Raw genomic sequence first — 144,179 nt, 5'->3', positions numbered from 1 at the left:
GCCGCAATGACAACTGTAGTAACATAAGCCACAGTGTGCGTGATATTTTACTACTATAGGAGTTCTGCTTACTACTGTAATGTGGTAAAACTTTGTAGTTTCCACAACTACTCAATGTAGTATAAAATACTTATTTTGTGGTTTTGGGAACCACACAATTTTATATGAATTGGTATCTGTTACTATTTTTGGAGTATACAATACCAGATTACTTGTACAATCTACTCCAATATGTGGTAAAATGATTGAAAGAAGAAAATAACAGCGCCACCTATAACTTTTTTACTCCATTCTGTGGGTATTCTCAACTTGTGTCATTGTATTTATCATTATAAATAATATTATAAAACATTATAAATAATAATATATATAATTAAAAATATTTATATACATAATTAAAAATCGAGGCGTGCAATTATAATTTATATAATTTAAAAAAAATATATATATAACAAATATAATACAAAAAAATTTGTTTTGTATTACCTGTCATTCTTCCTTTTGCTTACCTCACCTACAACTTCTATTAAATTTTATTTCTATGCTCTTATCAGTGAATCGTGATTTTAATGCAATTTTTCTAATCATTGCCTATTGAGTATTTGTTATTTATTAGAATTATAACTTTTAAATCGATGTTTTTTATATTTTCTATTAATAAAAATTAATACTTAATTATTCTAAGTTTATGCTTATACGAGAATTTATTAATTACAAATATATTTTTAAAATTATCATTATCGGGTATTGATAAAAAGTAGGCTTTTGAAATTTAAGTCCTTATTATTTTAAGTTATTCATTAATAAATTCATTTTTATATCATTTTAATTTGATATACTGTAAGTCTGAAGAATCTAAGATTAATTTTTATATTTTTATAACGTTTTCAATATCATAAAAACTAATGATCGTTATCTAACAGATATTTAATTAATACATTACGAATAAAATATATTCTACTATGTTGTGGACCAAAATGAACCACAGTGGTTATTTAATGCTAGTTCTTATTACTACTTACTGTAGTAAATGGTACTACAGGTTGTGTACCACAGTGTACTAGTAACTGTTACTAAACGTGTAGTTATCCTATATATTTCTAGTCAGTGTAGTAAATGGAACTCCATTTGTAGTGAATTTAACTACACATTTTTTTCCGTGTGGCATTCAACGCGGCTTATAAAGTTTTAGAGCTAATAAGATTTTGGAAGCAATCCATCAAGCAAATTAAAAGTTATCCAAATAAAACATTTTTGAAAAAATTTTATTTGTAAAATATCTCCGAACGCATCCTACCGATTAAGCTCAAATTTTTACAGCTTCAAGATATTAACAAGTCACGTTGAATGACACCTCAAAGATCGAAATCGGTTCATCCGTTCAAGAATTATGAATATTTCGGTTTTTGCAAATCGGACCGAAACCAATAACTTCTTGAATTTTTGAAAATTTTCAATTTTCTTAGCGAGAAGTTAAAAATGTAAATAAAAAAATATTAAGCTGAAAATACGAAATAAAAAATCCGAATCGATAATTCATAAGTTAAAAAAAAATCATAATAACATGAATAAATTAATATTATAAAATAAAAGTGATGATTAAAAATAAAATGAGCGATTGAGGTGTGCACTTTTGGATTTTCCAACATTTTAAAAATTTTTAAAACTCGTGTGAAATTACCTTCAAAAATAAAAAAAAAATTTTTTAGGTTGTATTGTGATAGCTATGCCGACATTATATTATCAGAATTAATTCTGTCGATATAGAGCTTGCGTTTGCGTTAGCTAATTACCCTGTGATTTCATTTATGTTACTATAAAAAAATTATAATAGCTCGCATTTAATTCAGTAGCAAAGTATAATTTCCAACTTAATTTTTGACGTACAAAACACATCAATGATAGTAAAACAAAGAACTTTTAATTAAATTAAGTTACTTGTAAAAAAAAATTTTTTAAAAACCATCTAGATTAAAAACAAGAACTTATACATACGAGTACATATGATAACTATTTGTTTAAAACTATTCGAGGTCTTATTATAATTAAGTTTAAAAAATTTTCCTAGTATTCCATAGGTAATTTTTTATCCGCGTTTTATTATGGTAATTGTTATTAAGGATCAGTACTTAAATATAAAACCAAGAACCGCATTGCAAGGGGTTCGAATTATTACGTGAGTTAATAGCATGGCAAAATGTCAGACTAAAGAGTAAATAGTTTGGTGACATAGACACAAGGCAAACCAAATACAACAACGAACAGCCCCGTTATCCTAACAAGCTGTCAAGACGTCGGCGCGTGTCACTCGACTTCTCATCCGCTCGTCCAATACATAAACCCTATTGTTCTTTATGTCTTGTTTCTCTTTTTTTCTCATCTCAATTGCATTTTATTACACGTCCGTGCATGTATATGTATATATATATATTGTACTGTAAGAGTTTGAAAAATAAGTGAAGGGAGTAAAATGCGAGGCTACTGGGCTTTATCTAAGCCACGTGCCGCTTAACTTGATCACCAAGCAATTTAGCCTCGTTTCAACCTTCGGTTACTTCAATACTTCCACTAACAAATAACATTGTCGACGACATATAAGGTTAGTACTGATTCAATTTTACTGTTGTGAGCATGAAAGAGACGCAGACATCGAGAGTAACCAGTATAGACTTGATAATCTCGGAAGATGAGAAAAAAATAAAAGACATCATGATAATTTATTTTTTTTATTTTTCGTCGTCCTAATTATACACCAATATTAATGTAATTTTGTTTCAATGTAATTTTATTTGTATAACTTTGAGAATTTCTACACATATTATTTTTTGAGTAAAAACCAAATACAATAACGATTTTTTAACCACAACACGGCAACCATTCGCAGTAAAAAATTTGGTGTATCTGTTTTAAAAACGGTCGGTGTTAAATTTTTTGTGTTGATTATTTTGTCTCAAATCAACACAATTCTCTGTATTACTTTAAAATTTTTAATCGATCTACTGTTCAACACTTTAAAAGTGTTACCTAGTACAAAAATTGAAATTATCAACATTTATTAAATGTTACTTTTGAATCAACGCAAAAAAAGTGTTGAAGCGACAGTTAAATTATGTTAAAAAAAATGACTTTCTTCTATTCACGCGGAAAGCGCCATTAATCATCACTTTTGCTTGGTTAGTTATTACTTTTGTGACATCACTAGCAGATCCGAATTAGGGTATCCGGCAGAATTACCGTATACCCTGATTAAAAAAGTGAATTGAAAAGTATTGAAAAAGATGAGAAATTAATCCTTTCGAATACTTTCTATACCCCAAGGTTTTCATTTTGACATAAAATGAATACTTTTCAATCCTAAAATAATAAAAGAATTTCTGAACTTCTGAGGAATTGAAAAAGATTCAAATGAATTGATATTTTTAATCTTTCTGAATCCTTCTCAATACCTAAATAATCCGACATTTCGGATCAAGTGTGGGGTTGAAAATGATTGAAATGAATTGAAATTTTTGAATCTTTCTGAATCCTTCTCAATACCTAAATAATCCGATATTTCGGGTCATGTGTGGGATTGAAAAAGATTGAAATGAATTGAAATTTTTGAATCTTTCCGAATCCTTCGCAATACCTAAATAATCCGACATTTCGGATCAAGTGTGGGATTGAAAAAGATTGAAATGAACTGAAATTTTTGAATCTTTCCGAATCCTTCTTAATACCTAAATAATCCGATATTTCGGATCAAGTGTGGGATTGAAAAAGATTGAAATGAATTGAAATTTTTGAATCTTTCCGAATCCTTCTCAATACCTAAATAATCCGATATTTCGGATCAAGTGTGAAATTGAAAAAGATTGAAATGAATTGAAATTTTTGAATCTTTCTGAATCCTTCTCAATACCTAAATAATTTCACATTTTGGGTCATGTGTAGAATTGAAAAGAATTAGAATTAATTGAAAATATTCAATTTTTCGAAATTTCTTTCAACAAAATAATATTACATTCAGGATCTGGCGAAGAAATAAAAAATATTTAAATGAATTGCTTTTAATGTTTTCAGTTTTTCTTGTTATAAAAAAAAATTATAATTATTTTGCCGGAATAAAAATCTGAGTAATTAGAGAAATATAATTGTCATGACGCCCGCCATAAATTTTATATTAATTCTGATTATAGGAATTTTTTGTTGTGTAAAAACTGTAAAATTTCAATTTCTTAATATCGAATAGAAATTTCCATAAATTCACTTAATAATGAATTATCTTATCAACAAATTTATCTTATGTAAAAGAAATGTGGATTATTATAGAAATGGAAATGGAAATGATGAAAGATTGAATTCTTTTCAATACTTTCGAATTCCACTTTGGAATTGGAAAGTATTCAAGCGATCGAAATTTCAATTCCATTCAATACTTTCCAAAACCGCCGAGGGATTGAAAAGAATTGAAATAATTTTCAACACTTTTCAATTCACTTTTTTAACCCTTCGTTGGTCGCGTCTTTTTTAGTTTCTCGCTCGCACTGTAGCGAGTCTCTATAGGTTGAGTAGTTGTTAGGCGGCGATTCGCTCATACCCAGGTAGGAATCGCCAAGGCTGACGATAGGCCGAGCCTTGGCCCTGTTGTCACTTGCCAAGCTTCGGCAGCTGACCATTGGCCCAAGCCTCGGCCAGGGCTTGGCCCAATGGTTTGATTACGTTAAGCCAAGTCTTGGCAGCTAACCATTGGCCCAAGTCTAGGCCGAGGCTTGGTCCAATGGTTTCATTAAATTAAGCCGAGCCTTGGGTAGTGATCATTGGCCCGAGCCTCGGCTAGGGCCAGGCCCGATAGTTAAATTTTTGTTAAATCGAGCCTTGGCCGCTGACCATTGGCCCGAGCCTTGGCCAGGGCCAGGCCCGATAGTTTAATTTTTGTTAAATCGAGGCTTGGCCGCTGACCATTGGCCCGAGGATCGGCCGAGGCTAGGTCCGATAGTTTAATTTTTGTCAAGCCGAGCCTTGGCAGCTGACCATTGTCCAATGCCTCAGCCTGGATTAAATTTTTATTTAATATTAAAATTATCAACTTTGCATGTATCTATATATATGTATACAGAGAAGACCAGGGCATAACGGTCTACCGAGTATACGATTAATATCAAGAGTTGATATTTTTTAAAAAGTAAAATTATTTGATATACAATAATTTTCATTTAATTAGTTATTGCTATGCACAAAACTTTAGTTAACATTAAATTTTTATTTTTGGCGGTCAAAATGGGGTATCCTTTAAAAAAGTTGAAAAAAAAAATTCTGAAAGTTGATGAAATTTCATTAAATTCAAATTTTTAATATGTAATATACATAAAGAAAAATTACATTTCACATCATTGGTGGATACGAAGGCAAAAAAAAATTTTTTTTTGTGGGGCAGAGAGGCCCCTCTCCAAAAAATGATAATTTTTTTTTTTATTAAATTGTTTTCAACATTAAGAATATATTTCTTTCTCTTGACAATTATTTTTGGTTTTATAATACTCAAAAAAAATTTTTTTAGGTGTAATAAATCGTTTCCCTTCGATTAGCTTAATTACTAATTGTTATTTAATAAAAAATAACAATTCGATATTTTTTATCTGTCATTATTGTGAACCCAAAAAACGTGTTTTTTGATTTTTTAGATTACAGATTATTTTGCATTAAATTATTCATTTATATCAAATCATAAAATTACAAATTGATATAAATATGTCATTACTCATCAGACAATTTTAAGTTCATCAAATAAAACTACATTTCACCCCATGTTTACGATTTAATATTTTTAAATTAAATTGTATTTAAATAATTAACAAGCAAAAAAATCATGATTATCTGAACATCAGATTTAGCACAGTGGATAGCGTCCCGGCCTAGTAATCAGAAGGATCTCAGTTCGAACCCCGGTAGCCCCCAAATAATTTTATTCGTTATTTCCCATTAATTCAGTAATTAGTTAATTACAATTCAATGTAATGTTGATAAAAGTGTGATCAAACTTTTTTTTAATTATATTTATTAGTTTAAATAATAACATTTTAGATCGAGCATTGGGTGAGCCTTAGATTTTTTGCTTCCCGAGGTTTGGCCGAGGCTTGACTTTTTGTTTCCCAAGCCTTGGCCAAGGCTCAATTTTTCGTTTCCCAAGACTCGGCCGAGGCTTGATATTTTGTTTCCCAAGGCTGGGGACATGGCTATCATCCAAGGCTTGGACCAATCCTTGGCCCAATGCTCAGCCAAGGCACGTGCCAAGCCTTGCATAATCCTAGTGACGCTTGGCCAAGGCTTGGTCCAAACCTTGCCCAGTTGTTCTTTCCTACCTGGGTAGTGCGACCAACGAAGGGTTAATCAGGGTAGTCCAGTCGAGATAAGGATTCTTGTATGCAAAAATTCCTGGCAAGCTAAATTTTTCACAGAATGATTCAGAATATGCTACAACTACGACAACCGAAAAAATCCAACAAAAAAGTGCTTAGCAAATATGTTTTTATATAAAAAAATGGTCAAAATTCCAGTTTTACGCAAATAGTTAACAAATTATAGCATATAGATAAAAAAAACCCTTACAAAATTGAAAGAAAAAAAAATAATGAATAAAATGAGCCCTTATTGAAGTTCCTACGAGCTGTAGTTTGTAAATTATTTAAATGTTAATTAATTTTCTCGCCAACTCGATGTTATTTTTTATACATCAGCAGTTCCAACGCCGAAACTTGCCGAAGCGTGACGATACATGACGAAGCTGCGCGCGCGCTCGTTCGGGAATTTGAAATTTGAAAAATTACTTTTAATTATTTAGCTAAAAGATATTTATATTGTGTTTAACGAAAAAATTAAATAGTAATTAAATTTTTACTTCTATGAAAATTAATAAAATGGATCAATTCATAGCTTTAATTTTTTCTAAGAATATTAAAATCTAAGAATATTTTTTTTATCGTAATTTATTTTAATTTTTATTAAAATCGATTGTCTTATTATAATATCCTAAAAAAAAATTATTTCCATCAATTCTACAAATTCTTAAGACAAAGTTATACATTCTCGAAAATGATCAAGTATATATGTTCTTGTGTCTAGTAAATATTCTTAATAAAAGTATTTTTTTTCTCAGTGTAATAAAAAATAAAATAAATTACGAAAAAAAAAATATTTTTAGTTTTTAATATTCTTAGAAAGCTATGAATTGATCCATTTTATTATTTTTTATAGAAGTAAAAATTTAATTACTATTTAGTTTTTTCGTTAAACAAAATATAAATATCTTTTAGCTAAAAAATTAAAAGTAATTTTTCAAATTTCAAATTCCCGAACGAGCGCGCGCGCAGCTTCGTCATGTATAGTCACGCTTCGGCAAGTGTCGGCGTCGGAACAGCTGATGTATTAAAAATAACATCGAATTGGCGAGAAAATTAATTATCATTTAAATAATTTACAAACTACAGCTCGTAGGAACTTAAATAAGTGCTCATTTTATTCATTATTTCTTTTTCTTTCAATTTTATAAGGGTTTTTTCTGTCCATATGCTATAATTTGTTAAATATTTGTGTAAAACTGGAATTTTTACCATTTTTTTATAATAAAACATATTTGCTAAGTACTTTTTTGTTCGATTTTTTCGGTTGTCGTAGTTTTAGCATATTCTGAATCATTCTGTGAAAAAATTAGCTTGCCAGGAATTTTTGCATACAAGAATCCTTATCTCGACTGGACTACCAAGATTTCATGATTTACTGGTTTGGTGATTCCACCCGGGAAAAAATGTTCAGGCCTGATCAGACATGAGCAGGCATGAGTCTTCAGGCCTGATCAGACATGAAAAATGACCATGCCTGACCAGGCCTGATCAGGCATGTTCAGGTCTGTTCATGCCTGTTCATGCCCATTCTGGTAAAACAATTATATATAAAAAAATGGTTCTATATAATTATATATAATTATGCATAACTATATACAATTATATGTAATTATTTCTATAAAAATGAAAAAAAAAAAAAAAAAAATATGGGAGTGTCTAGGATTCGAACCGTGGACCTTGCGCTTGAAAGTTCGCCTCGCTACCTGTTGACCTAAGAGATTGAGTTGAAAAATAGGTCTTGTACGAACTTCAAGTACTGAAAGTCTTAAGACTCATGCCTGTTCATGTCTGATCAGGTCTGATCCTTTTTTCCCGGGTTATACGTGATAGATTCTTGGTCAAAAAAATTTTATATCTATGAACAGACATAAACAGACATAACCAGGCATGAACAGGCCTGATCAGGCCTGAGCTTATTCAATGCTTCAGACATGAACAGACATGACCAGGCATGGGCAGGTATGATCAGTCCTGAGCGTAGTTAACGCTTCAGACATGAACAACCATGAACAGCCATGAACAGACATGATCAGGCATGGTCAGACCTGACTGTATTTAACGCTTCCGACATGTACAGCCATGAACAGACATGATCAGGCCTGAACAGGCATGATCAGACCTGACTGTATTTAACGCTTCAGACATGAACAGACATGGACAGGCATGGACAGGTATGATCAGGCCTGAACGCATATAACGCTTCAGACATGGACAGACATGGTCAGGCATGAACAGACATGAACAGGCCCGAGTGTATTTAACGCCTCAGACATGAAAAGGCATGGACAGGTATGATCAGGCCTGATCATGTCTAATTTCAGGCCTGATCATTCGTGAACAGGCATGGTCAGGCCTGATCATTTTTTCCCGGGCAGTGATAAAAATTACCTGGCGCCCTATTCGTATTGAGACTGGAGGCTAAAGGCAGAGAACGAATTTATAACGCAGAAAATTAGCGTCTAGTTTTTGTGTTATAATATATATATATATATATATATATATATATATATATATATATATATATATATATATATATATATATATATATATATATATATTCGAGTATTTATTTTAATATTATATATGTATATCATTTCCAACACGGCGTCTTAGGTGGGGTATACGATCGACACACCTAACTGAGGAGTCTCAGCTATCGTATACTTAGACGAAACGCTTCTCTCCCCACAAATACCTTTTTCTATCTCTCCTCTTCTTTTCATCTCTCACAACGTTTCACTCTTTGGTAGTTGGCGACTTAGGCAGTGATTAATGCAATATAATCCTAAAGTATCGTCGCCAAATATATATATATCAATTCCTTCACAATTTTTGAAAAACGAAACTACACATTAAATGTTTTTTTTTTTTTTGTATACGAAATACATCTTTTATTTTAAATTTTTTATTCGTTAAGGCATATAAACTTTTTTCTTTTTAACAAACATAAATTCCCCATCATTTACTTCTTAATTTTTAAAAATAACACTCATAGATTATTAATAAATTACGAATCAGTCAAAGAAATTCATCTTACGATCTGATTCATAATTACGATATCTATTTTTTATATTATTGCATTGCATAATGTTCATCAGACATTCATATTTTTATCATAGTATAAATATGAGATTACAGAATAATCAATGATTGATATATATTTGTAAAAATTAATTTTTATATTTATAAAATTTTCACTTCGCGATGAAAAAAGATTTTGTCTAATCATATATGATCATGCATAATTGTCTATATATGATCAGATCCAAAAATTGGCCAGGTCTGATCATACATAACTTGATCTGTTTATATATGAACAGATATGATTATATATAACCATGCATGAACGAATGTAGTCATTTTTAGAATCTCATTTAGAATATCTGTAAATTATTAATTAAGTAATTCAATTAGGATTTATTGTCTTTATCAATATAAATGTCGGCTAAAATTAAATAATAAAAAAAAAAAATTGTTATCCGTTCACTACTATTTTACTACGAGGTCACCCGTCCAATTAATGTCCCATGCCGATGCTGCTTAACTTTGGTTATCGATTGATTGTGGTCTGATCCTCTAGTCTGTTCTACACTTATAATTAAGAAAAGTTTATGGCATTACTTAACTCAAATAATCAAAATGATACTTTACACTTTTAAATTGCTGCCGAAACCTTTGAACATTTTTTAAGTATTGGGGATTTAAGTTTGATCGATAGTTGACAGAATAAAAATTTAATAACTTTGATATTAAAAAATTGTCATATTATTCCATATATATATATATTTTATTGGAACTATATACATAATTAAATATTTATAGGTTTCATATCAATAAAGTATAACGGTGGGCCCTGGCTACTGCGTGTCCAGATAGCCAAGAACCACAGTTAATTAAATTTCCCGAAATTACTGATTTTACTTAAATTTACTACTATTAATTAGACTTATTTTATTCTAAAATTCTGGTTCCAAAAGACGGGAAATGCTCTCAGGAAGCAGGTACTCGTCCTGACCGGACACGCGGCTGGAAGAAAATTCTTATTCTACGTGACACTGGTGATAATTAAATTTAATCAAGAAATAACGATCAAACTTATACTTTATTTAACCAATAATCCCAATTTACATACAAACTTCCCCTCGTTAGTTATTCTAAATTTATATATATGATCGACTAAAGAGAATTTGTTTAATAAGAACGCGCAATTTTATAGGGCGTGAAATGCGACAATTTTGTCGAATAATTTAAGATTTGGGTTTGCGTTGAAGAGAGAGAAAAATATAATCTATACTTGTAATTTGCTGAGAACTTATCAGAATCTTGATCTGCTTACTGACGTTGCTGGTCGACGATTCTTCTCGGCTTGGTCCTGGTAATGTCTGTGTCCAATAGGTTTCCTCTGGCTTCTGGGATCCGCGTCGGCAGGTTGTCGCACACGAAGAAAAACCACACCACTCACTTTATACACTTGGTTTTATTTAATTGATCAGATAGACGAACTTTAGATATAATATTAATTTGCTGTATCAAAGCAACACCACGTATCTCAATTAACAAGTTAAATTTTAATTCAAATAAATTATGAAAGACTCAAGCGGAAGGTTTCGTATCACTTCTGATAAGTTGAATAAATTTATTTTAATATATCAAAGACAAGTTCTAATAATTAATTACTTGAGCAGAAAGAATTGTGCGTCGGTGCGTCTTCGCTAACCGAACTCGAGTTAACTTAAACTCACTATATCTTATATACAATAATGGTCGGAAAAGAAAGATATATAGTAGACGATTTTAGAGAGAGTAAAGTGGATAAGACCGATCAGTTACAGCTCTCGAACTTAAGTGTCGTCTTTTGATCAATCGTCTTGGGTCAGTTCTTTGGGCCACCAACCTGCGTTGACCCCACCTAATTATGCGCAGGGACTAATTTGCGATTACTTGCTGCGCTAAGGCTACCGCCAAGACTCAGCTGAACTCGCAAACGAGAAAATTATACGAGAGAGAGAGAGAGAACAAATAGAAGCGAGAGAGCCTCACTCTCACGTCTTAAAATCGCTGCTGCACGGTTACAAAAGTCTGATCAGATTTAATCATACATAGACATATATAACTACATATAAGTTTATATCAGTCATGTCTGATCAGATCCAATCATATATCAACTTATACACGACTATACATGAATTTATATTAGCCATGTCTGATCAGATCTAATCATGTATAGACTTATATATGATTATACATGGGGTTATAACAGCTAGTTATGATTATATCTAATTATATATAGACTCATATATGATCAGATCTGATCATATATAGACTTATATATGGTTATAAATGGAGTTATAACAGCCAAGTATGATCATATCTAATTATATATAGACTCATATATGATCAGACCTGATCATACATAGACTTGTATATGATTATATATGGGGTCATAACAGCCAGGTATGATCAGATCTACCTATATATGGACTTATATATAAATAGATCTGATCATATATAGACTTATGTATGATTATATATGGGGTTATACCCAGTGAACACATGACCTTATTTTGACGTCATACGTAGGTCATAGCAATGTCACGACATCTGATGTAAATTTGATGTCAATCTGACGTTCTACTTGACTTTACTATGATGTAAAGCTTGTGACATCATATTGATGTAAGCATGACTCTTGTACGACGTCACAGTTATGACTTATGTATTACGTACGTTTGACATAGAATCTACATCACATTGTTATGTAGTAATAAAGTCTTTATCCGTATATCATAATGAGGTAATTTTAAAATCATACATTTATGTCAGTAGCAAAGTCACGGTTATACGTAATATGGATGTCACTCTTAAATCATATCTTTATCCCGACTAGAATTTTTCATAAGGGCCTGACAAGGTCCTTATTGGGTTAACCTTATTTCAAATAAGGTCCCGATCAGGGTGTCCTGACGAGGATCCTGATATGGATGTAACGCTTAAGACCCATTATCGGGATTGCCTTATCAGGTCCTTACCAGGATATCCTCATCATGTCCTTATCAGGATTGCCTTATCAGGTCCTTACCAGGATATCCTCATCAAATCCTTATCAGGATTACCTTATTAGTAATTATTTTTAAATTAATATTAAATTGCAAAAAAAAATGGGAGGATTTTAATTCGATCGAGAATGTTATCTATTGTATTGAGAGCATTAATTAGAGGAAGTAAACATATTTTTTATTGATGAAAAATCCCGATAACTGCTGGGCTCGAACCTGCGTCCTTCCGATTCAAAGTCCTCGATGCTATCCACTGAGCTGACATACACAAGTGATCTTGAAAGTGTAAATATAATATTCATTTTGATGTCAAAGAATCACTGATGAAGAAGTAAAAAATCTGTGCTACAATGATTGACGTGATTTTTATATAATATTCTTTTGTACTTTTTTTAATTTCTAGCCTGTAAATGAAATATTTGAAGGGATGGGATAACTTTTTTTAAAATAAGGATATCCAGATAAGGTCCTGATCAGGAACTCGTCAGGTTGTCCCGATGGCAAATAACTTTTTTTTGAATAAGGATATCCTGACGAGGTCCTGATCAGGAACTTGTCAGGTTGACCCGATGGCAAATAACTTTTTTTTTAAGAAGGATATCCTGACGAGGTCCTGATCAGGAACTTGTCAGGTTGACCCGATGGCAAATAACTTTTTTTTCAATAAGGATATCCTGACGAGTTCCTGATCAGGAACTTGTCAGGTTGACCCGATGGCAAATAACTTTTTTTTCAATAAGGATATCCTGACGAGGTCCTGATCAGGAACTTGTCAGGTTGACCCGATGGCAAATAACTTTTTTTTTTTGAATAAGGATATCCTGATGAGGTCCTGATCAGGAACTCATCGGGTTGACCCGGTGGCAAATAACTTTTTTTTGAATAAGGATATCCTGATGAGGTCCTGACAAGGAACTCGTCAGGTTTGCCCTAATAAGGCAAACCTTATATTCACCTGATAAGGTCCTTATGGTACTTCAGGCAAATCAGGAAGAAATTCTAGTCGGGTATATTGCACGGATCATGCATGATTGAACATGCCTTTGCATGATCGTGCAAAGTCATGCCTGCATCATGCACGATCATACCTGAATCATGTATGAATCATGTACGACCATGCCTGATGATTTTTTCCCGGGATCGTAACTTTAACAAAGACTTTTAGGATTAAAAATTACTCAAAAAATTACAATATTAACATCGTGAAAAAAATAAAATAATAATTACAATTCAATAACTATATTTATTCCTACATTTATCTTTCTATGTACTTTTGAATAAAATAAATATTACAGTGCTGCCTCTGTTTTAAGACGATGGAAGCTATAAAAATTACGATGTTACATCGTAATTTTTAAATAGTAACTGCGTCCTTCGTAAGAGGCGCCCTCATGACTTATGATTGTTTATTCAAATCGTTAATATGGATTCATATTAACGATTTAAGATCGATCTTAAAAACAACCTAAACTTGTAGGCCTTCCGGTGACCGAGTGGTCCAAGGCGTCGGACACTTCGCACTCGTAAGGACTCGGGTTTCAATCCAACTGCCGAACGATTATTGTTTTATTCTTTTATTTAAAATTTCTCTTTAAATTTTACGACGTTCACATCGTAATTTATACTAAAGAGCTTAAGACTTCGTATTATTTGTCTGAAGTATTATTTCTTAAACGAAATTTCCAACCCTACATCGTTAAAATTATGATTTTAAAAGTCTAGTCCACCAATAGGACAAATTACAATGTTAGTATCGTAAATTTAACTGGAATTCTTTTTCCGTGTACACTCGCCGATAATGGAAAAAATACATAGTGTTTTTTTAGTCTCATCAAAAGGCGAGATAAAAAAATTTTCAACGAAGAAGGGTGATATTATCACGATAATTGAAGTTCTACGTGTAATAACGTGAGTACACTGTCTCAACAACACCAACAACAACAACAACAACAACAACGGAGCGTTGACGAGGCGAGAACTTCTAATTAGTCACTTGTTATTTAGTTACAACCGACCGGAGATATGTTAAAAGCCAAGAGTTTATATATATGGAGCTATCTTCCGGGCATCCGGAAGCAAGAGAAATGCAAGGGTTGATGTTACAAGAATAGAAAGAACCGACAATACACCAAAGATCTATATCTACATGACGTGTTTAAAAATAATTACCATGAAAGATTCAACGATAGTCACGGAGTCACCCTCACCTATGAACCTAACCCCTCTACCATGATTTCCTGAAGTACCACTCATTCTGTGGTATAAAAGCGAGCAGAAACCACCCCCGCTTCCGTAAAAACTGAGGAGGATCTACCAAGGAACAAACCTTCCCTTTCTCATTTTTTTCTTCTACCCTCTTCTCGTACTTTTCAAGTGGTCCTCATCTTTCAACCACTCTATCACCAACGGTTAGAGAAGTAAAGACTCAAGACATACTCGATTTTTCATCTTTTTTACTTTTTTCATTGCTGCTGATAAAAGGGGGTAAAAAACTTTAACTTTTGGATACAATATATTCTAGCTTTTTCAAATCCCTCTTCTACAGTACTTACTCTGCAGTACTGGCTGTTGCCTTGTTATAACATAATAATATAATATTATGTAGGGGAAAGGGAGGCAAAATGGGGACCTTAAGAAAAAAAGGCTTATATCATCAGAGGTTTTCTCTTGTTTTACTCCATTCTAGCCCCTTATCATGTTTTTGGTCTCCATATCCCGCGCTTATTGAAAATTACAAATCTTTAAACTTGGGACTAAATGGGACCCTCCAAAGAAACAATTATAATATTTGATTTTTTTTACCGCTTTTACCTTTTCTAGTCTTCTGCCATGTATTCATAGTCAATATGCTCCAAAAATAAAAAATTAAAATTTGCGACAAACGGACTGTCTAAGAAATCTACTAAAATTCGTTTTTTATTTTATTTCATCTTAATAGTATATCACACATCAAGGGCGGCAATTAGTTTCTTCCTAACCGAGTCTATAATTGCCTTACCGCACTGAAGACAAGGGTGGCAAACACTCGGATTGGGATTTCCTACTTTCCCCCGTGGTGTGGATACGATTGTTCATTGGATCTGCACCTGAAAGTTTAAATTTTTGCCTCCATTTGTGGGAATAATGGTGCATGTACTGTTTATTATTATTTATTTTCTCATAAAGAAACAGAACGACTTTCTTCCTTTTAAACAGGGTAGAAATCAAAACTTTCGGTGCAGGTACACACCCATACAGGAGCTGCCAGAGTTGAACGAAGGGGCCTTCCTTGGCTCAGCATTGGGGAACCTAGCTTTGGCACATCTATATTGGCCCATGCTTGGGTCAAGAATGGGTACCTAATCATGGCCATTCCAGCCATTACCTGAGCCTGGGCTAGGACTGGATAACCTAGCCTTGGCCATTACAATGATTACCCGGGCTTGGGCCAAGACTGGGCTTTCCTGTCTTGGCCAACCAATGGAAACCCACACTTGGCCAGGACTGGGTAATCTAGCCTTGGCCGTTATAATGATTACCCGGGCTTGGGCCAAGACTGGGTTCTCCTGTCGTGACCATTCAATGGAAACCTAGACGTGGGCATATATGAACATATATGAAGATACATAAAAAGTTTTTAACCGATATACAATCCATATAAGATTATATATGGTGTTACGGCGTAACATGCCTAATAACATAAATGACGTATAATTAAATAAATAAATGAAAAATTATAAACTAAAATCTAATCGTAGCCAAGGTCAGATGAGTTGTCAGAATTTCTTGATGTAGAGAGAAAACCAGCATAAATTTCCTTCTTTATTACCTATAAAGAAATAATAAACCAGTTAAGAAATAGAGCCATCAATTAAGTTATCCCTTGCGAACTTCAACCCACTCTGGAAACACTCTGGAATCATAGTCAGAATGTAAAAATTCTAAATCCAGTATGTTTCCAGAGTGGTTTTGTGCCCTTTTTCCAGAGTGAAACCAAAGTGGTTTCAGAATTGATCCAGAGTAGATCAAAGTGTTTTCAGAATGGACCAGAAGTGAATCCAGAATGAAATCAAAGTGTTTTCAGAATGGACCCACAGTGAGTCCAGAATGGAATCAAAGTGTTTTCAAAATGGGCCCAAAATGAGTACAGGATGAAATCAGAGTGTTTTCAAATAGGGCCCACCCTGGTTAAAAAAGTGAATTAAAAAGGATTAAAAAGAATTAATTTTTCAACATTTTTAATCCTTTTTAATACTGCCAATCCTCTCTTAAATGGCCACGTTACATGGCTTAATTCTTTTTAATTCTCTTTTTTAACCAGGGCAGAGTCGATAAAATTTAAATACTAAGGAATAAAAAAAATTGGGTACTTTCTAAACACATAAATCAATAATAATCTATAGAAAAACAATTTTAACCCCAAATTTTTAATTAACTATGCTTTTGTTAATTAGTTAATTTTTACTTGTTGAAAGTTTACATAAAAACCCTGATTATTTCCAAACTAAAAACCCCGAATTTTTTTTTCTTCTTAAAGCTATTCTTGAAAGGGTATAGAAAAAATCGCTGGTGAAAAAATAAAAAAATTTCGATTTTATTAACAATCTAAGCCATTGAAAAATAAAAAACGTAAATAAAGCAATCAAGAAAATTTATTTTTTTGATTATTTTGTTTTTTTATTGCTGAAAGCTACATAACAATAATTTGAAAAAAATTTATACTTGCATTGTTAAAATAATTGTCATAAACAAATACATTGCTAATTAGATTTAATAAAATTTTTTTTTGGGAGAAAAACGCTTAATAAAAATAAGGAATTTTAAGAAAAAAATCGTTTCTTAAAAAATTTTTTTTTTGCTAAACAGCGCATTAGCTAATTAATAATTTTTTTTTTACTCAATATTGATATTAAGGAACCATAATTTTTTTAAATCATCATTTATCAAACCAAAAAAAAATTTTTGCTTTGACCCGGGTTTTAATGTGAAAGACTTAAGAGAAAAATTTGCTGGGAGAAGATATATGTGAAGGAGGAGAAAGTTACTGGTGCTAAGCAGCAGTGGAAGTAGTTCAGTGTTCGCCGCTAGATCGCGCCCAACTTATGATTGTCCTGTTCCTGGTTAGATAGGTGTTTCAGAGTTTTTATATTCTATATTTAAAAATAATTCTGGCACGGGTACTTCTCTGTTATTTGACAGAGTGACAAGTGCCTGTTTGGATGGTCATATAGTAGATGCTATATTACATTGTGACAATAATGTCAAATATTTTTGTTTTCTTGAAAAAATTGTTTTTACAATCCAGAAACATAAAATACTTTCAGGTAATGACAAAAAAAATTGATTTTTGTATTCAATAAATGCTCTTGAATATTCTTAAAATCATATATTTCGGTAAATTTTTTTTTTTCTTTCAGTATTCATTTACTCTGAATACCCTCTGGTTTCAGTATGTATTCACTCTGATCCCACTCTGGAAACATTCTGGAAACACTTTGGTATCAGTTTGTGTTCAATGTGGATGCATAACGGTGTCAGTATGTATCCGCTCTGGATACTTTCTGAAAACACTTTGGATTTACTTCGTGTCCGCTCTGGAAATAGTCTGGGTTCACTCTCAGAAAAGGGCACAAAACCATTCTGGAAATACTCTGGAGTCCGTAGAGCCCACAGAAATTAGTCAGTTTTACTCAGTTTGGCGGTACCAACTGGAAATTGATCGAAAAATTATAATTTTTTGAAATTTCGATACCAAGTAGGATAATAAGAAATTCTAACAAGTATCTAATGGCGGTCTCAATTTGTTTATAAATAATAGGCAAACAAAAAAAACGTAAATTAAAAATTAAATATCTCTGAAACTATCAATCTGGCGGGTTAAGTTTTCACATAAAATTTGTAGAGCTTAATAAAATCTACAATTTTGCTTCTGGGTAAATTCCCGTCAGACTGATAGTTTATTAGTTATTAACAATCGAAGTTTTATAAACAAATTGAGCTAGCAAGTTGAAAAATCAACCGATTTGATTTTTTCTTTTTTTCACATATTTCTGGTAATAAAAGGAACATTTTTCAAAATTTTTATCTCAAAAATTTGATTTTTAAAAATCAAAAAACCGCTTTTTCTTTGGAAGCCAATATCTCCGAAACTAAATTTACTACAGCACTCGCACTTATTCTAAAAAATCTAGAATTTAATTGCGAAAAACTCGGCTATTTTGAAAAAAAATTAATTTTTGATTGGGGTCAAATAATAGCGAGTTGAACGCGAGCGGATTTTCGATAAAGCGAGCGCGTTCGCTACCCGGACTGATGGTAGAGGAGGAACTCAACAGTAGTGCTCAACTGATATCGGCTCCCCAAGCACGGTACAACTGTTCTAACCTTATTATTGGTTTATTTGTAAATAAATATCAGGAGGTGTGGCTCAATAAGTTATAGATCAAATTGAACGGAATATAGTATAGGGCCGGATAGCTCAACTGGTAGAGCACTCGGCGCGTTACCGAATTGGTCTGGGTTCGATTCCCAGTTCGGGCTATCTATATTTTTCTCAATTTATCTATAAATTGTCTTATTGAGAGGTTTCCATGTTTAGGTTTCCACTATATTTAAATGGCTCCTCTTGGCTGGTAGTCCTGAACGTTGCTCACTGGTCCACATCACGAGAGTTCAAATCTCGTGCTTAATTGATGTATTTAGAATGAAATGCCGGAAAAGACAGAGTTAATAAGTTTTCGTGATGGATTTTTACAAAATTTCAACAACTCCATGAACTTTTATGAAATTTTATAGAAGCAATATTTGTTGGCCTCGATGATAATTGTATGAAATTTCATTAAGTTTCATCAAATTTTTTAATTTTTTGTTGTGATGTGAAATTTAAAAAATCTTATATAAAATTTTGCGAAACGTCAAATAATTTCACAAAATCGTATGAAATTTAATCGATTGAAAAATTGTGATACTAAACTTTAAAATCATAATAGCAAAAGAGTTCAAACTGTCGTTACTTTTTCTTTGTCATCCTAAATGACATTTTCGATACCCGGGAAAAAATGATTATATAAAATTTTATAAAATAATGTAAAATTTTATACAATTTTATAAAATTTTGTAAGATTTTATAAGATTTTACAGCAAAACTTTATAAAAATTCATACAATTTTATAAAATTTTATAATATTTTATACAATTTTATAAAATTTTATAAAATTCAATAAAATTTTATAAAGTAAGCTCTGAGTAAGGAACGTAATAGATGAATGTAATTTTATAAAATTGTATGATATTTTATAAAATTGTATAAAATAGAATAAAATTTTATAAAGTTTTACACAATTGTATAAAATTATATAAAATTTTATACAATTTTATAAGACTGTACAGCGAAATTTTATAGAATTTCATATGATTTTATATAATTTTATCAAATTTCATAGAATTTTATAAAATTTTATAAAATTTTATATGGTAAGATCTTAAAAAGGAAGTAATAATTAGATAAAATTTTATATAATTGTACGAAATTTTATAAGATTTTATAAAATTGTATAAACTTTTATATAATTTCATAAAATTATATAAATTTTTATACAATCTTATACAATTTTATAAAGTAATTTCTTAGTGAGGGAAGTAATAATTAAATGAAATTTGATATAATTGTATGAAATTTTATAAAGTTTTATACAATTTCATAAAATTATATAAAATTTTATACAATTTTATAAAGTAATTCCTTAGAAGGGAAGTAATATTTAGACGAAATTTTATAAAATTTTATAATGTTTTATACAATTTTATAAAATTATATAAAATTTTATACAATCTTATACAATTTTATATAATTTTATGAAGTAAGTCCTTAGAAGAGAAGTAATATTTAGATGAAATTTTATAAAATTTTATAAAGTTGTATACGATTTCATAAAATTATATGCAATCTTATAAAATCTTATAAAAATTTATACAATTTTATAAAGTAAGATCTCAAAAGGGGAGTAATAATTAGATAAAATTTTATATACTTGTATGAAATTTTATAAAATAATATAAAATTTTATAATATTTCATAAAACTTTAGAGAATTTGATGTCACTATTGCATCTAGTGTGGGGTAGCATTTTGTAAAATTTGATAAAATTTTATAAAGTTTATTACAAATGATTATAAAAATTGTTAGAAATTCAAAGTAAATAGACAAAATTTTCAATGGCCATAAAAAAAAAATTTCATTTTTGCGGGCAAAATATGGTGATAAACAAATATGAAAATTATATTATCAAAAATATAATTGATTACCTAAATATATACAGGCTACCCCCAGAAAATTGTAGAAAAAAACCAAATTCTGAATATTGAATGAGTTTGATTTTATTAAAATTTTTTGTAAGTTATTTACATTAAGAAAAAATATATTTTACCCAATTATTGGATGCAAAGGAAGATAAAAAAGTTTTTAATAGTTTTTATCATAATACAAAATTCTTTAACGTTTTTCGACCGGCACTCGATTCTTGAAAAAGTTTAACGAAAAAAAATTCAAAATAATGCTCAATTATATCTACAAAAGTAATTTTGGGATGGTTATAATAGATTTAAAAAAAAAAAATTTTTTTTCATAAAATTTTAGAAGTACCTCGTTTTGCCTACCCCCGCCGCCCCTTTCTCTTACATATTTATATATATATTACAAAATGTGATAATTTTGAATTTAATATTTTTAAACTTTTATTTTGTCAACTATCAATTAAAATTAATTCTTCATTACTCAAGGAAAAATTCAAAGGTTTCGCCATTAATTCAAAAATATACATCATTAAAAATCAATAAATTTAATTAATTTTAAAATTTTATGTCCATTAAACAATCGATAGTTGAATTATTCAAATCTTTTTTTTTATATATAATTATAAATTAATACTATAAAATATGGCTGGTAAGAATTCACGAGTAATCATAAATACAGCCACGAATATTTCTAAACTACAAGTGACCAATAGACGAGCGGAGCAGACAACGATTCTTCAATAACAAAAGTTAAGCAGCATCGAGGGTGGTCATAAATTGGATGGGTGACCCGTCCCGGAAAAACAAAATCATTTTATAAAACTTTATAAAATTTTACAAAATTTTATAAAATTTTATACTGAAAATGGCCTGGTAAAATTTTATGAAATTTTACAAAGTTTCATAAAATTTTATAAATTTTTATAAAACTTCATAAAATTTTATGAAATTTGATAAAATTTTACCAGGCCATTTTCAGTATAAAATTTTATAAAATTTTATAAAATGTTAGTACTAAAATTTTGTGAAATTTTATAAAATTTTGTAAAATTTTATAAAAACATTTTTTCCCGGGTATATCATTTAAAAAAATAAAGTTAATTTTTTTATGCTCACGCTAATGTTCTAATCTAAAACGTCTGAATGATCTATTATCAAGTTTATCGATTACTTTGACCCCAAAAATGTTCGACGTTTAGTTGTTATTTTTACACATTTACACATATTTGAAAATTCATTCTATGATTGTTTTATTTCAATAAATATATGATAAAAAACTATGACTCGGAAATCACATCAGCATTGCGTAAAATACTGACTAGTCACTGATGTACCCGACTAGAATTTCTTCCTGATTTGCCTGAAGTACCATAAGGACCTTATCAGGTGAATATAAGGTTTGCCTTATTAGGGCAAACCTGACAAGTTCCTTGTCAGGACCTCATCAGGATATCCTTATTCAAAAAAAAGTTATTTGCCACCGGGTCAACCCGATGAGTTCCTGATCAGGACCTCGTCAGGATATCCTTATTCAAAAAAAAAGTTATTTGCCATCGGGTCAACCTGACAAGTTCCTGATCAGGACCTCGTCAGGATATCCTTATTGAAAAAAAAGTTATTTGCCATCGGGTCAACCTGACAAATTCCTGATCAGGACCGCGTCAGGATATCCTTATTAAAAAAAAAGTTATTTGCCATCGGGTCAACCTGACAAGTTCCTGATCAGGACCTCGTCAGGATATCCTTATTCAAAAAAAAGTTATTTGCCATCGGGTCAACCTGACAAGTTCCTGATCAGGACCTCGACAGGATATCTCTTTTAAAAAAAAGTTATTTGCCATCGGGACAACCTGACGAATTCCTGATCAGGACCTCGACAGGATATCTCTTTTAAAAAAAAGTTATTTGCCATCGGGACAACCTGACGAGTTCCTGATCAGGACCTCGACAGGATATCTCTTTTAAAAAAAAAGTTATTTGCCATCGGGACAACCTGACGAGTTCCTGATCAGGACCTTATCTGGATATCCTTATTTTAAAAAAAGTTATCCCATCCCTTCAAATATTTCATTTACAGGCTAGAAATTAAAAAAAGTACAAAAGAATATTATATAAAAATCACGTCAATCATTGTAGCACAGATTTTTTACTTCTTCATCAGTGATTCTTTGACATCAAAATGAATATTATATTTACACTTTCAAGATCACTTGTGTATGTCAGCTCAGTGGATAGCATCGAGGACTTTGAATCGGAAGGACGCAGGTTCGAGCCCAGCAGTTATCGGGATTTTTCATCAATAAAAAATATGTTTACTTCCTCTAATTAATGCTCTCAATACAATAGATAACATTCTCGATCGAATTAAAATCCTCCCATTTTTTTTTGCAATTTAATATTAATTTAAAAATAATTACTAATAAGGTAATCCTGATAAGGATTTGATGAGGATATCCTGGTAAGGACCTGATAAGGCAATCCTGATAAGGACATGATGAGGATATCCTGGTAAGGACCTGATAAGGCAATCCTGATAAGGACATGATGAGGATATCCTGGTAAGGACCTGATAAGGCAATCCCGATAAGGACCTAATGGGTCTTAAGCGTTACATCCATATCAGGATCCTCGTCAGGACACCCTGATCGGGACCTTATTTGAAAAAAGGTTAACCCGATAAGGACCTCGTCAGGCCCTTATGAAAAATTCTAGTCGGGATCATGCATGACCAAGCTTAATCATGAATGATCACCCTCGTGGTTTTGGAAATACCGAAATAATACCGGAATTATACGGTATAAATACTGCATAAATATGGTATTACTCAAGTTATTTTGGCCAGTTTTTTTTTGCCGTATTACTACCAAAAATTTACGAAATAAATTCAGAATATTTACGGTAATAAATCAGAAAAAATACGGTATTTTAACAGCATTAAAACCGTAATTATACAGCATATTTATCGTATATTTTTGGCATTTTTGCAGCATCAAACCGTTCTACCCGGAACAAAAATTATATATAATTATAGAAAATTTTATTTAATTATATATAACATTATAAAGTTATAGATACAATAACTGTCATGAAAAAAAAAAAAAAAAAAAAAACCCGCTAACTCGTGGGCTCGATCCCGAATGCTAATGATTTAAAGTCTGATCTATTAACCATTATGCCAAATCGCTTACTCGAAAGTTGACACTAATTGTATTCATATCCATACAAACAAACTTAAGAAAATTGAAAACCTCAATTTTCTCGGATTGTTATTTTCACTTACATTCTTTTGTTTCAATAAGAAATGTATGAACTAATAGAATAAAATATAAAATTTCACATTTTGCACATTTTCGAAGATTTTAACTGCAGAAGCAAATATAAAATAAAACCAACCCTCGCAGATTTGAATCACGGTGGAAACACCGTGGAAGTGTAAACACCGTGGATCCACCGTGGTTACACGGTGGGTTTGTTCCATTTCACCACCGACTATACACAGTGTATCCACTGTGATTACGCGGTGTATCCACCGTGATTCCACGGTAACTTGACCACTGTGTATACACGGAGTTTTCACTGTGATTACGCGGTGTATCTACCGTGATTCCACGGTGGCTTTGTACTATTTCACCACCGTGGTTCCACGGTGTATCCACCGCGTAATCACAGTGGTAAAATGGAACAAACCCACCGTGATTCAAATCTGCGAGGGAAATTTTCTACATTTTTTCATTATATCAGGATAAATCTGGCAAAATCGCAGGATATCTACGGTATTATTACCAAAAAAATATAATTTTATTATTATAAATTATCGTATTATTACGGTATTTATATAACATTTTTCGGTAAAAGTTCGGCATTTTTATAGTTTTTTTACAGCATTTTTTTGGTAAAAGTTCGGCATTTTTATAGTAATTTTACTGTAGTAATCTGGTAACTCTACAGTGTAAGTACAGGAAAAAAACTGGCCAATATAACCATATAACTACCAAATTATTACGGTAAATTTACGGCATGTGTATAAATGCCGAAAATTTACGACATTTTTACGGCATTCCCAAAACCGCGAGGGCATGCCTGAATTTGCGTGATTCATGCAATAGCAGGTTCAATGGTGCATGGTCATGCATGATGAGGAAAGAATAATTACACGTGATTCATGCATCGACATGCATGACCAAGTTCAGTCATGAATGATCATTCACAATACTACACAAATTATGCAACGTCATGCATGACCATGTAAAATCATGTTCAATCGTACATGATCATGCAAGACAAGGAAAGAATAGTCACACATGATTCGTGCAACGTCATGCATGACCAAGCTCAGTCATGAATGGTCATTTATGACACTGCACGAATTATACATCGTCATGCATGACCATGTAAAATCATGTTCAATCGTGCATGATCGTGCATGACAAGGGAGGAATAGTCACACATGATTTGTGCAACGTCATACATGACCAAGCTCAGACACGAATGGTCATTTATGATACTGCAAGAATCATGCATCGTCATGCATAACCATGGAAAATCATGTTCAATCGTGCATGATCATGCATGACGAGGAAAGAATAGTCACACATAATTCGTGGAACGTCATGCATGACCATGTAAAATCATGCCCAATCATACATGACTATATATAACAGGAAATTGATTTTCATGCATGAGATGGCATGACTGAGTATGACTTTGCATGAGCATGCATGACTATGCCTGATTCATACAAAGTAATATTCTATCATGTATGATCATGGATGAGAATGTATAATTCGGAGTGTATAATGATAATTATAATTAAAAAATTTCGTTGCTTAAAATTTATTTTTTAATAATTTAAAACTATTACATTAATAATTTCCTATACGCAATAAATGGTACATGGTTTAAATTTGATTTATTATTAGAAATAATAGTTTTCCACTTTGACGAAAAGCATTATATAAGTTATTCACTGATAGAAAAACTATCTTGATTCAAGAAAAATTTTTTCTTCAAAATGTGGTTCTTGTTTCAAAATTTTTAATTGTTTTAATTCAAGAAATAAGTCTTTGAACCAAAAAATTTAAATTCTCGGATAGAGAAAAAAAATTCTTCGTTCGAGAATTTTATTTTTCGATGAAGCCTTGTTTGTTTTGAAACAAAATTCTGACATATTTCGCTTAAGAATTTCTTGCTCTTGGATTAAGATAGGCAAAATGTAGATTTAAGACATTACCGACTCGTTTCGAGAATGGCGTGATTTTCAAATCAAGATATCAATTTACTCAGCTTAAAAAAAAAATTTTTTTTTGTTTTAAAAATAAAAAATTTTAAAGTGATTTATTAGGACTACATTCATTTACTTCAGATATGTTAAAGAAGAAATTTATTTAAAAAAAATTTTTTTTTTTCATTACTTCAAAAACATCATCCATCAAGGAATTATTACTTGAACCAAAAATTTAAAGTTTTTAAAATAATAATACGACATTTTTAGTTGAAGACAAGTGGTCTTGCTTGAAGAATTCGATAGTATCGATTGAAGATAATAGATTTCGGGTTAAGACACGAGAGTTATTCATCAAAGATACAAAATCTTTAGAGCCAAGAAAATCTAAATCAAGACAAGAATTTCTTGAAGCCAGACAATTGGTTTTCTTCAGAAATAAATTCTTGGCTCAAGAAAATATTTCTTGAGTCAATATAAATTTTCTATCAGTGTATTCACCTGATGTTCAACATTACAGAAAAATTTTGTATGTTCAATAACAAATTCTTCTAAAACAAAACATATTATTTTCTCTAACTCGACGAAAAATTGTATTGATCCATAAATAAGTAAATCATTATCAGCCAAAGTTATCTGTACTGTGAAACTGTTAGTTTTTATTGTTTTATAAGCCTTAAGGCTTAGACAAGACTAAGCATGGTCATGTATGAATCATGCACGATTAAGCATGATTCATGCAAAGTCATGTTTGATCGTGCAAAAAAATACAATCGAAATCCGATCGAACTTGAATCAGATTTATTCGAAGTTTTTAATCAGGAATAATCAAATATTTTTGATGAAAAAATTTTAATAATTGAACATTTATTCTTATATTGAAGTTAGTAGTTAAAGTTATTTTGTTTTTTTTATCGATGGTTAATAGTTATTGGCGTAACTAGTAGGGTAAGTGATTCATAATGTGTCAGTGCGATGCGTTTAGCACGAGTCGCAGGTGCGCAGGTGCGCAGGCACGAGCGAAGCGAGAGCATACTGCGCACCGGAGACGAGTTCTAAACACATCGCGGGTGACGGATTATGACTTACCCTACATGTTGCGCCCATAATTTTATTCAACTCATATGCGCTACCCGATGAAAAAAGATTTTATACAATTATATATAGACTATATATAATTCGATAGAAAAAATGGCCCGATCCAATTGTATACAATTCTATATAATTATATAGAATTGTATATAATTTGTATAAAATTGTATATAATTAAATAGACTTGTATACAATTTGTATAGAATTGTAAACAATTTCTATACAGTTTTATACAATTGGATCGGGCCATTTTTCTTATATAATTTTATACAATTGTATAAAATCTTTTTTCATCGGGTATTCACGTTTTATTAATCGCCTAAAAAGCGAAGTCTCAATAGCTGTTTAGTGACATGGTGAAAAAAAACATTCGGCATCACAATCTTGGCTGCTCAATAGGTAACAACAGGGAATTGTAATTACCCCATATTTAGTAAGAGCTCGAAAGATAGTTACGTTTATTTTTATTACGTCACAATGGCCGGGATAGTAGACATCTTTATTGCGTTTTGACAAATAATTTTTCATCAGCCGGTAAACGGCCATTTAGGGTTCGCATTTTAGGCATGATAAAACGTGAATAGCGCGCATGAGTTGAATAAAATAAATTTAATTTATAATTTTTGATTCAGCTAATAATTAAAATTAATCTTTTTTTCCAAAAAATAGTTAAAATAAATTTAATCACAAATTTTTTTTTTATTAATTGAAGAATAGAATTAATAAATTTTTGCGAAATTCATAATGATAGTGAATACAATTGCATATTTTTTTTTTAATGAGTAATTACCCCCATGGAAAAAATTTATATGTTGAATATATTAAAAATATATTTCTACATATAAATCATATATAAACGTAATATAACAAAAATATATGTCAAATATACTGAAAATATAAGCGAATATATGCTACATATAAAAAAAATATAAATAGAATATATATGGAATATATAACTTTTGGCCGATTTTCGTATATATAAAATATATGTTCAATGTAATGAAGTTATATGTATAATATGTTTTGTATGGATAATCATAAAGGCAGTAAAAGTTCAAAGAAATATATACAAAATATATTGGCTTTATATTTAAAACATAATTGATAGAATATGTTGTGAATATATGTAAAATATATTTAGTTTATAAGGAAAATATAATAATTAAATATAACCAAAATATATGTGACGTACATTTGAATTATATTAAAAACATAAGTAGGTAGGGGAAGGGGGGGAAAAGGGGGTAGGGTAGGCAAAACGGGGTACCCCCAAAATTTTATGAAAAAAACAATTTTTTTTTTTTGTCTAATTAGTATAAATCCGATATATTTGCGCAATTTTAGCCCTACGCATGACACCTGGGGCAAAATGGCCCAGCCAAAAATCCTGAAAAAAACGATTCTTTCAAATTTTTATCGTTAAATTAAAAGAAATTTGATATATATCCGCATTTTTAGCCCTACCCATAACACCTAGGGCAAAATGGACCAGCCGAAAATTTTAAAAAAATGATTCTTTTATATTTTTATCGTCAAATTGAAAAAAATATGTAGTTTAAAAAAAAAGGGTATGCTCGTTTTTCTGAAGGTTCCTGTTTAAGTCTAAGTTTCCTTTTAAGATAATATGTTATGAGTTTTGATATTTAGGATGTAAGAACTTTACGTTACGTTTAGAGAAATAAAATGTGCGTGTGAGAGAGAAAGTGTGTTAGACCTAAGATATGCGTCTTGGGATTGTCAAGACAGAGAGTGGGGGCGTAGGTACAGAGTTCAAGAGTGCAGGATGAAAGGATGAATGAGAGTTGACCTGGGTCAGGCAGAAGGTTTTTAACCAGCAATTGGCTAAGACGTGCCTAGAACCTTTTCATTTTTGTAAACTATTATAACGTTTTGTGTTTTTCTAATTTAAATAAACTTTAATCTTGTAAACATCACACTTGTCCCTTACTCCTATTTTCCAATACTACATTTGGGGGCTCAGCCGGGATCTAGAGCACTAAGTGACAAGTCAATAGTTTCAGTAAAAAGTGAAGTTTTAATTGTGAAAGTGATACAACGGTATAATGGCTGATAATGGAGAAGCTGCAGGTTTGACAGACGAGCAAGTGGCTCTGATGAATATACCTGAGTTGAAGGAGGAGCTGAGAAGACGATAGCTAAGATTGGCGGGCAGAAAACGCGAGCTGATAGCGAGACTAATGGCTGCGATGCGGCTAGAACGAGAGCACGGTGCGCGAGAAGACGACCCGAAAGACGACGAGGATGAAAATCTAGAAGACGACGACGAAGATGAGGATGAGATTGCAGCGATCGGGAACCTCGCAGACGGCGGTGTCCCAGCAGATCGAAATCTTATGCAGGACGAAATTGAAAATGTTAGAAATCAAGGAACACCGATATTACGACGTAGAACACAAGACGAACGCAAGCGTACAATGCTAACTCTCAAGGACGTAGAGGACTCGCTGGAAAAGTTTAGTGGAGACGATCTGCTGAGTATCAGTCGATGGATAGAAGATCTGGAAGAAATGGCTGACGTGTGTAGTTGGTCAGACGTACACATGGTAGCATTTGCGAAGAAACTGCTTACAGGTTCTGCTCAAGCTTTCGTACGGCAGGAAAGGTGTACCAAGTCATGGGCCAAACTCAAAAGAGCGTTGAAGGACGAATTTGAGAACGTGGTGAGCGACCAACAAATACACCGGGAGCTAGCGTACAGAAAGAAAAAATCAGACGAAAGTCTACAACAGTACATGTACCATATGCGTGAGATTGCGGGACAAGGACGAGTCGACACACAATCGTTGATTGACTACATTATTCAAGGTATCCCCGATGAGGTCGCAAATAAAGCAGTATTATACGGGGCCAGGAATATGCAGCAGTTGAAAGAGCGTTTCAAACAGTACGAGGCGATGAAAAGAGACATGAAAGTTAAAGCTAAGTCATCAGAACGCAAAGACGAAAAATTGAAGCGAATTGAAGTGCGAAATCAAGTGCGAAAAACGGGCAGTCCCTGGCGGATCCGATTCCACTGAATCCCCTGAAATCCCACCGTGTAAATGTGAAAAAATTCCACACAACATACACTTAAATTACACCGTACTCCTCCGGGTTACACGATTTTTACCTGCTATTCCCACCGGAGCTTTGATGAAAGAAAGAGTACACCGATACTACACTGACTTCACACGACGACTGTTTTAGTGGAAATTTAAATTTTACGCTTAAATTACATCGTATTACACGATTCTTACTCGCTATTCCCACCGGAGTTTCAATAGAAGAAAGAGTACACTATAACTACACTTATTTTACACCATGGATAAACCAGTGGAAATGTAAATTGTACGCTTAAATTTCATCCTATACAACGTATTAAATAAATTGTAAATTTTCGTTTATACAGTAGAAACTCTATACTTTTTACAAAAATAATTTTTTTTTGTAAGTCCAAGTTTAATTTTTGAGAATTATTATTCATGGAAGCATTGGTAATAAATAATAATGCCACGATGTAAAATAGAATATACTATGATACCAACAAAAAAGGTACTCATCACTCTGTCAAATGACAGAGGAGTACTCGTGCCAAAATTGCTTCCAGCATTGGAATATAACACTTCTGAAATAAGTCTCTTATTAGAGACACAACGACCCGTAGGCGCGATCTCGTGGCGAGCATAGAACTACTTCCGCTGCTGCTTATAGCACCGGTGACCTCCCTATGCTACATATATACCTTTACTCCCAAGTTATTTTTCTCTTAGTTGAAGCATATTTTTTTTTTTTTTTGGTTGGAGCATATAAAAATTTTTGCGCTTAAAAAATTGTACTTATTCCGAGAAAATTTATTGTCTTCAAATCAAAAAATGTAATATTGTTTCAAAAAACTAACACATCTTTCTTTAGGAAAATATCTCTTATGTTTAGAAAAAAAAACTCTTAAAACAAATATAAACTTTTTTTGTTCAAGCATAAAAATATGTTGACTTGAGGAAAAAAAAATTTTGATTTAAGATAATCAGGAGACACGGTAGTGTCTCGCGCCAAGTAGACGTTTAAACACACATGTATATGTGTGAAGTGTCATGGCGCGAGCCTGCCGTGTCTCTATACCGTAGACCGAACGGTATTTAGCTCCAATTTTTAAAAACTTTTTTAAAAAACAAAATTTTTAGAAAATTCCTTTTTCAGTCGAAAGATGATTGATTGTTCGTCATAAAATTATGAAACTTTACCCATTTTAGTAATGAGAACTAATTTAAATAATGAAATTAGGCCAGCATATACTATAGCACCCCCCATTTTTATTTTAATAATTTTACAAATTTTTTCATGCGAAAAGGGCACTGCCAGAGAATAATAGTATATTGTACAACTAGTGCGGTAAGTTGTCGATTGCCCACGAGAGCGAAGTTGAGCGCACTCACTTCGTTCGTGCGCTCAACTTCGCTCTCGTGGGCAATCGACAACACCGCACGAATTAAACACAGTTTTTTTTATCATTAATGCAATATAAGTACTATCTTAGTGCTCGCTGTTTTATTCTCCAAGTATAGCTTTTTGCTGATTCAACTGTTGCCGCGACATTTTTGTGGGTTATACGATAATCTGCATACGGCAAGTAAATTTGAGTGCGACAAGTTTACTTGTCGCACTCAAATTTACTTGTCGCACGCAGATAATCGTTTAACGCACACAAATGTCGTGGAAACAGTTGAATGGGCAAACAGCTATTTGGCGAACAAAAGAGCGTGCACTAAGATAGTACTTATATTGCATGAATGATAAAAAAACTTATAAGAAATGCCATGATTCAGTAAATGATATATATTTTTCTATAGCAATAATTAATTTTTTCGCCACCAGTGGAGCTCCAGTCTATATTTTTTACTATAGTTTGATATGAAATTTACCCTGGTAGTCACCTCAACTGCAAATTAACTCCTCTAATAGCCACTTTAGCTTGAAATTGACTGTAATTTGACATCATTGAAATTTCCTGCCTGAATTTGCCAATAATTTAACAGTAAAAGTTGAAAAGAAAAATTTGCGGTTAATTTTTGCTCGATTTAGAGGTAATCTTTTATAGAAAATAATTGTTGGTAACGTTCGTTCTTTGCATTTCAGATGATAAGCAAGTTATACATAAAATGTCTATACAACTTGCTGTACAATATGACGTAAATTGACTACCCGAATTAGAATGCAAATTCACTTCCAAAGCTGACTAGAAAAAATTTTTCGTCAATTTTGAGGTAAAGTTTTACATCAATTTATTGTTAATTTGACTCAAAAATTGTTAAGATTTTTTTTTCCCTCAAATTGTAGACATATTCATGTATAAATTTGCTTTCCTTCTGAAATGATAAGAACGAACATTAGCGACTTTTTTTTTCTAGTAAAAAATTACCTCTAAATTTAGCAAAAATTAACCGCAAATTTTTCTTTCCAACTTTTACTGTTAAATTGTCGATGAATTCGGGCAGAAAATTTCAGGCAATTTCAAGCTAAAGTGGCTCGGTGAAAATGTGCCACGGCTTGTCTAGGGAAACGTACATATTTCCCCTAGACAAGCCGTGGCACATTTTTGCCGAACTGCTAAAGTGGCTATTAGGGTTAAGCTTATTGAAAGTTTCACTTGAAATTAACGGTAAGTTTACATCAAGTTTACATCAACCCTACCCTGATAGCCACACATTACTCAGTAAGGTCTACAGAGCAACACTTTCGGCTAACTCAACGAGAAAGTTTCTGGCAAACCTTAGCTGGATATAATACTTTCCTTTGAGTTGGCTTCAAAATACGGCAGTAGCTTCAATGTAATTTGACAGAAAAACTTGTCGTCAACTTGAAATGAAACTTTCAATTAACTTAGCGTCAATGTCTGACAGTAATACTTGTAGTCAAAGTGAATTCAACTTAACAGACTATTTACTGTCAATTTGAAGGGAACCTGCTTGCTCTCCAACACTTTCCTTTAAGTTACCTATAAAATACGACAATAGCTTGTAGTTAACTTACGGTTAGGATGGCTATCAGGGTAATAGCACAATTTGCCTTAGCAAAAGTTTACTTACAAAAGTTTCTTTAAATTTTTCTCCAAATCCTAATCGCTACTTTAGCTTGAAATTGACGGCAATTTGATATTTTGAAATTACTTGAAATCTGCTGACCGAATCCACAGACAATTTAACAGCAAAAGTTGAAAATAGGAAACAGCCTGTTTTAATTGATAGGAACCAGTGAAAAAAATACGCAGATCATTTTCTGTCATTTATGGAAAGTCTTCAAGAGTTTCAGATGAAATTGTTTGAAACGGCAATTTTTTTCGCTGCCAGCCATTTTTTTGAACGTCTTCAGCTAACGTATTTACTACATTATTTTGCGATTTCATTGTTTCGATGACTTCATCCAAAAACTCTGAGTCGGAAGTAAGACGCTTACTATACATATTGAAACAGGCTGTTTCCTATTTAGCAGAAATGCTTGATGAAACAGGTAATCTCACTATTCAATATGTGAAAGAACAGTCAAATATACTCAAAATTCAAGTTCAATCCAGACACATTAATAGAAAGGTTTATAGATGTTTTATTGAGTATAAAAAAAATGCTATTGGTCCAAAAAGCATATTGAGGCATAGTTGTGAGTGTGCAAATGGTCTGAGAACAATTGGATGTTGCTCTCATGTTGCTGCTGTTGTTTACTATTCATCACACGGGAGATATTTAACAAAGATTTTAAGGCCTGCTGAAATACTTAGCAAATTATTTGATAGAGACAGTATTTCACCTGTGATTGAAGAGGATAGTGATGAAGACTGATAAAATATGATTATACATTTTTTTCCTCAAGTATATCTTTCATTTTTTGTTATGTATTTATAATTTACAAACTAAAATCTATTTCCTGTTTTATATGTGTATAATGTTTATAATATTTTAGTTGATATTATATGATATGACAAAATTTAACTGCTGATGCAGAGATTATTTTTGCAAACAACATTCAAGAACATATACAAACTAGAAAAATAATGATTCACACTTTAAACATGTAAATGAAGTAAATATTTGCTTAAAAAGTGGTTTTTATTTTTTTTTCTATATGGCGTACCTTTTTTAAAAATTTTAAAAGCACTTAAGTCTATAGGAAATTGGATGAGGAATCCAAAAAAAATTGTTTCATAATTGTACCAGAACCGTAACATCGTAAAAAGTCGAAATTAAAACTAAAAAGTCATTTTTTTCGAGGTTGTTGTCGACCGATCAAGCTCCCAATTTTTTTCCGAGGAGCTACTATCGACCCCCAAAACATATCCCGAGTATAAGTCAATCGATAAAATAGTCTCTGAGAATATTCATTTTATCTGATTTTTACATATTTGGCTTTTTCTCGAAGACCGATTGGTTTCAAAAGCTGAAACTCTCAGGATCTTAATATCTTATTAGTACCTAAAAATCCCCGCAGTATCAAGCCGATACCTTTCGGGGGCAAATTCACCATGCTTATACCCCTAGGGCCTTTACACATAAAATTGTCTACAATTTGAGGGTAAAAATATACTGAGCAATTTGTCGAGTGAAATTAACGATGAATTGACATAAAATTTGCCTGAAAATTAAAGACAACTTTTTTCTAGTCAACTTTCCAAGTGAATTTGTATTCTAATTCGAGCAGTAAATCTACGTCAAGTTCAATAGCATGTTGCATACAAATTGTCGTAAAAAATGGAAAAGTCCGAAGTTGGCGGAGATTTGACAAAAAATTTAAGGAAACTTTTGTAAGTAAAGTTTTGCCAAAGCAAACTATGCTATTACCTTGATAGCCACACCTTACTCAGCAAGTTCTGCAGTGAAACATATTCGGCTAACTTAACGAGAAACTTTCTGGTAAGCTAGCCGTAGATGCTTCACCGCAGAACTTGCTGAGTAGTTTTATTTAGAGTATGGCTACCAGGGCAGATAATACTTGCGTCCAAATTGATGCAAATTTGCTGCCGTTATCTGAATGTAATTTGACAGAAAAACTTGCCGTCAATTTTAAGTGAAACTTTTAACCGACTTAGAGTCATTCTTCAGTAACACCTGTAGTCAAATTGAATTCAAGTTTACAGACAATTTACTGTCAAGTTGACGATAACTGATTCCTCTCTCACACTTTCCTTCAAGTTGGCTTCAGAATACACTAGTAGCTTGTAGTTAACTTACGGTAAGGGTGGCTATCAGGGTTGGGTCAGTAAGATTTAGTATAGTAAATATAGTAAGTACCCCAATAGCCACTTTAGTTTGAAATTGACGCTAATTTGACAAATAAAATTACTAAAGTTTACTGTCCGAATTTGCCGACAATTTGACAGCAAAACTGGAATAAAAGTTTCCTTGAATTTTTCGTCAAATGTCCGTCGATTTCGGGCTTTTTCGTTACTGACGACAGTTTGTACATAACCTATTTGTGTTTTACGAGTTCACTAATTGATTGACAGGTGGAGGCACTTGAGGCCACTGAGGACGTAACCACTTCCTTGAATTTTTTGTGAAATATCCGTCAACTTGAGGCTTTTCCATTTTTGACAACAATTACCCTGATAGCCACACCTTACTCAGTAAGTTCTACAGTGAAACATTTTCGGCTACCTTAACGAAAAAGTTTCTGGCAAGCTTGGCTGGATAATACTTTCTTTTTTAAGTTGGCTTCAGAATACGGCAGTAGCTTGAAATTAACTTGCGGTTCAGGTGGCTTTCAGGGTTAAAATGAAACTTTTAATCACCTTAACGTCATTGCCTGACAGTAACCCTAATAGCCACTTTAGCTTGAGATTGACTGTAATTTGACATTGAAATTGCCTGAAATTTGCTGTCCTAATTTGCCGACAATTTGACAGCAAAAGTTGGAAAGAAAAATTTGCGGTTAATTTTTCCTCAATTTAGAGGTAAATTTTGACTACACAAAAAAGTCGGTAATGTTCATTCATACCACTTCAGAGGGTAAGCAAATTTATACATAAAATTGTCTACAATTTTACGGTAAAAAATTACTTTACAATTTTTTAAGTCAAATTAACAATAAATTGATGCAAAAATTTGCCTGAAAATTGACGAAAAATTTTTTCTAATAACCTTTTGAAGTGAATTTGCATTTTAATTCGGGTAGTAAATTTACCTCAAATTGTATAGCAAGTTGTGTATAAATTGTCGTCAAAAACGGAAAAGTCCGAAAGTGACGGAAATTTGACGAAAAATTCAACGAAACTTTTGTACAGTAAGCTTTTGCTCAAGCAAACTGTGCTATTAGGGAAAAAGTCCGACGTTAACGTATATATTTGACGTTAACTTTAAAGGAAACTGTCGTTAAACAACTACAGCTCCTTGTTTTATAAAAATTGATTAATCAGATTATGATATTTAGCAGTACAAAATTACTATAGTTGTTAACAAACAATTTTATTGTTTCTACAAAATAATACTTTAAACAATATAGGCTCACGTGTCTTAAATTATAACTCGATTTCTAATAGTGTTGATTAAAATCATTCTCAATCAACACGACAAAAAAAAGACAAATCCTACGAAAAACAGATTCTCTGTATAAAATCGCGCCAAGTACACGTTTAAAATTTTTTACAATTAAGACAAGATTCTTTTTACAAAAAAATGAATCAAATCGAAAAAATACCAAGTACCTAATATAATTCGAAATCATGGAAAACATTTTCATAGAATTGAACAAAAAATTGAAAAAAAAAAATTTCAATGTACTTGGTATGCCTATAAACTGGAAAAAAAGAATATCATTCAATTTTATTGGAAAATAATTTATATGCGAAATCAATTCTAAAAATTTTGCTTGAATAAATTTAGTAACGCACACCAAGTACATTAAAATTTTTTTTTTTTCAATTTTTTGTTCAATTCTATGAAAATGTTTTCCATGATTTCGAATTATATTAGGTACTTGGTATTTTTTCGATTTGATTCATTTTTTTGTAAAAAGAATCTTGTCTTAATTGTAAAAAATTTTAAACGTGTACTTGGCGCGATTTTATACAGAGAATCTGTTTTTGGTAGGATTATTTACTACGTGCAAGAAAATTTCAATTTTCTGAATCGTTAAACAAAATCTCTTGTATCAAGATTAATTTTCTTGGTTCAAGTGAACTGTATTACTTTGTGAAAAATAAGTTGTAGAAAGTGAAATGATTTACATAAAAGACTCTATCACATTTTAAGATAAGTCTGATAGTTTCGCCGAAAAAGTCAAATAATACTAAAATTTACTATGAATCCAACTTTGACCTCGAATAACTTTCAAAAAATTAACTTTATCGAAAAATTATAAGAGACTTTTATTATAGAACGTTCAATTTTTAACACAAGTATTCATTGATTTTTCCGATACACTAATTCCCTGGTGAGTGATAAAATTTTAAACTGTGAAAAAATATTTTTCCTATGTTATTTAAATCAGAAATCGAAAAATGCGATGGACTACCTCTAAAACTTGAATTTAAGAGCCGATCTTCGGACAGAATTTTTATTTTAACATATTTCATTAATTTCTGGTGGTACCCAGAAAAAAAAAATGTTGTTTTCTGGCACACCCTAATTATTATATTATAAAATAATTACAACTTTTAGTATTGATTACAAATACATTTTACAATTATCTGATACTCTTGCACCAAGTAAATAATTATCTTGATAATATTATCTTATGTCAAAATGTTTTTTTTTTCAAATCAACACATTTTTATGCTTAAATTGAAATAATTTCAATTGCTTAAAGTGTTTTTATTTCTTAGTATGAGAGATACTTTTTTGAAGAAAGTTTTTCGTTAAAAGTGAAAATAAATTGTATTTTTTAATCAAACAATTGAAAGCAAAATATACACTTATCCAGAAAATTAAAGGAACAAGAAAATTTCATAAATTTTTTAGTGATTTTTGGAAGGCTGTATTTTTGTAAAAAATGATCGTATCGAAAAAATTATAAAAGCAAATTGAAGCTTGAAATCTCTAGTTTGAAGATCTCTAGTTTGAAGATCTCCCAGCAAAATAATTTTTTGAGCTACGGTTTTTGCGGAATCATAAGAAATAGCTCGAGACAAAATTTTTCTAAATTTTTTGGTTTTGGTTTTTGGGTCTACGGGGTCGGGAAAATTGTTTGGCTCGTTTAAGGATTTTATTTATCTACAATTTGCTTCTTTTTTGTTTATTTGTACGACAATTTGCTGCTGAGATATCAGCCTTATAATAAAAAAAGATCTTTTTGTCCTTGATAATCGATATCTCAGCAACTAATGGTCGCACAGTGATTTTGAGGGCAGCTTTAGAACTTGAATTAATACCCCACAAGCCTCATTTCCGATTTGAAAAAAAAAAATTTTTTTCATCCTTAATATTAATTTGAAAAACCTACAAAAAATGGACTTTTTATGGTTTTTCAATAAATCAACCGCTGTTTTAAGAATATTGATGGAAGGGGAAATGTTGTCAGGTGATTTTATAGCTTAATGTACCCCCAAAAGCCCTGGAAATTTTCAAATCGATCCATTGAACTGTTTGTCCGGGCCGATTGTTCAAAGTTTCACAAAACAATTTAAGGAACAATCTTTGTTCTTTAATTTGTGTAATCATTACCAAAATGGAAAAATTAATTTTCTTTCATTTTTGCGTTAGTTATTCAATAAATGTAAGGAAAAGAAAAAAAAATAAATCTCCAAATAGGAGATAAAACAAGAATTTTTTTACGTTTTACTCGGAGTTTTTTTTCCTTTTTTATTATAAGGCTGTTATCTCAGCAGCAAATTCTCGTACAAAGAAACAAAAAAGGCAAATTATAGCTGAATAAATTTCCTAAACGAGCCAGTAATTGATTTTTCGGAAAAACATTTTCTCGACCCCGTAGACCCAAAAACCAAAACCAAAAAATTTAGAAAAATTTTGTCTCGAGCTATTTCTTATGATTCCGCAAAAACCGTAGCTCAAAAAATTATTTTGCTGAAAGATCTTCAAACTAGAGATTTCAAGCTTTAATTTGCTTTTTTAATTTTTTCGAAACGATCATTTTTCACGAAAATATATCCTTCCAAAAATCACTAAAAAATTTATAAAATTTTCTTGTTCCTTTAATTTTTTGGATAAGTGTAGAATTATATATAATTATTTAAAATTATATATAATTTTTTTCACTCGTGCGCTTAAATTACATCGTATTACACGATTTTTACATGCTATTCCCACCGGAGCTTCGATGAAAGAAAGAATACACCAAAACTACACTTATTTTACACGGTGGCGGTTTTAGTGGGAATTTCAATGTTACGCTTAAATTACACTATGTTAAACGGTTTTTTTCAGTGCACGAACTCCTTTAACGTGGAAATAACTATTTTACATACTAATTACACCAAAATTTTAAAATTTAAAAAATACGCTAGAAAATGCAGACAAAACGTCGTAAAAACTCCAAGGAAACACAGTAGAAACCTCTTGTCATCATGGCAGACAAAACACCGCTTTTTAACAAAAAACACCGTCGAAACTCCGTTGATACGTCGATTTTTTAGCGAGTTTGTACGGTGGCGCTTGAACCACTAGAATATACAGTGGAAACTCAATGATAATAGAATGTAAAATGAGTGTCAGTAGATTAGTGTGAAACAAGGGTAAACTAAGAGTGAAATTTTCACAAACCCACCGTGTGATACACGTGAAATTCCGGTGTATTTTCAGTGTAATTCGGATTACACTAAGTTAACACTGAATCCCACGGTGGAAACGGATCCGCCAGGGTACTCAGTTTTAGTTTTGTACACATACTTTTTATAAGTAAAGTCTTTATTGTAGATCAATTTCCAATTTAGACCTGAATTAAAATGTATCGAAATTCTCGCGACAACATGTCAAGGAATATAACACATCAATCTTATAGAAATATCAGTTATTGTGCCCCATAGAATCTTACAGCTAAAAAATCTCCATTGATGCTCATAAAATTCTATTTGCAATATCTCTTAAAATGGTACACAAAGAAAATTCTTATAGAATCTCATATGAATTCTACAAGTTAGTTATACGCAAAATATCTCCGAAGAAAGCATTTGAACTAATAGATTTTTATAAAGAAATAGATTTTATTATACATATTCCGGAGTTCTTTTCATCTCATTTGCCTAAATCAATATGTATTTCGGATTGGACACTATGATCTATTATTATAAATTAATCGTCGCAAAACAAAATCAAAATATGTCATTCCATTCATTTACTTTAATACATATACGTATGGTTTTTGTCAGCCATGGCGCTACTAATAATTATGTTGAAGATGATTTATGGTAATCATATTTTGAATTAGTATTCAATATTTATTATTATCTAATAACGCTTCTGAATCAAACATTTTTTTTAGTACTTGTTTTTGATAAAACTTTTGAACTAGAATATCAACTTTAGAAGTCTATGTTTTTTTATGTCATTAAGCTTTATATTTTTCAATAGTTGACCACAACAAATCCGCTAACAGAAAAAGATTTTCAGAGAGTTACTGATTTTTAAAAAAGTCTCATCGAATCTCATAAATCTAGCGTTTTCGAAAAATAGATTTTATGAGGAATTTATGTCATCATATATACCAAGTTCTCATCGGATCTCATAAGATGACAAATTCAACATGAAGAAATAAAATTTATTATAATTCTTTCCAATTTGTTAAGTAGAAATAATATAGTTAATAATCATGTAGGAACTTTTTATTTATTTGAACGTTTGAATAGTAATTTAAGAGAAATTTCCCCTTTACGGTAAATTACGGTAAACCCACCGTAAATTACGGTAATCCACCGTAAAATACCGATTTACCGTAAATTACGGTGGATTTACCGTAATTTACGGTGGTTTTTCCGTAATTAACGGTGGTTTTACGGTAATTTACGGTGGTTTGACCGTAATTAACGGTGGATTTACCGTAAAATACGGAAATACGGTAATCCACCGTAAATAACGGTAATTCGGTAATCCACCCGAATTTTTTACGGTAGATTTATCGTATTCGACGGTAAATTTACGGTATACCCGCCGTAATTTACAGTAATCCACCGTAAAGTACCGATTTACCGTAAATTACGGTGGGTTTACCGTAATTTACGGTAGTTTTACCGTAATTTACGGCGGGTTTAACGTAATTTACGGTAAATCTACTCGAATTTTACGGTATTCTACGGTAGAATTACGGCAAAATTACCGTAAATTTACAGTAAATCAGGTCTGCTAGGGTCTTGTTAGATAAGTCTCTTAGAAACTCATAAATCAAGTAACCAAATAAAAATATTTTTATGAGAAATTGATGTGTATTTGGCACTGAAATTCCTCATTAAATCTTTTAAAATTCTGCAGAAATGTCTTCTAAAATCTCTTAAATACTCTAAAATTTTTTAAGAGAATTCAACTTTAGATAAAGTCCCATTCAAACTCATAAAACTCGCAGGTTTTTTTACATGAATAAAATTGATGAGAATTTGAGGGACTTTTATATATCATGATATTCTGTATAAACTCTCATTAAGAGTAAAGTAGTAAATACTTATAAAAACTCATAAAGAAATTATCTACATTCAATCTTATAGAAGTTTCTGACGAATTGACTTATAGTTTCTCATAACATAAAAATTCTCATTCATTCCCATGAAAATTGTATAAGAAGTATCGCTTAAGATAATGAACAAAATAAAAACCCATAAATTCTCATAAAGAGTTTTATGAGCAAATTTTTTGTTTCTCATAGAAAATTTTGTAGCTTATAAAGTCTCATAGAAAAATATGCTTTTTTTATGAGAATCTATGAGTTTGTTTCAACAGGATATGTAACTACATATAAGTTTATATCAGTCATGTCTGATCAGATCCAATCATATATAAACTTATATTAGCCATGTCTGATCAGATCTTATTATATATAGGCCTATATCTAATTATATATGGGTTTGTATCAGTCATGTCTGATCAGATCTAATCATGTATAGACTTATATATGATTATGTATGGGGTTATAACAGCCAGATATGATTATATCTAATTATATTTAGACTCATATATGATCAGATCTGATCATATATAGACTTATATATGGTTATAAATGGAGTTATAACAGCCAAGTATGATCATATTTAATTATATATAGACTCAAATATGATCAGACCTGATCATACATAGACATATTATATATGGTTATATATGGGGTTATAACAGCTAGGGTTCATCCAGGTCATAAGGTTACCAGGTAGGGTACTCTTATGCACCGTAAAGGTATCGGTCTTTGAGAGCGTGGGTTCGAACCCAACTCGAAATCATCGATTGCTCCTACCTTTCTCAATTCTAAATTGAAGATGCAATAAGTTAAACAGTTTTTTTTTTTTTTATCTAGGTATGATCAGATCTAATTATGTATAAGCTTATATATACTCCGATCTGATCATGTATAGACTTATATATGATTATATACAGGGTTATAACAGCCACGTATGATCAGATCTAATCATGTATAGGCTTAAATATAATTATATATAATCCCATGTATAATTATGTATAATTTCATGTATAATTATTAGGGTGCTTTTTTTTGCGACTATTTTTTTTTTCGCTCCCCATCCCGAAATTTTGTTGGAAATACTCCCAAATAAATTCCCTGAGAGTTTGAGCCGTTGATATCAATATTAAGTACTCGACCACAGCGTGTCAAGATTTCCCATTTAAAATACACGTAAACTTGGGTTTTTATTTTGCACGACTCATGATGCGAAGCATCAGAGAGTGCTTTACGATCGAAAAATTTTTTTTCGCCTCACTTCGGCAACTATTTCAATTATTATACCCTTGTTAGTTCTCGGAATCAATATATTTTGCATACTATTTTGAAGATAATTTAATGGAGATTAGTTCCATACTTTCAAAAAATTTATTTAGTTCAATAAAAACGGAAAAAACATCAAAACAGTTTTAAAAAATTTCCTGTCCGTCAAGTCTAAAACCCGTATACATGATAACTTGCGAAAAAATCCAGTAATTGATTCAAATTTTTTTTTTTTAATTCTTTGATAGATTTGTAGGTCCCCTATTGCAAATGGCTACGTAACTCAGTGTCGTTTAATTACAATTAATAAAATAAAAAAAAGACTGTATAACTATATCTATATATACAATCAGCGGCGGGTATTCATACCGTACCCGGTTACAAGCGTGCTTTGCACATCTCTACTATTATCACTCTACCAACATACAACTCTCTTAAATAGATTTCTATGCGAAAATATCAATACTAAATATATTTATGTTGCAAAATAATTCTATGTAAAATTATCTCTATGTAAACTTATTCTATTAAGTATAAATATATGCGAAAATAATTCATGTCCAAAATCTCTATGAAAATTAAGTCTCTACAAAATTTATTATAATATGACAGAATTAGGTGTTAACATATTTATATGATGGAATTTCTCCATAACTATACAACTCTCCTTAATATTTCTCTATTCTGCATATCTCTATGACACAACAATTCTATGAAAAAATTTTTCTATTTAAAAATTTTTCTATATTGACAAAAGTCAGTTTCATCACATCTCTCATCAAAAAAAAAACCAAGTTTTACGAATGATTTTGTGTCTTACCACCAGCAATCACGTGGCGCTACCATAAAATTCCAACAACTATACAATAATATTGATAATGATTTAAGTAATTGTAATTTTTTCTTTTTAAATGTCATTAAATTTGAAATTATAATAAAATACTGACAAAGTCAGGATTCAAATTTAATGACATTTAAAAAGAAAAAATTACAATTACTTAAATCATTATCAATATTATTGTATAGTTGTTGGAATTTTATGGTAGCGCCACGTGATTGCTGGTGGTAAGACACAAAATCATTCGTAAAACTTAGTTTTTTTTTTGATGAGAGATGTGATGAAACTGACTTTTGTCAATATAGAAAAATTTTTAAATAGAAAAATTTTTTCATAGAATTGTTGTGTCATAGAGATATGCAGAATAGAGAAATATTAAGGAGAGTTGTATAGTTATGGAGAAATTCCATCATATAAATATGTTAACACCTAATTCTGTCATATTATAATAAATTTTGTAGAGACTTAATTTTCATAGAGATTTTGGACATGAATTATTTTCGCATATATTTATACTTAATAGAATAAGTTTACATAGAGATAATTTTACATAGAATTATTTTGCAACATAAATATATTTAGTATTGATATTTTCGCATAGAAATCTATTTAAGAGAGTTGTATGTTGGTAGAGTGATAATAGTAGAGATGTGCAAAGCACGCTTGTAACCGGGTACGGTATGAATACCCGCCGCTGATTGTATCTATGTAAAATTAACATAAATGGTGATATATCTATACATTATACGCACATTTATCCCACCAGGGGCGCTTGCGAATTACCGTCCTAGTACAGCTGTTTTTTTTTTTGCTAATTGGTAAGCCTGAATTTGTTCAATTCAATTTTTTTTTATTTACAATTCGAAATATTTTGAGTAGGTTCTTTTATAATTATAAAAAAAATACTAGTATAAATTAAAAAAAAAAAAAAAAAAAAAAACCAACAACAAATTGTAATGAAAGAAAATTGTATATATTTTAAATTTATTCGTGCTTCCCGTCATTTTTTTATTATTATTTTATTATTCCATAATACATGAGCATTATGAGTCGTGCACTTTTGGATTTTCCAAATTTTTTTAAACTTCTATAACTCCGCGGCATTTTATGATATCATCTTGCCCAAAGTTGCGATTTTCTCAGAATTAAATGCTTTACAAAAGTGCCCGAGGTCGCGAAGTCGTAACTCATACAGGTGGGGTAGTACGGACCGCTAAACTGAATTTTTTCATAGGATTCTTGTTTTTTCTCTCAACAACAAGACTTACAGAAAAAACGTGAATGATAATTTTATAGGAAATTCAATTCTCTACAAAAAAAAGCCCTTAGCACCGAATCACTCAGATTTATATTTTCTGAGATATTAGTCAAATAAAAAATCAATATTTTCTAAGATTTGATTCAACATTTTATGGAAATTCAATGCTACGTAAACTTCAATAATTAATATCTCAAAAAATATCAATCTGAGTGATTCGGTGCTGAGGACCTTTTTTGTATGAAATTAAATTTCCTATAAAGTTGTCATTTGCATTTTTTCTGTAGGTCTTGTTGTTTATGCGATAATGAGAGAAAAAACAAGAATTCTATGAAAAAATTCGGTTTAGCGGTCCGGAATTCCCCACCCGTATGAGTTACGACTTCGCGACAATGGCTCTTTTGTAGAGCATTTAATTCTGAAAAAATCCCGGCTTTGGGCGAGATGATATCATAAACTGCCGTGGAGTTATAGAAGTTTGAAAAATGAAAACCCGAGTTTACGTGTATTTTAAATGGGAAATCTTCACACGCTGCGGTCGAGTACTTAATATTAATATCAAGGACTCAATTTTTTGGGAGGTATTTCCAACAAAATTTCGGGGTGAGAGCGAAAAAAAAAATCTGGGCGTCGGTTGGCCCTGCGGGCTAGCCCCAAAACTTCCCGCTATTTTCGAGCTCAAGGAGCTTGAAAACATCACTGTGAATATATTTTCGAGCTCGTCGAGCTCGAAAATGCTATTACATGCAATCATTTTTTTATGAGCTTTTCAAGATCTAACAAGTAACGTTTTATGCTAGAGTTTAAAAGAATCAAAAATCATTAATGAAGAAGCGGCTTTTAAATTTTTATTTTCGATTATGTTCTCTGGAGTACATGTATTGAGGCAGAAATCGATGTCAGTGATCAAAATCAAGATTTGAATGAGTTTTGACTTAGGTCAGAGCAATAATATATGGAATATCCGAGAAACATATTAAAAACTGGGTTTTTTCAATTTTTTGCTGACAATACGTTTAAAACTAAGGAACAAGTTATATGACATTATCTGATGATCGGAAGAGACTATAAAGAGAAAGAGTTGGTATGATTTCAGACACATTTTAGCACATTATATTTTGATTTATCTTGAAAAAAATAACATAAAATGTTATTTTTTTAATTTTTCAGCGCCGATATGTTTTGAACTAATCAACCGATTTTGACGTTTGAGGTGGCAATCGGCGCGTTTTCTTGAATTCTAGAGCTGATTAAATTTTGAAATTGATCGGATGAGTCACTTCAAAGATAATCGAAAAAAACCGTTTTTTATCATTTCTTTCGCCAACGATATCTCTCGAACAAATTAACCGATTGAGATAGTTGAGGTGGCATTCGACGCGGCTTATAAAGTTCTAGAGCTGATTAGATTTTGAAGTCGATCGTTCGACTCGTTTTTGAGAAATCACTAAAAAACTAAAAAAAAAAAAATTTTTTTTTTTCGTAATTCGCCAATATTTTCGAGTCTCCTCGATCAAATGATCTGAAATTTTCAGGAAAGTTGAGGGCCAACAAGCTCTTTCGATTGCCACCTCAACCATCTAAATCGATTCACTATTCAAGGTTGAAGTTGAGTTAAAACGACTTAAATAACCTGAATAACTTTCGAAGGAGTGAATTTAGCTAAAATTGTTAATTGACCTTTTTTGTAGAGCATTAAATTTCCTTCAAGAATATGTATCTTGACTAAAAAAAATTTTAATATTTCTAGTAGTTACAAAAATCCAAAATAGAAAAAAAAAATTTAAGAAACAAATCAATCTTTAAGGCACGGTTACAAGGAAACGGCTCGTTTTACATCAATTTACTAAGAGAAATTTTTTGTAGGGAATTCAATTTCCTTTAAGAATATACATTGCTCAAATTTTTCACATAGATGATTCACGAGTTCTGGGTAAAAAATTAAATTTCTGTCAAAAAACTAATAGTCGTAACGATACACCTCTTAATATCAATATTAAGGGCTCAAACTTGCACAATAATTTTTTTTGGTCATCAGGAATAATATTTTCACAGTATCGAAAAAAAGAAAAAATAGTCGATTTTTTTGGCCCAGTCTAATGATCATATATAATTAGACAAAAACTTTTTTCATCGGGTATCCAAAATATTTTTAATACCGCAAGGGGATTATTGCGCTGTTTTCCAGCAACAAATTTCTACCAATCAGTCGTCTTATGCAATACCGATTTTGCGAATTCATTGCTATCTTACGCATAAGCTAGCAGTAACTTGATTTTCTTGAAATCGGTTTGAGCAACAAAATCGGTTTTGCAGCAACTAATTAGCAACTATTTAGCGACAAATTGTGGCGCAAATCGCATTGGTTTCTGCTCACTTTTCTCTGCCAGTTTTATAGACCTAACAAAAATAATGTTTTTTTTTATGGGCTTTTTATGGACAAGGGATGAAATAAGACGATTTCAAACTAGAGTGAAGTTAGCGGTGACATCACCTGCAGTCTGAAATCGTGTTTCATCCTGGGTCCCACACTATATTTTTCATGATTAACTGCATCGGATCTTAAAGAATCAATGTCAGCAGCCTGTAAGAAAAGTTTTCAAGTCGATGTTGCGGAGAACTGTTAGAGAATGAAAAATCCGTGATTTATAATCTCATTGAATAGTAAATAAGAAAAAAATATCATTTTCACTCATTTTTAGTAATTTCGAATGGTTAACTAAAACTGTCACTTAAAAAATGAAATAAGTAAGCTGAAGGGACAAGCAAACAAATGAGAGTAATAAGGCTGCAAATGAACATTAAATATAACTAACACTGGGCAGAAACATGCGTGTTTAATTAAAAAGAAAAAAAAATTTAATTTTTAATGATTAATATCCTATTTCATAAATAACTTGAAATCTTATTCTGCCTTTGATCTTAAAATTTCTAAATTTTGTTTCAATTAATTCATTATTCGAAAATAGTCAAAATGCTTCCTGCTCAAAATCTGCTCCCAGATCTCAAAACATTCACATTTGTTGAGAAATCGACGTTTTATAATTGAATTAAACTCAATGATTTATTTTTTTTTAATTTTCGTAGCATCAAGTTGAAAATATAAATAGTTAAAATTCTACTGCATAATTTATTTAATTTTTATGAAAGTTTTAAATATATTCATAAAATTAAAAAATTTCAATTGAATGTTAAACTAATGTAGTAATTATTAAAAATACATTTTGTCCATAGCTTAATGCATATACAATTATGCAAAAAATTTATTCGTTGATTTTTATCTCTACATTCATCCTGTTTCAATTATTTCTGATTAAAGCCACATTCAATCATTTCTTCCTCATACAATTAATATATTTATTGTTCTTACTTAAGGGCTTTGTTAAGAAAATCTCATAGAATCCAATAGATTCTCATAGAGATTTTATAAGAATGAATGAGTTCTATGAGAAGTGCTATAGTTAAGTATAGGGCCTTCTACCTACAGCTATAAGAATCTATCGGATTTTTTAAGCAAGGAGGGGGGAGAGGGGCACTAGTGTGAAATTTTGAAAAAAATGGATTTTTTTGCATATTTCGATAGTTTATAGCTTCAAAAATAACATACTAAAATTTCAAGCGCTTATCTCAAATAATTTTTTGAGTTACAACCAGCTGAAGAGCAGCCGCTCATCGGTTCTCGAAACTTTATTTTTAAAAATTGCTGCAGTTATAACTCAAAAACATATCATCCGATCGATTTGATTCGGATTGCAGCTTCTTTTAAATATGTTTCCACGTACCATAAACCTCCAGTTTTTCAATCGTATCAAAAAAGTAATTTTGGCAGGCCCAAAATCATCAAATTTTTTTTTAAACTCCGCCATTTTGTTAAATTTCAATTTTTTCATAGCCCAAGAATCATGGTACAGGAAATTACTTCCAGTTTAATAAGCTTCTTGGTTTTTTTTTTATTCAGGCACTGTGAAGGTAGCTATCACTGCAGCAGTGGGGGGACTTTTTTTTAGCGTTGGGAGATTGTGAATAATTCGCTGATTTTGAATTTTTAGGTCCAAAAATTTTATCTTGTATTCATTATATATATCCACAAATATATCCTTACAACATTAAAATATTCCATACCGTAGTTTTCTTTTAAAAAAATTTCCAAAAATCATCTTTTTTTCGAGCAGTCACACTAGTGGTCCCCCTTAAAACTACCTATATATTTTACTTCCGTATTTCCTGTTAATAAACAGAATTTTTATATTTTTTTTTAAACAAATTTTAAGTGAAATTGAATATTCTACAATTTTAATTTCTTATTATTTTTTTATACAAATATTTTGATTATTTGATTTATTCGTTTATTGTTTTCTTATTTTCATTAATATATTTTGTGATGATCAGAAAACTATAGTGGTATTGTAAATATAGTAGGTAATGACATTAATTAGTTACCTAAGAAAAACAATAATCATGTATCTAATGTTTTTTTAGTCATATATATAGTGCAATTTTTTTTTTTTTAATACTGCTCAAAATCTATTGATTATGATCAATAAATTTAGTATATTTATTATTTATTTATAATTATAGAATACTATTAGGAAGTAAAAATTTATTTAATCAAGTATATTAGAGAAAATTATTGTTAAAATCATAATAATAAACTTGCAATTGATAAATTAAAAAACTTTTAAATGTTCAAGAGATTGCATTTTTATTTTTTTTTTCTACTGAAAATGATGATAAATTTAAACTAACATTTAAAAAACTAACAGATTTTGTAATATACAGTACACACTTGTTTTATCTATAATCGTTTTTATTATTTTTATAGAATTGTTATTTTTTTTTTTTCAATTAGAATTAATTAGTAACGTATACAAACGTTACATTCTTTACTCTTTTTTTTTTATTTTAACAAATAGATAATCACTCACATTTTATTTTCATAAAAATTTTTGGGATTTTCATTGGCGGTTATTAAATTTACTATATTAGATAAATAATTATAATATAATAGGCATTATTAATCATATAAAAAATATCATGCAGAAAACATTTAAAGTTTATTAAAGACCTGTCTTACTGTCTGCAAATACACAGCAATCGGTTAAATTATAAGCTCTTTCAAATGTAATAATTTTAATAATTAATTTCAATTATTCAATTACAATCAGTAATTAGTATAAATAATGAATACAAAAAAAAAGGTAATTTCTTAAATTTAAAACCTGGCTTTTAAAACATCAAATTTATCTGATGACAAATTAGATTGTCTTTATTTTTATTTATTATTTTTAATATTATCTAAAAAATGTTGTTTTCCAATCTATAATTTAAATTATTTAAATTTACTATTCATAGAAATTTTATTTTTTCGCAATAAATTTTTTTTTTTTTTATTAACGTTCAATAAAATCTCACGCTTTTAAATTATTTTATTATTTATTATGATAATAATTAAAAAAAAAAAAACTTAATAATTTACACAAGTAAAAAGAAAAAAACATAAACTCAACGCTTCGAAAAATAACTATGACATAATTATTTTGATAAGGATCAGATTAATAATTTATATCCATCTAATAGAAAAATAATAACAATAGGAATGTGATTTTTTTCCTCTAACATCCAAGATAAACAATTTATAATAACGTCAAACTAACAATATTAGAAGATACAAGTTATTAAACAATATTTAAAGTCTTATATTAGACAGTATAACTTAGTCATACTAATAAATATAAATATCAATGAAGGGGTCTCGTAGCACGTTGTTTTAGTCGAGCCAACAATTCTCCATCATCCTCGTTTCTTGATGTGGAACCTCGAAAACTTTCACTTCTATATTTATCTCTGAGAAATACTCGTCTTTCTTCTTTGTATTTTTCAATTCTTTCACGACAGCGAGGATCACCAAGATCGAGTCCTAAATTTCTTGACTGTAATTTTTCCGTGCTTTGAGAACAAGACAATAAATGTTCACCAACATTTGGGGTTGAATTGTGTTGAGAATCATCAGACAATTGTTTTTGAGGCATTCGTGTTGATTCACTAGTCATACGATTAAATTTATCTTCATCTAATGAACGACTTAAAGCAGCTCTTGTTGCTCTTGCCTGACGAGCACGCAAGCATGGGGGTAAATATTGAGTTACATTATTTGATTGTTCTTCAGATTTACCACGCAAACAATTATCTTCTAGTTTGGCATTTATTTCAGTATCAGTTTCACTATTTAATTCTAAATCAAAACTCCCTCGATTCCGACTACGATCATCAGATTCATGTTTTCTTCTTGAATGTAATGGAGTTTCACTTCCAACTCCACCAGATAATCTTTGCAATGCAAGTTCTTGTAATATTGCGGCTGTATCTCGTAAAACAGCAGACTCATCAATAGGCGATGATGCATTTGAAAATGTGTATGAAGAATCTAATGACGTAGTTTCAGATGCACCTTCTGGATCATGAGCAATCTCATGAGCTTCAGCTGCATTTTCCGACTGAATAACGACTTCTTCATTATCACGTATTTGAGTATTTGAATGTCTTTTTATCGTTTTTTGTGCATGCTGTGATAAATAAATATGCTGACTGATTGGCTGTGATCTTCTTGCGCTATGACTGAAGCTATGCCGAATATCTTTACATCTTTTAAAACATTCTTCATCATCAGTTAGATTTTTTCTTTCAATATTTGACGAATATTGACTGGTACGATTATACTGAACATCTTTATTTGAATTTATTGATTCATAATTCAAATGATTATTTTCAATACTTGGTTTTGAAAGCATCACTCCACTCGATTCATTTAAATTACAACGATAGAGATTTTCATTATCTAAACGTAAACTATAACTACAACATTCATGCTCATGGTCCATTTTTTCTGAGTCAAGATGTGACATTAAATTAATTGCACTCTCTGAACAACATCGATCATTTCCATTACGAAGATCACTACCGCATTGTTTTTCTAAATTATTTTCATTTTCCGAAGATATTTTATCATTTTTATTTTCACTTATGTCGAAAGATATTTCACTTGTTGATTCTTCCACCAAAATAGAGCTATCTATTAAATCACTCGGTCCAATGCAAGATGTATCAATATCTAGAGTTGAACCCATTGTAAGATCAGAAGCACAACTCTGTTGTAGTGGATGGTTTGTTGCAATAGCAGAATTGAAAGTACTTTCAAGTTGATCTTTTGAATTAGTTACTTCATTTGTTGGTGTAGTGACAGAATCAACTGTTCTTTCTACCATAACCCATTCCCCGGAACCATTAGTATTAGTTGCTAATGCTTGTGTACTATCTGTATTTGTAAAAATTTTATCAGAGCCATCACATATAACAAATCCTGAATCTGGTAACTCTTCAATAGTTTGCTCACAAGACATTGGAGAATCGAGATCAGTAGTGCTCGAAGACGGCATACCTATAGTTTCATTCTGGCAAATTATCAAGCAATCGACAATACCATCATTTTCCGAGTTTTGAGTATTATTCGGAAGACTTTGATTCCGTTCATCACAGCTATTCTGACTATTACAAACAGACTTTTTTTCTTGGAAGCTCATAGCAGAAACATTAGAAAATACATCGTTTTGAGTGGCGCACGAAAGATTTAGTATGTCACTGGATGTCATCTCTTGATCTGAAAGTGTCACAATTAAATTATCCGACGTTTTTTTCATATCATATATTTCTGGCGAAGATCCATGAATTTCATAAGTCTTAACTCTCTCGTAAGACTTAGCATTACTACGATCGTCTAAATTTACTGATAATCTTTGACTAGGAGGATCTACAGACAATTTATCGGAAGACATGTCTCCTTTTAATATTTGAGAATTACAGGATTGATCATCTAAATCAAGTGGCAACGTAAAACTACGGAAGCTTATGCGAGGGCTATTACCTGTCTTAGGTGTTATAGAGATTGGTGTTGCTTGTAGTGTAGATGGACTAATTGGTGTAGAAGCTTCTGATAACAATGGCAGGTAACCTGGAGTTGTAAGTGGTGATGGTGTTTCCATTCCATGAATATCTGCAGATACCATTATCTGATCTGGGCTTTGACTGTCAATAAATCTTAATTCAACATCACAATGAAGACGTTCTTCAAGACGTGATCTTTTTCTTTTACTCCCACCACTTACAGCAATACATGGTGGGCCTTCATTTCTTTGACGGCGAGGTGATGCTTCCACTGATGCAACACCACCACTTTCTTCTTCCGAAAACATTCGCATTTCTCGCTCTTCAAGATCGAAGTTAAGTTGTATCTCAGATAGATCAAGTGGAGATACAGAACTTGGTGCGTCTGCAAGATGATCAAAATATGAATCATGTGAAACTGATCGACTGTGACCACATGGTCTGTTAGGTAGTGGACCCATTAAAGGACCAAGACTATCTTCTCCATCAAGACTGTCGGCACTTTTAACAGGTCTTAATCGTCTCATAGCATTCAGAGAACTCGGTATAGTTTCATTTTGTGGTGGAGTTCTTACTTGTCTTGTTTTACCACGAGCCCCAAACCCACCACGTCCAAATATTGCCCGCCAATTTAATGATGGTGAACGTTTTGATCCATTTCTTTTTCGTGGTAGCTCAATTACTGTATGATAGTGTACAGGTAATCCGGCTGGGCCAGCACCTACTTCAATATACTCGGAGTCATTACGTAGAGTTCGATTTCTCGCCTCTTCGAGACTAAGTAATCGAGCAGGAGTTGTAATTGCCAATGATTTAGGTCGACCAACTGGACCATCGCCGAATATTAGCTCCGCAAAACAAACAAGAAATTCAGTTACTACAGCCTGAACACCCACACCCTGAAGTGCTGCTACACCACCAACTTCAAGTTCTTTACAACGTAAAAGATTCGGAGCCCAAACAATAGCAACATTACGAGGTGTCATACCTGTATCGGCGCCACGTGCTGCTACTCTTACCAAATGTCGCATTAAATACTCCAATGTTCTATAAAATTTGAACATAAGTAAAAAATATAATCATTAAATGTATAATAAATACTAACCTATAATGTGGAGGAGGTAATTTTCTAACTGCATCTCTCATTCTTCTTAATCTTTCCGCATCAGTATTAGCTTGAACAGCAGTGACAAAAGTAGAGTAAAGTTGATATGTACATAATGGATTAGGTAACTCTCTAAAGTACATTTTCAACAAGGACGCTACCGAATGAATATCTTGGAGTATACTCTCATCTGAATGCAAAGCAGGCACACGATCTTCATCAAACGCATGACGCAGTCGTTGAATATTCGAGGTCACACCGCTTAAACGATAGATACCATCTACCAAACCATGAGTTTCAATGAACTCTGCACAACACTTGAGTACAGCTGGCACTGCAATCATATTATGTGTAAAGTGATGAATAATCATTTTTTTTATTTCTACATTAATTATAATAATAATAAGTCATACCATCTTGACCAGAATTCAAAAGATGTTCTCCCAAATCACATCCGAATACGCGTTCTTTAAGGATTCCAGATTGTTTTAATCGTCTCCTAGACGGTCTATTAAGAATAAAAGACCTAAAGAAGGCGATAAGCTTGCCGTGTTTTCTGAGAACGGGTTTAACGGGTAACTTAGAACGTACAATATTTGATACAGTCAAGTGACGAGGTACTTTGTCACCAATAACAGCGACACATTCAGCAGGAAAAAATCCAACAGCAAAACCTTTTTTACCGCGCCACCAATTACTCTCCCCTGGTGGTGGCATATCTATTACTGATATCATGTCACCAACCTAAAAACACAACCAATAAATTAATCAAATTTTTGTACTAGCTAGTAGCTTGGAAACAAGACACTTTAAAATTATCTTATTTGTTTTTTTTTTTACAGACTAACTGCGATTCTTGTTGATTGATTTTAATGAGATGTGAACAATAAATTAGTAAGTGTTGTCACAATCAACAACCGAGATTATTGTCATTGGCTAACGTAAAGCCTCAATTCCCCACGCGTATATTGAGTAATAAACGCCTAACGTGCCTTCGCTTATAGAATGTTAGAGGATAAGTTAAACAAGCATTGATCATTAAATCATAAATCGCATTATTAATAATAATTATGACTCGATTCTATACAATTAATTAGAAATCGTTGTTAAATAATTATTTTCTACCAGAAATGATATCTCATCTTGTGCTTGTGCCGTATACGGTCTCACCGCATAAGCAGCTGCTACCGCAGGTGTGTTAATGGGACATGAATCTGATTCAGGAACTAGAATTCTTCTGCCACGATTATCAAGCTGCAGCCAATTGAGTACAGGTCCACAATTCAATCCTTCGTGATTTAAATTTGAAAAATGTTTTAGGTAAGCTGCCAATAAATCTTGAGTATTGTCTGGTTGAACTTCTGGTAGTTTAGCAAGTGACGAGAACTTGCGGTCAAAAATACAACGATGTAGTTGTCTATCAAACATTATAAAATTTTCGTACGAACGTTGAAGTGTCCAACAAGTGTCACCCGAAGTAACACGTACAGCAAAACTCGTGTCGTTTGGCACCTCAGTAACTGAAACCTATAAAATAAGATATTTTTATGGTAAATAAAATATTAATTTTTTTTGTTTTTTTGTTTTTAATAAATTAACAAACCTCAAGGTCAGTAAGTTCCACATGCTCATAATGGAAATGAGCACACTCGTCGAGTTTTGGAAATCTTGCGACACTTCCCATGTTGCCACCCGAGCTAACCGGTGTATCAAAATCTTCTGATCGATTACATCCCAAACCCTAAATAACACAACAAATTAAAATCAATATTTAATTAAACTTTTATTTCAAATTGATCACTACAAATTATGTTTATTTTTTAAAGACTCCAGTTTATATTTATAATAAAAAAAAATATATATACATTTTCGCAGTAGCAATTAAAAGCACAAAGAACAATTAGTAATATAGTATTTGATGAATTATCGATTGAAAATAACGTTTTTTTTTTTTTTTTTGTCAATCTCTCGAAAAAGTTTATTTATCCATAACTATGAAAGATTAACAACTTACTCAATTACAACCTATAAATGCTTATATTTAATCTTTTGCTATGAATAAGTATTAACATTGCCGATTATTAAATATTGTAGCAAAAACATTTAAAAGCGTCGTATTAGTATTTTATTATAAATTATTTTTCTACTGACAACGAGAAGATTCTTTAACGACTGAGTTTTTTTTAAGTTTCTTGCAGTGTAAAGAAGAAGTAGGATAGAAAGTCAAAAAAGAAAAAGCATTTAATGAAAAGAAAGAAAGATAATGAAGAAGAAACTGACGAGAAGAAGAAAGATCTTTTGTTAGTTATGCGGGTAGACCACGACCTCGCGTCTGCGCAGCTTTGATACGTAACAAGAAAGAGTTTACAGAGCTTATAATTCATTTTAGCAATATCGCGATACATATTCATCGTTTAATTATTGCACGACTCATAATGCGAAGCATTAGGAAGTGCTTTACGATCGAAAATTTTTATTCGCCTCCTTTCTACAACTATTTCTGTTATTATCCGTCTTATTAGTGAACAGAAACATCTCACATGATGCACCAATTTACAGACAATGTAATAAAGATTATTTCTGCGATTTTCAAAAACAAATTCAGTGCAATAGAAACGAGAAAATCATTAAAATAAACTAAAATATTTTCCCGTCAAGCAGTAAAAAAATTTTGTAGCTTGAAAACACAATATCTCGAAAAAGAATCCATAATTTAACTCCATTTGTTTTTTAAATGACTCGTTTTGCCCTAGAAGGATTTGCTTTCGAAAATGGCTATCTAACTTTGTGTTATGCAATTGTAATTAATAAAAAATTAAATCGCATTTTCTTTAATTTTAGCCTAAAAAATATGTGTGGATATGCGTCTTAACAAGTGCGCATGCGTGGTATTTTTTTCTAATACTATCACCCAGTGTGCCTGCGCCATACTTTTAACCGATTCATTTGGCGCGGGTATTTAGAAAATAAAAATATAAAAAATTGAGATTAGACGAATAAATAAATAAATAAAAATAATAAATAAACAAGTGAAAAATAAAAATAGAAAAAAAAAGTAAAATTTTTCACAGATCGTACGGTGAAAAATTTCGGAATTTTTCACGTTTGAAATTTATTATTTTTTTTTTTTTTTGTTTTAAATAAAATTATTTTTTTTTATCATTTTTATATAAATAAATAACATTTATACTTCAAATTTTATTTATTTTTATTTTTTTTATTTTGCCTGCGACATTACCCTTTCGGAATATTTTAATGTTTACGATCAAATAAGCATTATGAGTCGTGCACTTTTGGATTTTCCAAACTTTTTTTACTATTTATGTCGACTTTTAAATATGCAATTAAATTTTACCAATATTTATTTATGACATTAACAATTCAAATTATTTAAGTGAATCAATTGTCCAGTAAAACGATCATTGGTTTTGTTTGCTCGGGGTAGAATTAAATCGAAACAAAATTTATCGGTTAAAAAGTCTTTCAAGCGATACTACATACATAGTCATGTATTTCTTCTAACTAACGAACAAACAATGTACTATAGAGACGCGTAATCTGAAGATGAGTCGCGAAGAAAGCAGTAACAGCGGCTTTCACACTGAGAGAAAAAAAAATTAAATTCAAGTAATCATGTTTACTTGATTCATGATACTAAAAACAAGAAAAAAGTTACTGCATCGAAGTATAATATTTCTTAATTTTATAGCAATTGCTTCGATCTACTCATAAATTTCTACAGACAATACAATTTTATTAAAATTAAGAAAACATTTTTTTGGCACTATTTAAGTAAACTAACACTTAAATTAAGAAATTTTACTTGGAAATATACACTTTTTTCTCTCAGCACATTTGCGAAAAACCCCTTTTTATAATCTCTATAAGCACTTGTTTTCTTATTGCTCACCCAACTGTATATCTTTTAGCTATGAAATTTACGCGCCTATTTTTATCCCGCCTTTTTATTTCTTACTTTTACTTTCCATTATAATTATCAACAATTTTAACGTAAACTTTCATCATAATTGAAATTTAATATTGAGGAATTAATTTTTTCATGTGATTATTAATTATTTCAAAACTTATAAACTACTTTTTAATCATTATTAAATATATTAATTTTCAAAATTCATAATCCTAAATGCAGTTATTTCTAATTAGTTATGAAATATAAATATACCCCGTTATAAATAATAATAAATGTTATTCTTTTTGCAAACACCGCTTGATCTTTTTCATTCATAATCACAATTATTTTTACAAATGAACTAAAAAAGCACACTTTTCAATATTTCGAAATAACTTCACTTGAGTATTACCGTTTTCAAAAAAATAAATAAACATTGAAATAAAGAACAAAAAAAAAATAAATTAATAAAAACATTTTTTATTTTAGAGGATTGAACATACTATACACGGAAACATGACCACCTCATCTACTATAAAAGATTACGTTGCCACCTGACACATCGCACCGTCTACATATATATTTATTACAAAATTGAAGCAACAATACTCCAGGAAAGAACACTCGGGTGTCACTGGATCGTCCGACATATTACCAGACCTTTTCCTCCTATTCACACTTCGCAATTTTTCAACTTTTATAGGGATTTGTTATCCTTATCTCTTCACTGTACTACCTTTTGACCACACTCTCTCTCAACTTGGCATCGCGACGACGCAGTGCACGTCGTGCCGCATGCGTAAACGATTGACTTATTGTGCTTTCTAAGTACCGATGATGACAGTTTATTCCAAATCAAGATTATAATAAATATACACCAACCTTATCTATATGTTAAATTAATAATTATTATAATGGACAGCACATAGACTAACATCAACTTTGATCAGCGTATAATCATCAAGAAAAAAACCACCGCATGTTGATTTTATTATATAAAAATTTATTTTAATAATTTAGACCACATTTTCGATCATTTTTGTCATGTACTTTTAACTCGTTGTTTTTCACCTCATTTTATACATGTATATTTATAATGATAAATGTATAAACATCTGTATACCTCAAATTGACTTGAACAGCTGCTGCAACCGCTAAGAACACGACGCATTATCAAGAAAAGTTGTTACAATTAATTCTGCATTTATATAATAAATTATCATCAACTACACGGAAAAAAAATTCTAGTTAAATTTACAATGCTAACATCGTAATTTGTCTTATTGATTATTGTATTGGTGGACTAGACTTTTCACATCGTAATTTTTACGATGTAGGGTTGGAAATTTCATTTAAGAAATAATACTTCAGACAAACAATACGAAGTCTTAAGCTCTTTAATATAAATTACGATGTAACATCGTAAAATTTGAAGAGAAATTTTAAATAAAAGATTAAAATAATAATCGTTCGGCAGTTGGATTCGAACCCGAGTCCTTTCGAGTGCGAAGTGTCCGACGCCTTGGACCACTCGGCCACTGAAGGGCCTACACTATATGTGGTTTTTAAGATCCATATAAACGACTTGCGGAGGACCCAGTTACTATTTAAAAAGTACGATGTAACATCGTACTTTTTATAGCTTCCATCGTATTATAACAGAGGCAGCACTGTAATATTTATTTTGTTAAAAAGTAAATAGAAATATTAAATGTACGAATAAATATAGTTTTTAAAGTGTAATTTTTATTTATTTTTTTTTTACGATGTTAAATTGTAATTTTTGCAGTAATTTTTAATCCTAAAAGTCTTTGTTAAAATTACGATGTTAAATAGTAAAAAATATAACCCACATAATAAATTTTGAAATAGAACATTTAAAAATTGACATTAATAAAAGTCTAGTCCGAGATTACGATGTTAACATCGTAAATTTTAGTAGAATTTTTTTTCCGTGTATTGAACGTTATATAGATTAATTCCATTTTGGGATATATTTCATTTACTCTTTCAACATCATTTTCTTCACTTTCTCCAACAATTTAACCTAATTATTCGATAGAAAATCTTATAAATATTAAAAAAATATATATATATTTATTATACTTTGACTTTCTTGTGATTTAATGAAACAACACAAAAATAAAATAAATTTATTTTATGATTTGAACAAGGATTGTAAGCATGAGTTAAATTTTTACAATAAAAATTATAAAATGATGTGGACGCTCTTGTGTCACTGATATTTCATTCTCAGTTTGTTTATGTCCTCGGTGGTAATGTCGTTATGATGATTTTCGTATCCCAGGTAGGAAAGAACAACTGGGCAAGGTTTGGACCAAGCCTTGGCCAAGCGTCACTAGGATTATGCAAGGCTTGGCACGTGCCTTGGCTGAGCATTGGGCCAAGGATTGGTCCAAGCCTTGGATGATAACAATGTCCCCAGCCTTGGGGAACGAAATATCAAGCCTCGGCCGAGTCTTGGGAAACAAAAAATTGAGTCTTGGCCAAGGCTTGGGAAACAAAAAATCAAGCCTCGGCCAAACCTCGGGTAGCAAAAAATCTAAGGCTCACCCAATGCTCGATCTAAAATATTATTATTTAAATTAATAAATATAATTAAAAAAACGTTTGATCACACTTTTATCGACATCACATTGGAGTGTAATTAACTAATTACTGAATTAATGGGAAATAACGAATAAAATTATTTGGGGGCTACCGGGGTTCGAACTGAGATCCTTCTGATTACTAGGCCGGGACGCTATCCACTGTGCTAAATCTGATGTCCAAATAATCATGATTTTTTTGCTTGTTAATTATTTAAATACAATTTAATTCAAAAATATTAAATCGTAAAGATGAGGTGAACTGTAGTTTTATTTAATGAACAAAATTGTCTGATGAGTAATGACATATTTTTATTAGCACTACTAGGGAAGGGGGGGGGGGGGGGGCAAAAGGGGTAGGGTAGGCAAAACGGAGTACCCCCAAAATATTAAAAAAAAAAAAATGTTTTTTTTCGTCTAATTGCTATAAATCCGATATATTTGCGCATTTTTAGCACTACGCATGACACCTGGGGCAAAATGGACCATCCAAAAATTCTGAATAAATGATTCTTTCATATTTTTATCGTCAAATTAAAAAAAATTTAATATATTAATTCATTTTTCGGCTGATTCTCTATAGCTGTGGCAAATTCGGCCACTAAAAATATTCGAAAATAATATTTTATTTTTTGATTGATAAAATTTTTGAAATAATGCAAAATAATCTGTAGTCTAAAAAATCAAAAAACACGTTTTTTGGGTTCACAATAATGACAAATAAAAAATATAGAATTGTTTTTTTTTATTACATAACAATTAGTAATTAAGCTAATCGAAGGGAAACGATTTATTACACCTAAAAAAATTTTTTTAGAGTATTGTAAAACCAAAAATAATTGTCAAGAGAAAGAAATACATTCATAATGATGAAAACGATTTAATAAAAAAAAAAATTATCATTTATTGGAGGGGGGCCTCTCTGCCCCACAAAAAAATTTTTTTTTTGCCTTTGTATCCACCAATGATGTGAAATGTAATTTTTCTTTATGTATATTACATATAAAAAATTTGAATTTAATGAAATTTGATTAACTTTCAGAAATTTTTTTTTTCAACTTTTTTAAAGGATACCCCATTTCGCCCGCCGAAAATAAAAATTTCATGTTAACTAAAGTTTTGTACATAGCAATAACTAATTAAATGAAAATTATTGTATATCAAACAATTTTACTTTTTTGAAAATTTCAACTCTTGATATTAATCGTATACTCGGTAGACCGTTATGCCCTGGTCTTTTCTATATACATATATACAGATACATGTAAAGTTGATAATTTTAATATTAAATAAAAATTTAACCCATGCTGAGGCATTGGCCAATGGTCAGCTGCCAAGGCTCGGCTTGACAAAAATTAAACTATCGGATCCAGCCTCGACCGATCCTTGGGCCAATGGTCAGCGGCCAAGGCTCGATTTAACCAAAATTAAACTATCAGGCCTGGCCCTGGCCGGGGCTCGGGCCAATGGTCACTACCCAAGACTCGATTTAACAAAAATCAAAACATAGGGCCTGGCCCTGGCCGAGGCTCGGGCCAATGGTCACCACCCAAGGCTCGGCTTAATTAAACGAAACCATTGGACCAAGCCTCGGCCTAGACTTGGGCCAATGGTTAGCTGCCAAGACTTGGCTTAACGTAATCAAACCATTGGGCCAAGCCCTGGCCGAGGCTTGGGCCAATGGTCAGCTGCCGAAGCTTGGCAAGTGACAACAGGGCCAAGGCTCGGCCTATGGTCAGCCTTGGCGATTCCTACCTGGGTAGTACCCACAGTAACGGAGTTCCGAAAGTAAGCCCGACTAAGAAAATTAGGTCACATTTGGAACTCACGGAATCAAGTCTTGAATATTCACGGCCGTTTCGAGAAGAATTTCGATGCCGTGGCCTGCGCTTTTTAACTTGTCTATATTATTACTTATTCACGATTAGTTTATTTCATTGATGAGTTTATTTTAATTTGTTACTCATATCTTATTGTTTTGTTTTTATTGAGTCTATTATATTTTATTATATCTTGAGATAAAATTTAAATATTTTTAGTTAAATGACTGAAGACTTAAATTACCCTGGAAGAACTGGATCAATTTACCATTCTATTTGTCTTGATTTTATCAACCATGATACGAAAATCTTAATACTTCACTTTACTTGTATTATTGCATCTCTTCATTATTGTTCAACTCATACTTTGTGTATATCTCTAACAGTTTAAAATAATATAAATAATTATTAAACCAGTAACCTGCAGTCACTTCGTGACTCCCAAATATCACTACTAAATTTATAAAAGACGCAGAAAAAAAGGATTTCTTGCCGCAAAAAATTTTAATTTGCACCAAGAAATTTTATGCATTATGAATTAAATACAAAAATTGTCTTGGGACGAAAAAAGATTTTTTTTGTCACGAAATAATTCCTTGCACTAAGTAATTTTTTCTAGTTTGAAATAAATGTTTGTTTTCAATTCACAATGCAAAAAATTTCTTACGGTAAATAAAAATTATCTTTAGGCGAGTAAAGATTTTTTGCGTCAATGAATCTTTTTTTTCTATGCACACTTTCTTGACTTTGAGAAGCTTCCTAAAACCAAAAGAGAGTATGAAAATCTGTCAATTTGGAATAAGTAATGCGATATAAATAATATAGCTATATATTCAGTTATATTCAGTCATATTTAGGGACAAATTTATTAAAGTATTAATTTATTCGAAGAAAATAAATACGATCCTCTTTTTTCTCGCGTAATTTAGATGTAATTTGAATGATATAAATAAATCTATTTATCTCAATACTTGACAATTAAAAAGGGTTTAAACTATGAAAAGGCACAAATTTAAGCGCTTGCAGATTTGAATTACGGTGGAAACACGGTGGGTTTGTTCCATTTTACCACTGTGATTACGTGGTGTATCCACCGTGATTTCACGGTGGCTTTATCACCGTGTATACACGGTGTTTCCACTGTGATTGCACGGTGTATCCACCGTGATTACACGGTGGCTGTGTGCCATTTCACCACCGTGGTTCCACGCTGTATCCACCGCGTAATCACAGTGGAAACACCGTGTATACACGGTGGTAAATCCACCGTGGAATCACGGTGGATACACCGCGTAATCACAGTGAATACACTGGGTGTACCCGGTGGTCAAATGGAACAAACCCACCGTGGTTATACGGTGGATCCACGGTGTTTACACTTCCACGGTGTTTCCACCGTGATTCAAATCTGCGAGGGAGTCAAGACCTATCTAATGATACTAATTTCAATAACATTAACTAATTCTATCATATAGATATGGCGAGAACAAAATTTTCCTTATTCTCTTAATAATATAGATTATTAATAAAAATTAAACTTTAGTTAATTTTAAATAAAATATATGATTAAATGAATTTATTTTTTTGCAAGTGTAAAATTTTTTTAAATTGAATCGAAGATTTAAACGACTAAGGTAAATCTCCCAATACCGGAGCGATTTGATAATCATTCTATTATATTTCAACTCGTACGCGATGAAATTAAATAAAACTTTCTTTATTTGAAACCTTAATCTTTTAGTTACAAAATAGGATATAACATAGATTTAAGAATATATCCGAAATATGAAAAAAAAAATGTTAATTATAGCAATAGTCTTGGATCCATGACTTTTCCATCTTGAATGACATAAAATTAAAGAAAACTTATTAACAATATGAAAAAAATAGTATTATTATATAAGTTTTACTGTTCGTCTATTGGTGTACCAAAATAAACCCGTGCCCACCACCGGAACAGTCAGTCATATTAATATTATCGATAGATATTAACGGTGAGTTTTATTGACTGGCTAAATCAAGTGTAATATTAGTTATTACTGGAAACCTAATATTTAAAGCAGTAAGTATGATTGTTATAAACAATACATTAAATATAGATAAACTCTGATTTAAATGATAAAAAATAAATTTTTGTGTTTAATTTTTTTTTTTAATCATTTTTATAGTATAATCTCAAATGATTTATTTTGTTTCTATTCTTCAGTTCAAAATATTTATTTTTTATTAAATATTCAATCATTTAAAAATTTTAAATGCATTTTACATTAATATTATTTAATAATTGTTAATATTTTTACTATGAATAAATGCACATCAGTGCAAAAAATCACTTATTTTATTTACCGTTCCGGTATTAGGACAGCCTAATTCCGGTATTGGGTCTTTTGGGTGTCATAGAAAAAATTTTTTTTTTATATTAAATCTAAGAAAAATTAACTAATTTGATTATTTTGGAATAGGTAAATGTCTATTCTATATAATCTAATAAATTATTTTGGTTTATAATCTATTTGAATATTTTTAAAACGATAAAAATCAGTCGTATACCCTTCGTCGTTTCGGTATTGGGACATTTACCTTATTAGTATAAACGAACACGAACAATTACGCTAGTATGACAATTTTCGTAGGCGAATATGTAACCAGGAAAATAAGCAAACCAAGAGTGTCTAAATGAGCAAGATATCATTCCAGAGTACCGTGTGCCAGTGCGCGCGAGATTCTATCGATTTTTTCTCGTGAGCCAGCATGGAAGAACGTGTTTGGTAGTATCAGACTAGAGAATTATTACTTCAAGTAACCAATACTATAACATTAAAAAACTAGAATTAACTTCCGTACTTGATGAATTGTCATTTAAGTATAAAAAAAAAAAAAAAGTTTTACAAGAGATTGTAGTAATTTAAATAAATTCAAGAAAATATTTGATTGACTGGAAACCCTGTGCATAATCAGCTGCTAAAGAGAACAAATCGATATTCTTCAGTCTATTGTTTATTATAATAGAGAATTAACTGCAGTATTTATAACAGTTCAGTAATTAAAGTGCAGTTATTTTTATCAAAAAAAAAATGTTTTTTGAAAACTAGTTAGCACGCTAATGATCAACGATATTAATATATAGCAATCCTTTACAAACAACTGTCTGAAGACGTAAGAGAAAAAATTATTTAAAAAAATTTGAGATTCAAGATCCTCTTATAATATAGCGCTCAGCGCGCCTTTTACATATATTAATATATACTACTATATATTTCTTGGCTGTTAAGTATAAGGAATCTAATAATCATATTGTAAATACTGGAGATAAATTTACGATGTAAAATTGTCAAAATTTGTATGATTCAAATTGATTTATCTGACAGTTTAAATATCAATGTTAATAATATGAGAGCTATCAGTAAAAGACTGCAAACTATTAAATAAATCGATTATTGTGTAACCATTACCATGATTATACAACAAACATGAAAGCATAAAATTCGATAGCCTGAAGAATAATGGAGTTTTCAAAGTGCAATGAAATGCGTTAGATGGGAAAATTAATTATAATGAAAGTGAACTGTACGTATTTATACTTAATTTCAATGAGATACTATGTTTCATATTTTTTCTTATTAATATTTGAATGAGCTGATGTACAAAACGAATTTATTCATCTGTATTCTATTAAGCTTCGTTGAAAAATCTATTACCAAACGGAAGTAGAAGACGCGACATTAATAAAAAATCGAGATGAGACCAATCCAATAAGAAATTCAATTTGATTATAGTTCACAATTGAGAAATAAAAAAGATTTTGGCTGGAAATAGTGTGGAGATAGTTTTACAAAAATATTATCCTTTTGTTTATAATTTTTTATAAAAATTATAAAATAAAATTAGTGAAGATTTAGGGCAACAACCTGAGCTGACCCGGAAGCAATTCACGAACGTCAAACTCCTGAATACTTTATACACACAAGTGCCAAATGATTTAGATTTACTCTATAAATAAATTTTGTTTTACCGACAAGTGTAAACATTTACTAAACTTTTACTATAATCTATATTCAACAAATTTCTCACGCATAACAATAATTCTTAGCATAAATATTTTTTAACAATTGTAAATTAACGAATAATATACTAAAATATAAAAACCAATTGATAATATTTGAACAAAGTTTTCATTCGAATAAATAAATAATAAAATTATAAATTTATTCTTCAAAATAATATTAACATTTAAAAAAAATTACTGAAGTAAGATTTTGTTAGAACTTTAATTTTAGAAATCTGGCAATTAAATATCATAAATGAAATTTATATTTTTGAATAAGATTTCGGTAACTTGTAAAAAATAAGTAATAATATGAGATTTATAAAAAACATCAGTGTGATAACTTAAAACATATGATGATATAAATTAAAATCTAATTTTAAATATATTGATCAATAGTCACAGCTTCACTCTTTAATAAAAAAAAAATACTCACTTTTGCTGTTTGTTTCTCAATGTCATTTAACCGTTGCGCACGGGGTTTCTCGGACGTTGGTCCCGGCATCATTGGCAGCCTCCCTGGCGACGTGGATCAACGATAACGTGGTTGTAAAAAAATGATACTGGACTGTTGGCCCAGTTTCCCACGCGCCAGGTCGACGCCAAGATAACTCCCAATCTAGGGATTTTACACACACGCTTGATGCTCCATTTCTCCCTTACATTCTAGGCTGAAATACGAACATCCATACTTTATTATTATAAATTGAATTTATCGTAAACTTCGACTAAATTATTATAAGCTAGTTGATATTGCACGTGTGTGAAATATTGATTTCCAATATATTTTCACGCCGCATTCAATACTCAATTAAATCATTGCTAATATAAATCTGTTAATAAATAATTAGAATAATTAATTGGAACTATTTTATGATTGACTGCTGAAATTATACGATATATCATTATTACATGGCTATTTTAATTATATTTCAAAAGAAAATTAAAATATGTGTTATTGTAATAACTATAAATTTTATAACCAGTTAAATTACTGCTAAAAATATAATTAAGGAAAAAAAACTCGAAAGTTTATAAGAAAAAAATTTGAATTATAAAATAGTAAGTCAAAAAAATGTGCCCATTATCGGACTAAACTCAATTTTCGTTGAATCTATTATGGTAAGTTCAGCTTCTTGTTCGGAATACGTACATCTCTATGTATTTTAATAACTGATATGCTCTAGAACAGAGCTCAGATCAGAAAAACAATTACTTATGTCAATCTAGATTTTAAACATAATCTAATTGCTCTGACAATTTTCTTCAATAAATTTAAAAAATGGGGTACATTAGAAGAAATTTACATCTTAGAAATTAATTCTAATTGGTTCTCAAGTAAAAAACAAAAATACTCTGAACAAACTCAGTCGATTTAGATAAAATTTGAATGTTTTTCTGGCATGTAAATGCACTTAATAAGAAAGAAAAAAAAAAAAAAAAACAAATAATTTAAATATGTATGAACCATTATAAGTTCAAAAAAAAAGAAAATCTAAACTGTTTTCAAAGATCAATTGCTCGAAAACATTATTACATATATCTTTTTGAGCTCTTTGTTAACTCCCAGAAAGTTTTTTATTTCGTTGAGGTACTTGACCACTTTGGAAAGCTAAAAAATACAAGATTTTCAGTCATTTTTTTTCAGGCCCTGTATAAGATATGTTTTTTTTAAAACTTTTATTTGAAGCTTATAGAATACAAACCCAGTTTAGAAAATCTCATAGAATCTAATAGATTCTCATAAATTCCCATAGAGATTTTATAAGAATGACTGAGTTCTATGAGAAGTGCTATAGCTAAGTATAGGGCCTTATACATACAGCTGTAAGAATCTATCGGATTTTTTAAGCAGAGAAAACACTTGAGTTTTTTAAAACTTCCTTTTTTAACAACTATCCAAAAGTCGAGGCCTTAAAAAATTGGTGTCCCACAACGGAGTTAATCTCAGGATTGGTGAATTTGAAACAAAAAAAAAAAAGGGGGATCTTCAGAAGAAAGGTGCCTTACGTGACAATTTATGAATTTATCACAATTTGCCAATAAAAAATGGCGGATATTTGAAAAAAAGGTTGAAAAAATAACCGTTTTTCACTGTTTCTGCCAAAAAAAATGTTACACTTATTTTTTTTGACAAAATGTGGTAAATTGTCATACAACACATCTTGCCGAACAAAACAAGACTAAATCATTGAAATCGGCCAAGTAGTTCTGAAGATTAACTGTTCGCCATTTGAAAATAAATATAGTTTCGAGAAAAACACGTTGAAAATTTTGACTCGCAACTATAGAGTGCGGAAGCGCCCGCAAAACTTTTACTAATTTCTTTATGTTAGAGATCGAATTTAAAAAAAAAAATTGTTTTGGGGTGATTTTTAAAAGTATAGTCAAGCTTTAAAATACTTTTATAAAAGTTATTTTTAAACTCTGTAAAAATTGTGTCATATAATTATTATTATTATATCAAAGTTAGTTGAAATATTACATGAAGATAATCAATAAATAATACTTACTTATTGACACAATAAAACACTTAAAATACTCGTGTACAGTTGAATCCAGTGAGCGCGACGTTCACTGATTCAACCAGTGAACTTTTAGTCACTGGTTAGACCAGTGAATTTCACTGGTTCAATCAGTGGAATTTCACTGGTTCACTTTAAGAGAGTAGTAATCAGGAACTTTGGACGAGTTTTTCTTATGAACAAACGAATATTTTCAAAAAATTAAAGCGCACTTCGCTAAATGAGACAATAGTGCGTTAATGTGCAGTAGAGTGATCCTTAAAAGGATTTTTCGAATTTATTACGATCACCTCCCGAAACGGTTTCAATTACAGCAGAAAAAATTCCCTTGAAGTTTAAGCTCTTAATTCCAACGGGAAGAGTTGCCAAAAATATTTTTTGTGATTTTTCCAAGAAATATTTTTTTTTTACATTATATGACTTTGTGTCTTTTTCAAAAATATATAACGCATTCAATCGATATCTGAGATCGGTATTTCTATGCGACTAATCATATTATCCCTTAGTTTATTATTTAATAGATATTATCAATAAATTAAATTTCTTATAATATTTGCTTAAATAAGTTGGTCACCTTTAAGTTTATTATTTGCTTAAAGCAATAAGTAATGAACAAAAAGTTCATAGTTTTTTGTGTATTATAATATCGAAATAGTTATTTATATACAATTTTCGAACCATAATAAATTATTAAGAAAATAGATCTCTTTTATAAATAAATATAATAAACTTGAAAAATCACAAAAACAAAATTTGCAGCACGTGGTCTCGTTGGAATTTAAAGCTCAAACTTTAAGGGATTTTTTTTCGTCGTAATTGTAACCGTTTGTGAGGTGATCGTAATAAATTCAAAAAATCCTTCTAAGGAACACTTTACTGCACACTAATGCAAAGTTCCTGATCACTGTATTAGTGCAACAAAGATGTACCATTCACCCACTTAGGTGCGAGAATGAAAAAAAGAAAGAACTTCTAATAAAGATGCAGAGTGATTTGATATGTTATTTAAAAAAAAATTTAGATAGAAATGAAAAAAAACATTTTTTTCTTTTTTTAACTTCCCGCTAAGAAAATTGTAAATTTTCAAAAATTCGGGAAGTTATTGGTTTCGGTCCGATTTACGAAAATCGAATTTTCATCAGATGTCGACGTTTTGAGGTCCTAGGAAGCTATTCTGACTAATTTCAAGATGATGTCCGAGTGTATGTATGTATGTATGTATGTATGTATGTATGTATGTATGTATGTATGTATGTATGTATGTATGTACGTACGTACGTACGTATGTAAATACCTGTATCTTTTGAACGGATAAACCGATTTTGAACTTTAAGGTGTCATTCGACGCGGCTTGTCAATATCTTGAAGCTGTAAGAAAATTGAGCTTAATCGGTAGGGCTCGTTCAGAGATATTCCAAAAATAAAACTTTTTCAAAAGTGTTTTTTTTGGATAACTTTTAATGTGCTCGATGGATTGATTCCAAAAATGGACTGGGCTCTAGAGATTTATAAGCCGCGTCGAATGCCACCTCAACCATCAAAATCGGTTCATTCGTTCAAGAGAAACCGTTGTCGAAAGAATTAAAAAAAAATTTACTTTTTATTTTTTTTGAAATATCTCAAAAACGACTCGATAAATCGAATTAAAAATTCGATCAGCTTTAGAACTTGATAAAACGCGTCGATTGCCACCTCAACCATCTCAATCGGTTTATTCGTTTGAGAGATATCGTTGGAGAAAAAATAGTAAAAAACTATTTTATTCGAAAAGAACGGCATACAAAACGATTTTCGAGCTCGAAGAGCTCGAAAATGTATTCATAATAATGTTTTCGAGGTTCTTGAGCTCGAAAACAGCGGGAAGTTTTAGAGCTGGCCCGCAGGGTCAACTAATAGACCGATTTTTTAATCTTGCTGTACCTCCATAATTATAGTAGCTAAAAATCTGTAAAAATTTTGAGAAGTAGCTACTATTATAAGAATAAAGTCTACTAAGTTTCAAATTTATTGAACAATTACTTCGACCGGAATAAAAAATTAATTGTTAAATGCCAAAAACCCTGTGTTATTCAAAGAAAAACTTACATCGCTGTGCGGCACGGGTTGAAATTGAAATAGAGACCTTAAACTTTGAGGATATTTTTTTTTTTATTTATTTCGAACCACATAAGCCACTGGGAGCATAAAAAATTCGAAAATGTCCAGAATAAGGACCACCCTAATATATATACATACCTATATAAATTTTTTAACGAATGGTATTTTTGAACTCTACTCAACTAATTATGATAGGATATGACAAAATTCCTTGAAGAATCGACCATGAGTACAAATACAATAGTTAGATTTTTAAAAAAATTTACCTAAAAAATGGCATACAAAAGTATTTATGAGCTCGAAGAGCTTGATAATGCATGCACAACAATGTTTTCGAGCTCGGAAACAGCGGAAAGTTTTGGGGCTGGCCCGCAGGGTCAACCGATAGACCGACTTTTTTTTCGAAAAAATCGATTATGTCAATAATCGATTGTTTAGAAACGACTAATCACCACAATCGATTGTCTTCAGTCGATTCTATTCGATTGTAAAAAATCGAATAGTTGCTTCGATTTCGGCAACACTAATCTATTGAAGTATTTTTTAACTTCCCGCTGAGAAAATCGACGTGTGTGTGTGTGTGTGTGTGTGTGTGTGTGTGTGTGTGTGTGTGTGTGTGTGTGTGTGTGTGTGTGTGTGTGTGTATGTATGTGTGTATGTATGTGTGTGACCGGTCTATAACTTTTTAACTAATGAACCGATTTGGATGGTTAAGGCGGCAATTGAAAGAGCTTGTTGGCCATCAACTTTTCTGAAAATTTCAGATCATTTGATCAATTAGACTCGAAAATATTGGTGAATTACGAAAAAAAAAATTTTTTTTTTTTAGTTTTTTATTGATTTCTCAGAAACGACTTATACGATCAACTTTAAAATCTAATCAGCTCTAGAACTTAATAAAACGCGTCGATTGCCGCCTTAGCCATCTCAATCGGAGTATTCGTTCGAGAGTTATCGCGGGAGAAAGAAATGGTAAAAAACGGTTTTTTGCGAATATCTTCGAAACAACTAAACCAAACAATTTCCAAATTTTATCAGCTCTAGAACTCACTAAAATACGCTGGTTGCCGCCTCAACCATCAAAATCGGTCAATTCGTTCCTGAGATATCGTGGGAGAAAGAAATGCTAAAATCGATTTTTTTTTTTAAACAATGGAATACAAACGTATTTTCGAGCTCGAAGAGCTCGAAAATGTATCCACAACAATGTTTTCGAGCTTAAGGAGCTCGAAAACAGCGGGAAGTTTTGGGGCTGGCCCGCAGGGTCAACCGATAGACAGTTTTTTTTTTTCTTTAATTATTAATTTTCCTTTAACTTATCAATTATCAATTTGATTTTTTTATTTCTTTTTTTTCAGTTTAATATTTTTTTAAATATCCTGCCATTTTGTCTTAGATCTCGGTCTTTTTTTTCAAATATATAATGGTATGCTAGTGCTGCTGCCAGTAGATGGAGAGAAAAAAGAAAATAAATAATAACAACAGTGAAAATAGCAGCTAAATTTTCCGTGAATAATCAGTTTTACGTTTTTAATTAATTACAATTAAACAATAAAAAAATCTGGGAGTCGGTTGGCCCTGCGGGCCAGCCCCAAAACTTCCCGCCGTTTTCGTCGAGCTCAAGGAGCTCGAAAACATTAGTGCGAATATATGTTCGAGTTCTTCGAGCTCGAAATTCCTATTGCATGCAATTGTTTTTTTATGAGCTTTTCAAGCTCTAACAAGTTACGTTCTATGCTAAAGTTTGAAAATTTAAGCATCAAAAATCATTAATGAAGAAGCAGTTTTAAATTTTTATTCGTGATTATGTTCAATGAAATAAATGTATTGAGGCAGAAATCAATGTCAGTGCTCAAAATCAAGATTTATATAAGTTTTGGCTCATGTCAGAGCAATAATATATAAAATATCCGAGAAAAATATTAAGAACTGTGTTTCTTCAATTTCTTTGTTGATAATATGATTTAAACTAAAGAACCAGTTAGATGACATTATATGATAATCAAAAGAGACCATAAAGAGGGAAAGTTTGTATGATTTCAGACACATTTTAGTACATTATATTATGATTTATCCGGGAAAAACAACATAAAATGTTATTTTTTTTACTTTTCAACGCCGATAGCTTTTGAACCAAATAACCGATTTTGACGTTTGAGGTGGCAATCGGCGCGTTTTATTGAATTCTAGAGCTGATTAAAATTTGAAATCGATCGAGTCAGTCGTTTCGAAAATGTTTGGAAAAAACCGTTTTTACCATTTCTTTCTCCCGCAATAACTCTCGAACGAATTATCCGATTGAGATGGCTAAGGCGGCAATCGATGCGAATTATTAAGTTCTAGAGCTGATTAGATTTTAAAGTTGATCGTATAAGTCGTTTCTGAGAAATCAATAAAAAACTAAAAAAAAAAAATTTTTTTTTTCGTAATTCACCAATATTTTCGAGTCTACTTGATCAAATGATCTGAAATTTCCAGAAAAGTTGATGGCCAACAAGCTCTTTCGATTGCCACCTTAACCATCCAAATCGGTTCATTAGATAAAAAGTTATAGACCGGTCGCATACATACATACACACACACATACAGACACTCGGACATCATTCTAAAAATAGTCAGAATAGCTTTTTAGGATCTCAAAACGTCGACATCTGATGAAATTTCGATTATCGCATATCGGGGTGAAAACAATAACTTCCCGAATTTTTCGAAAATCGTCGATTTTCTTAGCGGGAAGTTAAAAATTTAGATAGTGATTTTCATAAGGATTCTTGTGATAAAAAATACGAAAATAGTAAAAAAAGTTAGGCCGATTGATTGTGACTATCCCTTATTGAATGAAACGATTAGAAAAATAAAATTTTAAATACTTTTTAACGCTTTTGAATACTTTGAATACTTTCAAACAACCCTTCTTATGGGAATTTAACATTGCAAATCGTTTTGAATCGTTTCTTTCGATCAGGGTATCGAGAGTTATTGTGTTTACGCAGTTTCATATGTAACAATTGGTAGCACTGGTTCCTTGAGTTAAAATAATTTATTTTAAACTAATAAAATAATTAATCAACTAGATATTAAATTCAAATTGTTCCTTAATAAATTCTCTATTTGCTGGTATATAATTTGACTTATTTTCGTGTAATTAAAATAGTGTATAAATATTTTTGTGTGAGTTAAATAGTCGAAAAAAAATAACATTCAGAAAGCACCCTCAGCGCTTTCTTGTGCAAAAGCTGTAAATTAAGAATTTTTTGTTTTTATTTTCGTAGCGTAAAACGTTCCTAGTTTTAAATACATGAAAATGGGACTAATATCAGTAACTTGCCTTTTTAAAAAATATTTTTCACATACTGAACGACTAGCATACATGCTTTTGTTTTTTTTTTCTAATCCTATATTCAATATTTTTGAATATCCCCATTTAGACTGGCTTTATTACCTCATACATTGATTTTTTTAATTTTCAGATAACCAAAGAAGTTTTATTGAGTGGTTGACCAATAGTGTTACTGCATTGAGTTTTGAAAATCGATAACCACAAACATGCGCGAAGAATTAGGAAAAAAGTAATAATAATAATAAATAAATTTGTTTATAAAAATAAACACTACGGGGAAAAAAAAATTTAATATTCAACTAGCATTTTCATTAGTGAGTAAATTTGTTTCGTATTATACAAGTATCAAAAGTAAGTCGTAACAAGCTGCTAAGAATGTGCAGCTCATAAGTCTCTACGAAAGTTTTTTTACGATAAACAATTAAAAAAAAGACAATGTGTCAGTCTAATATAGGAATGTAATAAAACCATCATAAAAAGTAGTGAGTAGATCCGTTTCCCTGCAGCACAACACGCTGTCATCTTGAACAAAGTAAATACAGTGCGTAGTTATATTACATTGAATAAGATAAAATTTAATTATTTAACGTTTAAAAATACATTGATTAAAGTTCATTTGACGTTGAATCATTTCTAGGATTCAGGGTAGCCAATTGCAATGCAGCGCTTGCCCGTTTCCGGTCAGACCGATCAACGAATAAAGCATTAAGAAACCGTTCGAGTTTACAGTTCCCTTCTCACGTTGTCGGCACTTGTGCAGTTGCAACCAAGTCTCTTTATTCACTTTTACGATGTACGATCAATCGATTGTTCATCACATGAGAAACCGTAAAAGTTATATATCCAACTAGCTTTTCTGCATTAATAATTTTAATCAACAACATATCTAATGTTCAAAACAAGCCAAAAAAATTTTTTTTTTATGTTAATTAGTATTGATGTCGAAGTTTATATTATATTTTAGTCAGGAAATATTTCATATGTTCGACACGTGAAGGGGCGTTTCAAGTCAATTAGCAATTAAAATATCCTCTGTAGCTTGTTAGTGTTCTGTAATAAAATCATTATTTACAGAATGACTCGAATATCCGTCTCTCATCTTTAACAAAAGTTCAATATCTTTTTAAATTTCAGATTAATTATTGTATAACTTGGCACAATAATGAAATAATTTTTAGAGATTTAAACCAAAAAAAAGATGTCTTTTCTTCGAAAAATTTATTTACTGAATTTTAAATAAAAAACAAATTGAGTTCACAATTAACATACAGAACACTTGGAATGTATGAACTCACATTTGATGATACGAGAAATTTTTGTATTACAATATTGTTTAAATAGTTGGGAAGTAATTGCACTCTTTAAACCTGAAATAGTGAATTATCACTAATTCACAGTGTATATTCACTATTTGCCACAGCTAAAAGTCGACCACTTGGAATTAGTGCATATACACTAGGGTGTCCGTTATTTCCCAAATCAATTTTTATTTACCGATCGCCCCCTGAATCTTTAGTTAATGACCTAAAAAAAAATATCCAACACAATGAGGCTCTTCATTTTCACATTAAACCGTGCCCAAATCATTTTATATTTCCCATTTAAATAACATGGGATTTTTAGACTTTTTACTCTTAATTTTTTTTCTCAGAAACAAATGAGAGTAAAAATTTAATCGAAGCATATTCTGATAGGAAATTGAACGTTCTACAAAAAAGTTCTCTTATGAATTTTCGATAAAATAACTCCTTCAAAAGTTATTTAACGTTAAACTTGTGTTTGTTATCAATCCTATAATATTTTTAATTCTATTTTCATTTTCACCGTTTTTGGCTATAAAATCGTTAAAATAAAAGATAGTTGTTATTATCACCAGAGTACCGATGATCATTTATGTAGATTTCATGGCCTAAACAGAAAATCAAGGGAAAAAAAACATTGTTTTATGAGAAATAATAGAAATAACATACCTTTCCTCATACAGACGAACTTTAAAATGAATTAATGGTAAGTGATGAAATAAAAATGTAATAACTTCTTTGTCTATAATATTATAAGCAGATTTATTATCATTTTTGCTTTCTTTCGAAAGTCTTCTAAATAGTCGTTATTGCCCGCCCACGTTTCACATCTAATTTCAAAAAATTTCTATCAATGTTAAATCTTTTAAAAAATTGTAAGGATTTCAAATTTACTTGCGAATTGTTAACAATTTACAAGTCATTAATGATCTCACCGAAAGAGCAATTAAATCAACTTAAGAGTATATCAACATTTTAACAACACGAGAAGACCAAAAACAATATTTGATTTGAGTTGTAAATGAGTACAAAACAAAATATCCTAATGCGACCATAGCTTTCTTAACAAAAAATTATAGAGAAAGCAAAGTTGATAATAAATCTGCTTATAATATTATAGACAAAGAAGTTATTACATTTTTATTTCATCACTTACCATTAATTCATTTTAAAGTTCGTCTGTATGAGGAAAGGTATATTATTTCTATTATTTCTCATAAAACAATGTTTTTTTTCCCTTGATTTTCTGTTTAGGCCATGAAATCTACATAAATGATCATTGGTACTCTGGTGATAATAACAACTATCTTTTATTTTAACGATTTTATAGCCAAAAACGGTAAAAATGAAAATAGAATTAAAAATATTATAGGATTGATAACAGACACAAGTTTAACGTTAAATAACTTTTGAAGGAGTTATTTTATCGAAAATTCATAAGAGAACTTTTTTGTAGAACGTTCAATTTCCTATCAGAATATGCTTCGATTAAATTTTTACTCTCATTTGTTTCTGAGAAAAAAAATTAAGAGTAAAAAGTCTAAAAATCCCATGTTATTTAAATGGGAAATATAAAATGATTTGGGCACGGTTTAATGTGAAAATTAAGAGCCTCATTGTGTTGGATATTTTTTTTTAGGTCATAAACTAAAGATTCAGGGGGCGATCGGTACACTGAGAAAAGAATTTATCAAATATTAATCAAATTTATGAATATTTGATAAACAGCTTACTTAGATTGTTCCCAAGTCGGTCATTATCAAATATTAATACAGTTTATTAAATATTAATAAACAGCTTATTAAATATTAGTAAACGTGTTTATTAAATATTAATAAACACTTTATCAATTATTGATCGGCGGTTTATCAAATATTAATAAATACAGACTGATCTATAGTTTACGTTTCTACATATCTTATATACTATCGTGATATGTAAGCAGTTTATTTAGTTAATATAGGTTAGGTGGAATTTAGCAAGTCCCACTTTTTTAATCATTTTTCTATAACACTTTATTTTATTTTTTTTTTTATTATTTCAGCAAGCATAAAAACAATTTGTTAGTTGTAACGCATGTATAAGGCAATATGTTAGGTTAGAAGGTACAACGCCACCACACTCATTAATACTATATACAAATCTCACATATCAATAGTTGATAAAAGTTTATTAAATATTAATAAACTTCTATTAAATATTGATCAGCGACCTATTAAATGTTAATATCAATTTATTAATATTTAGTCGATGGAAAGATCGATATTTGATATGTGTAGGATAGTATTTAATAAATACAGTCGAATATTTGATAAATCAATTTATCAAATATTAGTAAATTTTTCTCTCAGTGTAAATGAAAATCGATTTGGGAAATAAGGGACACCCTAATATACACTCATTTACCCAGTGATTTTCAAAAGTAATGTTTCAAATCTACTGCACAGAAAAAACAGTTAACTTGGTTCAAGAAATATATTGTCTTCCGAATTCTCTTTCTTGATTCAATAAAAGTAAAACACTTGATTCAAAAACTTTTTTTTGGTTCAAGACAGTAATTTATCTTGCTCCAAAAAAATTTATTTTTGAAGCGATATTGAAAATTTCTTGGTTTAAGAAAAAAAATTCTTGGCTAAAGAAAATAAGTCATCTCTTGCCAAAAAATCAACGTTTTGAACGAAAAACGATAATAATGATAGACCGATTGATACTTCTTTTCTCATAAAAATGATTCAAAGTGATTAAATAAATAACTGGTAAAAAGTACGTGATGTAAATAATTTAGAAAAAAATGCTACCAGAACATAAAATAGACCCTTTTAATTATAATATGTTTTTTACGAGGTCAAAAAATTATTTTTGGATATTAAATTTCATCGTCTAACTGCCCTGATTAAGAAAAATTATTTGAAATGATTCAAAACAATTTGAAATGGTTTAAAACAATTTGAATCGACTAATATATAGATATACTCATAGCACGAATTAAATCATTTTTCTTAATCAGGGTATACCTCCTAATTTTTTAAGTAGTCCCGATACTTGAACAATATCACGAAAAAATATTCAAGTATAGGTCCTATGTTTTTTGGAATGCAGCAGTAGTTGAATAGGTTACTATAATGGGATTTAATTGATTTTAAAAAATAAAAACAATCAATTAACTATTTTAATAATTTTTTTTCCATTGATAAATTTCATAAAAAGTTATTTGACGTGAACAGTTGTAAATTTTATAAAAATAAACTATTTACAACATTCTAACCTAATCATTCATGCAATAGGTAACATAAACATTTTAAATGACAGCAAAGTTTGAAAACATCTGATAGTTTTAGTGTTTTATATTTAATTAATCAAAATAGAAAAATAAACTGAAAAATCGTAGGTCAAAAATTTTTTTTCAAATCTATATATCCATATTGTTTAATAAATTGATTTGTTAATATTCATTGTGTTCGTCAGGATGAATAAATAAATTATTAATTTTCTATTAACTGAAGTATTATACATTTTTAATAACATTATACACTAGTCATTAATAAATTAGATCTAATTAAATTTATAAAATTAAAAATTAAAAAAGTTTGAAGTTTTTATTGATTTTTGGATTGTAATCTGTGTTATATTTGTTCATGTATTGGTCTCAGAGTTTTCAACTACTGCACCTTGTCCAAATAGATCGTTCAAGTACCCTCGTGGTTTTGGAAATACCGAAATAATACCGGAATTATACGGTATAAATACTGCATAAATATGGTATTACTCAAGTTATTTTGGCCAGTTTCTTTGCCGCATTACTACCAAAAATTTACGAAATAAATTCAGAATATTTACGGTAATAAAACAGAAAAAATACGGTATTTTAACAGCATTAAAACCGTAATTATACAGCATATTTTCGGCATTTTTTCAGCATCAAACCGTTCTACCCGGAACAAAAATTATATATAATTATATAAAATTTTATTTGATTATATATAATTATATATAACATTATAAAGTTATAGGTACAATAACTGTCATGAAAAAAAAAAAAAAAAAAACCCGCCAACTCGTGGGCTTGATCCCGAGTCCTAATGATTTAAGGCCTAATCTGTTAACCATTTAGCCAAATCGCTTACACGAAAGTTGATACTAATTGTATTTATCTGCATTAGAGTGGTCCAAAAAAAACATTTTCTATTTTTTTTTCAAGAGCTATTATCTCAAAAGCTTTTCTTAAGTATAAAAAAAATTTCCTCCAAAGCGCAGCTTGATATCTCAATTCTTCGAGAAGCTCAATACATTTATATTTTCCCATTTAAATAACACGTAAAAAATTTTTTTTTACGTTTTCATTCAGTAAAACTACGAAAAAATTTTTCTCTGAATTTTTAATCAATTATTCTTGTAGGAAATTTAATTCTCTACGAAAAAGTATTGAATTAGTTTTTTCGTAATCCTGACGGGTAAAAAGTTATTGAGCTTTAAATATTCGCAATAAAAGAAAATTTAATTAGATATGAAGACAATTAAATTCAGTATCCATCCGCAAGTACTAGCTTTAATTGAAAAATATAATGAATTTGGGACAAAAGATGAAGAACAGAAACAATATCTGTTACAAATAGTTGCTGATCATAGGAAAAAATTTCCAAAATGTAATAAGAAAAATTATTTATAATTATATAAACGATTATTAAATTATTTAATTATTATAAACAGTTTAGAGTTTGATTAATTTCGAAATAAATACATGCAGTCACCAAAAAAGTTTTCAAAAAGTTTAAAATTATTTCAAATCTATAAAAATTAAATAAATTATCTAGTAATGGTGTCAATTCCATTTAAGAGTTGCTCGAACTATCTTCCTTCAAATTTACTTAGTAACGAGTACTTAAAGCTCAATAACTTTTTAACCGTTAGGATTACGAAAAAACTAATTCAATACTTTTTCGTAGAGAATTAAATTTCCTACAAGAATAATTGATTAAAAATTTAGAGAAAAATTTTTTCGTCGTTTTACCGGATGAAAACGTAAAAAAAAATTTTTTTCGTGTTATTTAAATGGGAAAATATAAATGTATTGAGCTTCTTGAAGAATTGAGATATCAAGCTGCGCTTTGGAGGGATTTTTTTTTATACCTTAGAGAAGCTTTTGAAATAATAGCCAAAAAACTTTTTTTTTTGGACCACTCTAATATGCATACAAACAAACCTAAGAAAATTGAAAACCTCAATTTTCCCGGATTGTTATTTTCACTTACATTATTTTGTTTCAATAAGAAATGTGTGAACTAATAAAATAAAATATAAAATTTTACATTTTGCACATTTTCGATGATTTTAACTGCAGAAGCAAATATAAAATAAAACCAAATTTTTTACAATTTTTCATTGTATCAGGATAAATCTGGCAAAATCGCAGGATATCTACGGTATTATTACCAAAAAATACAATTTTATTATTATAAAATTATCGTATTATTACGGTATTTATATAGCATTTTTTCGGTAAAAGTTCGGCATTTTTATAGTAATTTTACTGTAGTAATCTGGTAACTCTACAGTATAAGTACAGGAAAAAAACTGGCCAACATAACCATATTCCTACCAAATTATTACGGTAAATTTACGGCATGTGTATAAATACCGAAAATTTACGGCATTCGCAAAACCGCGAGGGTACAACTGTTTTATTAGTAAATTTTAAAAACCTTGCAAAAATATGAAAATTTTATAATTTATTAATTTTCCTTTTATATGGATTGTAAAATGTCCCTATTTTAATAAGTAACACTTATTTTATCGATTTAATTAATTTTTATTTGCCAAAATGATGGTTAAATGGATTCACTTTGAAAATTGTTCAAGTACCGGGTACTTTACCTTTGCCAAAATTTATACCAATAAAGCAGCATCAATCATCTTGTTATCTTCACTTTTTTTTAAACAACGAATAGGATTTCAACAAATTATCATTTATATAATATTTTAAATGAAATTGTTTTTTTTTTTTTATAGATATCCACATATATAATCTACAAGCAGGAAGTTAGAATCGACACCAGATGTTGTCGAGAGCAAACAAATATAAAAAGAGAATAAAAAAAAAAGGTGAAAAAAAACAAAAAACAAAATCAAAAACAAAAAAAATCAACAAACATTATAGCGGATGCTGGGGATGAGAATGGCCGTAGTAATTCCCGCGCACTTTATCTCGCTTATCAAACCCGGAATGACCTGGCGTAAAATAATCAACTTTGCGTCAGAAGTAAATTTATCCAGTTCTATAATAATTATGTCATTAATATTATGACATTTTATATCAACAATAATATACATATGTATCTAGAACCAAATCAAGCTTCATTATATCTTATAAATAACGGAAAAAATATTTTTCATACAATCACCATTATTATTATTTTATTGTATACATTTCTCATTAATTCGTTCAACTAATGTAATCAAAAGTGTATACGTTATGATTATATATAAAATATCATCTACAGATTTACACACATTTATGCAAATAAAGAAATAAGATATCTAGTAAACATTTATTACACTTAAGAACGCTGCAATGTAATTTAATACACAATCAGAAATTAACATTGAACGATTTTTAAAATATACAATTAGTTAGTTATGATACTGAAGTTAGCCGATGTCCAATAGTTTTAGGATTTTTTTTAAACGATTAATTATAAAAAAAGTATTTAAAAAAATTCCATCTATACTTTACTTAATTTTCTACGTCTTCATATTTTTTTTTTTTTTTTTTTATAATTGATTTGTTAAAAACAACAAAATTCGAAAGTTGTTAACTGTCCGCTAACTTCAGGATTATAATTTTTTAACACAAAGAAGTTATTCAATATTTTAAATTTATCTTAAATTAGTAAATTCAGCAACAAATATATATATTATAATTAATACCTTAGGATTTGAAACATGAGCTACTTTTTCGAAGTTGAGAATCTCTGGTTCATCCAACTACGAATATACTATATTTGCCGGACACAGTGATAAATGTCGCTGATGCATGATGCACAATAATTAATAATAAAACAGATGATAATTTTTGACGTTATAATCCTCATTATATAAATATATTCATTGTTCTATTTGAATCCTGTATTCTCAAATAAGTAATTAAACTTTTAAACCCAACTTTTTATTGTAATTATTAACTACATAGAAACTAATGTTTATAAGTGTACTGTCAATTGCATGAACCCAACACCCAACACAACCTGACCTGCTTCCCAGGCGAGTGGGGATTAGGAATTGGGAAGCAAATGAATTGGATACATGTCGTCGTACATACCCATTGCAATGAACGCGTTGCAGCAGCACTTTTATCATTGCGCATCATTTCATACGCATACTGTTTTTTCATTAGTACGCGCATACGCGGGAGAATTTAAATGAATTAATCTTTGTTAATAAATTATATTTATTTCAAGTTGGTCATAATTACTGCTGTGATAATCAATATATAAAAACTATTTCCTTAAATTATTAGTACGTAAACTTAATTTTTTAAATTAAAAATCACTTTGTTGTAGGTTATTTTTAAATTCATAACTATTATTAAATAATTCAAATAATTTAATCGTCATAGCACTATTTAAATTGCCACTTTGCATAGTACCCAGTAATTTAGAACATTCCAGACGAAATTCATCATTAATACTTGATGTAATAACCTTTTCAATTGCAGAACTCAACAAATGACATTGATTGAAAATTTCGTCCAAACTCACGAAATTGTTGTACAGTAACTGATCATCACATCGTAATGTATATTTTAAATTCGGATAAATTTTATTCAAATTACTAAGCTCTTGCGGTAAATTTATTTTAAATAATTCAAATTCTTCTTTTCTTAATTTATGCTGTAAATATCAAATAAAAAATTTTTAAATTAAATTATAATAATAAATAACTTAATTATTTAATTTACCTCAATTTTTATTCCTAAATATTCTTTTAAATGGGGATGACGAATAATTGACGAAATTTCTCTATATTGATTTAATTTATGTAAATTATAAGTAAATTCATAATTACTATCATTTGATTTGAACAAAATTAAAGTTGATGTATTTTCAACTGACGATTGATATACTGCTTTACATAGAACATCAATCCAATCAGAATGGTATAAATTTGTCAAACTGCAGTGTGTTATTTGAACCCAATCTAGTTTATCCTCTTTTATTAACTCAATGTCAATATGTTTGTATTTTTGAATTTTTGATTTTTCGACATCAAAGTTAATCTTTGAGAGTTTAATTACGAACTGCAATTATAATAACAAGATAAATATTTTATCTTATATATTTTTTTTAATAAATTAAATCAAATTATTACCTCTTTTACATGGTTTATTAATTTTTCCATAATTATTCACTTGTAATTATTTATTGCTTGAAGATCAAATAACTTGTCTTTTGTCTTAATACTACATATCGATAAACTTAAAACTATAATAGTGTATTGTACATATATCATGTTTTAATTTAATAATTTAAAAACCATTATTGTCGTGTAATGCCCTCTAGAAAAGATAGTCCGGAATTATTGTTTGTCTCTGTCGATAATGTAAAACGATTAGATTTTCCCGTCTCACACAAAACAACTTACCCTTTCCTAACGTTTTTTTTTTTTTTTTTTTTTTTTTTTCGTGGCAATATACATCTGTACATATGATTCATCGGTGTATATACCTAGAACCTAGGTGTTACATACATACACGTAACTATTTATAAAGAAAAGAAAAAGGTCATAGTAAACAGCGTGGATAAAAAACAATCAATATAAGAAAAACTGTTTAATTATTTACTAAAATTGTATTGTTGCTAATGTTAAGTTTAAATTTATTTTCAATTAAATATCAAATTTTTAATTAACATATTCTACACAGATATTAAACATTTGTCTTTAGTATATATAGTGGTAAATAAAATAAATATAACGAATGTCAGGAGACGAGCACAACACTGATCCTAACCTCCAACAGGAGCGAGGGACTCAACCTCAACGAAAAATTCGTCACCGGTAAGTTTAATTTATTTTAACATTATACAAAAGTTAATTAATTTTATACTTTATATTAATTAATCAATATTAACTTGGTCGTGTAAGCTTTTGGTTATTAACTTTTTTTTTTAAATTTATACAAATAATAATTTTATTTGAGACGCATGTGCTTTTGATGTTATCTCACAGCAATGATCTGGACCAATCACTGCGTTTCTTTTTGTGGTCTGACGATTTCATTGACCAATCATATTATTCTTCGTATAAAACTATTTTATTTTTTTATTTCACTTTATTTAATTTTTTAATTTTTTTTTTACTTTTATAATTAACATTTTTTTAAATTTTTTAAATATTTAAACATTTAATATAAAAATTATAAAATTATTACAAATAGGACAAATTATTACTATATTCAATGCTGTGTAATTATAATGTTTTAACTACGATTTTGTGCATCAATATAAATTTTTATTAATAATTTTATAAAATTATATTTTTTAAATTATAATAAATTGAAATTTTATCCAAATTACATGTACAGACATTAAGGATAAAGGTCACGTTGATATGTAATTGATAAAAACTTATTATCGTTAACACGTGTTTTTATCTATATTTTATTAGTCGTTGTTATTCGAATTTAAAAAATAAATTTTTGGAAACAATAAATATAAAATAAGGATTTTCGAGATTTTTATGGGTCGGAAAAATAAAAGAAACAATAATCAGTAATCAAGTATACATATAATTCCTGGCATGAAGATATTGATGTCATAAAAACAGTAACGCCGTCGTATATATTATTTGCGAAATATAATATACAAGGTCAAGTGTACTAAACAGAACTTTTCTATCATTGTTAGATAAGATGTTATCTTACTTTTAATCAATTTAAATAAATTCATTCATTTGCTTATCTCATTTTTCATGAGATTAATATAATTAATTTTGTGCAACTATTTAGTTTTTATTAATTTTAGATTTTAAATGGAATACTAAAAAAATATCATTTGAATTACACGCTGCAGTGATTACGCGTGCTTATGAATATGCACATAAAAATACATGATAAAATATTTAATTTATCTTTTAATAAATGTATATTGATTTATTTCTTTTTTTTAGTTAATAAATTATTAGATATAATCAATAATAGAGTTGCAATTAAAAAGTAAAGTAAATGTCAGTTGTTATTACATGTTAGTTTTCGATTGTCTCTAGACGAATGTCCCTCTATGTACCCAAATTAATTAGTGTGATATAAAATGAACACGTGCTAAGCTATTTATCGTTTAGCACACACATTCAACGTGAACGTAAAAGAAGTAAAGTCTCTTCCCGACCCTTGAACTATATTCCGGTCATTCTTATACAGCCGATCCGTTTATCATTTCGTTGAGTAGCCATTTATCTGTGCTACAGACAACTACGTTTTGTACAGAAGTGTTTTTTTGTACACATAGCATTATTTTTTCTTATTTCTTTCTCCTTAAGATTTTCTAAACAAATAAATTAATCAATAATAATGCATAAACATTGAGTAAATTACCTGAGTCAACTACTAAAGATAAAGTGCTGAAATAAATTACATCGGCGGTATGTTGAGAGGACTTTTCGACTTTACTATTGGTACAAAAAATTATTTTCAAGTCAACTTTTTTTTTTTTAATTATTTTCAAGTTAAAGAAAATTTACTCATTCAATATTTCAACTAGTTTGACAAGTTTGATAACTATCTTTTTGAAAAAAAAAAATTTTTTTTTTGTTATTTTATTGTCCATGAATTATTAAAAGAAATAATGAAGTAAATAAAAACTAATGGGAGTAATAAAAAATATATTAAAATAATATAAGGAACCTGTAGCTAGAAAATTTAATTCAAGGTTTTCGTGCGTGTTGTCTCGTGATTGTACTTGCTATTGTTTGGTCATTTCAATTCATCATTCAACTTGAATATGATGTCAAGCAACTTTTAGGTTTATTTGCTTCTCTACTATTATTATTATTTCTGTCATCTTGTATAATTTATCTAAATTTAAAAAAAAAATATTCTAATTTAAACACTGATTTAGGTGAGTAAAAAAATATTGAAACATATGAGATAAGCTTTACTTGGATTCATAACTAATTTTATTTTTATCTAATTGTCATTTTAATAAAAGTTAATTATAAGTTTGATTTTGGTGACTAAAATTGCATGGGGATTTTACAATGAATTGCATCTCTAGCGTTACACTCAAGAAGCTTTGTTATAAGAAAAGATTTAACCTGCTAAAGAGATTTTTGAAAAATTTTAAATTTTAATTTTATATCGACTACATTCATTTTGAAGGTAATACCGACAACGAGAACAAAACGCAGCAACAAAAATTTTTAATACAAAAAAAAGTAATACTAAAAAATTTAAATAACGGTGACAAGATGTCCGAAACACCTGTAAGTTTTGTGGTTGGTGGCTCAGATCCAACTGAAGAACTTGAATTGGAGACTGAGGACAGCTTTCCTATTGAAGGATTTGATGGATATCAACAAATGCCAACGATGCCAAGTATTAATGAACATCGAAAACGGTTAAGGTGAAGCTGTTTTTTTTTTTTTTTTTTTTTTTTTTTTTTTTTTTTTTCAATTTAATTTTATTTTTATATTTTAAATTTATAGTTGGAAGTTGGAATAGCGAGACTACGTTTCAGATATTTTCGATTTTTACCCCCACCATTAAAACTTAATACCTAAGGCACGTGCCTTGATGGTGGGGGAAAAAACCGAAAATATCCGAAGCGCTAAGTCTCGCTAATCCAAATATGATACTTTTTCATTTATTTTTATTGTCCTTTATTGATGATTATATATAATTTTTAATCGTGATACTTTTGAGTTCAGTACTGAAGCTACTAAGCAAATTTACTAGAAATATTGAAAATAAATTACATTAACGTATTCATTTTGTTGACCTGGAAGCGCCCTCCTGCAATCTATAAATTTCAATATTCGAAGGACAAATGAAGATTAGGTTAGACTAAATTCGAGTCTACAAATTAAATAAACGTATTGACGTCAATGAATATTGCAAATATAATCGAGTTTCAATTATATATCAAAAATGCTATTTATTACAAAATAAAATCTTTAAAAATTGTGCAATTAAATAATCAGTCATAAAGGAATCAATTATTTTTCAACATAATTTTATGTTCATTCACTCATGCCAAAAATTAAAGGAACAGAAAAATTTAACAAATTTTTTAGTGCTTTTTGAAAGGCTGTAATTTCGTGAAAAATGATCGTATCGAGATTTAAAAAAGCATTTTATAGCTTGAAATCTCTAGTTTCGGCGCATTTTGATTAAAAATTTTTTAGAGCTGCGGTTATTGCGCAACCATGAGAAATACCGCGAGACAAAAAATTTTCCAAATTTTTTCTTTTTTTTCAAAGAGTCTGCGGGGTGTAGAAAAATCATATTTAATTGTTGATATTATTAATTGATAATCTTTTGTATTAGAAATAATACAGGAATTAATTTTATATTGACAAGATTTAATACTATTTTAGGTTAATTAAAAAATTAAATTTAATTATAGTGTCCTTTTTTACCAATAAAAGACATTCTTTCTTACCATTCGATGCCAAAACTATTGTAAGGAATTAAGTAGGAACTCTGATAGCCGCATCTTTCCTCAGAAAGTTCTGCAGTGAAATGTTTTCGGCTAACTTAACGACTAGTTTCTGGCAAACCTCGGCTGGATAATACTTTCCTTTATTTAGGTTGACTTCAGAATACGGCAGTAGCTTGAATGTAACTTGACTTAAAAACTTGCCGTCAATTTGAAGTGAAACTTTCCAATAACTTAACGTCATTGTCTGACAGTAACACTTGTAGTCAAATTGAATTCAAGTTAACAGACAATTTACTGTCAAATTGAAGGTAACTGCTTGCTCTCCAACACTTTCCTTTAAGGCTGGGCCGCACCTAACGAAGTCCTGAATTTAAGAATTCTAATTATTTATTAAATAATTATCATAACAGCAATTTTATTAGCTTCCGACTAAAAGCAGAAGACGAACTTGAACCTGAATTTAAGAATTAGAATTCTTAAATTCAGGATTTCGTTAGGTGCGGCCCACCCTCAAGTTACCTTTAGAATACGACAGTAGTTGGTAGTTAACTTACGGTTAAGGTGGCTATCAGAGAAGGGCTTTCGACAACGAGTGTGATTGGTTCACAAGTCATTAGACGAGTGTTGCCAACACACGAGTGTCGAAAGCCCTTCCTACTCAATTCGTTAATATACTGTTTTGCAGGGAAGGGCAAGTAAAATACTTGACGTATTATACATAGTTCCATACATGTATAATACTAGGTATAATACCTACTGAGTTTTCTACATGACGTATTTTACGTTTAGTGTTGTAGCGCCACCTGTTGACGTAAGACGAACTCGATAAACATAAATCCAAAGAGAAAAGGCATTTTTGCAAAATTTAGCGTAAAAAATTTTTTCTTGTATAAATATAATCATCGTTTTTGAAATTTATTCAGCTACAATTTGCTTTTTTTGTTGTTCTGTACGACAATTTGCTGCTGAGATATCAGCCTTCAAATGAAAAAGGATCCTTTTGTCTTTGATTATTGATATCTCAGCAAGTAATGGTCACACAGTAATTTAAAGGGCAGTTTAATAAACTTGAATAAATTCCCTGCAAGCTCCATTTTCGATTTTTTCAAAAAAAAATTTTTTTTCATCCTTGATATCCATTTGAAAAACCCATAAAAAATGGCCATTTTCTGGTTTTTTAGTCGACTCATCGCTACTCTGCAAATATTGATAAAAAAATAATGTTGCCAGGTGATTTTACAGCTTAATGTACCCCAAAAAACCCTGAAAATTTTCAGATTGATCCATTGAACCGTTTGTTCGGACCGATTGCTTAAAGTTTTACAAAACAATTAAAGGAACAAGTTTTGTTCCTTAATTTGTGTCATCATTACTAAAATGAAAAAATTAATTTTTTTTTGATTTTCTTTCATTTTTGCGTTAGTCATTTAGTGAATGTAAGGTAAAGAGGAAAAGCAAAAACCGTCGCTCAAAAAAATATTTTGCGGGAAGATCTTTAAACTAGAGATTTCAAGCTTCAATTTGCTTTTTTAATTTTTTCGATACGATCATTTTTCACAAAAATACAGCCTTCCAAAAATCACTAAAAAATTTATAAAATTTTTTTGTTCCTTTAATTTTTTGGATAAGTGTATTAATTATTGTAAAATGAATACTTTAATTAAATAAAAGTATAAATAATTATTAATAAAATATTTACCGCTGACTCTGTAATCGGAGTTGTGCAGTATTTTTTTAGCATATGATTACACTTTAAACATCGAGCAATATTTTTCTTATCCAATTTTTCAATTACAAAATCATTTTCCTCCAAGAATGATTGATACATTTTTTTTTTTAAATAAACTCATTTTGGGTAAAATTATATACTCCGACCCGTCACTTGTGAAGCAATTGAAAAACGGTTAGAAATTAAAAATCGTGCAATTTCAAGTAACATCCGCTAGTTGGCACAAAAATCGACGTATAATTAAGGTATTATACACTCGTTGTCATTAATGCCTGGTCCCCCAGGCTATAGAATCTTAGCCATGCAGGGGACCAGGCATTAATGACAACGAGTGTACGTAGTTTACGTAAAATACGTAAGAAACTGTCCGTTACGCGTAACTACCCACCCCTGCTGTTTTGTCATATCAACCGCGAAAGTTGAATTTTCAAGCAACATGCAGAGGGCGCAAACTATACGATTTCTGGCAATCTATAGTTTGGTTAACCCTGATTGAACAACTGAATGCGATCGAATTAAACAGAATTAAATTTTAATTCTATTTAATTCAGATAAATTCTGTTATTTCGGTACGTAACTTAAAAATGAATTCTGTCTAATTCGGCAGGAAAACCAGAATTTGCCCAAATTAAAACGAATGTAAATAATTCTATTCGGTTTAATTCTGATTAATTCGAAAATAATTCTCCAATTTCTGGTTCTGAATCCGAATTAAACTGAATTAAAACGAATTTGAAATTTTTAAATCGGTTTTATTCTGTTTAATTCAAATTCAAATTTTCAATTCAGTTGAATTCTGTTTAGCAGAATTCGACAAAATATAACAGAATTAAAATTTTTAATTCAGTCGAATTCAGTTGTTTAATCAGGAAACTTTCCTCGAACTTGTATCGAAAGGTAACTTCTCTCTCTTTATCTGTCTGTCTCTACATTCCTACACGACTTGAAACATTTTTTACTGGTTCTCTCTCAAATTCAACTTCCGCCGTTGATATGACAAAAAATTTTGTTCGATACTTTATGCTCAAAGGTAGGAACCCTGACAGACTTCAAGTGCAGGCACGCGTTTGAGGCTATGAATACATTCTCATCAAGATCTCGTACTATATCCGGTCTTGATAAGAAAGCGCCCATAGCCTCAAACTCCCGACGTCTTCAAGCCGTCAGAATCCCTACCGTTCTGCATACGTATCGAAAATATCTATTTACGATTCAGAAAATTTTCAATCTTTTGATACCTACATTGTATAAACGATTTTTTTTCAAAATTGTTAAGTAATTTTTTATAAACAATGAGGTAAACTTTTTCGTTTTTTGCGCTTCAATAATTTTCATCTCAGCAACTATTCGTCATAGAGACTTCAAAATTCATTTTGTTCATTATTAAATCCCATAAACAATGATACTAATTTGTCTCGATAACGTCTCAATAGTTTCCGAGATATTTCATTTTACATCCAATTTTTTTATAAAAAAAAAGATCACCCTCCAAATTTATGTCAACTTTCTTCCTTGTTTTTTTTCTAGAATTTTGAAAAAAAAATTATTCAAAATCGATCTTTACCAACCGAAAATGATCTTTGACCATTTTTTCGTGCGCATCGACTGGACTAGAAAACAAAAAAACTCTAGTCGGTCAGCGAAGAAAAAGTATTGTTCATTTCAAACGATGAACGTGAATATTTATATACATAATTTTTACGATTGAAAGTAATCGACTATGTCTTGAAAGATTGTTTTCTTTTTTATTTATTTAAAAAAAACTATATGTATAATTTCTTAATTGATTATTATGGAATAATCGAACAACACTAGCAATGCATTATTACTGTATTGGTCCTTTATTCCATAACGGCGGTCAGATTACGAATTTCGTTAAAAAATTAAATTAGCTGGTATGCTGGTACCTTAAGAAACGACTTTCTCATGTCCAACGTCATAAAAAGTTATAAGAAGGGGAATCTGTTGTCACGAGGAAAGTTTTGCTGGATATCCTGACAGTATTTAACAGTCTTTCCACCTATCTGTTGCATTTATTATTTTTGTGATTTTATTAATTTTTATGAATCGAAAACAAATTTTTTGTTTATTAATAAATCGACAAAATATTTATCCGTCGCTAAATATGTGTTGGATATTTTCTAAAGTTCTGTGAATTATTAAGAACAAATGTGAATTTTTCAATTGATTGTTTAACCATATTTCGAATTTCTTATACATATTGGGTATTTTTAATAATTACTTTATGTTATCATTTAATTATTCATCACACAACATGAGAAGAATAAAGAGATTCGTTTTGGCTCAAACTAACGCAAAAGATATAACTTGGAAGAGTTCTGATAACTTCTGTACTGAATCTACAAATGGTAACAATGAAAAGAATGATTACAGAACATCTTTCGAAGGCTGTGATGCAGTATTGATACCAAATGAAAGTCCAAAATCTAATCTCTCAGTGCCACCGACATCACTTCAGTAATTTCATTTCACAATCATTTTTATGGAATATAATTTCATTGATAAAAAATTTTTTTTCTAATCCTAAAAAAGTATAATATGAATAAAAAAATGTTAATTAATATTGATCTTTCAGGATAGTTTTTTATCTTTATAAATTTAAATATATTTAAACTTTTTGTCGTTTGAAAATATTAAAAAAAAAAAAAAAAACAAAAAATTTTTCTTTTTCTTCAAATAAAAATGTAATCAATCTAACTACAAAATCATAAATTATCGATTTTTATGAATTATATTAAGATTTCATGTAACATAAAAAAATTATTTTATTTGCTTATGATGACTCAATATTATCACAGAATTTTCCAACGTGTCTAAAGTTTTTGCCGATTAATTTAAATTGCTATAATAAGTTCCATTGAAAGTAGTTATTGACATAACTTTTTTTTTTTTTTTTCATTCGAAATTTGTCAATAATTTTTGGATAGTATTAGTTTTTGCTCAATAATAACCATCTAAAATAAATACTATTTTGAAGCATTAATAAATTAGAAATTAACTAATCAAATACAGAATCGGAAGCGAAGAAAGTAGTAAATAAAACATTTTTGTTTAATTAATTGGCTGACTTTCTCTATTACGTCGTTCCAGCGGTACATTGCATTGTTATTTAGTGCGTTTAAAAAGTTTTCAACATAAATAATTTTTATTTAAATGTTGAAAGAAACCTTGAAAAACTTAGCATAATAATATTTTGTTTTCTTTATATTACAGGCCTAGTATGTCGCAGGGTACGGTAATGATTATGACGCAAAATCGTTTGCAAGAAAAAGATTTTACTGTTGCTACGCCTGAAGAATTTGTTCACCGTTTTAATGGTACCAAAGTTATTAATAAGGTAAATCCTTTTTTTTCTTTTAATAAAAAATTTTCATATATAATAATTATTATCACTAATTTAATTTATTATAAATTCTATCAATATTTTTTTAAATTGAAATTTAACATTTGAATCTAATGTGCTATATATAAATTTAAAATCATCAATCCTGATCAGATAATCATCTTTAAAAAAATGGAAACATTAAATTATTCAAGTTTTATCATCAATGCTTAGTTTTTTTTTTCACTTAAATGACTTTGAACCTTGTACTTTGTCTACATCAATATTACTTTATGATGTAAGCTAATATTTAAATGAATAGAATTGTGGTGAGTATTTTAAATAATTTTTACAGATTCTTATAGCAAATAATGGTATAGCTGCAGTAAAATGTATGCGTTCAATACGAAGATGGTCATACGAGATGTTCAAGAATGAGAGAGCTATAAGATTTGTGGTGATGGTAACACCTGAAGATCTTAAAGCCAATGCCGAGTATATAAAGATGGCTGATCAATATGTACCTGTACCCGGAGGATCTAACAATAATAATTATGCCAATGTCGAATTAATTGTTGATATTGCTCTACGTACTCAAGTACAAGCTGTTTGGGCAGGATGGGGTCACGCATCTGAAAACCCTAAATTACCAGAGCTATTGCATAAAAAAGATATCTCATTCATTGGACCATCAGAGCGAGCAATGTGGGCTTTGGGAGATAAGATAGCATCTAGTATCGTAGCTCAAACTGCTGACGTTCCAACATTACCATGGTCTGGATCCGAATTAAAAGCTCAATACAGTGGTAAAAAAATAAAAATATCATCAGAGCTTTTTAAAAAAGGTTGTGTATCAACAGTAGAAGAATGCATGGCAGCTGTTAATAAAATTGGATTTCCTGTTATGGTAAAAGCTAGTGAAGGAGGTGGTGGTAAAGGTATTCGTAAAGTAGAAAATGCTGAAGAATTACCGTCACTTTTCCGTCAAGTTCAAACCGAAGTTCCTGGATCACCAATATTTATAATGAAACTTGCTAGATGTGCACGTCACTTAGAAGTTCAATTACTTGCTGATAATTACGGTAATGCAATATCTTTATTTGGTCGTGACTGTTCTATTCAAAGAAGACATCAGAAAATTATTGAGGAAGCGCCTGCTGTTATTTCAAAACCAGAAATATTTGAAGAAATGGAAAAAGCCGCAGTAAGACTTGCTAAAATGGTAGGCTACGTTAGTGCAGGAACAGTAGAATATCTTTATGATACTTCAGGATCTTATTATTTTTTAGAATTAAATCCTCGATTACAAGTTGAACATCCATGTACTGAAATGGTATCAGATGTTAATTTACCAGCAGCACAATTACAAATAGCAATGGGTTTACCGCTTCATCATATTAAAGATATACGTTTGTTGTACGGTGAAAGTCCTTGGGGTGATAGTCCAATAGATTTTGACCAGCCACAGCATAAACCTCACCCTTGGGGACATGTAATTGCCGCACGAATTACTAGTGAGAATCCAGATGAAGGATTCAAACCAAGTTCAGGTACAGTTCAAGAACTTAATTTTAGATCATCAAAAAATGTCTGGGGATATTTTTCTGTTGGTGTATCTGGTGGTCTTCATGAGTTTGCTGATTCACAATTTGGGCATTGTTTCTCATGGGGTGAAGATCGTAATCAAGCACGTGAAAATCTTGTAATTGCACTAAAAGAATTGAGTATACGAGGTGATTTTCGTACCACCGTTGAATATTTAATTACGTTGTTAGAAACAGAATGTTTTCAGACTAATAACATTGATACCGCATGGTTAGATGCTTTGATTGCTGAACGTGTAAAAAGTGATAAACCAGATGTTTTACTTGCGGTAACTTGCGGTGCTCTTCATATTGCTGATCGTACTATTAATGCAGCATTTACTGGATTTCAAACAAGCTTAGAACGAGGCCAAATTCAAGCAGGCAATGATTTAAATAATATTGTTGATGTCGAATTAATAAATGATGGTATTAAGTATAAGGTCCAAGCAGCTAAAAGTGGTCCAAATAGTTATTTTCTTGTAATGAATAATTCTTACAAAGAAGTTGAAGTTCATCGTCTTTCAGATGGTGGTCTATTACTTTCACTTGACGGCGGAAGTTTCACAACATATATGCGTGAAGAAGTTGATCGTTATCGCATTATTATTGGCAATCAAACATGTGTTTTTGAGAAAGATAATGATCCTTCTCTTCTACGTGCACCAACTGCTGGTAAGCTTATAAGTTTTCTCGTTGACGATGGAGGTCATGTGGAGCAAGGTCAAGCGTATGCAGAAATTGAAGTTATGAAAATGGTTATGACAGTAACAGCTAGTGAAGCAGGAAGTGTATTTTATGTTAAGCGACCAGGTGCTGTTTTAGAAGCAGGAACATTAATTGCTCACTTAGAATTAGATGATCCATCTTTAGTCACAAAAGCCCAAGATTATACAGGTCAGTTTCCTGCTCCTGTTGTTCCTGCTATTCCAGAAAAATTGAATCTTCTTCATTGTAAATACCGTGCTGGTTTAGAAAATACATTGGCAGGTTATTGTTTACCTGATCCTTATCATTTACCGCGATTACGTGAATTAATTGAGAAATTCATGAATTCATTAAGAGATCCTAGTTTACCACTTCTTGAACTTCAAGAAGTTATATCAACAATTTCCGGAAGAATTCCAGTATCAGTTGAAAAAAAAATACGTAAATTAATGACACTATATGAACGAAATATTACATCTGTTTTGGCACAATTTCCAAGTCAACAAATTGCTGCTGTTATTGACAGCCATGCTGCAACTTTATCTAAAAGATCTGATAGAGATGTATTTTTCCTTACAACTCAAGCAATTGTTCAGCTAGTTCAACGATATAGAAATGGAATTCGAGGGCGTATGAAAACTGCTATGCATGAATTATTACGACAATATTACACAGTAGAAAGTCAATTTCAACAAGGTCATTATGATAAATGTGTTTCTGCACTTATTCAACAGTATAAAGACAATATGGCTATGGTAACCAATACTATATTTAGTCATAATCAAGTAACAAAGAAAAATGTTCTTGTTACAATGTTAATCGATCATTTATGGGCAAATGAACCAGGTCTTACTGATGAATTAGCTAGTACATTAACTGAACTAACAAGTTTAAATCGTGCTGAACATTGTCGAGTTGCCTTACGAGCACGCCAAATACTTATTGCTGCGCATCAACCGGCTTATGAATTAAGACACAATCAAATGGAATCAATTTTCTTGTCAGCAGTTGATATGTATGGTCATGATTTTCATCCAGAGAATCTTCAAAAACTTATTTTATCAGAAACATCAATCTTTGACATACTCCATGATTTCTTTTATCACACCAATCGAGCTGTTTGTAATGCAGCTTTAGAAGTTTATGTAAGAAGAGCTTATATCAGTTATGAATTTACTTGTTTACAACATCTTGAACTCTCTGGTGAAATTCCTTTGGTATATTTCCAATTTTTATTGCCAAGTAATCATCCTAATCGTCAAAATCAATCACTAATAAATCATCGAACTGGTGCAGTTGCAGCTTTCCAAGACTTGGAACAATTTAGCCAGTATGCTGATGAAGTTTTAGATCTTTTAGAAGATCTTTCATCACCGAATTCTATTTCTGCAAAAGTTTTAGAGGCTGTTGATGCTGCAGGCAGCGAATCACGTCATAGTACGTCAATTAATGTATCACTGAGTATGGCTGAAACTGGTGGGCCAGCAGAAATTGGAGAAAAATCGGCAGAACCAGTTCATATTTTAAGCATCACTGTACAAGATAACGGTAATCAAGATGACGCAGCAATGGCAAGACTTTTTGGTGATTGGTGTGCTTCAAATAAAGAAGAACTTGTATCACGTGGTATCAGGCGAGTTACTTTTGCAGCTCTTCAAAAACGTCAGTTTCCAAAGTTTTTCACATATCGTAACAGAGATGGATTTATTGAAGACAGAATTTATCGTCATTTAGAACCTGGTTGTGCTTTCCAATTAGAGCTTAATCGAATGAGAACATATGAATTAGAAGCATTACCTACATCTAATCAAAAAATGCATCTTTATCTTGGCAAAGCTAAAGTTGCAAAAGGTCAACAAGTTACAGATTATCGTTTCTTTATACGTTCGATAATTCGTCACTCAGATTTGATCACAAAAGAAGCAAGTTTTGATTATCTTCATAATGAGGGTGAACGTGTTCTTCTTGAAGCAATGGATGAGCTTGAGGTTGCTTTCTCTCATCCTCTAGCGAAGCGTACTGACTGCAATCATATATTTTTAAACTTTGTACCTACTGTAATAATGGATCCCGCACGAATTGAAGAGAGTGTTACAAGTATGGTCTTGCGTTATGGTCCAAGGTTGTGGAAATTACGTGTTCGTCAGGCAGAAATTAAAATGACTATTCGTCCAGCACCTGGAAAACCAACATCAACTGTACGTCTTTGTATTGCTAATGACAGTGGTTATAGTATTGATTTACATTTATATACAGAAACTACTGAACCTAAAACAGGAATTATTCGATTAGAATCATACAGTTCAGCCAATTCCAATAGAAGACCTGGTCCTATGCATGGTATGCCAGTTTCTACACCTTATTTAACAAAAGATTATCTTCAGGCAAAAAGATTTTTGGCTCAAAGTGTAGGAACAACTTATGCATATGATCTTCCTGATATGTTCCGCCAGGAAATTGAAAAAGCTTGGGTAAAATATTTTGAAGAACGTCCAAATATAGAAAATCAATCAATTCCTAGTCCTGTAATGGACTGCGTAGAGTTAGTTTTAGATGGTGAAAATCTTGTTGATCAAAAACGATTGCCGGGTGAAAATGATGTCGGTATGATTGCTTGGAAATTGACAATTTTCACACCAGAATTTCCATCAGGCCGTGAACTTATTCTTATCGCAAATGATGTAACACATTTAATAGGTTCATTTGGACCTCAAGAAGATCTTGTATTTTATCGGGCGTCTGAACGAGCAAGACAACTTAGAATACCGCGAGTATACTTTTCAACAAATTCTGGAGCACGTATTGGACTTGCTGAAGAAGTTAAAGCATTATTTAAAATTGCATGGGAAGATGATTCAGTACCAGAAAAAGGTTTTAAATATATATACTTGACTCCAGATGATTATGCTCGGTTATCACCGCTTAATTCAGTAAAAGCATCACTTATAGAAGATGCTGGTGAGGCACGTTATAAAATTACTGATATCATTGGTAAAGACGATGGTCTTGGAGTTGAAAATCTTAAGTATGCAGGTTTAATTGCCGGTGAAACATCTCGGGCTTATGATGAAATAGTTACAATATCTATTGCAAGTTGTCGTGCAATTGGAATTGGCTCATATTTAGTACGACTTGGACAACGTGTTATTCAAATTGAAAATTCTCATATTATTCTTACTGGTTACCGTGCACTCAATGCAGTTCTTGGTAGAGAAGTTTACGCTAGTAATAATCAACTGGGCGGAGTACAAATTATGCATCATAATGGTATATCTCATGTAACAGAACCAAGAGATCTTGATGGTATTGCTACAGTTTTGAGATGGATAAGTTTTGTACCAAAAAATAAAGGAGGGTCTCTACCAATTATAACACCAGCTGATCCAGTTGATAGAGAAATTGGTTATATTCCAACAAAAACGCCGTATGATCCCAGATGGATGCTTGAAGGTAGAAAGAGTACGGTAGATGCTACAGTATGGGAATCAGGATTTTTTGATTTTGGTTCCTGGGAAGAAATAATGAGACCATGGGCTCAAACTGTTGTAACTGGTCGTGCTAGATTAGGTGGTATTCCTTGTGGTGTTGTCGCTGTCGAGACTAGAACAATGGAGATTCACTTACCTGCTGATCCAGCAAATCTTGATTCTGAGGCGAAAACAATATCACAAGCTGGTCAAGTTTGGTACCCGGACAGTGCTTACAAAACTGCCCAGGCAATTAAAGATTTTAATAGAGAAGAATTACCATTATTTATTTTTGCTAATTGGCGAGGATTTTCTGGTGGTATGAAAGGCAAGTATTGATAATGACTAACTAACTAATCAATAAATATAATCTTTATTTATATTTTCTTTTAAAGATATGTACGAACAAATAATGAAATTTGGAGCATACATTGTTGATGGTTTAAGAGAGTACAAAAAGCCAGTATTTATTTATATTCCACCGAATGGAGAGTTAAGAGGAGGTGCATGGGCTGTAGTAGATCCTACAATAAATCCACGTTTTATGGAAATGTTTGCTGACAATACGAGTAGAGGAGGAGTTTTAGAGCCAGAAGGAATTGTAGAAATTAAATTTAAAACAAAAGATATTTTAAAAACTATTCATCGACTAGATCCTGTTATTCAAATTTTGAAGGTAAATTTTTATTAATAATCATAAAATATTATTTAATAAAGATTTATTATTATTATTATTATTATTATTATTATGATTATGATTATTATTATTATTATTATTATTATTATTATTATTATGATTATTATTATTATTATTATTATTATTATTATTATTATTATTATTATTATTATTATTATTATTATTATTATTATTACTATTATAGGAAAAATTGTCACACTCATTATCAGCAGAAGAACGAGCGAAAATAGAAATGGAAATTCGTTCAAGAGAGCACATATTAGAGCCAATGTATCGTCAAGCAGCTGTACATTTTTCAGATCTTCACGATACACCGGAACGTATGTTGGAGAAAAATGCAATAAATGATATAATACCATGGCGAAAAGCACGTTGTTTACTTTATTGGCGTTTACGTCGTCGATTGTTAGAAGAAGAATTCAGAAGTGATATTTTGTCAACACAACCAAGTCTTGATGTAAGACAAGTTGATGCAATGTTGAGACGTTGGTTTGTTGAGGATAAAGGTACAACTGAATCTTATCTTTGGGACCAAGACGAGAGTGTAGTTGATTGGTTACAAAACCAACGTAATAATGAAAATAGTGTTGTAATGCATAATATTAATTGTGTAAAACGTGGCGCGGTAGTTACCCACGTTAAAGATTCTCTTGAAAAGTGTCCTGAAGTACGACTTGAAGCAGTACTTGAAATTGCTCATCGACTTAGTTCTGCAGAACGAACTGAACTTCAACGCACTTTAGCACAATTAGAATCATCTCCAGTTCAAGAGCACCACAATGACTCGAGTGCCTCATCGTAACTGTTTTTACGATAATTATCATGCACACACGAGTACCTGTTGAATAACAAATTCAAAAATATTCTTCAACGATTCAATTTATACTTCTTTTAATCTAATAAAATTTTTAATCTTTGTCATATCTTCTCGTGAAAATGCCATAAACTTAATAACATTTAATCTCACCACTTATTTGTAATTAATAATTTTTTTTTTTTCCTAATTTTTACTTTTTACTGTAAATTTGTGTGGAAATATTGTAAATTATGAAGTGAAGATTTAAACCGTAAAAATGTTAAACAAATTTGATAATGCTTTTATAATACATTGTTCAGTACTTGGACAATAGATAAATAATTATTTTTAGATACAAATATGGTGTTTCATTATAGCTTGTTATTTTTATCAAGTGCTCATTAGCCATTAACGTTAAAAAAAAAAACAAAAAAAAATGGGGATTTATAATTACATAAAAATTTATTTATAACTAATCAATTATACACTGCCACGAAATATGTCATAAATATCACAATAATTATTAATTATTTTTTTATTATAAATTATAATTTAACGAACCTTTTTAGATTAAAAAATAGGTATTTGACTTCTGTGCGTGTCTTCTAGATCGTCATCAAGTGTCAATAATACCATAAATGAAAAGAACATAGCAAGAGCAGAAAGAAAATGCCAGATATCATGAAAATCAAAGAAATTTAATAATTTACATGGCATATTAAAGTGCCGTGACTGTGCTGGTAATAATGACCATGAGACTGATTTATTAATAAAAAAATAAAGAGCAAATCCCCATGTTATAAATGACAATACTATATAACACAATGGTTGAAGTAAAATTCGTTCGCGATAACACACCTGTAATAAAATTTTATTAATTATATTTTATTGACGTTTTTTTTTTTTTTTTACTATTATTATTTTCTGTAGTATATTTTTAAAATTAAATACTTACTTTCATGACAATATAAAAAAATGTGTAGAGAAGTAGATTAAGCATGAGTACAGCTAATAAAAATGTTGCAAAATCTTTTTCATGATGCATATTACCCAATACAGCTATTGCAACATTACAGAAATTTGCAATTACAAGTAATATCAATCTTCCAGCGTACATTGGTCTTAAAAGATGAGTAACACCAGCTCGTGCATCATGTTTGAATGTCTGATGAAGTAATTGAGCAGTAGATAATAAATAATAAACTTATAAATGAACAAAGAAAAAATTATATATACTCACCATTATTACTCGTTGAGTTAAACCTCTATCAAATTTCCATCTACCCATATAATAAATTTGAGCCGTTAATAAAAGACATATTAATAAATGTAAAATTGTGAAAATAATCCAAAAATAATTAGAGCCATTTAATACACCAACAGTTCCCAAAAAAATCATTAAAGCAAGTACTGCAAAAGTTACTGTAGCACGTGCATTTATATCGGGATGTCGAGTTTGATAAATTTTTACCATACATAGTACAGAAATAATATACATAAAACTTGTATCTTGAAATAAAAAATAATTTCGTTATAAAAAATTTTTGTTTTACTTAATTAATCATAAAATTTATAAAAATATTTAAGAATAAATTTTATAATTACCAAATTGAAAATTAGTATGATTTGGACACACGTGATAACAAGCAGAAAGTAATCCTTCCATCATAAGAGCTGTACCCATTGCATAAAATAATCCATAATGTTGTGGGATACCATAACTTTTTTTCTTTTCTTCATGTTCAAGATCGTTTTGCTCTCTGACGTACGTCAAAAGAATAAACAACAGACCCAATAATACATAAGCGAAATTCGAGAAGACATGATTAAAATCGGAAAACCCGAAAAATGGATGTGAGCAAAAGAAGTTATAATAACACAAGTCTTGATTTCCAGTAACGTGCAAAACATTTTGATAAGTCGCGACTAATTGAACTACAGGTAAAGCATAAAATACCGCTATTGTACCAAGATAATACAAGTAAAGTCGTGATTTATGTCGAAGAATCTTTGGATCTTTTCGAGCTAAATCAGACACAGCCAACACTCTTTTCGTACGAATTATTTCTTTATCAGAAAAAGCATCATCTAACATGTCAATATCATCTTCATCTAATGACGAATCCTCGTTAAGGGTGTCATCATAACGAGGACCGGCCTATAAATGATTATTATTATTATCATAATTTTACTTTTACAATAATTAAATTAAAAATCACCTCTTCTATTTCAGGAGTAAGAAGTTCTTCTGGTCGGGAAAGAGTTTCTGACTCGTCTGTTAATTGTCGACGTAATTGTCGACGGAGACGAACATTGTGCGTTACAACACCAATTATGTAAAAACAACAAAAAGCTATTCCAATAATCAAAGCAACCGATGCAGCTTTTATACCTTCTTTTTTTGTTATATTAGGTGTTATTGATAATTTTAATTTTTTATATCGCATTATTGATCCTATTTGACCAACACAATCCATATCATCCCCTTTTAATACAAGCACCACAAAAAATCCATTTGGATATATTTCTTTCTAATAGATATAAATATTTTTCTGTGAATTAATTACATAGAATTATTTTTAAAAATAATAAATCAATTAGTCAGACTTACGGGGACTGTTATACCACCTAACTGTGATACAGTTTGCCAGTATCGAGAAAATTGAATATTTCTTTCTAAATCAAAAACTGGACACTATAATAATAATATCAATTATAATAACAATAATTTCCAAAAAATTTTAATAAATTTTTAATACATACAGTTGCGTCTTGTATCGAAACAGTCATACACGTATCACTTTCGGATTCAATTTTCATTAAAACTGATCCACTTTCAACTTGATCAGAAAAATTATACCCATAATATCTTGGTTCAGACGGAGATATAGTTACTTCTCGACTCTCTCCCAAACTTAAAAAAATAATAAATTATATGACTAAATATAAAAACACATATTTTTGCACATCTCAAACGTTAATTTTTTTTCTATAAACTTACGTCAAATAAAAATCATTTTCCAGTACTACAGTCAGGTTAAAAGAAAGTGGTGATTCACTACTAGTGAAAATACTGACAATAACATTATTAATATCCAATTCAATTTTATTTAATTGATTATAATATTTTGATGAACATAGTGTTCGGCTAGTTTTATTGTACCATAGTGGATTAGTATTTTTGCTGTCAATCAGTAGTGGTATTTGCCATGATAAAATACCTTTTTTTTGTTTTACAACAACTAGTAAAGGTTTTTCGGAAGTGGCATTACTTTGTACATTTATTCTCGCTGTATCATTATTCTAAAAATAAAATAAAATGAAATAACAAATTTAATTATTTATAAATTATAAATTATTATTTACACTTACATCTGTATCAGGATAAAGAAAGACATACTCTAGTGATGAATTTATTGTTTTTATATTTTGATCTCCATAATTTGCTGTAATAACTTCAGGATTAAGTGATGATATTAAATTTTTTGAAGTAACATCAACTGCTCCTACCAGATAAAATAAGCTGGTGAGCATCAAGAAGATATACATCTTGATGATTTAACCTATTACGAAAGTATATATATATATATATATATATTGATTTTAAAAAATTACCATTCAAAATTTATAATAACTATTAAAGTATATTAATTGTTTAATAATTACCACTCAAAATTTAAAGATAAATTAACAAATAAACATGTCAACATTATATATTCTTGAGTGAATAAAAAATAATTACTCCTTTTTAAACATTATTTCTATATCGATAAAATAACAGACTAAATTCATGAAGAATAATTGTATTAGTATTTATTACTTATTATTTTTTTTCACACTATTATTATTATTTTTTTAAATTCATAATTAAATTTATAGAGAAATAAAATATTGTATTAACTTATATATACAAATGACATTTGTGTCAGCTGACCAAGTAAACATCCGACTAGAAAATACTAGTTCGATTAACGAGACAAAACGATTCGGATACCTTCGGTTTTGCAGTAAAATGTTCGGGTTCAATGCTACTTGATGCTATCCCGTTTTTGCACACCTCAAGCGCAAAAGCTTGCTTTATGAATGTTTTTTTTTTAAAAACCTTAGACACAAAGCATTTATAAATATAGTACGATATATTTTTGTTTTGATTCAGAATACAAAACTGTTGATAAATAAATTTTTATAAAAATAAAATTATTTATATGAATAGTTATTTCAATAATTAAAATTAAAAGAAGAAATAAATTATTTTTTTAACATTTTATTATGAGAAAAATTTTCAATACATAAAAATTGGCCATAAAACATTTTTGCTTCATGATCTGTTAATATTAAATTAAGTTTTGACATGAGTTTTATGTTCGAGTAATTTAAGATGTTAGTATAAAAAATTATTCGATGAAGAAAAAAAATTTTCACAATGAATGAACTGCATTTATTAATATTCAAAATTATATATTTTTATTAAAGAGTTAAGATTTCTGTTGCACGGGATTCAAGTAGATTTTCCATTGTATTTACGTCTTTACACCAATGATCGAGTTGTTGAACCATACTAGCAATTTGAGTACGATCTAGCACACGCGGTTGAACCCAAGTCATATTGACAGTGCCTGCTACCTGATCAATAGCACCACGAACAAGACCTTGAGCAAGTGCTTTCATAACTAATAATTCAACTTCATTGATTGGTAATCGAGTCTCTTGTGAAATTTCAGCAAATGTAAGTTGGCTGTAAATTAAAAAAAACAAACAAAAACAAATACATTATTATAATTACTATTATTACAATACAATTTTAATCATGACCAATTATATTAGTAAATATGTTGATAGTTACCGATTATTGGCCTGTCTTTTGAATGTCATTTCCATGAGACAAAGAAGTGATATTTTTTGCCTTAGTTTTAATTCTTGTGCTGCTAAATCAGCTACTTTAGCCCATTGTGACTTTAATTTTTCTAATGCCGCAATGTCACCAGCATTAAATGCTTGAAGAAGATCAATAAGCCAAGAGTTTGGTGTACCCTTGAGTGATTGTAACACTGGATGAGCTAATAATTCACCGATATTATAAACTCCATCTCCTAGAAGAGCAGCTAAACCTAAGAAAAATGCGTGCTGCTCTTGTTCTTGTTTAGACAAAGTACTTAAATCAATACAGCCCAGATATCTAAATAAAAAATATTTTTTATGGTAAAATCTTATTCTATTCAACACTGGTTTTATTTTTAAAATATATTGTCCCATACTAGTTCAAGAACCTTAAAGGAATAGTGAGTTGGGCAAATTTAGAATGTTTTGAAATTTTGTGAAGGTTTTCTAAACAATATAAATAACGCGGAAAAGAATTGCTATTGGAAAAAGACCCTGTGCGACTATTTTTTGTAAACAAAAAACGATTTTTTCACAACGACCGCGTAAACAAACAGCTCTAAAATGAAAACTATTCATCGAATTAGATCGCCCAAACTCTTACTTTGAAAGGGGAGAATCATAGAAACTGTGAACCAAATTTCAAATCAAAATATTGAAAACTTTTTAAGTAATACATTTTTTAATTCGAAATCACAAATTGATAAACAATAGATCATATCTATAACAATTATTAAAATGTTTATATGGTTATGCGCATATTTTCGAGGGAATAAAAAGACGCTTCTTTGAAGCATTGGCTGAAATCGATAACTCAATTTGCACAAAATTCATTGCAAAAAAACTTTTTTTTTACGAATTTGTAACTCCTAGGGAAAAAATCGTAGCGTCAAAAAGCTTTTTTTTACAATAACTTTTTCACAAATTGAGATATCGAGCTCAGCCAGAGCTCACAAGAAGCTCCTTATTCCTTCAAAAATATGTGCATAAACATACAAAAATATGAATAATTATTAAAGATGTGATCTATTGTTTATCAATTTGCGATTTAGACTTTAAAAATTTGACGAAAAGTTTTAAATCTTTTAATTGGAGATTCGGTACACAGTTTCTATGGTTCTTTCCTTTCAAAATAAGAGTTTGAACTATCTAATTCAATAAGTAGTTTTCATTTTGAAGCTGTTTGTTTACGCGGTCGCGGCAAAAAAATCGTTCGTTGTTTATACAAAATAGTCGCACAGGATTATTTTCCGATATCAATTCTTTTTCGCGTTATTTATAGTTTGGAACAATTCCACAAAATTTCAAAACGTTTCAAATTTGTCCACCTCAACACGTATCTGAAATTCTTATTTGACTGGACTATACCTTAATGCTGTGCGGTAATATTCAGCATGTTTTCCTTGCAATCGATATAATCTGCTAGCTAAAAGATAAAATCTTCCATGAACTGTAGTAATACCATCAGCGTTATCAAGCATTGTCTCAACATCATCGATTATTTTTTTAGTTTTGTCTTCATCATGAAGTTTATCCAAAAGAATTTGTCCTTGTAATACTTTACATAATGCAATTGCTTCATTATTATTGGTTACTTTGGGCTCAGTTTTTTCTAAAAATTCAACAGCTTCTTCTTTATTTGTAAATTGTTCAATAACATGGGCTAATATCTCCACAAAAGATAAAGCATTTATTCTGAAAATAAATTATTATATTTTATATAGTTTTGTTTTTAAAGGTCATGGTATTTTTCATAACAATTAAATTAACTGTAAAATTCTTACTTATTTTCGAATGTTGATAAGAAATTTTTATACAATTGTACAAGACTGTCGCCTTTTTGGAGTGCTGGATGCTTTACAAAAGTCTCTAATTTTAAAGTAAGCTGGTGCCAAAGCCTAAAAATTACCCGTCATATTGTTTACTGGTTATTTAACTTGAATAATATTGTTATTTCATGTAATGCATAAGTTACTTACTTTTTATTATAAAGCTCTTCTAATTGAGCCCAATCAGCGGCTAATTCTTTATCTGTGACATTTTGTCTTTGACTTAAAAATGTATTAACATCTTTGGACCCTGTAGCGACTGCCATGTTTATGTATTGACTAACGATGACCGGCACAATCGTTGAAATAAACTATACAACGTACCGTTGCGTACCGTGTATGAATTCTTTCAAGATTACCAGAATAGCAAGGTTACTACAATAGGGAGGTTGGGGTTGGGACAAGTTTGTGTCGCTGGTTTCTTTTTTTATTGCATGTCATTTTTTTCTATGAAAACACTACCATAATATCGTGTGTGTCTGTAGCATTTCAGAGCGATGGTTAATCGTTCCGTGATTTTCAATACCGATAGTAGTAAAGAGTTCTTCACTTTTGTTATATCTGTTAGATGCCGTTACTTTAATATTCAAAACTTTTATATAATTCTTTAAAAAATTAAAAACCACGGGATCATACATGGTATTGATCATGAATAATACATTCATAAGCAATAATTTTTATCGGGGTAGTTTTGCTTGTAGGGAAAATGAAAACAATAATAGTATACTTGTATCTGAAAATTCCTACAAAAAAAGATGACGGACTGAATAAAAATTATAAAAAATTAGTTCATGCTTTATAAAGTTTATACAAAATATTGTGATGAATATTAATGACTCTGTAGACTTAATAAAAAAAATAGTTCGTTTTATATTTTTGCACGCCTCATAAGCGAAGCGTTGGGGTAGTGCTCTACTCTCAACACGTCAAGGTCAAGCAATTTTCTGGCCTTAAGATGACTCTATTACGTTGATATTTCATCGATAGGATAATATGAGTACACGTATATCAAGAAAAGACTTGAGAAAACTTATTTTATGTTTTTTAAAGAACATTGGTTCTGCTACTTTAAAGAAAAAACGAGTTTGAAAAAAATTTTACTTGGACGTCCGGATGTCTGTATGTATTAATTCTATTGAGATGTAGTCAGAATAACTGCCGAAAAAATTATCGTATCGAGAGCGGTTTTTTTTTATTTTGTTAAGAATTTTTTCAAGATGAACCCTTTCGATATTCACTATCGTAGTTTCTATCATTTTTTTAATATTAAATTAAAAGTGATGACTGATAGCATTTTTGTATACAAAATCCCGTGTATATTTTTTTCCACTGATGCTACTTCTGACGGATATTTTTGCAAACCTCATATATATAGATATATTCTGTTATGAGCCTTTTACCGGTGCTGCGTCCAGGCGGCTTTTTTTTTGCACAACTCTTTTTTACTTTCTTTCTATTTTTTTGACGTCAAAAGTTGTCATAAAAAGTAGCGTGATAGTAGCAAAAATTTTTTTTTTTATTTAATCTATAATTTAGGAATACAAGTTATTTTGACTTTAAAATTAAATAAGCGTTATGAGGCGTGCACTTTTGGATTTTCCAAACTTTTTATTTTTTTTTCTTCAAATAATCTCACTTAAATAGCAACAAATACTATTGTGGCATGTGAATCTTACAGCTGTAACCAGTGATATATATTTTATTAATTTATTAAACATGTTTTTCAGGGATGACCCTGAAGTTAGCCGACATCCGACATTTTGAAAATTAAAAATTCCTTAACTTTAAGAAAAAAAATTTTTTTCGGATTTAAAACAAATACTCGTGTTTATTCTTACAAAATTAAGACTTTTATTTTTTTAGTTTAGTAAAAAAATAATTATCTGCGTCATAATTCAAAAATTAAAATTTAAATCATTTATTTCTAGGTTCTAAAGTGATACGAAAATCAAAAGCTTGCTCTGTTTACTTACCATTTCTAAAAATCTACACGAGTATTTTTTTATTTTTTCGATTATCGATTCTAATTCCTGAAGTTAGCCGACATCAGACATTTTTTAATTTAAAAATTCTCTAACTTTTGAAAAAAAATGTTTTTTTTAAATTGAAAAAAATACTCGTGTTTATTTTTCTGTGATTTAAACGAGTAATTTTTAAAAAATAAAAAAATATAAATATATTAGTCATAATTCAAAAACTAACATTTCAATCATGTATTTTTTGATTATAGATTAATATAAAAATTAAAAGTTTGCTCCACTTAATTATTATTTTTCGAAATCTACACGTGTATTTTTTTATTTTTATAATTTTAAATTCTAATTCCTGAAATTAGCCGATATGTGGCATTTTTTAAATAAAATATTACATAACTTTCAAAGCAAACCTTTGTAACCGGGATTTGGTTATTATTACAACATCATGCTCGGGAAATAACTAGAACCTGGTGGCTGCCTACGGTAACTGGACAACGAGGGATAATTGAACGGCTTGCAGGCACACCGTCAAAAGTAAAAATTTCAGAAGTATACCCAGATAGCACACCTGATCGAAAGTTAACGTCAAGTTAGAAGAGAAACTTTGCGTAAATCTATTGCCGGAATCGGACACTAAGTTGCGTGTAAGAGTTGATGCTAAAGAGTTAACACAAACTTCAGAGAAACTTTCGTTTATGTCACAAGCCAAAAGAAATTTTCGGTTACTTACCAAAAAACCGTACATCGGTAATGTAGACTGGTAAAAAAATTCCCTATCTTACCAACCACAAAAAAGTAGGCGGTAGATGGCGGTACTGTTGAAACGAGACTCGAAGATGTAAATTTCTCAAATATTTTTAAATTATATAAAAAAATTATAATTTTAAATTTTCTTTTATTGATAAATTAGAGCACATTAACCAACTTACAGTACGTCAATTACTTATGGTTTTCAAACCTACACAACGATAATAAACAATAAATAACTAGTGATATTATAAAAAGAAAACGATACAATTAAGTTTCATGATAAACAATAAGAAATAAAAATTATTATCACTCAGTGACAGATGGATCAATCACAGGCTGATCAGCACTTTTGGAATATAAATGAACATTTTTTAAAGTAATTCTTTTGCCTTTCTTCTTCCCGTTTTTCTTTTCACTTCTCGACTGACTTCCATTTTCTTTACCGTCTTGATCCACCGTTTCTTCACCCGAGCTATCTGCACTTTTATTTACTCGAGCACACGCTGCCGTAAGTGCTTTTCGAAAATTTATTACGTGAACAGCCAAGGAATAATTTGAGTAACTCTTAAGCATCACAGCTAAAAATAAAAAAAGATTAACTAATAAAACTATAGGGATATTAATATTACTTAAGATAAAAAAATACTACCTCGATGGAGGAAAATCACAGGTCTTCACGTCATACAATATGTAATGATTATGTTGACAATTGTATGATACTAAAAAAATAAAATATTATACTTTTAATATATGTATACTCAATTTTTCATATTGTCATAATTACTAAGAAAATAATTGAATACTTACTTACGATTACATTAAATTGTTGTTTGTTGATAGTTCATTGTTTTTTCTACTCTTTTTGCTACATAGCGATTAATTTACATGCATGTCATAAATTAACATAATTTTTTGAATCAATCAACTACAACCCTGATGAGCACATTATAAAAATTACTATTTATAAATAATCAATTCTTGGATTTAAAAATAATAAATTTTTTAATTTATTAATTTAATAATAAATTAATTTTAATTATGTACAAATCTACATAGAACAAATTTCAAAACACAATGTATATTTTTTTGTTTTTTAAATAATTTATTGCAAATTTTGAACTTTACAGTATTTCAGCTGCAGTTTTTTTTAGGTTAGTAGCAAATGTCAACTTGACGTTATTTTTATAAAATACCTTATGTCTTAAATAATGAGTAAAAATACATGTAACTTCACTTTAACAGTTGCTATTCAAAGTATAGAAAATAAAATAATGCCAACTTCTAACAATAATTCATCCGCAACTTCACATTTGTAGTTACTATACAACTTTTCCACCTAAACTTATGGTTGAATTCCGGCAATATATTCACGTTAACTTTAAGAGCGAATTGAACGCAGTTTGCGGATAACAGTTACAAATGAAATAGTTAACGCAAAGTTTAACTTGACTTGATGTTAACTGTTGAAGTGTTATGTCCTCAGTGGCCTCAGGTGCCTCCACCTGTTAATTAATTAGTGAACTTGAGATCCATAAATAGGCGCGCATTTAAATTTCATTTGAAATTATATATTAACATCTCACAACACTTATTGCGTCTTATCAATATTTAATCAATAATTTGAATAATAAATCGTCGTGGCACATACTTATTAAATTATATATTTTTATTATAAGAAACTTTAAATAAATAGATAAATAAATCTTTATTTTGTATTCAGAGAAATATAAATACAGTTTGAGTGGTCTTGGAACGTTTCCTGTCACCCGATACTTAAAACCTAAACAAAACACACGCATAAAAATCATGAATAGGCCCTTGTTCTATAGTTAACAGTAAATATGGTTATAAACAAATGCATACTCTATAAACAAATAAGAAAAAGATATATTTGATAAATAAATGTTACTTATAAATGAAAACCATATCACAAGAACTCAATTATTATTGTTAACATATATACATATTAAATAAAGAGTGACTCGTATAATAAATAAATTAATAGAAATATAGAAATATAACATTAGAATAACTATAATGATGTTTCACGATAAATGATAATGTCAATCGTATCAATTAATTAAATATAGAATAATTATAAAAGAATACACCTCTGATAGTCTAGAATATTTAACTGAAAGATTGTATCCAAATACAGGAAAATAGAATATAAATAATATAAGTAATAAGTAAAGTCATAGAATGGGTAAAGTAAAGAACGTAAATATGTAAGTTTATGTCTCGAATTAGTATTAGTAAAAAGTATAAGTATATTTGGTAAAGAACATGGATATATATATATATATATATGTGTATGTGTGTATGTATGTATGTATATGTGTATATATATGTATATATATATATATATATATATATATATATATGTATATATATGTATATATATATATATATATATATATATATATATATGTGTATATATGTGTATGTATGTATGTATGTATGTATATATATATATATATGTATATTGTATGAGCCTGAGTGTGAACATGAGAGTAGTGGGGAGAAGTTGGAGAGTAGAGGTCAGAGATCTCTCTGCCGTCTGATGTAACTTCACTTCTCTCCGAGAACTATTGACGAGCACAACTGTTATTACTGATCAAATCTAATCTACACTTTATAATAAAACTCAGTCTTCAGATAAAAGTTATTTTATCAATTACATCTATCCTTATCCATAATTTCATTATTTCATATTAAATAATAATCATAATTATCATCATCATCATAGTCAACAATAAATTTATCACTGTTTTCAAATTCAAAATTGGTCCCGCGTGACAACGAACTGCCCACTGTCCAGGAGGTGGCGTCAGCTCCGATCCTAGTAACCTCCCAGGACATAACAACTGGTGACAGCGGTGGGATTGTCACACCAACTGGGATCAACGCGAATCTGTAATATCAACAGCATTCTGCAAAAACCTGATTGGTCCATCAACGTTTTGAAATTCAAAAGCACCATCGAGCGTATGTTCTGCATCTCTCCCGGCGTTCCAGTAAATTCATCGGCGATCTCCTGCTTCCAGAGGGTCAATCCAACTGCAAGGGGTCATCTACGAGGAAACTTCGGGCTGACAGAAGATATTAGTGAAGTGAAATTGTGTAGTGCGATATTAAAAAGGGCAATTTCGCGAGTGAAAAGTGAAAAGTGATTATTTTTAAGGTATTTTATTTGTATAAATTCTGCAATCTGTAAGTCGTTTTAGGAAGTATTATTTTATATCAAAACTAAAGTCATTTTTAAGGAAATCCTGTAACTATTTACATATGAAATTCAGTGATTGTTAAGATTTTGATAGTTTGAAAATTGCTATTAGAGATAAGTTTGCGTCGAAATAAGTACACATTATACTATTTCGTATTGTTCACAATTCCATAAACTTTATAATTATAATTTAAAGTTCAACTGTAATTTGATATAGGATTTCCTTAATATATTAAACATAGTAATCAGATAGAATCTAGACTATAGAAACATTAATATAATTTGAGGCGAAAATGTCTAATTTAGTGACTCCAGACGAACGTATTTTGGACGCGAGCACTGACGTGGTGATTGGTTCTATCGACATTCTGAACACTAATAATGACGATTTTTCTTCTACCTCCTCTTCTACAATCCCTAACAACGTGGCAACCCCTGTTCATGACCCAAATCGCGTAACAATCGAAACAACATTTACGCGTAACGGAAACAATGAACATAATTATGCTACTAATAATTTAATTCATACAGATAATTCTCAATTTTTGAGTATCAAAGACGCTATAAACCTTATACCCGTATTCAATGGAGAAAATATGCCGGTCAATAATTTTATCGAACTTTGTAAGCAAACCGTGAATCTAATACATCCATCTGGTAAATTGTATTTAACTCAGTTGATAAAATCTCGTATCTCGGGTAAAGCCAGCAAATATATTTCAAATCAATCGGGATTAACATTTGAAGGGGTTTTGGGAAATCTTAAAAGAGCTCTAGCGCCGAGTAGAACTCTATCTCAATGGCAATCATTACTGTCTAATATTTGTCAAAAGGATGGTGAAACTATCGTAGATTACGTTACTAGAATCAACGAAATCGTTCAAGGAACGTCAGAAGTAATTATTGATAAACATTCGGGTGAAATACGAACCGGGTTATTAGCTAGTACACAAGAAGGAGCTCGAGATAGTTTCATACGGGGTCTTAGGGGAGAGTTGGGATTATGGGTTGCTAGTCAAAAACCTCTTACTCTGTCGCGAGCAGTAGATCTTGCCGTAGAACTAGAAAAGGAGTTGGAACAAAGAAATTCACTTTTTAAAATACATTCCTATTGTAGAAATAATCCTTACCCTGACCAATATTCCATCGGTAGTTCCCAAAATCATATAAGAATTTCGAGCAATAATTATGGAGATAAAAGGAACTATAACAATAATAGACCGCCGCAGGAATCATCAACTAAAAACCATCAAGCTACCGTACGGGTAACTCAGACACATAACAATGGCAATATGAGACGACTTGACCATAATTCGATTAATTGTTTTTCTTGTGGAGGCCGAGGACATTATAAAAAAGACTGTAATAACTCCATGAGGGTAATTTGCTCAATATGTTCTAAGCCTGGCCATCTCGCGCAAGTCTGTAAAAATAGATTTACTTGGGTTAGACAAAATAACACAACCTCAAACCAAAATTTCAATGCATACAACGACCAACAAACTGACAATACAGCCCATACAGAAGACCAAATGGAACAACAACTTAGTGAAAATGACGCTTCCATAAGACTCACAACAACAAAGCATATTACCCCACCGTGTATAACTATTACTAGCGATGAACTACTTAATTTAGAGAAATTCTAATTTTTGATAGATTCTGGAGTATTAATTATAAGCCGATATTAATTTATTCTCCAGCTCTCCACTTTTAAAACCTTTCATCGCGACAACAAACACTTCCTTCTATATTCTCGGTGCGATTCTCAGCCAAAAAGACATTAGAAAGGACCTTCCTACTACTCTACCTCTGAACTCCTGAAAGTCACAGATCATAAATCATTAGTGTGAGCTCATAGAATTAAAAATTCTATATCCCAACTCCTACATTGGTTGCTGAAATACGGAAATATGAATATGAAGTCATTAATAGGGAAGGGCAATTGAACGCTAATGCTGATGCGCTCTCTTGAAACCCCGTTGACATATAATTAATCAATATATTATTGACTGAGAACACAAAGTTTTGGAAACCACTTCTTGAGGATAAACTCATAGGAAATAGTAGGTTGAGTAATGGCATGAATGATAAAAAAAAAAAGAGATAAAAAAAAAAGAGAATGTGAAAGAAATTATGGCATCGACTCCCAGGGGTTGTTGGACAACCCCCTCCAAATATAGTGGCGTAAACAGCAAGTTTATGGCTACCCTTAGCACGTTGTGCAAATATCTGAAGGATAGAGATGCCTTCCCGACGACTCGCCGACCTGACGTTGAGGCGGAAAGCGAGCCTCGAACGAGGACAGTACTCTCCTCCCAGGGAGACGAGTTGTTGGATAAGAATGTGGCATCCCTCTTCAGAGGGGCTTATCAGCCCTGTCCCTTTGGGTGGTTGGACCACCCAGCAGTTGTTGTACCGAGCTCGGATGTCGTGTGGGGGTTTGAGTCCCCCATGCATGAGATGCCAGAGAGGACGTCCTCGCCTGAAATGTATGAAAAATGAAAGAGACATTATAAAAATGCATGCTTAAGTACTAACATTAAAGTTATCTAAAAGAAGTGAAACTAATTTATATTTACATATTCTGGAATCAGCAACAAATGTTTGCAGTCATAAATATCTAGTTTTCTTATATCCGGTTAAAACCAACCTTCCTGCCAATCCTTTTAATGACAATGATACTTTTCCTGAACCGATTTTAAATGAAGATCTTTATTCCTCAAACGATAAACCTGACAAAAACCCTGAAAACCCTGAACAGCTGACGAAAAGAATCAGAAAATCAACCTTACTTGTTGTATATTCGGAGACTGGGGATGGAATATTGACAGAGGGAGACAATATTGCTCATTTCTAGTCTGCCGATTATAAGTCAAGAAACACAAATAAAAGTTGCTGAAAGTCTAGACAGAGCTAAATTCGAATCAAAAGAATAGGACGACCCTAATAGGTTTTCCAGAGAAGATTGGGTATTTTTTGTAAATGACGCGAAAACCAACGAACTTGATCCTAACTATACAGGTCTTTATAAATTTACCGAAACCTGGAATAAAGAAACGTAGCTACCCAATTCACCACGTCACGTACCAAAGTTGTTCATACAAACAAATTCAAATTAGCATATCTGAAATAATATAACATAATTAATAAGAAATTCTAAGTATAACTTGAATAAAATTTTCATAAAAATTCGTCAAAAGACTATAAAAATATATTACCTTGTTGATTCGTACAATACTTCATAGCCTTGATTTTAATTTTGCTAACATATAAACACCGTATTAAAAACCACAACGAATTGAGGAAAACGTAGTCTTGCGCACAAAAAGGGGACAGAGAAAAGTACATTATAAGTGTATATAACAGATAAACTTATAAGTATCTATGTAAAACTATACTTACATGTACAACGGCTAAACGTAAATATTATGTATAACCTGAGTTAATACCTATTGTTAGTTTAAGTCATGAAAAATTATCCTTTTGAAATTGTGAATGTGCGACTACGATTTAACACCCAGTAATAGAATTATTTATCGATAATTTTCTTGCAAAATATTCATTTCATTCTGAAATAGTCATTAGCTATCATTACATATCATTATACACGCATGTACAAACGAAACAAAAATTCGACAAACGATATGTCGAATTTTCATTAACGGGGGAGGTGTTATGTCCTCAGTGGCCTCAGGTGCCTCCACCTGTTAATTAATTAGTGAACTTGAGATCCATAAATAGGCGCGCATTTAAATTTCATTTGAAATTATATATTAACATCTCACAACACTTATTGCGTCTTATCAATATTTAATCAATAATTTGAATAATAAATCGTCGTGGCACATACTTATTAAATTATATATTTTTATTATAAGAAACTTTAAATAAATAGATAAATAAATCTTTATTTTGTATTCAGAGAAATATAAATACAGTTTGAGTGGTCTTGGAACGTTTCCTGTCACCCGATACTTAAAACCTAAACAAAACACACGCATAAAAATCATGAATAGGCCCTTGTTCTATAGTTAACAGTAAATATGGTTATAAACAAATGCATACTCTATAAACAAATAAGAAAAAGATATATTTGATAAATAAATGTTACTTATAAATGAAAACCATATCACAAGAACTCAATTATTATTGTTAACATATATACATATTAAATAAAGAGTGACTCGTATAATAAATAAATTAATAGAAATATAGAAATATAACATTAGAATAACTATAATGATGTTTCACGATAAATGATAATGTCAATCGTATCAATTAATTAAATATAGAATAATTATAAAAGAATACACCTCTGATAGTCTAGAATATTTAACTGAAAGATTGTATCCAAATACAGGAAAATAGAATATAAATAATATAAGTAATAAGTAAAGTCATAGAATGGGTAAAGTAAAGAACGTAAATATGTAAGTTTATGTCTCGAATTAGTATTAGTAAAAAGTATAAGTATATTTGGTAAAGAACATGGATATATATATATATATATATGTGTATGTGTGTATGTATGTATGTATATGTGTATATATATGTATATATATATATATATATATATATATATATATGTATATATATGTATATATATATATATATATATATATATATATGTGTATATATGTGTATGTATGTATGTATGTATGTATATATATATATATATGTATATTGTATGAGCCTGAGTGTGAACATGAGAGTAGTGGGGAGAAGTTGGAGAGTAGAGGTCAGAGATCTCTCTGCCGTCTGATGTAACTTCACTTCTCTCCGAGAACTATTGACGAGCACAACTGTTATTACTGATCAAATCTAATCTACACTTTATAATAAAACTCAGTCTTCAGATAAAAGTTATTTTATCAATTACATCTATCCTTATCCATAATTTCATTATTTCATATTAAATAATAATCATAATTATCATCATCATCATAGTCAACAATAAATTTATCACTGTTTTCAAATTCAAAATTGGTCCCGCGTGACAACGAACTGCCCACTGTCCAGGAGGTGGCGTCAGCTCCGATCCTAGTAACCTCCCAGGACATAACAGAAGTACAACTAGTTATACTACAACTCTGGCTATCTGGGATACCAACTTCAGAAACTCACAGTTAGGAATGTAAAAAATAAAGATGGTTCATAATTCAGAATGACAAATTATCACCTTGTCAAAAACATCGAATCTCTAATCTTTATATCAACACATACTCAGAATTTACAATATTCATTCTTTCGTAATAAAGAATTAACAATATTTAGAATGACAATATTTCAGAAATCCAATACTTCCGAAATTTCAAACTACGAACGCCAATTCTTCAGAATTACATTTTATACGAATGACCATTTTAGTAAAATTTTCTAAGCTTTGCTGACAGTCGGTTTTACAGACTTTCCCTATGAATTTACCATTATCATGTGAGTGCTTTGGCGGATTGATTGGGTTTAAAAAATTTGTATGACTCGTTATGTAATAATTATATATGAATTTTACGAGTTTAATTTGTATGAAACGATTATATTGAATGTACTGAATTAAGATAGAAGTGCTATTTGTGGCCAGTAATAATTAAGTTCTAATAACTCTCTAAACATGAATAAGTGAAAATAAGTGAAGATTTACTAATGCCAAGTGCAAACCGAACCACTAATTTCAAAAAGTGGTTCGGTTGGCACTCAGAATTAGTGAATATTGACTTATTCATGTTTAGAAAGAATAGTTGAGTTATAATTATTTAAGCTTCAACATAAAATCGTAAAATTAGTGACATAATTTTTTTAACACATACTAATAAACAATATAATCTCATCTGTTTAAAAATAGTTTATAGATTTTAAATATTATCAATTTAACTAAACTAAATTTTAATCGAAACTAATCTTGATGTATATCAGTATATACCCTGTCCAAAAATTCTTGTAGAATCCACGTAACTGCGACAAAAACCGCATAGAATCCTATAGACTGTATTGGTTTTAATGCCGTTTTTGTCGCATGTGATTGGATTCTATGGGAATTTTCGGATTATTATTATTGTAACTTAATTATTATTAATGCTTGTGTGATGAATAAAAATACAGCCTAAATCAAATCCAGATGCATTTTTTATTTATAAATTTATAATTAACATATATGTTTATGTTTTATTAGGTCCAATATTTTAAATAATAATTATAATTCAAGAACAATTGATTCATTCTATTGGACATTGATCCGTGTATTATTTTCAATATCTTATTTGAATTTTATTTTATAATTCATATAGGATAGAAGTACCATTTTTGGCCACTTTAGTACCAGTTTTGGTTACTTCAAAAATTTTAATAAAATAATACGCAAAGTACGTAGTGACATGATAGATTTTTTTTAATTCATTTAAAGGGAATTTTTAACTTCCCGCTAAGAAAATTGTAAATTTTCAAAAATTCGGGAAGTTATTAGTTTCGGTCCGATTGACGAAAATTGAATTTCCATCAGATGTCGACGTTTCGAGGTCCTAAGAAGCTATTCTGACTAATTTCACGATGATGTCCGAGTGTATGTATGTGTGTACGTACGTACGTACGTACGTATGCATGTATGTAAATATTCATAACTCTTGAACGGATGAACCGATTTTGATCGTTGAGGTGTCATTCAACGCGGCTTGTTAATGTCTTGAAGCCGTGAAAATTTGAACTTAATCGGTAGGGTGCGTTCAGAGATATTTAAAAAATAAAATTTTTTCGAAAATGTTTTATTTGAATAACTTTTAATTTGATCGATGGATTGATTCCAAAATTTAATCAGCTCTGAAACTCTATAAGCCGCGTCGAATGCCACCTCAACCATCAAAATCGGTTCATTCGTTCAAGAGAAACCGTTAACGAAAGAATTCAAAAAAAATTTTTTCCTTGGTTTTTTTGAAATTTCTCAAAAACGGCTGAATAAATCAATTTCAAAATTTGATCAGCTTCAGAACTTGATAAAACGCGTCGATTGCCACCTCAACCATCAAAATCGGTTAATTCGTTCGCGAGATATCGTGGGAGAAGGAAATGCTAAAAAATGGTTTTTTACAAAACAATGGCATACAAAAGTATTTGCGAGCTCGAAGAGCTCGAAAATGTAATCACAATAATGTTTTCGAGCTCAGCGAGCTCGAAAACAGCGGAAAGTTTTGGGGCTGGCCCGCAGGGTCAACTGACAGACTGATTTTCTATTGATTTTCTATCGATTTTCTATGACAGCAACAAGTTTTTGTTTTCTGTCAATTTTCTATGGATTTACTATCGATTTTCTATGACAGCAACAAGTTTTTGTTTTCTGTCAATTTCCTATGGATTTTCTATCGATTTTCTCTGACAGCAACAAGTTTTTGTTTTCTGTCAATTTTCTATCGATTTTCTACGACAGTAATTATTGTGATAGTAATTGTATACAAATTATATATAAAATTAATACAAATAATTATTGTGATAGTAATTGTATACAAATTATATATGAAATTTATACTAATAATTATTGTGATAGTAATTGTATACAAATTATATATAAAATTTATACTAATAATTATTGTGATAGTAAATGTATACAAATTATATATAAAATTTATACTAATAATTATTGTGATAGTAATTGTATACAAAATTGGCTCAACGAGCTCGAAAACAGCGGGAAGTTTGGGGGCTGGCCCGCAGGGTCAACTGACAGACCGATTTTTTTTACTGTATTAGAATGAATTTTTTTTTTTTTTATACTTCTCCATTAATTAAAATGAAATATTAAAGGTCTAAAAATAAAACACTGGCCATAAATAGCACTTCTATCTTAATTCAGTACATTCAATATAATCGTTTCATACAAATTAAACTCGTAAAATTCATATATAATTATTACATAACGAGTCATATAAATTTTTTAAACCCAATCAATCCGCCAAAGCACTCACATGATAATGGTAAATTCATAGGGAAAGTCTGTAATACTGACTGTCAGCAAAGCTTAGAAAATTTTACTAAAATGGTCATTCGTATAAAATGTAATTCTGAAGAATTGGCGTTCGTAGTTTGAAATTTCGGAAGTATTGGATTTCTGAAATATTGTCATCCTAAATATTGTTAATTCTTTATTACGAAAGAATGAATATTGTAAATTCTGAGTATGTGTTGATATAAAGATTAGAGATTCGATGTTTTTGACAAGGTGATAATTTGTCATTCTGAATTATGAACCATCTTTATTTTTTACATTCCTAACTGTGAGTTTCTGAAGTTGGTATACTTCTGAAATTTTTACTTTTGACGGTGTGCCTGCAAGCCAATTGAACATCTTCTTACACCAATTGGAAATTGCCACGAGGCAAAGTTGCAGGACGCATGCGCTAGCCTGGAGTACGAGGTAATAACTAACTCGCCGAGGGGCAGAACGGACAATTCTGGGTCAGCTACAGTTGAGCTCACCTCGCTTACCATTGTTATACTTGTCATCACACATATTCATTTCTACTTGATACCTGTTTGGAATTAATTTGGAAACAGTCTACGTCCATTATACACCTTGTGGAAATATTGTGAAGTCCAGGAAAGCAGTGGACTTTGTCTGGTCGGAGTTCGTTTGGTTGGAGTTTTGGAGATTTGGAATTTTGTTAACGCCGGAAACTTGGAGATGTGGACCTGGGCTGATTTGGATGCGAAAACGTGAAAAGGTCGCTGAGTCACGAGACGTAGATGTCTTCAACTTATAAAGTTTATATAAATTAATTCTTACTCTGGTAAGATTGAATATCATTTGGATTATATAAATTGAATTTATCACAAATAATTACTCTCAGTTGGAGAGCATAATTAAATTGGAAGTTTTATTAAAGTCGAGAGTGAAAATTAAATAATATTGTAATTGAAAATTTATAAAGTAAATTCAAGATAAATTGTAAAGTCGAGTCAGTGTTCTGTGCCCGCCATTTTGGCGTTAGTAAATTATCAAGTCAACTTCACTCTCACTAGCTTGTGTCGTTAATTATTGTCGCGGTTTTATTTAATTAATTATTGTAAAGTGGGGTCTGTTGTCTGGGAAATATTGGTTAAATAAAAATTGTCATTTATTTTATATATATATATATATATATATATATATATATATATATATATATATATATACCCAGACAGCATGAAAGTCAGAATGACTGCTTTACGACGTATTTTTGAAGAAGTCTTCAAGAAGTCTTATAATGACTTCTTAAAGGTGTCATTTTTAAGAACTCTAAATTAAGAGTTCTTGAAGACTTCATAAATAAGACGTCAGTTTTGTGACGTCTAAATGTATTCTTTTTTTAACTTTTTTGAAGTCAAAATGAAGTCAAAATTAGGAACTCCTTAAGACGTCATGGTAAGTTCATTCTGAAGTCTTATTTGCGGAGTCAGAAAAAAGAACTCTTTGAGAACTTTTAAAGATGTCTTACTGAGTTCGCTAGGTGGCGCATTCGACATCTTGAGAACTTCTTAAAGACTTCTTTAACGTGTTTTTAAGACGTCCAAATCATAAATAGGAACTCATTCAGAACTCATCAAGACGTCATTTTGCTATCTGGGTATATATATATATATATATATATATATATATATATATATATATATATATATATATATATATATCACCTATACAAGTCTCTTATTTTACAAGCTTCCTATACTCCCAAAATTTCTAAATATTCCTTGTGACCGGGATCGGGTATTCCCCGCCCTGTAGAAGAGCTAGTCACAAAACAGTTGATTTTATCAACTGAATCTAATCTTGGCTTCCTGGACAGGGGGTCACACCCTGGACTGGGGGTCTCGGTTATACCTTTTTTTTTAAATTATCAAAATTATTCGTGCTTATTTTTCTGTAATCTAGACAAGTAATTTTTTAGTCTTAAGAAAATATACACATAATCAAGTTATAGTTTGAAAATTAACATTTATAGTATTTATTTTAAAATTAGAAACAAATACAACAATAAAAAATGACTCAATTTATTTTTAGATAAATAATATTTATAATATTAAACTTTTATAATAGAAGTATCAATTTCATTAATAGTTTTTTTACATTTTAATGTTAAGTTATAATATAATTTAACCCAGGTAACAAATTTTAAAAGTATAACTTACATTTAATATATTTAGTATTTAATTGGCTAAAAAAAAACAATTTTAATAATTTGTTGTCAACCATACACTGCAACGATCACAATTATAAACGAAATGATCGTCAGACATTTCTTCGACAGTTTTGTTTAAATGTCTCAAGCACCTGCAATGTGCCCATTTATGGCACGTACTGCACATGAACCATATATTATTATACCTCAACTCACCGTGTCCACAAACAAGACATAGGTCGCCAACGGGTAAAGATTTGATAAGACATATCTCTTTTAAGAAGTGTCTCATCGAAATTGGATCTACAGGATTCATTTTATGAATTCTGCTTTTCAAAATTTCTTGCATAAAATGAAAAATGTAGATGCCACAATTGAAACTGTCATTTTGTTTCGGAAAATTGGCTGTCGAAATTTTTAATTGAATATTTTTCCGAGGAAAAACACATTTGTAACAGTGTACAAAATTTTTAAGAAGATGAGTAACGTTCACGGATATATTTACGGCAGGATCAAAACAATAAAACTTCTTGCCTCTTAAATCAACATAAACCAGTATCCAGTGTACGTTATTGACATTAAGTGGCAAAAATATTGCTGTCTTGTTCGCCCATTCTCTTCTTAATTTTTGCAGAAAATATTCTTCGAAGGTGTTCGATGCTTGAAGAATTATTAAGCTTATCTCACATAATGTACATGCTACATGAGTATACCACTCCGATTCTAAGATACTGATGTTAAAACAATAGTCAATTAATAAATTCGACAGCCAATTTTCTCCGTACAGTGTACTGTAATCTTCACCGTTTAAGTAGACTAATTTAGTATCGTCATTGACATTTCTGGTGTACGCGACCAAATACTGTCTCGGTGAATTTAACGAATAATAATAATTGTGGTTATTAATGGTCCTATTGTGGTAAAAAACTAAATTTTCAGGTATTTTATCCGCCAGTTTTTGAATTTTACTTCCAGCTTGGTATGTCGTAAGTACTTTTCTTTTTATATTTTTACGGTTCCATGATTCTTCAGATTTTATATTGTCCGGTTCATTAATTTTAATTCGTATGTTTTTATTTTTCAGAATAACTTGGGATGGTAATAAATCAATGGTTTTGAACATTGCTTTCCAGCGAGAATAAATTGTCTCAATGAATCTTCCAGCTTTGAGCTGTTTTTCATTTTCAAGTTTGATGATTTTCAAATGATTTTCAGCCGTAGCGTTATTAGAATGATTTTTATCTGGATTTAAAATGACTGACCAGAAAGTAATGAATGGAACTAGATGTCCCATGACATATTCACCAAAATCTGGAGAACAGTAGATGTTGTTGTCTAAATTTTGGTCATTTTTTAAGCTTTCTGCTTTAATTTCTTCAAATTTTGGCAAGAGATGTTGAAAAAAGGGACTCGCTTGGTAAGTAGAACTAAACTCGCAGTCATTAAAATCAAAACTTAATTGATTATCACCGTCTGAAGGAACTGAATTAATCTTAAAATCAGTTGTTTTTGCCAGACACTTGATAGCATTAACTACTCTAGCTTCTTTTTTCGGAAATAATAATAAATAAAAATAATCTTCAAGTAGTTTAACTAAATTCTGAAAAGTTTTACAATGAACAAGAACTGCGAAAATTTCTAAATGTAATGATCTTTCAGATTTTTTAATATTTTTATTGGTCATTTGACGGGAGATCATCTTCATGAAATGAGAGTAACACGTGAAAAGTGGTGTGATATTATCAGGCAATAATCGGTTGGATTGAATACATTCATATGACAAGTTTATGTAATCAAGAACACTGCAGTTATTCCAAGACATCATCACCGCATTTATACTGGCCCATGACCAGTCAGTGACTACTTGTTTGAATAAAGGCCACCTTAATTTATTTAAAAACCATATATTTTTGAAAAAATCCAAGCATTTTGCGATGGAACCAGCTGTATGGTCATTTGTTACCATTTCTAGCATGGGATATATTTTATTATTATAATTAATCACTCCAGCATAATAATAAATTCGTTTTGAATGAACATTGGGTTTTCTTATCAACGATCCCGTGGCATCAAAGTGAAAAACTATATCATTTTTTAAACTTAATAATTTAATTTGCTCTTCCATACCTAAATATATCGTAAATGGAGTAGAGAAATGTCGAATATAAGGGTGATCATAATTTGCAGCAGACATTTTCAGTAAAATGTCTGCACTGTCACACGGATGTTGATCATTTTCACCTAGTTTCTCTGGACTCGCTTTTTGCAATACTTCGTTTGAATATCCAAATTGATAATTACCTTCTTTTTTCGCCAAATTTTTATCAACTTTATTCATAACTTTAACATGGACTGTAGAGGGTTTGGCATGACATAAACGTTGCTGAATTTTTTTTCGTTCGTTACCTCTTAATTGATAGTTCAACGGAGTTAAATGATTTGATGGGTCTTGGGTTGAATAAACTCTAATGACGGCTTTAGAGTTCACTATTTTCCCTCTAAATTTCAGTTTCATGTAACAATCAGGCTGCTTACAAGTTGCATAGGTGCGAAATAATTGTTTATTTTTTGTAAACCTTAGCCCTTCACAAAAAATTAAAATAATAAACCAGTTCATAAGCGTATTTTTTAATTCCACGGATATTTTGTTTAACACCAGTGTTATTATTATTTTTGTCAACAGAGTCGTGGTCACTTTTAAGTAAAAAAACGAGTCGAATCACATATTTTTGAACTGTCACAATAATCGCTATCGCTTAAACAATTGTCACTTTCACTAGAATAATTATCACTGTCATTTAAACAATTATCATCATTGATCAAATTATTGTCACTGTCACTTAAACAACAATCACCATCGATCGAACACTTGTCACTGCCACTTGAATAATTATCACCATCGATCGAATATTTGTCACTGTCACTTAAACAGTTATCATCATTGATCGAACAATCGTCGCTGGCACTTAAACAATTACCAATGTTACTATCACTCAAGCAACTATCACTTAAATCACGAAAACTAAGACGAGTATCATTTTCTTCAACATTTGGAACAACGTTGCTGTTTTCACGTAAATTATGATTTTCTGGAGCTAGTAGTAGTGAGCTAAATCGTCGAGTTAATGTATTTTGAACGTCACTATTATCACAAATTTGTTTTGGACATAACTTTTGTTTAATTTTATCAGTAAAATTATTAGTATTATGATGCCACGTAAAATATAAACTTGCTCTGAATTTGTCGAGATCTTTTCTTTTAACTCCAAGCTCGTTACAAATATTTTTAAAAATTAATTTATTACGAGTTGGACCATCCGGAATTTCGTCTAAGGTCGTAGTAAATTTTAATACCGCAAAATAAGCGTCTGTGATATTAAACTTCATTGTTAAATTATTATTATTAACAAAAATATTTTAGCAACAACAAATAAATAACTACGTGTTGATCAGATTGTTGCTATTAACTCTATTATTTGTAAACTAGAAAAATTTGACTAAAATGACATGCAGCGCGAGAATTTTATATTGTCGCCACCAAAATACCAACTTATAAAGAGGGCGACACCTGTCACAGTCTTTATATGTACCCGCCATAAATTAAAATTGGAGGCTGACCCTGACGTCCTCCCGTGGAAAATAGATAGAAATGTAATTTATATGAAAAAAATTTATTAAACTAGTAAATAATTAGAAATAAAAAGATAAAAATGAATTTTAGGTTAAATCAATTGTTTTCAAGCCCTTCTCAATAAATAAAGCGGTTAGTTAGAAAAAAAAAGAAGGATTGGAAATTCGTACGAATGTAAATTTGTTCGAAAAAAAAACTATAGTAAAGGTATGTTACCCAGTGAAAAGTTACTAGACGGTGTTGTCGATAATGTAGCTTTCCCAAAAAATAAGCGAGTAAAACAGTGAACTGCTTATAAAACAGAATTTTATTTTTAAATTCTAATATAATATATTTCAATATTTATATCTTTAAAATTATTTTAATTGTCGTATAGTTAGTTTTTATTATTATTTTACAATTTATTATTATTGTGATTTTATTTTGTTGTTAATAATCGTTTTTATAATAATAAAAAACTTATAACTCAATATGTATTTTTCATCAAACTTTATTAACTTATACATTTTATTGCAAAACGCAAATATATATATATTAATGTTATTATTATTATTATTATTATTATTATTATTATTATTTACGGAAAAATTTTTTTTTAAAAGCTTACATGAGGTGCACAATCCAAACATTTGTTGTACTCATTAACAAATATTAATTAAATTGAGAACAGATATTAATAGATAAGAATTAAAATATTATTTATCTAGAACAAATATAAAGTTCTCATCATCATCTTCATTTATTGTTACGTATAAACTGTCATTTATTGCAACTAAAAAAAAAATATATTTTTAAAGGTAACATAAATATGATAAATATCTGACAGGCATGCGTTCAAATTTTATAATGTTATTTAAAATGATTACTTTTACTTACTATGTTTTTTAATTACGGCGTTCAAATGATTATCAACTTCATCTGTTTGACTAATAACTTTATCATCGACAAATATTTTAATCATTTGATGCGCACATTGAAGAAAACGTTTGAAATCAAAAACGTTGTTCCTGTATAACTCCCATACTCTATTGAGTACTTCTTTTCGAATAAAATATTCAATCCGTTGAATTTGTCGAACTGGCCGAGACATCATTAAAGAATTTAGTTCTGTTTTCATTTTTTCGTATTGTCTTACTAGGTGTTCTATACAGGAAATAAAATTATGATTAAATTGTATATATGTAATAATGAATACTATAATATAAAATGTAATAATGAAGGTCAGAGACGGATTACGCATATTTCACCTGTAAATTGCCAAATTCGTGGGTGAATACCGAATTGCAATTTTAAGCATCGGTTTTATGCTTCCATGAAATTATTAGTTTTATTAATAAAACCAAATACAGAGAAGTGGATTGGTTTTACGCAGTTAATCCAGTATGATTCATAATACTCCAGAAATTTTTTAAAAGTCGGGATAAATGGATTGTGCGTTGCAATTAACCAGTTGAATGCATTTTCAATCTCATTCGCAGGAAGTAATGCTAGAGCAACTATTTTTTTAAAAAAGTCTTTCCCATCATCCCAATTTTTCAAAATGTTAAGCAATCCTAACTTTTCTGCTTTTTTTATCAGAGCCTGAAATTCATAAAAACGATGTTGAGTTTTCAATAGAAAAATTCACCATCTAAATTGTTCTAAATAATAACTTTATATTATAATAATCAGTAATATATTTACTTGTATATAATGAAAATAACAACCCTTTATCATTGCGGTGGGATAATATCTTCGAAATACATTTCGTAGGCCGATTTCAAAATCAGTAGTTACTGATAAAACTTGAAGATTTGGTGTAGATTGTTTAAAATAATTAATTACTGCAGCATAGCATGCCATTGTTTTATGTGACATTAAACTCCAAGCTACCGGGAGTACCTGACATCCGGATGGTATTGAATAATAAGAATAAATATTCAATTAGGAAAGTTTGCAAAAACAAAAAAAAAAACAATAACACAGGAGTGGTCACAAAATTTTCAAATGGCCACAATAATTTCTTAAAATCTTAATGTTTTCAATATTGAATATCGAAAATTCTCTGACACTGTATATTAATTTTAAATTATTTGTAAAAATTTTTTTATCACTTGGGTTTATTGATAGTAAATTCTTCGATAAATAATTAAAAAAATTTTAACTACTTACAGTAATTTTAAATAAGAAGTCTTAAGAACTACATTAATAATGTATGTATTAAAACTGAAAGATGTTATGCTACAACTTGGACACTAAAAGTATTTTTCTTAAGAAATTTACTACTAAGTCGATTTATTTGTACTGTTTTCAATTATTAAATTTGAAAAATATCAATAATGTTTAATGTAATCAGCAACAAAAATTTATTTTGAATATTTATTATGAAATTTTTTTATTTTTTATACTTAATGTAAGTATCATTAATTTTGTAAATTCTGAAAAGTTTCGTTTAATTGTAAATTTCATGTAAAAATTACACGAGAAATATATTTTTTTAATAAAATAAAAACTTTTCCGATTTTAAGAAATTTTCGGGCTTCTCTCTGATATTGCCAAATTTCCCAGTAATATGACCATTAAGAGTATATTATTCGATTAATAGTGAAACTTACAGTATCATCGAATGTCGCCATTATAGTGAAAAATTGATATATTTTATTTTTAGGCTCTTGTGGACATATTTTGTAAGTTGCATCAGCATATAGGTGAACACTTTGAAAATTTTGTAGCAAATTCGCATCAATAAATACAGTTGCTACTGATCCATCAGTTCCTCTAACATTAATAACAGTTAAATTACTATTAGGAGGAATAAAAAACTTCCTCCAGTAATCAGAATTCAATCGCTCAACATACTCTTGAAGCGTCTTAGGAACTGGTGGACGATTATTTTTACGCCACGTTTGCATAGTTTTTACAATACTAATATAGGGTACTAGTGTTGCTGCATCAGCGTGCCTATGAAAAGATGATATAATTACAAAATTTGATTTAAAAAATTTCAATACTATCGATAGCTTTTAATAGATATAATGTACATAAGTCAAAGAAATTTTTTTCATTCATACCTGATAGTTATTTCGTCATATATTAAACGTAGATCACGGTAGCTTAAAGTTACTGCTCTATAAAGATCACGTTTAAACGTATAAATAACATGATCATCGAAATTTCTTGCATGTTTATGATTTGTTGTTAACAGAACTCTTGACCCTTCAGTATTTAATATTCCTCGAGCTGGACATTTTTTGCTTATCCTATCATGACATTCAACATATCTATAAATGAGATAATTTAATATTATATTAAAAAAAAAATTCATTAATTAAAATTATTATGATATATTTAACAAAATAAATGATAATGTTAATAATAAAATATTAATTTTGGTTAATTAAATAAAGTAAATTAAACTTACATTGTATTGTTATCATCTGATTTTTTTGAACGTGAGTAGCAGAATCCATCAAAAAATATTGGTTCATCCGTTTTATGTTTCTTTGGACCGAATTGAAACATTTTTACGGTAATTTAAGATCATAAATATAAATAAATAAACTGTTTGCAATTATTAATATATAGATAATAAATATTAAACGTATATAATACGGAATCTCTTCTCTCTATTCGGGTTGCTTCAAATTGCGGGACAGTCAATAATGAATAAAACTTTCGCGAGTAAACAAGAAAACAAAGTAGGGTACTGTATTACCGACGAATATAATAACGTAATTAGTGTATATGTAAATATTTTATACTTTAATTATAAATTTATTAAATAGATTTAATTTTTTATAAATGTAAGACACAGTTTCACATTTGAAAAAAAAAAAAAATTGTTGTATTAAGCTACTCAATATTTATTCACATTTTAAAATTAATATTGAAAGATGAAAAACTTTTTGTTAGGATTGTACTAAATTCGTTAAAAATTTCAAATAAGTTATACTACTACACAACGTAAGAAATGCCGATTTACTTTTGTTTTTCATGGATATTTGCGTATGTTCCCATAGTCTAGTCAACATGTGCCTTTTGGGTCAAAGTTTTTTATTCGCCTCGGAAAATTATGATCGAGGTGTCATTCGATTCATCATCGCATCTAGAAACTTTTTGAAAAATTTGGAGTGGGGCGCGAAAAAATTACAAAAGTTATAAACAAATTAGTAAAAAAAAAAAAGGGGGTTTAGTTTTTTGCGAATATCTCAAAAAGTATTCAAAATTTTTGAAATGTGAAAAAAGATCCAAAAAGAGGAAGAAATTTTCTAAAAAAAAGTCCTACCTCCCCGAACTCTAGGACCAATATTTATAATTTTTATAGAGGGTTGAAAATACGGCCGAAAACGGGAACTCTCGCTTGCGTAAGCTCCGCCCACTTCGGACCTTTAATAAATAAATATTATTTAAACCAATTAAATATGAAAATTAAGAAATGAAAAAATTCAGGCACCTACAGAATAGATGAATGAACAATCGTCCGGCGATCAAAAATTTTTATCGTGATTTTTCAATTAGTTATCCATTAATTAATTAACAATTTTTTGTAGTATGAACATCAACATTAAAAGTGCAATAATTGTTAAACTATAAATCTGGAATTTTTTTCCATTCATGGAGCTATTTTCTAAAGGCTATAGAATAGATTCCCGTTGGAAAATTAAAAAAATTGCTAATTTTCACTTTGTTATTAACAATTTACTGAAGTAAAAAATTATCAACCTCGATTAAACATTGAAAAAAATATTTTTTTTATAATATTGCTATTGGTCCGTTTTCTTATGATCATAAGCCACTTAAAAGTTTTTTTTAATCATTTTTATCCCGTATTGTTTAAAAAATTGTTATAAACAAATGCGTTGTTTATAACATAATCAAAAATTTTTTTTTCATAACATAATCTTTGATGGAAATTACGATTTTTAAAAAAAAAACCGTTTCTTAAAAAAATTTTTTTATTACTTAAAAACGCATTTGTTAATTAACTAATTTTTTCTAACACTTGTTATGAAAATTAAGGAACCATTTTTTTTTTTAAATCATAATTCTTCTTGCTCTTTGATGTCTGAAAAAAAATTTTTTTTTTTATTCAAATTTACATTGTTTACACAATAAACAATTTGTTATAAACAATGGAATTTTTAATTTATATTTTTTTTTTTACTCTAAAAAATAAAACAATAACAGCCCAATATCCACTTTTGTAAAAAAATAGATTTTTCAATTTTTTATTTAGTTTCTAGTTCTGTTGTATATTCAAACTTACCTTTTGCGCCTGCTTTTCTTTGTTTATTATTAATATTACTTATAAACTATTGCAGATACAACAAATTCATCAAGACTTTTTTTTTTCTAAATTAGCTACTCAACAAATTTATAACTAAAGTAAAGCTCTAACTTAATTATTTATATAATTTTTTAGCAATTATTTATAAAAATTTAAGAAAAAAATTTTTTTTTGGTTTTTAAAATCAAAATATCTCATTAACTATAACAGATACGATGAGATATTTTGATTTAAAAACCAAAAAAAAAAATTTTTTCTTAAATTTGTATAAATAATTGCAAAAAAATTATATAAATAATTAAGTTAGAGCTTTACTTTAGTTATAAATTTGTTGAGTAGCTAATTTAGAAAAAAAAAAGTCCTGATGAATTTGTTGTATCTGCAATAGTTTATAAGTAATATTAATAATAAACAAAGAAAAGCAGGCGCAAAAGGTAAGTTTGAATATACAACAGAACTAGAAACTAAATAAAAAATTGAAAAATCTATTTTTTTACAAAAGTGGATATTGGGCTGTTATTGTTTTATTTTTTAGAGTAAAAAAAAAAATATAAATTAAAAATTCCATTGTTTATAACAAATTGTTTATTGTGTAAACAATGTAAATTTGAATAAAAAAAAAAATTTTTTTTCAGACATCAAAGAGCAAGAAGAATTATGATTTAAAAAAAAAAATGGTTCCTTAATTTTCATAACAAGTGTTAGAAAAAATTAGTTAATTAACAAATGCGTTTTTAAGTAATAAAAAAATTTTTTTAAGAAACGGTTTTTTTTTTAAAAATCGTAATTTCCATCAAAGATTATGTTATGAAAAAAAAATTTTTGATTATGTTATAAACAACGCATTTGTTTATAACAATTTTTTAAACAATACGGGATAAAAATGATTAAAAAAAACTTTTAAGTGGCTTATGATCATAAGAAAACGGACCAATAGCAATATTATAAAAAAAATATTTTTTTCAATGTTTAATCGAGGTTGATAATTTTTTACTTCAGTAAATTGTTAATAACAAAGTGAAAATTAGCAATTTTTTTAATTTTCCAACGGGAATCTATTCTATAGCCTTTAGAAAATAGCTCCATGAATGGAAAAAAATTCCAGATTTATAGTTTAACAATTATTGCACTTTTAATGTTGATGTTCATACTACAAAAAATTGTTAATTAATTAATGGATAACTAATTGAAAAATCACGATAAAAATTTTTGATCGCCGGACGATTGTTCATTCATCTATTCTGTAGGTGCCTGAATTTTTTCATTTCTTAATTTTCATATTTAATTGGTTTAAATAATATTTATTTATTAAAGGTCCGAAGTGGGCGGAGCTTACGCAAGCGAGAGTTCCCGTTTTCGGCCGTATTTTCAACCCTCTATAAAAATTATAAATATTGGTCCTAGAGTTCGGGGAGGTAGGACTTTTTTTTAGAAAATTTCTTCCTCTTTTTGGATCTTTTTTCACATTTCAAAAATTTTGAATACTTTTTGAGATATTCGCAAAAAACTAAACCCCCTTTTTTTTTTTTACTAATTTGTTTATAACTTTTGTAATTTTTTCGCGCCCCACTCCAAATTTTTCAAAAAGTTTCTAGATGCGATGATGAATCGAATGACACCTCGATCATAATTTTCCGAGGCGAATAAAAAACTTTGACCCAAAAGGCACATGTTGACTAGACTACCAGTATCATTCTCGTCTAGAGTGTTTTTCACAGCGTTGTGACGACGTAAATTAAATAACTTTTAATTAACATTATAAAATTAAAAAAATGGCAAATCTTATCCGTGAAGGCGGATTTTCCTATTTCATCGAGCACACTATTAATGATCGAAGGTAATTTTCAATAAAATTCTCACATGTTTTATTCTTCATTTAGCTTATATAAAAAAAAAAATTGTGAAAGTAAAAACGTAAGCAACTAAATATTCGATAATCTATAATTTTGTAGTTTTCAAAAATCTTTAAATATAATTCTTATATTTGAACATACTTTCGTAATTGTATGATTACCCGATGAAAAAAGATTTTGTCTAATTATATATGGTCATGCATAATTGTCTATATATGATCAGATCCAAAAAATTGGCCAGGTCTGATCATACATAACTTGATCTGTTTATACATGATCATATATGATTATATATAATCATGCATGAACGAATATAGTCTTTTTTAGAATCTCATTTAGAATATCTGTAAATTATTAATTAAGTTGTTTAATTAGGATTTATTGTCTTCATCAATATCAATGTCGGTTAAAATTAATTAAAAAAAAAAATTATTAACCATTGACTATTATTTTACTACGAGGTCACCCGTCCAATTAATGTCCCACGTCGATGCTGTTTAACTTTGGTTATCGATGGTTTGTAGTCTGATCCTCTAGTCTGTTATACACTTACAATTAAGAAACGTTTTTGGCATTACTTAACTCAAATAATCAAATTGATACATCCTACGTAGATAATGCACCTAATGATGAATTTATCTATAAACTTATAAATATTCGTATATCAATCGATATCGATTTATACTTTTAAATTGCCGCCGAAACCTTTGAATATTTTTTAAGTATTGGGGATTTAAGTTTGATTGATAGTTGACAGAATAAAAATTTAATAACATTGATATTAAAAAATTGTCATATTATTTAATATATATATATATATATATATATATATATATATATATATATGTATATATATATATATATTTTTCATATCAATGAAGTCTGATCAGATTTAAACATACATAGACATATATAACTACATATAGGTTTATATCAGTCATGTCTGATCAGATCTAATTATATATAGGCCTATATCTAATTATATATGAGTTTGTATCAATCATGTCTGATCAGATCTAATCATGTATAGACTCATATATTATCATATATGGGGTTACAACAGCCAGGTATGATTATATCTAATTATATATAGACTCATATATGATCAGATCTGATCATATATAGACTTATATATGGTTATATATGGAGTTATAACAGCCAGGTATGATTATATCTAATTATATATAGACTCATATATGATCAGATCTGATCATATATAGACTTATATATGGTTATATATGGAGTTATAACAGCCAGGTATGATTATATCTAATTATATATAGACTTATATATAAATAGATCTCATCATATATAGACTTATGTATGATTATATATGGGGTTATAACAGCCAAGTATGATCATATCTAATTATACATAGAATTATATATAATCAGATCTGATCAGATCTAATTATATATAGACTAATATATAATCAGATCTGATCATATATAGACTTATATATGGGCTCATAACAGCCAGGTATGATCAGATCTAATTATGTATGAGGTCATATATAATTATATATAATTATATATGACCCCATATATAATCATGCATGATTATATATAACTTCATATATGATTATATATAATCATATATGATCATAAATATGAACATATATATTCATATATGATTAGACAAAATCTTTTTTCATCGGGTATATAATAATAATTAAAATTAAAAAAAAACGAAGTACTCTCAGTGTAATTAAAATAATTTATATATATTTTTTTTAATTTCATAGTTTACGTAAAATAATAAAAATGATTCATCTTTTTCAGATATATTCATTGCACTTTAAGATTATCAAAACGATGCCCAGCCCGTGGAATTAAGGAAGGTAACAATCCAGTCATATTAACTCGTCCACATCGACACGCAGTCAATGCAGTATGTGAAGTTCAAGAAAGATTCAAATCACAACTAGTAGAAGCCGCAAGACGTTCTTTTATACCATTAAATCAAATATACAGTGAAATCGCAACTTTGTAAGTTTTTTACGAAAATTGACAAAATTAACTTTATAAAAATTTATTTTTATGACATTTTAGATACCCTGTAAATATAAGCACTGCTGTTCCTTTCGGAATTATTGGGCGTCATATGAATATTGCGCGTAGTAGATTTGTTCCTGCAATTATTAACACGTATGATCAATTAAGACATACACTATATGACCCAAACTTCCGTCTTCTGAGACGTTATGCTGATGACAGTATGATTGAAGTTGTAATTGTCAATAACGACGCCATTATTTTAGGTGATCCTAGATTTATCACTTCTTTTGAATTCGACACAATTTTTATCAGTACGACAACGACCGTGATTCCAGTGATAAATAACACACGTCTATTGACGTACGTTGCTGCTCAGTACAACAACAATGTAAGTTTTTTATAAATTTTTATTAATTAAACTATAACCAAACAATTTTATACTCATAAATCTTATGTTTTACAGATATTTCCAATAATAACTATTCTGTGGTCCGAAAGAAACCAAATTACTTCTACAGACGTTTTTAACGAAATCCGTCGGGTATTTATAACTGGTGATTTAGCGGTGATTTATGCAGACTTCGATTTAAGACTTTGTGCTCAAAATGCTTTTCCAAATGCACAAGTAATTGCAACATACGACAGCTTTTGTCGTGTAAGTCAATATTTGAAATTAATAAAAAATGAATAAGTATACTCTTAATAACAGACTTTAAATTTTAATTCTTTTTTATTTATTAGATTATTCATCAAAATGCTCAAAATTTGGATATTAACATTGGGAACATTTCGAATCGCGAATTTATTCAACAAGTCATGAACATCATACTTCTACCTGCAGACGAAATAGACAATGCTTTTCTTGAGTTAGTTAATCATTTACATCCCATGGTACGTGATGAACTCAATCGACTCATCAATTACATCAACAATGTGTGGATTCAAGAAAATGTTATGGATTTAACAAGCTTATTTAATACTCCGATGGGACTCACTAACGTGGGAATTTTATTAACTCGAGATTTTCAGAATCGTTTAGGTGCAAATCCAACAATTTGGGAGTTTTTGAGTTAGTATGAAATTATTTTAAATGAATAATTAAAAATTATTCACGAGTAATTTTATAATTCTAATAATTAAAATTTGCTTTTTTAGAAAAATACATTCTGTATATCAATGCAGCCAAAAGTGATCTAAGAAAATTACAAGAAAATCCTGTAGCAGTCATTACTCGATTCCCTCGAGCTCATCATTTATGCATTGAAAAATTATTATTAGTACGATTATGGAAATTGTTGACACGTCAAGAAATAACTGCTAATGAATTTTTAGAAAGAATGATACACCTACAACAAAACTACTTTAACGATTTAATATATAACTCTGAATTATTAATTGATGAGCAATTAGTTATCAACGAAGTACAAAATAATGGTAATATATAAATAATTATCAACTAACAATTGCTGTTATATATTAAAACTCTAATAAAGAGATGGTATAAATAAATAAATATAGGCATTGCACTAAATATGCTTAAAATCCCATATTATTTATAAAACAGTATATCCCAAGCGGTATGATACATTTTAAATTCATATTTTTCATCATTTGTAAACAAAAAAAAATTAACTTATTTTATGTTGTTTGGGATGATGTGTTTAAAAAAATATTTAAAGTTTAATAGTATAAATTTTAATAATTAATTTTTTTTAATATTAAAGAATTTGATTCTTTACTTCCAGAAAATCAAGAAGTTGGTGTTGCAAATGAAAATTTAGAAGTCGTAGCCGACGAACCTGGTGAGTTTCTCCTTTAATAGTCAAATTTAAGTCTCAATAACTTTTTATTTTTTTGTGCATGGCCATATATACCTATCTACCTTTTCTTAGGTCAAAACAATTATCGCCCGATGATTTGTCAACTCTGTAATGAACATCCAATTGGAATTGTTTGTGTACCCTGCTTACATGTTCAGATGTGCTCTGTGTGTTCTCAATCCGCACAAGATGCAGCAAATGCTGAACATCGAAGACTGCAGTGCCCTTTTTGCAATCAGCGAGCAACGTTTCATGAAGGGGAATTCCGAGAAAATCCCAATGGCGATGAATTCCCATTTATGATATGCGAGATATGTAATATTAATACTATTAATATTATTTGTATCCCGTGTTTACATATTTGTGTCTGTCAAATGTGTTCCAATGAACGGACTGCTCGGGGAAATAACAATTGTCCGACTTGCGATCAAGATACAGAATTTCGACGAGCATATTTTCCTTAATTAATAATATTACATTATGAATAAGTTTTACTATTATACGACGTATAAGTTAATAATTAAGTGAAAGTAATCATTTTAAATAACAATATAAATAGGGGTGTGCGAATATCGTTCGAATCGAATCGAATCGAATATTAATATTCGATTCGAAATCCGAATCGAATAATTCGAATTTTCGAATTATTCGAAAGTTCCCGAATAATTCGAAAAAATTCGAATAATTCGAAAATTTTCGAATAATTCGCGAATAGTTCGAACAATTCGCGAATTATCGAAATATCACTGGATTTTCTATTGTTTCCAATTTGAATTCCATTACATCGTGTATCAAATATTCTAGTTACGAATAGTATACTTTTTGATTAAAAATCAATTATCCGGAGAAAACAATTGCTCAATTTCAATGTATGTTCATCTCTGTTAGTAACATAAAAAATCTAGATACTATTATTGGCAAGAGATCTTTTCAATTCATTTTGGTTTTTATAATTATCGATTTCCGTTTGAAAAAAAAATAAATAAGAAAAAGATTATACATGAAATATTTTAAAATTCTCTATAAAAAAACTCGTAGAAATTAATTTCGAGAATTTTAAAATATTTCATGTGTAACCTTTTTCTTATTTATTTTTTTTCAAACGGAAATTAATAATTATAAAACCAAAATGAATTGAAAAGATCTCTTGCCAATAATAGTATCTAGATTTTTTATGTTACTAACAGAGATGAACATAAATTGAAATTGAGCAATTGTTTTCTCCGGATAATTGATTTTTAATCAAAAAGTATACTATTATTCGTAAGTAGAATATTTTGATACACGATGTAATGGGATTCAAATTAGAAACAATAGAAAATCCAGTGATATTTCGATAATTCGCGAATTGTTCGAACTATTCGCGAATTATTCGAAAATTTTCGAATTATTCGTGAACTTTCGAATTATTCGAATTTTTTCGAATTGTTCGGGAACTTTCGAATAATTCGGAAATTCGAATTATTCGATTCGGATTTCGAATCGAATATTAATATTCGATTCGGAACGAATAATTCGTAAGTTCGAATTATTCGCACACCCCTAAATATAAAATTTGAATGTATGCCTGTCAGATATTTATCATATTTATGTTACCTTTAAAAATATATTTTTTTTTTAGTTGCAATAAATGACAGTTTATACGTAACAATAAATGAAGATGATGATGAGAACTTTATATTTGTTCTAGATAAATAATATTTTAATTCTTATCTATTAATATCTGTTCTCAATTTAATTAATATTTGTTAATGAGTACAACAAATGTTTGGATTGTGCACCTCATGTAAGCTTTTAAAAAAAAATTTTTCCGTAAATAATAATAATAATAATAATAATAATAATAATAATAATAACATTAATATATATATATTTGCGTTTTGCAATAAAATGTATAAGTTAATAAAGTTTGATGAAAAATACATATTGAGTTATAAGTTTTTTATTATTATAAAAACGATTATTAACAACAAAATAAAATCACAATAATAATAAATTGTAAAATAATAATAAAAACTAACTATACGACAATTAAAATAATTTTAAAGATATAAATATTGAAATATATTATATTAGAATTTAAAAATAAAATTCTGTTTTATAAGCAGTTCACTGTTTTACTCACTTATTTTTTGGGAAAGCTACATTATCGACAACACCGTCTAGTAACTTTTCACTGGGTAACATACCTTTACTATAGTTTTTTTTTCGAACAAATTTACATTCGTACGAATTTCCAATCCTTCTTTTTTTTTCTAACTAACCGCTTTATTTATTGAGAAGGGCTTGAAAACAATTGATTTAACCTAAAATTCATTTTTATCTTTTTATTTCTAATTATTTACTAGTTTAATAAATTTTTTTCATATAAATTACATTTCTATCTATTTTCCACGGGAGGACGTCAGGGTCAGCCGCTAATTTCAGGAATTAGAATTTAAAATTATAAAAATAAAAAAATACACGTGTAGATTTCGAAAAATAATAATTAAGTGGAGCAAACTTTTAATTTTTATATTAATCTATAATCAAAAAATACATGATTGAAATGTTAGTTTTTGAATTATGACTAATGTATTTATATTTTTTTATTTTTGAAAAATTACTCGTTTAAATTACAGAAAAATAAACACGAGTATTTTTTTCAATTTAAAAAAAACATTTTTTTTCAAAAGTTAGAGAATTTTTAAATTAAAAAATGTCTGATGTCGGCTAACTTCAGGAATTAGAATCGATAATCGAAAAAATAAAAAAATACTCGTGTAGATTTTTAAAAATGGTAAGTAAACAGAGCAAGCTTTTGATTTTCGTGTTACGTCCTGGTGGCTTGCAGGCACACCGTCAAAAGTAAAAATTTCAGAAGTATACCAACTTCAGAAACTCACAGTTAGGAATGTAAAAAATAAAGATGGTTCATAATTCAGAATGACAAATTATCACCTTGTCAAAAACATCGAATCTCTAATCGTTATATCAACACATACTCAGAATTTACAATATTCATTCTTTCGTAATAAAGAATTAACAATATTTAGAATGACAATATTTCAGAAATCCAATACTTCCGAAATTTCAAACTATGAACGCCAATTCTTCAGAATTACATTTTATACGAATGACCATTTTAGTAAAATTTTCTAAGCTTTGCTGACAGTCGGTATTACAGACTTTCCCTATGAATTTACCATTATCATGTGAGTGCTTTGGCGGATTGATTGGGTTTAAAAAATTTGTATGACTCGTTATATAATAATTATATATGAATTTTACGAGTTTAATTTGTATGAAACGATTATATTGAATGTACTGACTTAAGATAGAAGTGCTATTTGTGGCCAGTAATAATTAAGTTCTAATAACTCTCTAAACATGAATAAGTGAAAATAAGTGAAGATTTACTAATGCCAAGTGCAAACCGAACCACTAATTTCAAAAAGTGGTTCGGTTGGCACTCAGAATTAGTGAATATTGACTTATTCATGTTTAGAAAGAATAGTTGAGTTATAATTATTTAAGCTTCAACATAAAATCGTAAAATTAGTGACATAATTTTTTTAACACATACTAATAAACAATATAATCTCATCTGTTTAAAAATAGTTTATAGATTTTAAATATTATCAATTTAACTAAACTAAATTTTAATCGAAACTAATCATGATGTATATCAGTATATACCCTGTCCAAAAATTCTTGTAGAATCCACGTAACTGCGACAAAAACCGCATAGAATCCTATATACTGTATTGGTTTCAATGCCGTTTTTGTCGCATGTGATTGGATTCTATGGGAATTTTCGGATTATTATTATTGTAACTTAATTATTATTAATGCTTGTGTGATGAATAAAAATACAGCCTAAATCAAATCCAGATGCATTTTTTATTTATAAATTTATAATTAACATATATGTTTATGTTTTATTAGGTCCAATATTTTAAATAATAATTATAATTCAAGAATAATTGATTCATTCTATTGGACATTGATCCGTGTATTATTTTCAATATCTTATTTGAATTTTATTTTATAATTCATATAGGATAGAAGTACCATTTTTGGCCACTTTAGTACCAGTTTTGGTTACTTCAAAAATTTTAATAAAATAATACGCAAAGTACGTAATGATATGATGAATTTTTTTTAATTCATTTAAAGGGAATTTTTAACTTCCCGCTAAGAAAATTGTAAATTTTCAAAAATTCGGGAAGTTATTGGTTTCGGTCCGATTTACGAAAATTGAATTTCCATCAGATGTCGACGTTTCGATGTCCTAAGAAGCTATTCTGACTAATTTCACGATGATGTCCGAGTGTATGTATGTGTGTACGTACGTACGTACGTACGTATGTATGTATGTAAATATTCATAACTCTTGAACGAATGAACCGATTTTGATCGTTGAGGTGTCATTCGACGCGGCTTGTTAATGTCTTGAAGCCGTGAAAATTTGAACTTAATCGGTAGGGTGCGTTCAGAGATATTTCAAAAATAAAATTTTTTCGAAAATGTTTTATTTGGATAACTTTTAATTTGATCGATGGATTGATTCCAAAATTTAATCAGCTCTGAAACTCTATAAGCCGCGTCGAATGCCACCTCAACCATATCAAAATCGGTTCATTCGTTCAAGAGAAACCGTTAACAAAAGAATTCAAAAAAAAATTTTTCCTTGGTTTTTTTGAAATTTCTCAAAAACGGCTGAATGAATCAATTTCAAAATTTAATCAGCTTCAGAACTTGATAAAACGCGTCGATTGCCACCTCAACCATCAAAATCGGTTAATTCGTTCGCGAGATATCGTGGGAGAAGGAAATGCTAAAAAATGGTTTTTTACAAAACAATGACATACAAAAGTATTTGCGAGCTCGAAGAGCTCGAAAATGTAATTACAATAATGTTTTCGAGCTCAGCGAGCTCGAAAACAGCGGAAAGTTTTGGGGCTGGCCCGCAGGGTCAACTGACAGAATGATTTTCTATTGATTTTCTATCGATTTTCTATGACAGCAACAAGTTTTTGTTTTCTGTCAATTTCCTATGGATTTTCTATCGATTTTCTCTGACAGTATTATTGTGATAGTAATTGTATACAAATTATATATAAAATTAATACAAATAATTATTGTGATAGTAATTGTATACAAATTATATATGAAATTTATACTAATAATTATTGTGATAGTAATTGTATACAAATTATATATAAAATTTATACTAATAATAATTGTGATAGTAATTGTATACAAATTATATATAAAATTAATACAAATAATTATTGTGATAGTAATTGTATACAAATTATATATGAAATTTATACTAATAATTATTGTGATAGTAATTGTATACAAATTATATATAAAATTTATACTAATAATTATTGTGATAGTAAATGTATACAAATTATATATAAAATTTATACTAATAATTATTGTGATAGTAATTGTATACAAAATTGGCTCAACGAGCTCGAAAACAGCGGGAAGTTTGGGGGCTGGCCCGCAGGGTCAACTGACAGACCGATTTTTTTTACTGTATTAGAATGAATTTTTTTTTTTTTTATACTTCTCCATTAATTAAAATGAAATATTAAAGGTCTAAAAATAAAACACTGGCCATAAATAGCACTTCTATCTTAATTCAGTACATTCAATATAATCGTTTCATACAAATTAAACTCGTAAAATTCATATATAATTATTACATAACGAGTCATATAAATTTTTTAAACCCAATCAATCCGCCAAAGCACTCACATGATAATGGTAAATTCATAGGGAAAGTCTGTAATACCGACTGTCAGCAAAGCTTAGAAAATTTTACTAAAATGGTCATTCGTATAAAATGTAATTCTGAAGAATTGGCGTTCGTAGTTTGAAATTTCGGAAGTATTGGATTTCTGAAATATTGTCATCCTAAATATTGTTAATTCTTTATTACGAAAGAATGAATATTGTAAATTCTGAGTATGTGTTGATATAAAGATTAGAGATTCGATGTTTTTGACAAGGTGATAATTTGTCATTCTGAATTATGAACCATCTTTATTTTTTACATTCCTAACTGTGAGTTTCTGAAGTTGGTATACTTCTGAAATTTTTACTTTTGACGGTGTGCCTGCAAGCCGTCCTGGTTGATGTTTTGGCGCTGGCGTAGTTGAGCGGTCGATTTAAATTGGACGT

General features: G+C 29.8%; 6 protein-coding genes and 2 long non-coding RNA genes across 12 annotated transcripts; 3 read left to right on the top strand and 5 right to left on the bottom strand.

Moving 5' to 3' along the window:
* Positions 1-50,374: 50,374 nt before the first annotated feature.
* On the bottom strand, positions 50,375-84,577 carry LOC130671554 (uncharacterized). Of its 3 annotated transcripts, XM_057475514.1 has the most exons (10): positions 84,299-84,577; positions 84,026-84,212; positions 83,616-83,954; positions 82,586-83,547; positions 66,835-67,069; positions 55,618-55,755; positions 55,140-55,541; positions 54,428-54,758; positions 54,015-54,348; positions 50,376-53,956 (listed from the first exon to the last, which is right to left on the bottom strand). In XM_057475514.1, the coding sequence occupies exons 5-10, from the start codon at positions 66,904-66,906 to the stop codon at positions 50,710-50,712; spliced, it is 4,524 nt and encodes a 1,507-aa protein (XP_057331497.1). In that variant the 5' UTR covers positions 66,907-67,069; positions 82,586-83,547; positions 83,616-83,954; positions 84,026-84,212; positions 84,299-84,577; the 3' UTR covers positions 50,376-50,709. The 3 variants fall into 3 exon arrangements, with proteins under 3 accessions (XP_057331498.1, XP_057331497.1, XP_057331499.1); XM_057475516.1 differs by lacking the exon at positions 66,835-67,069; XM_057475515.1 differs by lacking the exons at positions 66,835-67,069; positions 82,586-83,547; positions 83,616-83,954; positions 84,026-84,212; positions 84,299-84,577 and adding an exon at positions 58,428-58,630 and having other exon boundaries at positions 50,375-53,956.
* LOC130671557 (uncharacterized) lies at positions 74,676-82,465 on the top strand. Its single transcript, XR_008990534.1, has 3 exons — positions 74,676-74,901; positions 74,998-75,153; positions 81,668-82,465. It is a non-coding gene; the product is annotated as an uncharacterized LOC130671557 (long non-coding RNA).
* On the top strand, positions 84,384-101,517 carry LOC130671553 (acetyl-CoA carboxylase). 3 transcript variants are annotated; one of them, XM_057475511.1, is made up of 7 exons: positions 86,105-86,326; positions 86,581-86,769; positions 87,030-87,273; positions 93,275-93,398; positions 93,739-99,469; positions 99,537-99,817; positions 100,023-101,517. In XM_057475511.1, the coding sequence occupies exons 1-7, from the start codon at positions 86,296-86,298 to the stop codon at positions 100,638-100,640; spliced, it is 7,218 nt and encodes a 2,405-aa protein (XP_057331494.1). In that variant the 5' UTR covers positions 86,105-86,295; the 3' UTR covers positions 100,641-101,517. The 3 variants fall into 3 exon arrangements, with proteins under 3 accessions (XP_057331495.1, XP_057331496.1, XP_057331494.1); XM_057475512.1 differs by lacking the exons at positions 86,105-86,326; positions 86,581-86,769 and adding an exon at positions 84,384-84,712; XM_057475513.1 differs by lacking the exons at positions 86,105-86,326; positions 86,581-86,769; positions 87,030-87,273 and adding an exon at positions 84,384-84,712.
* Positions 101,078-104,539, bottom strand: LOC130671556 (SID1 transmembrane family member 1-like). Its single transcript, XM_057475517.1, has 10 exons — positions 104,301-104,539; positions 104,007-104,197; positions 103,636-103,937; positions 103,398-103,548; positions 103,246-103,329; positions 102,854-103,165; positions 102,240-102,792; positions 101,875-102,143; positions 101,590-101,799; positions 101,078-101,492 (listed from the first exon to the last, which is right to left on the bottom strand). Exons 2-10 carry the CDS (start codon positions 104,181-104,183, stop codon positions 101,205-101,207), a joined length of 2,346 nt encoding a protein of 781 aa, XP_057331500.1. The 5' UTR covers positions 104,184-104,197; positions 104,301-104,539; the 3' UTR covers positions 101,078-101,204.
* A 343-nt stretch (positions 104,540-104,882) lies between these two features.
* On the bottom strand, positions 104,883-107,723 carry LOC130671665 (26S proteasome non-ATPase regulatory subunit 13). The gene is made up of 5 exons (XM_057475711.1): positions 107,492-107,723; positions 107,297-107,410; positions 106,881-107,207; positions 105,478-105,810; positions 104,883-105,369 (listed from the first exon to the last, which is right to left on the bottom strand). Exons 1-5 carry the CDS (start codon positions 107,605-107,607, stop codon positions 105,102-105,104), a joined length of 1,158 nt encoding a protein of 385 aa, XP_057331694.1. The 5' UTR covers positions 107,608-107,723; the 3' UTR covers positions 104,883-105,101.
* Positions 107,724-110,204: 2,481 nt separating this feature from the next.
* Positions 110,205-111,386, bottom strand: LOC130671164 (uncharacterized). Its single transcript, XR_008990480.1, has 3 exons — positions 110,875-111,386; positions 110,717-110,786; positions 110,205-110,645 (listed from the first exon to the last, which is right to left on the bottom strand). It is a non-coding gene; the product is annotated as an uncharacterized LOC130671164 (long non-coding RNA).
* A 16,263-nt stretch (positions 111,387-127,649) lies between these two features.
* Positions 127,650-130,684, bottom strand: LOC130671442 (uncharacterized). The gene is made up of 7 exons (XM_057475334.1): positions 130,464-130,684; positions 130,114-130,323; positions 129,658-130,003; positions 128,747-128,944; positions 128,311-128,644; positions 127,940-128,206; positions 127,650-127,835 (listed from the first exon to the last, which is right to left on the bottom strand). The coding sequence occupies exons 1-5, from the start codon at positions 130,562-130,564 to the stop codon at positions 128,366-128,368; spliced, it is 1,134 nt and encodes a 377-aa protein (XP_057331317.1). The 5' UTR covers positions 130,565-130,684; the 3' UTR covers positions 127,650-127,835; positions 127,940-128,206; positions 128,311-128,365.
* A 5,332-nt stretch (positions 130,685-136,016) lies between these two features.
* LOC130671240 (uncharacterized) lies at positions 136,017-138,463 on the top strand. The gene is made up of 7 exons (XM_057475009.1): positions 136,017-136,170; positions 136,234-136,567; positions 136,643-136,834; positions 136,921-137,248; positions 137,335-137,613; positions 137,925-137,981; positions 138,072-138,463. The coding sequence occupies exons 2-7, from the start codon at positions 136,286-136,288 to the stop codon at positions 138,461-138,463; spliced, it is 1,530 nt and encodes a 509-aa protein (XP_057330992.1). The 5' UTR covers positions 136,017-136,170; positions 136,234-136,285.
* The last annotated feature ends 5,716 nt before the right edge of the window (positions 138,464-144,179 follow it).

This window comes from Microplitis mediator, chromosome 7, assembly GCF_029852145.1.
Source record: "Microplitis mediator isolate UGA2020A chromosome 7, iyMicMedi2.1, whole genome shotgun sequence".
Lineage (NCBI taxonomy): Eukaryota > Metazoa > Arthropoda > Insecta > Hymenoptera > Braconidae > Microplitis > Microplitis mediator.
The sequence above is the reverse complement of the archived record's forward strand: the minus strand, read 5'-3'. Positions and strand labels throughout refer to the sequence as shown.

Coding starts and splice junctions, on each gene's coding strand:
- LOC130671554 (XM_057475514.1), bottom strand. CDS start 66,906: ATGATGCCGGGACCAACGTCCGAGAAACCCCGTGCGCAACGGTTAAAT. Junction 54,759..55,139: donor AAGATGAGATATCATTTCTG/GTAGAAAATAAT, acceptor TTGTGTTTTTAG/GTTGGTGACATGATATCAGT. Junction 53,957..54,014: donor TTACCTCCTCCACATTATAG/GTTAGTATTTAT, acceptor CAAATTTTATAG/AACATTGGAGTATTTAATGC.
- LOC130671553 (XM_057475511.1), top strand. CDS start 86,296: ATGTTGAGAGGACTTTTCGACTTTACTATTG. Junction 86,327..86,580: donor ACTTTTCGACTTTACTATTG/GTACAAAAAATT, acceptor ATTTAATTCAAG/GTTTTCGTGCGTGTTGTCTC. Junction 87,274..93,274: donor GAACATCGAAAACGGTTAAG/GTGAAGCTGTTT, acceptor TTTATATTACAG/GCCTAGTATGTCGCAGGGTA.
- LOC130671556 (XM_057475517.1), bottom strand. CDS start 104,183: ATGTATATCTTCTTGATGCTCACCAGCTTATTTTATCTGGTAGGAGCA. Junction 103,938..104,006: donor TTCTTTATCCTGATACAGAT/GTAAGTGTAAAT, acceptor TTTTATTTTTAG/AATAATGATACAGCGAGAAT. Junction 103,330..103,397: donor TTTCGATACAAGACGCAACT/GTATGTATTAAA, acceptor TTATTATTATAG/TGTCCAGTTTTTGATTTAGA.
- LOC130671665 (XM_057475711.1), bottom strand. CDS start 107,607: ATGGCAGTCGCTACAGGGTCCAAAGATGTTAATACATTTTTAAGTCAA. Junction 105,811..106,880: donor TATTACCGCACAGCATTAAG/GTATAGTCCAGT, acceptor TTTTTTATTTAG/ATATCTGGGCTGTATTGATT. Junction 105,370..105,477: donor AAAAGACAGGCCAATAATCG/GTAACTATCAAC, acceptor TTTAATTTACAG/CCAACTTACATTTGCTGAAA.
- LOC130671442 (XM_057475334.1), bottom strand. CDS start 130,564: ATGTTTCAATTCGGTCCAAAGAAACATAAAACGGATGAACCAATATTT. Junction 130,324..130,463: donor TCAGATGATAACAATACAAT/GTAAGTTTAATT, acceptor TCTCATTTATAG/ATATGTTGAATGTCATGATA. Junction 128,945..129,657: donor TGGCGACATTCGATGATACT/GTAAGTTTCACT, acceptor TCCGGATGTCAG/GTACTCCCGGTAGCTTGGAG.
- LOC130671240 (XM_057475009.1), top strand. CDS start 136,286: ATGAATATTGCGCGTAGTAGATTTGTTCCTGCAATTATTAACACGTAT. Junction 136,835..136,920: donor CATACGACAGCTTTTGTCGT/GTAAGTCAATAT, acceptor TTTATTTATTAG/ATTATTCATCAAAATGCTCA. Junction 137,982..138,071: donor AGTCGTAGCCGACGAACCTG/GTGAGTTTCTCC, acceptor ACCTTTTCTTAG/GTCAAAACAATTATCGCCCG.